This window comes from Lepidothrix coronata, unplaced genomic scaffold (assembly GCF_001604755.1).
Source record: "Lepidothrix coronata isolate B3197 unplaced genomic scaffold, Lepidothrix_coronata-1.0 Scaffold104, whole genome shotgun sequence".
NCBI lineage: Eukaryota > Metazoa > Chordata > Aves > Passeriformes > Pipridae > Lepidothrix > Lepidothrix coronata.
In genome coordinates, this window is record NW_016690284.1 from 1615850 (window position 1) to 1754427 (window position 138578).

General features: G+C 38.7%; 3 protein-coding genes and 1 long non-coding RNA gene across 13 annotated transcripts in view; 1 reads left to right on the forward strand and 3 right to left on the reverse strand.

Moving 5' to 3' along the window:
- Positions 1-7522: 7522 nt before the first annotated feature.
- On the reverse strand, positions 7523-56615 carry FYB (FYN binding protein). Of its 6 annotated transcripts, none has more exons than XM_017823604.1 (19): positions 56397-56615; positions 41737-42865; positions 29771-29915; positions 28073-28122; positions 26920-26939; positions 25995-26041; positions 24801-24918; positions 22449-22605; positions 21284-21428; positions 18404-18432; positions 17191-17263; positions 16504-16644; positions 15799-15830; positions 14676-14742; positions 13264-13369; positions 12838-13000; positions 9199-9232; positions 7994-8025; positions 7523-7880 (listed from the first exon to the last, which is right to left on the reverse strand). In XM_017823604.1, exons 1-19 carry the CDS (start codon positions 56469-56471, stop codon positions 7852-7854), a joined length of 2592 nt encoding a protein of 863 aa, XP_017679093.1. In that variant the 5' UTR covers positions 56472-56615; the 3' UTR covers positions 7523-7851. The 6 variants fall into 6 exon arrangements, with proteins under 6 accessions (XP_017679093.1, XP_017679091.1, XP_017679094.1 ...); XM_017823602.1 differs by having other exon boundaries at positions 29771-29918; XM_017823605.1 differs by having other exon boundaries at positions 29771-29918; positions 53930-56486.
- Positions 56616-60935: 4320 nt separating this feature from the next.
- On the reverse strand, positions 60936-83486 carry C9 (complement component 9). 4 transcript variants are annotated; one of them, XM_017823611.1, is made up of 11 exons: positions 83352-83486; positions 76826-76943; positions 76078-76225; positions 74549-74696; positions 72771-72909; positions 70987-71202; positions 67770-68010; positions 66251-66379; positions 62300-62478; positions 61864-62092; positions 60936-61121 (listed from the first exon to the last, which is right to left on the reverse strand). In XM_017823611.1, the coding sequence occupies exons 1-11, from the start codon at positions 83435-83437 to the stop codon at positions 60955-60957; spliced, it is 1800 nt and encodes a 599-aa protein (XP_017679100.1). In that variant the 5' UTR covers positions 83438-83486; the 3' UTR covers positions 60936-60954. The 4 variants fall into 4 exon arrangements, with proteins under 4 accessions (XP_017679100.1, XP_017679101.1, XP_017679102.1 ...); XM_017823612.1 differs by having other exon boundaries at positions 76826-76919; positions 83352-83470; XM_017823613.1 differs by lacking the exon at positions 66251-66379.
- A 1867-nt stretch (positions 83487-85353) lies between these two features.
- On the reverse strand, positions 85354-110095 carry DAB2 (DAB2, clathrin adaptor protein). 2 transcript variants are annotated; one of them, XM_017823609.1, is made up of 15 exons: positions 109891-110095; positions 97967-98092; positions 96688-96827; positions 95868-95966; positions 95434-95565; positions 93383-93466; positions 93115-93138; positions 92809-92847; positions 92566-92628; positions 91156-91782; positions 90171-90309; positions 89013-89581; positions 88446-88537; positions 87572-87636; positions 85354-86794 (listed from the first exon to the last, which is right to left on the reverse strand). In XM_017823609.1, exons 2-15 carry the CDS (start codon positions 98064-98066, stop codon positions 86766-86768), a joined length of 2202 nt encoding a protein of 733 aa, XP_017679098.1. In that variant the 5' UTR covers positions 98067-98092; positions 109891-110095; the 3' UTR covers positions 85354-86765. The 2 variants fall into 2 exon arrangements, with proteins under 2 accessions (XP_017679098.1, XP_017679099.1); XM_017823610.1 differs by having other exon boundaries at positions 89051-89581; positions 109891-110094.
- An 11971-nt stretch (positions 110096-122066) lies between these two features.
- The window catches only part of LOC108501572, a 21139-nt gene continuing 4627 nt past the window's right edge, over positions 122067-138578 (forward strand). The window contains exon 1 of the long non-coding RNA XR_001876222.1: positions 122067-122313. This is a non-coding gene — a long non-coding RNA (uncharacterized LOC108501572). The remainder of the gene's footprint in view (positions 122314-138578) is intronic.

Sequence of the window (138578 nt, forward strand, 5' to 3'; positions counted from 1 at the left end):
CAAAATAAAGATCAAAGAGAAGAGCTTTTCACTTGTTTGGGGTCAAATGAAGAAACATGGGTATGAAGGACAAGCTAGGGGCAGAGCCTTAACTGTCCTAAATAGTTTAAACTCCATGGAAATGAATAAGGATGTACAATGTACACCAGCTGCAGCCCGCCTGTTATGTAGATGTAGAAGAAAGAAAAATATAAACTTGAATTAAGATATGCAGACAAGAACTTAACTTATTGAATTCAACTGAGCTACTGTGATTTGTAGCCATTCTTCATTTGTAGCCATTTCTTCACTAAAAAGTTGTTCAAGCATTGAAACAGGCTGCCCAGGGAAGTGGTGGAATCACCATCTTGTGAGGGTATTTAAGAGGCATATAGACATGGTGTTTACGAGCATGGTTTATTGGTGGATTTGGCAGTGGTTAATAGTTGGACTCAATTATCTTAAAGGCCTTTTCCAACCTAAATGATTCTCTGATTCTAAGAATGGGTCCTGGCAGGCATTTGATTTAGAGGTTCCACAGTTTGAGACAAATAAAATCCAGCTCATCGGCACATTTTTAGCAGCTGGACAAATGCATAATACCAAATTAAGTTATTGGTAGCTCTGAAATACCAGTGATCACTCTGAAGGAACACACAGGTGTGAGAGCAGACTTACAGACCTGCACCATACCTGACCTGTGGGCAGCCACACAGTGATACTCTCAGACCTCCCTGAGCTTCAGAGTTTGTATAAAGTAGTACAAGCCTGAACACCATGTCTCCATTCAGTGACATGGAGCAGTGTGCTGGAGGATGGAGCTGCAGCTCAGGGCTTGTGTGCAGCAGAAGGTTGTAGGATCTGCTAGGGAGAGGGTTGTGCTGCAAGATGAAAACAGCTGAGTCTCCAGAGTATATGGGAAAGGAAACAAGGGGAGAAGGGTGACTCTACTAGCTGCAGTTTATTCTGCATAAATCAAAGTCCTTTAATGTCCTCCATTCCTGGGATTTTTGTTCTGTGTCTTGATAATACAGCAACAACCAGAACTAGCAAAGGTCCTTCGTCCCACATATAAAATTGTAGGCCTCCTGGGAACAGAGTTTCTTTGCTGTGGATGCTGCCAGAGGATCTGAGAAAATGTCAATGTGGCTAGAGCTTGATTGAAAAGCTAGCAGAATTTGGGATATTGGGAAAGAAAGAGGTCTCGAAACCGAATTGCAATGTGAAATCAAGGATATTGCATTTTACACATATCTGCTCCCTTGGGAATCCAGCTGGTCATGATGTCGCTTGGAGAGGGCAGTGGTGCCATGGAGATCCTGTAAATACGTGCTGGAAATTCTTTGGACAGCCTTGCACTGGTCATGAACCAAAACTGTCTAATGAAGCCAATGTGACAGTAAAGGCCATAAAGGTCCTGTGCCCAGCGATGTTCACTGGTACTGTTTTAATTGACTAATGTGGATGCAGCTTTGGGCTGCATTTGGTTTATAGACAAGGTGTGGGTTGCTCAACTGCTTAAACTGGGACAGTGCTGAGAGCAAGTCAAGCAAGGAGGACCTTAGTATTTAACCACTGGTTATACATGGATGCTGAATGTTTTTTTTCTTAACTTTTGATCCATGTGTTCAATGTTTTGTTTGTCTGGTTTGGTCTCATGTTCACCGGCTTGGAGAAAAAGAAAGGGCAATTTGCAGTTTTCTCCCCAGGAAGGTTGTTACCACTGAGTTTGCTTTTTGGGGTGCAAATACTCTCCTGGCTTATGTGGTATATTCCTAACATATTCCTTTGCTAGCCTTTTCAAATACAATCCACTAGGTGTGTTTCTACATATATTGTAATGCAAAAAAGGTTCTACATATAGTATTTTAAGTATCAGTAATATAGTTTGCAGAAGAAACATGATTTGCTAAAAACAAATCTCCAATTCCTAACAAAATTTTTAGATCATTTTTTTTTCTAGAATTTCTCTGATTTTGAAAAATATCATAATTAAGCTAATTCATGAAGATAGTACCCTTAAATACAGATATAAATAAAAACTATTAATAACATTCAGAATTAGTTGCAGTTGTGTGTAGTGTTAATATTTCCTCAGTATCCCACGGTGGAAGAAACTAAAAAATGAACTTAGAGTGCATAGCATGAAATTATGCAAGAGTTCCAATAAATATCATACTAAAGTGTTAACAATTAGCAGGAAAATAACAGAATGACAAGTGATGCAACAAGTCTTCCTAATCAAGTGGGCAGGTTGCTAACCAGATTGTTAATTAGTGCAACCTTATACCTAAGCTCCCATTCATGTAAGATTCTTCACAGGATTCGGCACTGCATAATCCTATTGAAGCTGTGAAAAGCAACAGGTGTTGAGTTTGGGTATGGTTGGCATATTAATTAGATCTGAGCAAAAAAACTTTAAAAAAACGCAGCTGTTAACTATTTCAGTCCAAATAAACTCTGGTAATAGTGCTGAAACTGTATGTAAAGATAATTTATCATTAACCAATTCAAAATCCATATGGTAGCAGAAACTACTTTTTGTAACTCAGTGTTTTTTCTTAAAAACTGAAGAAGCCTATTAGCATCTTCTTTGGGCACTGGCTGACAGAGGCTGGCTAACATTTTAGCAGCAATGCTGTTATGTATCACAGTATCCATACTGAAATATTTGGATATTGGAGATTCTCAGCCATCAGTGGCTGTCTTTAGAACATGCTTCAGTTTCTTACATGGCCAGTAGAAAGTAGCTTGCTATGAATACAGGACCAGTAAAAGGGATGTGATAGAAAAGATTTTTTTCTTAATTTTTAAATTTAAACTGGCAATAGTAAGGTTTATTTATACATACAGCATCCCATCTTAAGTACTAAAAAAACCTTCCCCAGATACTGAGTGCAGAGGGAAGGTGCATTTGACCTGATTTTAAATGCTATGGGATAAACAGCCTAGAACTCAAAATACAAGGATTGTAAGTCTCCTCAGTGCCTGGTGAGTCATGAAACCTCTGCTGGTGTTACCCACAGAGTTAGGAATCTTGAACAAAAAATGAGCATTTAAACAGAGGGGTTTTAAAATTGAGATAAAATGAAAGTGCCAGGGACAAATGCAGAAGTAGGGGAACAGTTTAAATGTATAAAAAGAGAAAGCAACAAGGAAGCAGAAAAGCAAAGAACAGAATACCATGGTCAGAGGCTCAAGGAAAAGAGGAATAATTATAGGGAACAGGAAGTAATCAAGAAAAAAAGTAGGACAAAGAACGTCCTAGGCAGTGAAAGGAGGTAATCACAGTAAAAATATAAGGATTTCTTTGGATCAATAGAGAAGAAGAAATTGGCCTTACCTGTGTGAGCTGGAAGGTGTGTGACAACATTGTCCAGAGAATATGAAATAAGCTGAGATGCAGAAGAAGGGAAGGTAGGTTGGCAGTGTGTCCCTTCTGTCAGTAGGAAACACGGATGGGAGCCCCGGTTTCTGTGTCTATGTTTTGTGTACATTTTCCATCTGAAGCACACTCACACGTAAATGAAGGCAGCTTTTCCTGTTAAGAACTTGAAAATCAGGAATCAGGCTAAAAAAAAAAAAAAAAAAAAGGCAGGGAAAAAAGCCAATGCTGATTTTTCTTTTCTTTGTCTGTCTCATGATGCCTGAGCAGTAGGATTTGGTGATATTACTAAAGTATTGCAAATCATATAATATTTCTTAAAACCCTTGGTATCCATCTAATTCCCATTTCATTCATGTTTGTGTTGACATTTTGCATACTTCCTTTATGCCTAATAGTGAACCATTTTAACCTTAAGCAATACTTATGAGTCTGTGTGTTATGAAAAAAGATGCACAGTTTCCCATATTCTTTTCAATAAGGCCCACAATATGAAAAGCCTCAATCAAGAAACTCTGTACATTTAGTAATAGCTTAATCTTCTCTCTCCATGTACTTTAGAAGAAGGCGAATAGAGATGACTTACCAAATTCTATGTAGGAGTCAGTTAGCTAGAATGAAACACAAAAAGGAAAACTCTGAGATCATTGTATTTTGCTGCACACAGCCAAAAGAAGGGGACCTGGGACTACTGCACTGCTGTTTGGCATGAGGCTACAACATGCAGTAGTGGTGTTCTGTAGTACCACAGCTAACTGGAGTGGCACTGAAATATCCTTATGTTTTCCAACTGCCTGGGATGCTGGAAACTGCTTAGGATGACCCTCCAGCTGTACTACCACCTTATTCCATAGCCAGTCTAAGCGGTCGAGGTGGAGGGCTTGTAGGGCTATGCTGGTGTCCTGGGTGAATTGCTTCTGATAAATAAGTTGACTCTTTCAGAACTGGTTTAGGAATCTCAGCCTAGGATATGTCCAGACCATACACACAGAAGGGTTTCATTCTGGCAAAAGCCATAGACATCACTGAAAACCACACCAAAAAGCTAGCTGTCAACATGGAAGATGGGAGACAGCAAATCATATAAGTGGAGGTAATAACATGAACCATTTAATTCTAGAATTAGTCCCCACTTTTTATTAAGTTTCAGAACATAATCTAACCTATTATTTACATTAAATTTTAATTGGTATCTCCTGTCTACCCCTCTTTTTATTACTGTAAACATGGTTCAAATCTGATTTCCTTTTATGACAAGGTAACCCACCTTGTTGATCAAGTAAAGGCTGTTAATTTAATCTTTTTGGATTTCAGAAAAGGTTTTGATGGTGACTCTCATAGTATCCTTCAGGACAAAATGACCAGCATACAGCTGGCACATGACAGGTGAGCAGCTGGCTCACAGGTCGGGCACAAAGCATTGTAGTGCCTGGAGTAAAATCCTGCTCGTGACTGGTCGCTAGTGGGCTTCTGCAGGGCCCCATCTTAGGCCATGTGCTCTTTAACATTGTTGTAAACAACTTCTATGCAGGGCTCAAAGGGACACTAAATAAGTTTGCAGATAATACAAAACTGAGAACTGTTGATTATCTCAAAGGCAGGGAGGCCCTGCAGAGACACGTCAACAAATTAGAGAGATGGATAATCATCAGCCTCATGAATTTTAACAAGGGCAAGTTCTGGATTCTGCACCTGGGATGGGACAACCCTGGCTGTGTGTATAGACCAAGGAACGATGGAGAGCAGCCCTGTGGAAAGGGACCTGGGGGTCCTGGTCGATGGCAAGTTGAATACGAGTCATTGGTGCCCTGGCAGCCAGGAGGGCCAACCATGTCCTGGGGGGCATCAGGCAAAGCATTGCCAGCCAGTCAAGAGAGGGGATTGTCCCACTCTGCTCTGCGCTGTGGTGGCCTCACCTGAAATATTGTGTGCAGTCTGGAGCACCACAATATGTAAAAAGACATTAAGCTCTTAGAGAGTGTCCAAAGGAGGACAATGAAGATGGTGAAGGGCCTCGAGGGGAAACTGTATGAGGAGCATCTGAGGGCACTTGGTCTGTTCAGCCACCAGAAGAGGAGTCTGAGGGGAGACCAGTCACAGTCTACAACTTCCTCAGAAGGGGTAGGCACTGTTTTGACTAGTGACAGGACCCAAGGAAATGGCCTGAAGTTGTGTCAGGGGAGGTTTAGATTAGATACTTCACCCAAAAGGTGGCTGGGCACTGGAACAGGCTCCCCAGGGAGGTGGTCACAGTACCAAGCCTGATGTCCAAAAAGCTTTTGGACAATGCTCTCAGGCATATGGTGAGATTGTTAGGCCTGTCCTGTGCAGGGCTAGGAGTTGGACTTTGATGATCCTTGTGGGTCCATTACAGCTCAGGAAATTCTGTGATTTTGTGGTATATTTATAATACAAATTTTGCAAGCTTTTAAAATACAAGGTGTTTTCTCTCTTCTGTGTTTAACCACAATAGAGGCAAAGAAAAGGAAGATAAAATAGTTGAGAGTCCTAATCTAGGAAAGTACAAAAAATTAATTAATTTAGCTTTAGCAGTTTGGTTTTATATCCAGGATTAATGGACATCTGCCACAAATTGTTCTCTGTTCATGCCTTCCTTTCAAATATTAGAATGGGATAAAATGTTTTCCTCTCACAAGATAGATCCATTCCTATTCATGGGAATCTGAGATACCATTGTGATGAATGCCATGAGAAACTAATAATTCTGGGTGCAGCCTAAGCTTGGGAAGATTTGCACTAAATAAAGGAGTGGCCAGAAACTGAATGAGCAGGGCTGAACGACTGCCCTTTCTGTTAGCTCTCATCCAGCCCATGCACTAAATGAGGCAGGGATCCTGTGGAAAAAAGTACTGAGCCATCATGTAATTATAGACTGGGCACGCAGTTAACGATGTATCCACAGAAGGAGTCAGAACTGAGGCTGTGCAAATACAAGCATGTTTATTGCCTCTCCTGCCATTTGAGTTCTTCATACTACGTGCAAAAGCTTTTCCATACAGGATGGTCTGGGGCTGCTGAACAGAAGTCTTAAGGGTACCCTTTCATGGGTCCGTTAGTCTCCTCAGAAGTTGTCTTATTTGACATAATATATACTCAAACACACTGAGGCACACATACATATGCACACGTGCTTACACCTGTGTCTGTTATAAAATAATGTAGTGGTAAGGGGTAATCTAAATCATACGGAGAATCTATGTTCCTCCACTGAATTTCCTCCCCTTTACTAAAGTACTGATCTTTACAGCTGAGACAGATTATGCAAAAGGATCACACATACAGGAAGGTTTTGTTACTGCTGTAGGAGGAGTAGCCAGGGGATCTGCAATTATGCGGGCTGAGAATATAAACCTCTTACACAGGAACGTGCAGGAGATCAGCTGCATTCCTGCAATCCAGAGCCTGCGGTAACAGCAGAGAAATGCTATAAAGCTACTGAATTAGAGAAGTCTTTTTTGCTTTCCCAGTTTTGGTTTTGCTTAACCTGTTTACTGGGACAGCATAGAGATACAACACCAGCTCTGTTTACCTTAACTGGGGTGTTCATGCTGAAGCCTAATTTTTATGTCAATATTTTGATGTTTTCACTGCTGAATGTTTTAGCAGGCACAGCCAAATACTCCAGAATGATAGACTGAATTTGGAGAAGGAAAAATATCACATGAACAGCTTTCCTTTTCTTTCTTTATGACTTTTAAAAGAAAATAGAATTAATTACACGTGAGAAACCCTTAGAATATAGACTACTTAAGTATAGATTTTCCTATCTGACAGATTTTCTGCTTACATTTCACTTTCTGGGTAGCAATTATTGACAAATACCATGTTGTATTCGTGCTGCCTTTACAACAATAAGAATGTTGATTTTCATTCTGTTAGCTGCTCAGTGGTAATTTTCAGAAGTTATTGTGCAGCTACTGTTGTTCTACTTGACAGAAGATTGTGTACACACATTTCTTGTCAGAAAGTATGCTTTTATTCAAAAGAATTTCAGAAGAGAGAAAAAAATGCATCCAGTGAATGGCATTGGTAAAATAAAAGAAAAAACTTACAATACCACTAGTTTTTTATGCCTAGATGCTGGTTAAATAGCAAATATAAAGGGAGAAAGTCAAGTTTGTGTACAACTTTTCAGTATTTTATCAGTAATTTTAAATACAGTAAAAAAGTAGTTTTTAGGCTATTATCTCCACAGTTATTTTTTTTTTTAATATCCCCATATCCCTCCTCTGAGATGTATTCGAATTGTATTTGATTGTATTTAAAACATCAATAAAGGGAATTTTAATGGCTCAGATAAATAGCAATGTAATGTAGTTTAAAGCAATGGAGGACAAAAGGCTGAACTCCTAAGAAAAGTTAATTCTACATTTACAGGGGTGTAACCAATTAATTTGTAATTGAGCTTCCACAAGTAGGAGTCCAAACTAGAGGTGATCTTCATTTAAGTCATTAGTTGAACAGAATCATGCATCTGAGTCGTTATCATAGATGTCTGAAATGGAAAAAAAATGCAAAAAATATTAGTATTGTGTACTTTGACTCAAGGAGAAAGTTATTAATTGTAATTGAATGTAGCTACTGTATTGTTTGAAATGTTCAACATACCCTCAGCAACATTGTCATAAATCTCTCCTTCGCTGTAAGTTAAAAAAAAGAAAAACCATACATTTAAAAATCGAGACATCAGATATAAATTACTGTTTGCATGCAGATATGAAATAGAGTAGTAGTATGGTACAGACAAGCTGTCAAGTAATTAATTTGCTAATTATGAAAGTGCAACCTTTGTGGTGATAGAACAGTGTTTAGCAGGATGGTCAGGTTGGAGGATTTTCAGCAAAGGGTTGACCTGGATACATTTCTCTTTAATATGAAAGGTTGGCTTTTTTAAAAGGGTGGGATTTTTCAATTAAATTTTTAAGCAGCTATTCTCATAGAGGTATTTCCTTAAAAAAATGAAGTACTTCCTTGGTTTTTCTAAATGAACACCAGAAATAAAGAATAAAAAAAAATGGTATGCCCTTGAAATTCTTTTTGTTTCTGTACTTGGCAATTCCATAATATTGGAGGTGCTTCTTTTTAGGTAATGAATTTAGGTAATGTCTATAAAAGATACATGCTTCATGAACAGGAATTTTCAAAATATTTCACTTAGATAGGTAAAGAAGCCCATGGAAGACAATAAGGCTTTGTATATATATATATATTTATATATATGTTAAAAATTCAAATGTGTGTGTAAGTGTTTGGATGCCTCTACATTCTAAATGTGACAATTATAAATGGGACATCTGATTTGATATTTAAGGGTCTCATATAGATCTTGTTGAAGGAAATGGAAAGGCTTTGTGTGACAAGAGTTTTGGATTAGAACCGAAATACTGAACTCCATGCAATTATTCAGAGCAACACTGGGCCAAATCTGCTCAATCCTCATAAGACTGAAATAAAATTAAACCTAAAGAAAATTTGATCGATTTTAGTTAAACATTTGAAAAGGACATCAATACACCTAATCACATTAACTTGCAGTTCATTAATAGATTCTAGTACTAATAATGCTTAATTTATGTAATTTTTCATGGTTTAATCAGAGTTTATGGTTATACAATGAGGAAAGAGGCCCTGGCAAATTTCCAGCGTGGATGCATGTGATTAATTCTTGAGAAATTATAACTTCATAAAAATAACTCAATTTTCCAGACTAGAATGACAGACTAAAATAATTACATTTCATTTTTTTTAACAGAGAGTTTACAAAAAAATTGACTGTTATAACAATTTTTTCCAAAAAATCACTTTGTACTTACTTTTGAACTAAATTGCTTCTCAAGACATAGCCATCTGTAAAAGTAAAATATATATGCATTTAAGTTAAATTTAAATACTTATTACTTCTGTTGCTAGCACTAGTGTAATGCCTTATTTCTCTTTTATATACTTCAGGCAGAAAAACATAATAGATGGATAACAATGTAAAATGGACACGTACTTGATGAAGCTTTTACTATATCCAGTGTTTTAGTTATTCTTATTTGCCTGTTTAGTATAACACACTGTCTTAGACAGGAAATCAGAATACTGTAGTAGTTGTGAGACCAGTTAGGTATCTACTGTTCTGGATACTTTACATATTCATAAAATGTTGTTTATCTTGTTTCCTCCTTCACAATAATTTTTCTTTTCTGATACACAAGACATGAAAGTATTTTTTCTTTTTTTTTTTAATACACAGTGATGTCCAGCTAAAGAATCTCCTATTTTTTTTAAGGCTTTTTTACGTCTAAGCCCTAATTCTATTCTATCTGAAATTGTCCTTTCTAAGATCTGTAAATATACTAGTGGGGGGAACCATGCCTTGTAAATGCATGTCAGATACAATAAGGTAGAACTGTTCCCAAAAGCTGATAAATTATTTGAGTTTTTAACTGGCAAGTGTTTTAATACATTAAAATATCCTATGCTTCCTATATGGAAAATTGGAAAAGCTATCCAAAAAGACTAATACCCCAAATAATCCTGCAAGTAGTAATGAAGAACTTTTATTTAACAACAGTTTTTTGTTTGTGGGTTTTTTTAAGGCAAGCTCCTCTTAGAACACAATAATAAGCAGCTTTTCTTCATAAACAAACATTTGTATAATTCACTTTAACTTGGCATATTTCCATCTTAAAATAGATCTATATCAGATGTTATATAAATCTCAAAGTACATAAGGGGTTTTTTTCTAGAATATGCTATATATAGTGGATTAGTGATTTGATCTGTAAAGGCCATAATACATTTACAAACATGGGATTTTAAAAGAAAACTTCTGTCTCGTGCTAGAGCTGAAGTTGCCTAAAAAGGCATTAATTTTGCATGATAATATTTTATTTTACACTTACCTACATTAGCTACTGTTTAAGACTTAACAATTACATGAATTAAAAAACAGTTCTGTGCTTTTAATATTTGATTGCTGCCATATAAGATAAAATTTGCTTGATTTGCCTGTATTTCTATCTTTGGTGTCATGAAGATTTGATACATACATAAATTCTTTTATAACATTTGCCTACGAAAGCTGTTGAGCTGCAAGTAATCTTCAAAAGTCAAAGAATCCAGTGCTCCAGATTTTCAGTCACCTGCATATTGTCTCAGGCTGAATGCCAGCTGGAACCCACTGAGGAAGCTCTGTCTAATCAGGATTTTTTTAGCCTGGTTGTCCTTCCCCAGATTTTATTATCTGGGATAAAGTAATGGAAATGAATTTTTTTTTTTTTTTAAAGATGTCGTCTTTTTAAAGTTCTCTTTAGGACAGTCCAATAGTTTCCATTACTTCTGAAGTCTCCAGGGAATAATTTAAAATGATTTGGCTAAATCATTCTAATCTTCTGAAATACACCAAAGCAAAGCTTTTTCACTCACCATCATGGCATACAAACCCAGTGTGCTTGCAAGTCATGTGCATGTGACTGTGCTTAGATCATGGCAAAGCACAATCTAAGTTTTGATGGTCCCTGGCCCTCAAATAGGTGAGAAATACAGCTCCTGCTGATCTCACAGCCTTTCAGAGTTACTAATCCCAAGTTATATGTCCAAAGTTTCAGTTTCTAACTAATTCATTAATTTTTATAGGGCTTCCAAATAGGGAACAAGCCAGCAGGTCAGCACACTCTGTGTTAATTACTTCGCACCACTGAAAGCTCTGACACATCGTGCCAGCTGCTCATTTGCATCATAAAGGAAGCTCAGAGAGGACAAAAACTTTCAGGCAATGAAATCCATTTATATCCTAATGTTTAAGCAAAATCTATGAACCTGAATTAAAAGTTTTTGTGTATTTAAAGATGTATGTGTTCAGACTAAGAAGGAATTTAAAAGGGTAAATGAAAATCGGTTCTTTGTTTCACTTTTGGCATTTCAAATAATTTAATAACAAAATAAGTGATAGCAGAATGTGTTCCTAAGATCACCAGCCCTTGCTTTAAAAGGTGTAAACACATTACAGTATAATTTGTAATTTTTTTTAACTGTTGGAAGAGGCTTGAACCTATGGAAGTGCTTCAGAAGTTAATGATTAAATCAAAGAATTCATGTGCAAGAAGGTAACAAAGTCATCTCTAATTGCTGATTTTCAGTCTATCTGGCCTTCTGAAGGTAAAATTATAGCTTTAAGATCTGAGGAACTTGATCAATCACAGCAAATAACCAAAACTGTCATGCATTTACTGAAGTAGAATTCAAACTTCACTAACTAATGTGGAAAATGACAGAGATCTCTTCAGAGGTTTCCAGGGAGGATATTTTTATTTGTTTTGCTCTTTTATGCATAGCAAAGCAGTAGCTCCTGTCATTATTTGAAAGACTTTGAAGACTATGAGAGGAAAACAGCCAACATGAACTACTTTCTACTTTGTTATTAGCTTGATTCAAAAAATGGAGCTTTGAAAGCTGTTTTTTTGGGAAGTGGCTTTACTAGTGAAATCCATATTTTGAAAAACATATGTGTGTTATGCAAGAAATTCTTCCTCACCCTGCAGGCCTGCCAGGAAGAGGGCTGTACTCCAGACTGTAAGAGTTGAGTATAGAGGGGAAAAAAATATCAGGAAAGTGCTTGAATCCCCTTCAGAGGTTTATAGCATTGGACTCTCTTCTACACAGGTCAGAAGTAAAAAGTAAAAATGAGTGAGAAAATGCTACTTGTTCAATGGATACTTTGAACCTAGGCTGTTCCAGCACAAAATGAATTTTTGTTAGGAGATTTGAAAAGTATTGTAACAGAAACTCATTAAGAAATCGAAACCATCAGGAGATGGTCCGGAATTCTTCAAAAATGCAAAAACTTCTGCCAATGCAAACCATAGCCAAAGGTTTCAAAGAAACACTGGAAGGCCTCATGCAGCTCCCAGAACAAGCAGACATGCCAACAAGGACATATGCCTTGGATCAGCTAGAGGCTAGGTGGAAGACTCCTAAGCAATATTCCCCCCAGCCTGTTGAAAAGATTAAACTGCATCTCTTGCAACCAAAAGTAAGAATATTGTTACTGATTTTCTCTTGGCTGCAATCAATGAGGAAGTGCTATCCAAAGGTGCAGCGAGAACTTTACTAGACTCTGTGGGGTATCATAGCTATACTCCTTTTGGCAAAGAGGGAGAGACAGAAGCAACAGAAACATCTGCTGATCCTAGTTGATGCAAAGCAAAATTTCTGTAATCAAGTTGTCTGTTTTTCTCATATTCATATATCTTGCTCCTTGGAGTGTTTTAGTTCTTTTTAAGGCAAGCTGCTCTTAAAACATGGTAATGAAATAAAAACAATCTGCCTCTTGTCAACTACCAGACAAGGTAAAAGACAAGTACTAGATTCTACTTGGATATGTTGTGGAAGAGAGTTTTCACATATTCCAACTCAATCATTCTTTGATAATTTGATATGTGCTGCAGTTTTTTCATAAAACTTACATTCTCCTTTTTCATTGCGGCACAGGACCTTGGTGTCATCCGTACTTTCTATAATATCAAGAGACTCTCCCGGTTTAATATGTAATTCTTTAGATCCCCATCTTTTTTTAGGTAAATTCTGAGCCACAGTAGTAGAAAAAAGAACTTTTATTTTACCTACAAACTGGAAAAAAAGAAAAATGCTGGTTAAAAATCATTAATGTACAGCTTGTGCTCATGCATTTTTTACTAAATTTTCTAAAATTAGCCAAATAATTGTATATGCTATGTAGTATGGGCCCATGCTTGCAGATGCTCAGACTACTATTATTACAAGTAGTAATACCTCATCTTTCAAAGGATTAAGGGACACAAATGAGAGCATGCCATATAGATATTTTAGGTTTTGTATTTTGTGAAAAAAAACTTACTTTGAACAAAACTTACTTTGAATTTTTTCCGGAATTCTTTCTCTTTTCTTTCCATCTGTTCATGCTTTTGTACATCTTTTTCATCCGATTTCCTTTTTCCAAAGCTTGCTACTTTTGATGAACTAAAGCAGGAGGTTACAGACAAAACCAAATCAGCAACACATCTGAGGTATTGGAAAGGTTTCTGATAATTTTGGTGAAAATGCATTTTCCTTCATATGTCTTTATCATGTTTTTGTTGCTCTGTAAAACTAGTGCAGGTAATACAATACAGATTTTATTTCAAAATTAATAAAAAGCTGGAGTTGTCTTTCGTGTTTTTCTCTGATGTTAATGTATCTATCACATAAGCAAATATTGAGGTATTGAGTATTTAAGTATTGAGTATTTAAGTATCTGTCTGCTACAGCACTTTAGAATTTCTCAGCAAGGAGTAATTTTTACGAAGTCTGTGTATCTTTCGGCAATAAGCTGAATAACAGTGTATCTCACTGTGGAGGCAGCTGGAACATCTTAGCCTTACATATGTTAGTCCTATATGGCCATAAAAAACCTTGCTGCACCAGAGAATCTGCATTACATAACCCATTTCAGGTTCTGTTGGTTTTTTTTCCACATCCCTGATAGTGTTGACTTATGCCAAGAAGCATGGAAGTGTTTCATGCCCTAACTGTCCTTTCTGATGCTGTATCTGGTACTGTAAAGTCTGATTCTCCTTTTTGATCCTTGCTGATCTCTGTAGGAGTTCTGGATGACAGTTTCATTAGTGATGAATGTTTGTGTGTGTGTGTGTGTGTGAACTAATCTAGACTTAGTTTAGAAGGGCCACATATTTTCCTTTGGATACACAGTCCTAAGAGCTCTCTCTGTTTTAACGTCTCCAGACTAGATTATCATAGTCCACTCTGTTGCTCCACCTGAGTGGAGTAAGTGACACCAGAATGCATCATTTTGCAGTCATCATCACAGATGCATCTGTGCTCATAACACGTCTGTGCTCCAGAGATGACCATAATTTTCTGATTCAGGATAAAAGTCTTCCTAGCTGAACTTTACACCTCCAGATGTGTTTCATACTTATAACACAGAGCCCTGTCTCCTTTTCTCTTAAAATACTGGAGCAGCTGAGATCAAGTATGTATCCTAACAGTTCCCAAATTTTGATAGAAGAAGAACTATGTGCAGAGAATCTACATTGAAAAGTACCTTTAGGCCATGCATCCATTTCTACCTCTTACTTTTTCTATGGTCTAATTATTGTTCCAATCTGAAAGGGAGGAAAGAGCATTCAACTGCCATTTGGTTTTTGAGAACTACAAAACCTGACAACCCTAAGTGAAGCAGACATTAACAGTAGTCTGCCTCTAGTAAATACTTTAAAAATATCTCTCAGTGTATTAGATTTCTAATCATAATATTTCCACTTACATATCATCAAGTGGCGGTGGAGGGAAGTCCGAAGAATCCACGTCATCATACACATCCTCTCCACAATCTGAAATAATAGTGTTTAGGAGAATGAAATGTTATTATGTGAAACTTAAGAAGTGAATACACTGTATTACAGTCTATGGTATTTTACTGAAGTTGACAAGAAAACAGGCAAGTACTGTAGCCATTTACTGTCTATAGTAATTGTGGATTCTCTGTTTAGCACAATCTACTGTGCAACACCACCCAATCTTTTCAGATTAAGACTCTTTAATAGCAATAACCAGTAGTCACTGAAATTTTAATCTTCTGAAGTTTAAGCAAGTTTTAGCACATGATGGCTAATGCAATAGCCTTTAATCTTCACTTTAATTAATCCATGTCCCACTATAGTGCATCAAAATGTATTTTTGGAATTTGATTTTAACATATATTGAAGGACTTGTATAGCACTCTTGTCAATACAACATTGCTTAAAAGTGGATATGAATCACGTGTATGTTATTTTTTAGGCCATATTGCAACATCAAAGAAGCAAAAAAAATTTTAGCCCAGGAATATTCTTTGAACCACATTCAGTGTATTTGTAGAAAGGAAGCAATTCTTTAACTCATCAAATCAATGCCTAGAGAAATCAGTAGGTTATAAAAGGTTTAGACCTCAGTTCTAGAAACAGCCTCAAAAATTGGAAGAAGTTGCTTTTTGTTCCATGGCTGAGCCAATGGTTATGAATTATATATTATTTTACAGGGATACTGCAAGTGATAAAAGTAACAGCAAGAACCTCTTTTTACTTTTGAAGTCTTTTACTGAGTGCTTCTTTCCAAGTGTATCTGTTCAAATTAAGTTCCAATAAAATGAACTAGTGTAAATCTCAGATAGAAAAATCACATTAAATGTATTAAATTGTTTTCTAGAGAGCTTGCAATGTATATGCATCTCCTTGTCTGTAGCCAATCAGTCACAATGTTTGAAATTTGTTTACTAGAACTGGATAAGCAATAGGAAATCCTGTTTCCTTCCTTGGATGTATTTTTGTGACTAGAATGATACAGAGCAATGTATACAGAAAAAAGGATCAGGAATCAATAGAGAGACTGAACAATAGACTATTAATTACCTTTTCCAGACAGCTTTGTTGAAGAAGATGTGCTGGGGAGGGGAGGTGAAAGAAAGCTTATTAAGTATTTATAGCATATTCATAGGCTTTTTTGTAACCTAAATAATCTAAAAAATTGCGACACCGGGGCTCCAAATAATCTCCGGAAATTTTGAGGTGCCACTGACACCACCAATGCTTCGGACTAAATGTATTTTTACCACTGAATCAAAGTAAACTTTTTCAGAACTGAATGACTGAGGCAGGTGGTAAAAACAGCAGTTGCTGACCTAACCTCTAAGTAAGATGAGTAGAAGACAATCTTTGCATTTTTCTGCTTGGAATATTAATCCTAAAATTTGGATTAATGGGTCTAGATTTACCAGTTTATCTCAGGTACGCTGTACTGGTAAGCAAAGTACATTTTAACTGAGGATACAGCAAATTTGCATCACCAGAGTGGCACAAAGATGATGGATTAATTTGGTGCTCTTCACCGAAAAGTTGGCGTATTATATTTACCAGACTTTTGCAAAAAATACGGCTTGTTAAGAGAATAATTATGCAGGTGAAAAGAAAGCTCAGTGTTTTTGCAGAAAAGTATCATCCTGAGCTACAATTTTATGCATGATTCATTAGGCTGCTGTGAGGACATGTTAGTAGCATATGATCAATGCTTTATTAGAATTAGTTAATGTGCACTGTGATTTCCTGGCAGACTCTTACAATAAATTTCCATTATCTTCTGCCTCATTGACTTTGGTTGTTTTTTCTCGTATACTTTTCTTTTTGTCATCTTTGACCTTTAGCCTCTTCAAGATTCCCCAGGACCAGATACCATTCTTATCTTCATCCTGTGATACAGACCTTTGGAGTACGCATGCGATTATCACAATGTCAAATGTAATGTTCTTTTTAAAAGGCCCAGTTTAAATTCTCCATTGATGCACATAATTATCATTAATGCCAACAATGTATATATACCATGAAGTGAGGTCACTTACCCAAATGGTAAAATGCTAAACTAGAAATATGTACGTTATGTTACTTGTAGATACTGAGATATATTCGTAGTATATATATTAATCTAGTGGCTTACTGTTTTCATGCTGTTACTCAGCTAGCTAGCGATTTAGTTTGTTATTTTCAATTCAGACCTATTCTGTCTGCTTGGGGATTAGGAGATTTTTATGATTGCAACTGCTTTTTCTGACTTACTAAAATTAATTACAGAACAAAATTTCTCCAAAAGACAGAAGAACCTTTTTAGTTTAGCTTCACAAATTCATACTGATATATACCCACTTGCTGATCATCCTAATACTTGCTAATTATTACATCTAATTAAAAAATACTAAAACCTGAAAACATTCTGTTAAAGTAGAAAATTATTTAAATTATATAAAACCTTACCTTGCTATGGGATCTCCATCATCAATTTCATCATAAATATCTTGATTAGAAGGAGGAGGAGGTGGGAACACATCTTTAACAGATGAAACAATGAATTAATGCAAATATATTTAATGCTGCAGAATAGGGTATTCATTACAGGCCTCTTAACTATATTAGACATGCGTGAGTTTAGGCAATATCCTTGTAAACGGAATATTTCTGTAAACCAGCACAGTCTGTTTATTAAAACAGTGATTTAGACTTATCTCAGTTGGGAATGCCATCCACAGAATTTTAATGTGGCACTGCCAATCACAAGAGCATGGATACTGAATATGGATGCTTCTACACTGTAGTCAATGAAATTCTAAATGGCTGATTCGGCCCAGACACTAGGATGACTTTTAAATTTTTATGTGTGTCTCAAGTGATAACTGAAGATGCCAGACCAATACTCTTAGCAAGGGACATCTTGTCTTCATCCATGGAAGTCAGAGATAAGTGTAATGTAAGCTCCCCATTTTGGCCTCAGTTTTGACCTTTGGGCCCCACCTCCTTCAGTGCAGAGTTAGCTCAGTTTGCATGTGCAATTCCAGCCACTGGTCAGAGTAATCACTGAAATCTGTACTTGGCTGGCAGCAACTCCGTTCAGTACTGCCAGGGGATGCTTCTGCCATGACCAGTATCTAAACTCTAAGCTGAGAAGATGAGCTGTGCTCTTGTGATCAACAGAGAATGCTATATAAATATATAGGTTACCAAAGGGGAAACTGGGTTCTAATGTGTGTTCTTGACTGCGTGGACCTGCTGCATCTGGGACTCCAGTGTATTACTGTAACTGAAGTTGCCCTTAACTCTGCTAGCAAAATGCAGCTTTATTTGGTAGTATTACTGGTTTTTTCAGAACCAGAATTCTCCAGCACAGAAACCCTTGCTCATCTTAGTATTTTGACAGCTATATCTGTGCTGTTTTGTGGGATGATTTACCTCCACACACACACAAAAACCAAGTTCAGTCATCTGTCTTGCTAGTGATTCACAGTATCTGAAGACAAAACTCCTATCTCACTCAAGTTCCTGTAAGTGGTGGGGAAGGTAATTTGGCTACTATACTTCCTTGTTTGTTGCCCGTTAGCAAACATTTAATATGCTTATGGTAATTAGTGCATTATCTGGAAGCTGTAAAAAATACACACTAACAACTCCCCCAAAATGTTTATGTAGAACTTACTTCCAGTTCCACTATTGTCAGAACCTAGGCTGGAAAAGCAAAAAAAAGACATTTTAGAGAAGAGCAGTCATCCTTGAGTAAAAGAAAACATCATGATCACCCATCCCTTTTTCAGTTATTAATTCTAAAGCTTTTGGCCTTAGCACTCATGTTCATATCAGCTGAACATTACAAGTTCTGCACTGGAAGCTCAGACACATGCTTGTGTTTTCTATGTGGGGAATAACTAAATGTGCCAGCTCTTCCTTTCTGTCTGCTTTCACCACACTCACATCAATTTCTTACAGTCAAATAAGTAGTTTGTATTCTTACTAATGCCAAAGAAAATCCGTAATCTAGTTCAGACATGAACTAGGGCCTAGATGAAGAAAAATTAACTCTTAGTAGATTCCGGTAAAGCAGGAAAAATGCTTCATTTTTTTTGCTTTTTTCCTGGGAAATAATTAGTTACAAATCATAAAAGAGTGCTTTAATACATCGCTCAAAGGAATTGAAAGGGGAATAAGAGGGTTATCAGTACGATCCTTAGTATTTTATAAGTAAAGCTGTGAAGCAAATTCTTTATTTTCACAAATCAATGCAGATATTTCAAGCCAGTGAAGCTGCACTTTTTCATATAAGCAGAATATTGGGTCCTAATTGTTAGCAATTGTTAGCAATTTCCAATGAAGTGTCATTTTCAATGAAATGCAAATTGATGTCTACAGCTATAATGATTTACTATATTTAGAATATATTTTATATTCTTGTTCATATCTTTAAACTAAAGTACAAAATATGCCTTTGGGTCATATGATAATTTATGTTGGAAGTGACCTCCGGGGGTCATGTAGTCTAACTTGATGGGAATAAAAATATAATCCAACTGAACACTAGAGAGTGCATCCAGACCCTTTAGATTCATTCCCTATGAGGGATCTTCTTGAAATGAAATGTTAAACAAATTAATTTATTGCTCAACTAGCTTTTGTTGGGTACAATTTAAACCTCTAACTGCATGTTTCTAACATTTCAAAGTTTCTGTGTTAGCCCAATGTTCTAATAGTAGTTGAAAAAACCCTGAGAGGTTCACAGTAGCTGAGATTACTTCCAAGTTAGAGTCTTACTTAAAACCATACATCGAACCAAGTTATTTGTCAAACTTTTGGGCCAAGAACTCCTGAAATATGACAGCCATGATCACTTATTAATTTTTGAATATTAGCAATACTGCTGATAATGAGTTAATACTATTTGGTCAAGAGATTTTTTTTAGAATGGCATTCTTACAGTGGTTTCAAAACATGTTGATGTATGTCAGACCTTCCAATAATTCATGCTCAAGAACTTAACAGAATGCTATTAATCACTAGAGAAGATAAAAATGTCAAAATACAGTTTAAAAGATTTAATGAAGCTGAGCAAATCATTCATCCTTCCAAGTTCCTTGGAATACACTATTATTTTAGTACACAACAGTGTCAGTATTATTGTTTGCTTTTACATTCAACAGATTTTCTAAATACCTTGCATTGAGATGGTTAATTGTGATTCTTGCCATAGTGAGAAGGATTGGCCAAAGATACTTTTGCAATGAAGTAACTATTGCTGGGATTACCTAAAATGTAGAACAACTAACTCAAGTCTCCTGGCTAGGTCATGATGCCATGAAGCCAATGTGCAGGGAGGAAAACTGATATGGAGCAAGCTGTCAAAGTATCAGATTTGTTGCTTAAGAATGCCAGCCTGAAGACAGACTTTTCCAAGTGCTGTTTCTGGAGCTCAATGGGAATGTTCTATCAACTGAGGATCAGCTGCACTCAGCAGCCGGCCGGCTTCAGTCCTTTTATTCCATGCAGGCCTACAAAGTTAAGAAGCCTCATGGGAAGCAGTGAAAGCAGGGGTAATGGCTGTTTCAAGATGGTTGTCCTACATATGGAAATTCTTTGCAGCTGTATGCAGATCCCTTGTCCCAGGCTATGTATTTCTGCACATCTGGACATGTAGTGGAGATTGAGCACTAGTTTGTTGCATCACATTTCAGAAGCAGGCTTTTATGTGAGATCTGGTAACGGAGGGTACCACTGTCATGCTAGGTTATGTGATAGCCTTGACTCCTGTCACAAGGTCACTAGGATATTTCCCAGCCTGCAAATCTGATCTGCTGCTGGAGGTGGCACTTAGAGAAGTGTACTAAGAAGATCTTAACTGCAGATCTGTTTGACATGTAAAAGATGACATATTGAAGTAGAGAGTATGCAGTGGAGCACTGCATTGCAAATGTGTGTGAGACCGTTCCATAGAGAAGAAGCTTCTGGTGAAGTCAAAAAAGTCAAAAAAAGCTCATACCCATCTCATGGAACTTGAGAGGCCTTGTTTTCAGGATTAAACTCATTAGCCACACTCTTTCCTGAAGGGCCATCCTAAACTTGATTCCAGAAGTCCCTTCTCTTCAACAAAAGACTTATGGACTCACACTGAGTCTCATGAAAGCAATGGGGGTTATCAGGAGTTCCCTCCTGCAGTGAATTGCTTTTAGAGTCTTTTATTTTTTCATGTTAGAAAAGGGACTACATGACTTCAAAAGACAGGATGAGAGAAGAGAGGGAGTGAAGAGAATTGCACTTCCTGCATATGATTTGTAATCCTGTATGGTTTGCATTTTGTTCTCTTTTGGACTGCAATAGTGTAGGTCCTCTTCCAATAGTATGAATTCCTCCTGAACATATCCATCCAGATGATGGATTCCAGAATTCATTTATGCTCCTCTAACCAACTTATATGTTTCTTATACAAATGACTGTTCCGTGACAAGAGTTGGCTTTGTTGTTGTAAAACTTCCCCTGGCTAGGCTGACTGGGATGAATTATTTTTTTCTTTCCATGTATTCCTTATACATACCTTATCAAGCTCTCCTGCTCTCCAACATCATCATACACTTCCATGTCACTCTCTGAAAATTCCACATTGGCTCCAGTAGGTGCTCGTTGCTTTCTTTTCAAAGAGTCATAATCAATCTCTACCATGGTTGTTTTAATGTATCCATCTAAATGAATGAAATCATTAGGCAGAGACAGTTTTAAAAGGTCATGGTAAAGGGATGAGTTTAACAGAAGGTTCAGAACTGAAATTTTTTTAATGAGTTTTGAAAACTTTCAAAGTGTCTCATTCCAAGCAGCCTAAGCTTCACTCTCCATCTGTCAACACAAATACAAATCTCAGATCTGTCTCCCCACTAAGCCTTCCTCAGGTGGTGTCAAGTTAACTTCACCCTTATTTGCTTCTCAGCTGTCAGCTCAGAATTTTCTGTGCAGACTCCTGGAATCATGAGGCAGACTCCATTTCTCAGCTAACCTTGGAACCACTGCAGTCTTGTGCATATTTTAGGTCATCAGAACAGTTGGCCTAAGATGAGGAACTCTGTATCTCCTGAGGGGAATTTTAGACAGTCCTCTTAAAAATCATGCAAGTGTTTTTAATAATTTTGATTGATTCAATGGATCAGTCTTTTATAACCCAGGAGCCAGATCATCAATCTCTTTATCACACTCACAGATCCACTGATGATATTTATACAATTAGAAAAACATCTTGGATTTCAGACAAAATAAAAACTAAAAATCAGTTAGAAACTTTCCGTAGGAGTAGAAACAAGATAAAGACTTAGAACTGGTCCTTATAGTCTCTATTTCTATTTTAGGAACACCAATGTTATGATTAAGAGAAAGACAGGAAAAAATGTGATCCTTGTTACTTGCAGAGTGCCCAGTTCTGATGCTATTTGAAAGCTGACAGGGAATTGCTTCTCAGTGTGTCAATGAAGGTCCCAACATATTGTACCTGACTTATTTTAGTGCCTATAAATGTTACATCATGTTTTGCAATAACTTCATAGTATGAACTAAACCTTTCATGCTAGCTTGGCACAGGAGGGCGAGCTGTGGTAATTACTTTCTTTGGCGGCCAGCGAGTCAGCCTTGGTAAGGCTACTCTTTGGTGTAATGCTCACCTGTTTGCTGTCATACAGTGAAAACATTCAGGAGCACAAGGAAGAAACAGAACTCACAGCATTCTCCTATCCTGCCCAGCCACTTTCCTTCTGGGTTGTCTGTGAGGCGAATGATTTCAATCTTATCCCCCTCTTTGACAGTCAGTTCATTCTTCCCCCCTTTGTAGTCAACACAAGCTCGTGCCTGATGAATAACTTCAATGGGTCTCATTAACTGAAGAAAAGAAGGAACAAAATAAATCACAGATGTGGAAAATGGAGTTTTTTTCTCCCAGGCATTTAGAATGAAAGAAAAAATAACAGTTATGATGATTACTTGTTTCATTGACATTTAAAGTGGCCTAGGCAAATAAACAGAAAGGCTTTCTGCCACCACAACTACCTAGTTTAAATTAATAATCAGAGATTAAAAGAGAGGGGAACAGCATGGAAGTAGACCAGTTGAACTGATTGGCAAAATCACAAAAATACAAAAACTAAAACCAACAAACTAACTATGGACCCTTTCATGAATTTACAAAACAGACATATTTAATTCCAGTGCACATCTCCATGTATTTCCAGCAGAACTACTCACCAAAACAGAATCTTTTATGTTGGAAAAGACCTCTGAGATCACTGAGCTCAATGGAAGAAATATTCAAACTAAATATCCCCCAGCACAACTTGAGGCTACTTCCTCTTGTCCTAATCCTTGTTATGTGGGAGAAGAGACCAATCTCCACCTCACAACCTCCTTTCAGGTATTTGTTTGGAGTAATAAGATCTCCCCTGAGCCTCCTTTTCTCTAAGCTGAGCACCTCAAGCTTCTGCAGCTGTTCCTCATAGGACTTGTGTTCCAGACTCTGCACCAGCTCCATTGCCTTTCTCTGGACTCTCTCCAGCACATCAATGTCCTTCTTGTAGCAAGGGGCCCAAAACCAGACACAGGATTCAAGGTGCAGCCTCACCAGTACCAGGTACAAATGGACAATCACTGCTGTGGTCCTGCTGGCCACACTATTGCTGATACAAGTCACATGAGTAAAATTCATTAACATTAAAGAGTCTATCACATAATCCTCTGTGTTTACAATTCTTTTCTATAAATGATATTGCAAATACTCACAAGAGATGATCACACTGTTTACCGGAGTTTAGGATTTGCTTTGCGGGATCTTTACATTATGGAGAAACCATTTTGGATTGTAGTATTTGTGACTTTGAGATATATATGACCTTTCAGAGGCATAGTGCTCTTGCCAATTAGAGAATAGGTCAGGAATATAGGTGTATTGGTGGCGAATAAATGTGAAAAAAAAACCAACTAAAATATATTTGTTTGCATTTAAATATAATAACATTCCTTAATGGCTGTAGGACAACAGTCTGCAAGCTAAAAGCATTCTGGGCACTAATACCTACACTTCACAGGAGTGGTTAACCCACTATTATTAACTAAGTGGTTCTTTAATATTTGCTTATCAAGTCATGCCAGTCTCTCCACAGCTGACCAAGGCCTCAGTGTGAGACAATCACCATGGCTTTACTGTGTACCGAACATAATAGGAAATAAAACAAAGCTGCCCACTATGTACAATGACACTGAAAGCAGCACAGTGGAGCATTGTGAACAGATATTAGTTTAGAGAAACTGACTGGCTGATTTGCAAACTGTGGGAGCATGCTGACCACCAGATATATAAATATTATTTAATAACAGAAAGAACTGCCTCATGATTTAGCCTGACACACAGACTTTAGCTCCCCTACACATGCCCTATTCACTTCCTCCCCACTTAAGCTGTAAATCCGTTTAGATACCTTTATGCCAAGTGCAAGGGCAATATGTTGCAATTTTGAAATCTCTCAAGGGCTAGATACTTTTGTATCTGACTACAGCAAAGCAAGTAACACTAAGTATATGGGATACAATTCCCACTTTTATTAAAGACTTTTGATGCTATTCTAATGATGCAAATCATTAGAAACAGAAAAGTGAAAACTAGTGTTTTTGGGGTTTTTTTGGTTTTNCCACTTTTATTAAAGACTTTTGATGCTATTCTAATGATGCAAATCATTAGAAACAGAAAAGTGAAAACTAGTGGTTTTGGGTTTTTTTTGGTTTTTTTTTTTTTTTTTTTTTTTTTTTTTTTTTTTTTACCATGGAAAGAAGAAGTTGTGAAGGTAAATTAAAGAAAACTGTAAAGGCACTGAACAAAGTCCTTGCCATCAGTGCGAGGCTTGAAGTCAAGCATATGCCCAACATAAAAGGGTAGTTTAAAACTTTATTCAGAATTTATTCAGGTATTTGAACTACCTACTATAACAAATAATTTTGTAACTAGATGAGAAGTGTATTTTGAACTTGACACTGCAAAATAATCCTTCTTAGGTGTTTTTGACCAGATTACAAAACAAAAAGCTTACTTTGAACTTCTTCCTTAATTCCAGTTCTTTCTTTTCTTTTTCCTTTTGTTCTCTTTTCTCTTGTTCCATTCTTCTCTTATCTTCTTTGTTCTGCTTCTTCTCTTTTTCCCTTGATGATCTGGAAGTGCATTGCCAGGAATGAACGTGTGAAGCAAATCTTCCCTAGAGCTTCCTTACTCAAGGTTGATAAAAAATTACATGCGATAAAAAAAGACTTCTCCAAGTGAAATCAAAGCTATGGATTCTAAACTCTAGTGAAGCTGCAACAAATAGAGTAAGGAATCCTTTACTACATATATAATTTAGAGTGGCTGTCCTTAAGGGGACAGCACACCAGGAAAGGTTACCTGGAGGCAAAATACCAGCTCTACATGTGTGTATCCAAATGTCCCTGACCTAATTGTGTTGAACAAGCTTGGAAACTGGTAGCAGTTTCATTCCTTTTTTAGGATAGTTTTGATAAGCTGATATGCTTAAATTATACTAAAAAAAAAAAAAAAAAGAAGACTGAATGAAGATCATTTGCTTGGGTTATAAAACATGTATTAATATCACTTATTTGCAAAGGGAATTCACCAATAAATTTTTGCTGAAAGTCCTTCTAAATCTGACATATTCTACATCTATTACTTATTTGAAGGGAATTGGCTATCGTAATACAGTAAATGCCATACATTTAGATATTACCAGGGCAAAAGAATCCTCAAAGTAAAGGTCTAAATGGAAGAAGAATAAGAGAGCTTGTATTCTGGCTAGTGTACTCAGGCAATGAAAATTGTCAATCTAGCCTCCCACAGGAGTTCTGAGAAAATTTATCTGAAAAGCAAGAAAAACGACCACAACAAAAATCTATCTGGTACCATAGTATCTTGGGCTGAACTTATTTTCTAGAGAACTAGACTGTAATTCCAACAAGTGGTTCAGACATGTTCCTCAGATCAGAAATCAGACTTCTGTTTACCTCAATCACAGTAACAACATCGGTTCGTTACAGGAGTTTTTCCAGCATGAGGCATGGCAGATCTAACTAGAAAAGAACCTTAGAACAACTGGACTTTCTTTAGGTGAAATGAATGAACACAATAATCCCTGGCAAGGACTGCAGTGGAATGACACTTTTGTGCCAGATGAAATATCTTTGTTAACAAAGATAGTAATAAAGATACAATAGGTTATAGAGTTTAAAATTGCTACCTGATGTCATTTATATCTTCATACATCTCTACATCACTTTTTTGGCCCTACAAAACCAAAATCAAACAAACAAACAAACAAACAAACAAACAAAAACCAAACCAAACAAACAAACAAACAAACAAACAAATCAGTTTTAAATGGTCTAAGTACAATTGGAAAGACATGAAGAAACTGAGCCTGCTAGGTAAGCTTCACATAAACTATATAAAATACATTTATAGCAAAATGCAAACACAAATTCCTTTAATCTTCCCAAAACAAGTTACTACGTTATACAATCCCACTATTCTTTTTTCCCCTACCTTTGTTTTTACAATACCACAACCATGAAGTCCTGGATTGTTAGAATCACACCAGCACACTACTTAATCCAAAGGGGACATTTTAATCGCAACGTTAGTCCTGAAAAATCTGCATCCATGCTGATGATTGCACTGCTATGATGAAGGTGTCAGAGTTTGCATTATTTAAACTGGAATGTTAATGATCTAAATGGGGCTAAGATTAGGGTCCAAGAGATAGTTTTAGTCTTCCTATAACCAGGTACTTAAGCATACCAATATAAAACTGTGCTTAACTGAAAGAGTAACTAAAATATTCTCTTACTAGAATGCAGCAGGATCCTTGTTTCTGGAAAATTGTAGTGAAATGAAATGTCAGTGGTATTAGAAGGTGTACTTTTGCCTCTTTTTTTTTTTTTTAATCAATTTTTGGTGTCTAGTCAGCTTTGAAAATTAGTTCTGGTTTATTCTGCTTACCTGAATTTATTTCCGTCCTTCACAATAAGTTAGTCCTTCTACAACTTACTGTCAATATACTGGATCATTTCTGCAATTAATTTTCTAATTTATTTAAGGGGTTTTAATAAATTTGGTAGTTTTTTGCTAAAAATGATATGTTTATCTTGGAGGATAGCACTTACCCCCTGTGTACTTCCATGACCTATAGGAGAAAAAATAAAAACTGGGTATTTATTTTTTCTTGTACACAAAACAATTAATTGTAGCATTAACTGTTTTAAACTACTAATAATACAAGTGATATTGATCAGAAGTATGTGCAGACTCCAGGTTTTTAATGAGGTTATGAATGCAAAAATCAGAATTCTTCCAAATTGGTTTTATAGTACACTCTAAAATAAAAATATCTACAAACAGCATATTTAACTCTGTATTTTAAAAGTGGAAAATTTGTTTTAAAGATTCTTTAGTGACATTGAAAAATTTACCTATACTATTTGTTTACAAAAATGCATATTTATATGAGAAAGTCATGGTTAAAAACCTAAGAAATCCAAACAGATCTCAAAGAACTTTTTTGCACCAGCCCCACAGCTGAATAAGGAGGCCAAAGGCCCTTTGGCTAAGGCAGTGTCTGCCCTGGGCTGCAGGAGAAGAAGCTCTGTGACTTTCCTGCTTCCTCCTTAGTCTGCAGGGAGTTAGGTTAGACAAGCTCAGTTTCAGCTCCACAGTCTGCATTGCTGTCCGTCAGGGATGGCCAGCACACTAAATGATGCACACTGTGCCTGGCACAGACTGAGTCCCCCCAAAGAGAGATCAGAAGGCAGACTGAAATTTTTTATGTCACAATCTGCTTCTCTGCTGCTCCTGGTACAACATAGTGGCTCACTGCCTCTAATTGAGGCAGACCACAAAGCAACATTAAAAGCACAGTCAACAATTTTTATTTTTTTTTAGCAAGTATAAACCAGTGCCTCCTTCACCAGACCACACAACTTCAGCTCTGAAAGAACAGCATTCATTTTGGTTCAGATTTAAAAAATCTGATAATTTACAGTCCTGGCATTTTTCTAATGAAAAAAAAAAAGAAAGGAGGGAGGGAGGGAGGTAAGAGGGAAGTTATTTAAAGCAGTTCCTGAAAGTCTGTCATATTAATCATAGAACAGTAGAACAGTTACTGTTATGAGACAACCATCTTCACTCATGAAACTACAGAACTAGTATAATTAGTTACACAAATCACACATAGAAAACAATATTCTTTTGCTTATCTTATAAATACAACTTTCTTGCAGCTTCTCATAGTTGCCACTGATTAAAATGTATGCATCTTACCCTGTAAAACAAATTCCACGTCATCATAATTTTCTTCATTTTCTGGATTTCTGTAAGTATGAAAAAGTGGAGACGTGAAACCTATGAAGGCGGTCTTATATTTTATATTTATATTTTCATCCACCATTGTCCTGCTGCTTTTTCCATCTATTTTATACAATGGCTGGACAGTCTATCGAGCTCTATATCCTACTTAGTAGAAACAAGATTCTTTAAATTATTCTTCCTGATTGTGGCTTGGTGTTTCAGATGGGGACACCTTGATCTTGAGAATAAAAGATCAAAATAAGCCAAAGGCACTCAGATACCATGAAGATGAGTATGGTATGAAAAATATAGTCAGCAGATGGGCTGACTGAATGAAAAAAATATGTTGGGCTTTTAAACTATCCTTGCAGGTGCAGGCTTCTTACACAATACACAAGCACAACGCCAGACTTTTGCTCAATGTTAAATATAGTTCTGAGACTACTCCTTGACTTGTAGGGCTTAAAGTCTAAACAAGGGACAAGAGAAGCAGTAGTGTAAGGTTAGGCCAAGTAAAAGGTCTCTGATGTTAGATTTAAAAGTGCTGTCCAACTGAGAGAAGCAAGAAATTGAGAATATAACTAGTAATATCAGGGACTTTTTACTTTAATATGTCTTGTAACAGCTGAAAGAGAATTAGGGCTGATAGTGATCATCCAAGAAGGGTAACCAAAGAATGGACTTTGAAGCAGAATGGGATGTTCTAAAATTGGCCTCATAGCAAAAGCACAGAAACAGGTGAAAGCACAGGTGTCAGCACCCAGGCACAAGTTTTCAGTGGAGGGGAGACCCCAGAGGGCACACAGGAATGGAAGACCAGAAGGGCCATCTGGAGGTAAATTTCGCAGGTCACTGAAGGTGAAGATGAGGATACCCAGGATGGCTGTTGCAGGTACCGTGGCCTTGAGGCTGGAGTGATGCTGTCACTCTGGCCACACTGACACAGAGCCCTGTGTTGGCACACGCCTCTCCAACTCTCCCTGCCTGTTGTTTGCTGCTTTTTGCAGTAACTGCTGGCCAGAGAGCATCTCCTTATTCAGGCTCAGCTTTATTCCAGTCAGTTTTGACACAGGATCAAAGTACTTATAACTCTTTTTCATCAGAGGTTCCACTTTTGTATGCAAGTCTTCAAAGAAGGATTAAGAAGGGAGCCCTGTATTGACAGAGGCTTCTCAGAGTTATCACATAAGGCCATGATGTGTCCGAGGCGCAGTTTCACAGCCAGGACTGAGCTCAGTTCCTCTGGTTTGCAAAGCTACTTCCTGGGCTATTGACTCATAGACATGACTCTCCTTGCTCTCTTACCCCAGAAAAATGCAGGGTAAACCTTCAGTTATTTATTACAACTGGTTTTCTACCCATGTATGAAGTCTTTCAACAGGTTTGAAATAAAAACTCAGTCTATTCCCTTCTCCCTACCCCAGCCCCCCCAACAGGGCAAAAAAAGTGTTGTTATAGCTAAGGCAATTCAGGGAAACAACTGAATAGATGAAGGGTTCAAACTAATAAAAACTAATTCCAGACAGGATAAGGCCAGGGCGAGACAAGGACAGTAGTAAGACTTCACTCCCCCAGAAACCTGGGACTCCTGTAGTATTCATCTGCAGCTGCATGAGCAAAGTAACAGAAAAAGGTGAAACAATAAAGACCTTGAGGTTTACGTTCACTTACCTTGTTTCAGAGCTGGGCTTGATGTTTCTGGGAGGCAGACTGGGAGCTGCCTTAACCTGCAGGGCTGGGTAAGAGATTGGTGGAGGAGGTGGAAACTGTGGGGCAGATGCTGCTGAGGAAGGTGCTGTCAGTTTCAAACCTTTAGCTGCTGAAATAAAGAACAGACTGATGTATCAAGCTGAAGACAGAACCTTGCTGTTTTACATAAAGTATTGGGTAAAATATCAGTACTGAACACATGCCAGAGCAAACATATTTTGTTGAACCTGCTTCTTAAAAATCTTTGTTGCATTATCTTACCAGAGTAGAGAGGAAGAGGTTCTACATAGAAGAATGTACTGCCTGCACAAGGCCTTGAAAACGTCTTTGCCAAGACATGAACAAGATGCAAAAACTTCACAGGCCATCCAGTATATATAAGTACCTGTGCTTTGAAACTAAATTATAATATAATTCCACAATCTGCTTGGAAAAACCAGCTGCAGAATTTCATGTGAGTACTTATGCAGTCTTGATGACTTTTTCTTGCTCAGAGACAGAGTTTTAAGGGAAAGGATGAGAGATAAAAAGATATTTTGGCATTTATTAAAAGATATACAGGTCCCTGAACATCTTCAAATATGTATTTAATGAAAGTTTTACAAGGCTGGACATAATTTTCTAGCAAGCCTCCACTAGAAAAGTGGCAGTGTAAGAATCTGCACAGAAGCTACCCCCTCAACAGACAGGTGTAGTCTTAAAAAAATGATGATGCTGTGCACCAGGCAGAGAAGCCATAATTTCATGAGCGAGCTGGTGTTCATGTGTGCTGCACTGAGTTCATGCTCCACGTACAAGTCACAAACAAACCATAGTAACCATTGCTTTGAGAGTTCATGTTGAGAGAATTTATTCAACACAATCAAATTCAATCACTGGATGTCATGATATTAAACCTAGAATTTTTTCTGAATTATCACTAGTGGATTAAAAGCTACCCAAAAAGAATTGTCCCCAGTCACATGGGGGGAAGCCCAACAAAATCCAAGGAAGAAGAGAACAGCAGGAAAAAGGAAATTCAGAGTTAAGTTAACACCAACTACAAGCGAAAAGAAACCCCCTTCTCTTCTGGAGATTTTCTTTAAGTTCACGTCTGTATAGTGGAAATTAAAATCTTGTCAAGAAAGAAAATGTTCACACCACTGGAAAAAATTGCCTTAAACACAGAACAACAACAAATACTTGGTAATGTTTAATATCAAGACATAAAGTTACAAAAACTACTGGAAGACCTTTTTTTAGCTGCTGAGATGTCCGAAATTCTGTCTTTGGGATAGACAGGAAAAGGGGAATTGGTAACTTTCAGAAGGACCTCTCATGTCTCATGTGGAAATCAAAGTGAAATTATCAAGCCTTGACAGTTTGTCTACTTATTACCGAAGAACTCAAAAATATATGGAGAAATTTTGCTTCATGGCTGGATGGACCAACCTGCCAACATACATATCAACAAGAGTGAATTTGAAACCTGTGAATTCCTTCATTACTTAAATAGCAAAGTACTAATAGCCCCAACACTGCTGATTAAACAGGTGGATTCTTTTGTGTTTTTGTTGAGGAACATATTTCTTCATTCAACATGTATGCTTGCTTTTGAATAAAAGCAAACTTTGCTTAAATGAGCCAAGGTTACACATGATTGTGCTCTTGTATCTGGGTCTCATAGGATGATGTGGTAGCATTTAACTCTTCACAGGCCTTATTCATCCACAGGTTTCATCAGCTATGATCTCTTATTATTCTGAAACCCCTTATAAAGATGAATAGCACTGACTATTTAAACATGTATCTGCAGCTGAGTTCTAGATTCTAGCCAAAGAAAGCAACCAGAAAGGAGGGTTTTTTTACTTTGTTTTTTCTTTTTTTTTTTTTCATAAAAGCCATGTAAATTGGTATTAATGATACTCTCAAATTTATTTTTGTGTTTTAACAGGGTATCCTATATAGTTTTTTTGTGGTTAGATTTCTGTTGCCCTTATGGAGTGTTGTGTTTATGCACAACATGCATAAAAGCATTATGTCATCATATTGTGTTACTTCATTGTGATTAGTTTGTAGGACTAAGGTAAAAATTCTGCCCAAGTCTCAGTGCATAACACTTCTCTGATCTGATATGCCTTGGAAGCCAAATCCAGGCAATAGGAAACTGAGCCAGGAAAGGACACCACATGCATTCTAAATTTAGTGCTTATTTTTAAGTATAAGGGTTGAGTGATCTGTCCTTTTTATGTACATTGTAATCTAACAGTAACCAAATGATCATCATAATAATGGAAATAATGCTCTTTATTGTCTAACTATCAGAATGGACTCTTCTCTGCCTTAAAGTTTTAATTAGCCACACTTATGACTGAGACTGATGTAGGTGTAAAATGCTTTACTTCAAATACTGGAAATAGTGGGATGAGTTAGGTAGGAAAGTGGCAAGCAGTATAAAAAAGCTGTTATAATCAGGCCTGATGAGCCAAAGCTATCATAAAATTTCAATAGTGAGCTTTTTCCTATTTTAGTGGAGCATTTAATTTTGATTCCAGTTTGGGTTTTTTTGTTTGGTTGGTTTGGTTTGGTTTTTTTGTGTCTGGGACACTTGGAACTCTGAAAACCTGGAAAGGCTCTGTGCAGGTAGTGGAACTGCAGTCAGCTGCAGATACTTAGATCAAGAATTCAAACTGAAACTACATTCTGGCTTCACATGCACCTAAAACATTCTCATCACAGGAAACAGTGCTAGGGATGATCACTGTATGGTAGCTTTGACCGCTAGCACCTCAGTTTCCAAATAGCCTCTCCCCTCGTCTTAGGACTGAACTTTTCACATGCTGTGCTGCACTGAATAAAGAGATGCAGATGAAGATGAATAACCAATTATCAACCTGACCAGAACAGAAAGAGTAGAAGAAAAAAAAGCCACATTTTTTAGCACTCACGCCTGCAGCTCAACATCCATTCACTGATGATACAATCTCTGCTGATCAATCAAATTTGTATTGCAATAGAATGTGGTTATTTGGCAGAAAGGTTTTACCTGACAACAGTGGTAAATATTAATTTTGATATCTCCCTTGAATCAGGAAAATATCCCATCCTAGCAGAGAGTGATCTGGATTCAGCTGTTTGTATTTTTCTCATACTTGGCTGAATTGCAGCAACAATGTGTACCTGCTCTCAAAGCCAACAGTGCCTTAGAAATCCCAGTAAGCTCAGAATAACTGTACTGATATTATCAGCAACACATTCTCTTCCTAATGCATTAGCCTGGCCTCTAGCCTCTAAGCAGTCCAGACTTAACAGCAAAGAATGAACTCTTAATGATGTTTAAAGTATCAGGCTGTAGCATCTAAGCTATTAATTTCCTCAACCCAGAAATTTCTGGTTCAAAACTGAATTAGAAATTTCTAAACAAAACTAAAACCAAATAGCAATGCATATTGCTCTACCTTCCATTTCGAGTTCACTCTGATCGCATCTGCTTCACTTTGAATGCATAGACATATGTAAGAAACAAGACAGTCTCTTGGACATGCAAGTGGAAAACTGTTTCTTGACTTCACATCCTAAAAAGAAGACTATCCCACTTTTCCTTTGGCCTAGAGTATGGCCTTGGTGAAAGCTTATTCCCTTTGACCCCTGACGCAGTGAGCTCGTGATGTGGTGCTGACTCCTTCTTTTGGTAACTTAAAGAAAACCTGACAATGATCAGATACAACAGGGAGACTCCAAAAATTCTGCAGGAAAAAAATGCCCGGAATTTTAAAATTCTTAATGAATTTTTATATTTTTCATAAAAAATAACTTAAGGATTTTTGAAGCAGCTACACAGTAAAAAATCTTGCATTTTGAAAGAAGCACAGTTCCGTAATGCAAACCACTTTTGAGCTACACTGCAAACACAACATGTTTTTCAGTCTTACTGCAAAACATTTCACCACTTCTACATTCAAGATCTGGGAAGTTTTCTGGGTTTTACAGAGGGCTTGCTAAGAACCTACAACAACATCTGCAGCAGCTGATCACCCTCTTCCTACCTAATTCGTAATGTGCAGAGAGCTGTGCTCTGCTCTGCTTCCCTAACTGCATTTTCGTTTAGATACAAGCCATGGTTTCAGGTTTCACAGTTATGTTGCTTGGGAGCTGCTCAAAGTGAGTAGGTAAACGTAAAACACTGCTGAAGCTCAGTGCTTTTGATTATGCTGTTGACAGACATACTGTGACAACAGAGAGACAAAGTTCATTTGCAACACTGCTCATGCAAAACGAAGACCATAGAAAGTTTGTGATTATTGCTCTCCTTGAGTCTAGATTCCACTTTTAGAAATGACAGGGTAAAATCTTTTATTAATTTTCTCTTCTTTTCTTCTCCTCATTTCTCCTGATTCTCCTTCCAGTTAGATGATAAATCTCTCTTTTTCATCTTTGCACAAAAGAAATCACCTCCAAAAAAAAAAAGGTGCATGAAGGGAAAAGGGGAAAATGGAGACCTAATTCGCCATCCTTTTTAAGATCACTTTCCTGATGGTTGCTCATACATCATGAGAAACATGATCAAAGTAGATGGAGAATTTGTCCTCTTTTAAGCAGAACTTCTTATTGATCTCAATTGGAAAATCTTGTTTCCAGAACAGATGAAAAGACTACTTATGGGTGTTAACACCTATTCAACGCCTTATATTCTCAAAATGTCATAGAGTTGACATATTAAGTCCGAGACATGATACCTGGTAGGCAATTTTTCCCATTCTATGTATGTAGAAACAAACAGATGAAGGAAAATGAAAGCAAGAGTCTAAATCTACATTTAAAGTTGACAGCTGAAAAATATTAAGCATAAGTAATAGTCTTATTCCCAAAAGAAAGACCACAGGTTTCATCCAAAGTACTTCAGTATGTAAAGTTTGTAGGACTGAGCCTTATTGTGTCTAAATATGAGGTTAGATATTTGTAAAGCTTCATCTGGGCAGTGCTGACTGGCATAAGTGATTTCAAACTACAGATGGGTAATCCTACACAGAAGCCTATCCTTATGTAAAGGGGAACACAAAAAATTAATTCTCAATTGAACTACAGTTGCAACTTTTCATTGTCTGATAAAAAGCTTTAATGATTACTTCTGCTTTTAATAAGAAGTATTAACCTGAGCCAGTTAGTTTTACATTGCATGGTATCATTTCATATGCAAGAAAAAAGCAATTGGAACAGATGACATGTAAGATAGTAATAATTTAAAAGATTTCATAACTCATTTATATTTGAAAGAGTGGGCAAAAAAAAATGTGTAGAATGATGAAAAGGTAGAAGTTTACTTGAAATGTGACTATTTCCCAAACTAACAAAATGATAATTTCATAAACCAATTTTTCAATCTGAAAAATAATTACATCATACATGGTATATAAAACATCAGTTTCATAAAAAATCCAAGGCAACAAAGTCTTGCATTCAGATAGTAGAGGTTTGCAGGTTTTCTCTTCAACATCTGCAAACAAGGCACATCATTGTTCCAAATGGACACATTTTGGGAGGGTTTAGTTTCAAGTGGAAACCAATGACTTCAGGAATGTTCATTATTAAAATGAACCTTTTAGGATACTATTTCAAAGTCTTCCTAGCAGCTTTGCTATGAAATGCTTGGTATTTTGTTTATCTCTATTAATAGTGAATATTTATTTTAACATTTAGTAATTAAAGCTTTCAGGAATGACTGAAAGTTTTCTATGTATAAAGTATCATGAACTATTATTTTTATTTGTTTATATATTTTCTATAATGAACTATTTAGATGACTATCTTAAGTAGTCAACTTATTAACTTTTGCACCCATGTAATGCAACCAAATGATGAAGATTCATTGAAAGTGCTTCTTTCTGTGGACCAAGATAGGTCTAGAAAATAAAAAGATAAAAGTGCTTGCTCCAGTATAATACCTATTTTTTCAAATTCAAACATTATCCTTACTGAATAGGTTTTACATCTGTGAGCTGCTAAGGAAATATTATTTGAACAGTTAGGACTTTCAGCTCAAAGAGAAATTTCAGTACATTAAAGGAAATAATCAAGGAAAATGAATTTAAATATCAATTTGCAATGGTTTTTATGTACTTTTCCTTCCTAATGCACAAAACCAGCAAGCGGCCCTCAGAAAATCACCTGCAAAGAAACACTCAGTGTTGGCTTCCTTCAAGATCCATGTCATCTATAATGTGTATTAAGTTTACCTGTTTCCTTGGGCAGATGAATAACTGTCTCATGTATATTTCTATCAGGATGGCTGAATTAATTTTTAAATTGCAGTGATTTATTTTTTTCAGTTCTGTAAGCCATACTAGCAGTTTAATTTAAAATTTTGTCCACATATTTTAGCACAGTTAGATGATAAACCCTTGACCAATTAAATGTAATGCTTCAAAAACTTCAGTGTCAGGGTTTCCTCCATAGCTTTAATGTTCTTGTGGAATGTCTTAAAAATTCTGAAAAATTTTCTGTCTTGCTCACTGAAAAATTTGGTCTTACATGCATATTCTGTAGTTACGGTGCATGTAATTATAGCTGGAGAATGAAGATGTGAGCTAAAAGACTGAGAGAAATTTAATTCAAAAGGTCTTGTGGAACTCACAGGTTGAATTATTGAAAAATGGCCAAAGAAACAATACTGAAATGAGGAAGGAATGAAACTGACCTTATACTAATCACATGAGCAAGATGACTCCTTTGGAGTGGGGCCCACACAGGTGATGTCATTGCACTTGTACTAAACCATTTACATTGTGTGGGATTTCATATGCTGCAATCTGATTTTCATGATAAACGCACAACTTCTACTATATTCCAGTTGAACATCATTCATCAGTTCTAGGAACTTCAAAGATTGACTCTGCTATTTCTCAGAGGTGTACTGTTTCTCAGTATAATGCTGCTGAAACAGGAACAGTTTGGGTTCTCTCAGAGAAGGAGAAAAACAAATGTCCTTAGAGGAATGCTGAATTGCTAAAAACTACATATGAATGCTTCTCCAGATTTTGTAGTTGTTTTCAAGCAGATCCATGAAAGTTAAGTTCTTGGCAGATCTATGTGATCATCACTTCTATAGTTTTCAGTTAAATATATGGGGGACCAATAAAAGTAGACAACATCATGAAATGTAATAATACATAATACAGTTCATCTGTGCAATCACTGGCATCACATCATGACACACAGTGACTGCCACCCCACCCTGAACAGTGTCATCAGATATCATCACCTATTTTTAGTTTCATCTATCTTAGAAGCAGAGGGTTTGCTCGAGTTACAATTCTCTTTTATCCCCTTACACCTTAATACTGAGTTGTTGCATAACTTTATTCAGTGTGGCACTGAGGTATGAAAAGAAAAATCTTCTAAGATTTAAATCCAAATTCTGCAGTAAATAGCCATGACACCATGTGATTTAAAAAAAATACAAATCCTCAGTTATTTATAACTTTGGAAGCTGCTGTATCATCTTGCCATCAAGTAAGAACAGCAACAGACTTGTTCTAACAGCTTTGCAAAGACAGTTAAGACATTTACTGTCCTTGGGAGTGGGGCTTTATTGTTAATTACTTTGCCAAAAGAGTGTTATGATAACTTTGACAATGCACCTCAAATTCCTCCTTTCTCTCTGATTGTCTTACCCAACTGAAAGAGTCATGTCACTTTGTGGGTACACAATCCATCATAGAACAGAACCTCAACAAGGACTGCACATACATAACCCAAAATATAAATAGTGAGAATTTTCTTACATATCTCTTTTTTTTCCCTCCTAAATTCTGTACAGAGCATCCTTTCATTGGTCACCATACAGCTCAAAATATTCTCCCTAGCTGAAGCCCCAGTGACTTCACTTCCTGGCTGAAGGCCCCCCAACTGACTTCACCTCTACATGTATGATCCCACTGAGGTCAGCACAGATGGGGTTCTCCTCTGGAAGCAACAGCATGGTTGTGACCTCACATGGAAAGCTGCCAGAAAAATGACTTCTCTTCTTTTTCCTAAGATCTCAGATATTTATTATAAAAGAGTACAGTTGGTATTATTTTCTGAACTAGAGAGCACATGTGTGGTTCAGAATTATTGATTCTTAGCTGACGTAAATATGATCTCCTCTCAGGGAAAATTGCTGTAATGGGACATAACAGAGGAATTTACCAGCCTGTCATGCATTCACAGGCCCAGACAGGAATTTCTCAAAGACTGACTTGACTGAAAAATGGTAACACATCAATAGTCCAACTTTCCTTAACAAGATATTTGTTATCTACATAAGTTTTATTCAGGACTAGGTGAAAATTTCTAATCCACAACAATGCCAACACCAAACTAGCATCCCTGAGTTTTCAAGCAGACGTGGTGGATGGTTTAAATTCTTCTCCCACACGTGACTAAGACTGCTGTGTCAAAGGTACATCCTTCAGCATCTAACATTTAACGTTACTTCATGCCCTGTGAATACTTATGTACAAAACCCATTAAAACAGCTTTCCTGGGAAAGAACAAACAAAGAGAAAGGGGTGAGCTGATACTTCTGAGAAAGCAGAATTCAAACTCCTATTTTAAATCAGGCAGTACAAGGTTTTCTGCAGTGCAGGCACATACCCCTAACACAAATGTAACAACCACCATGTGCAAAGCTTTTCTCTTCTCAAATGACAACGCAAAGCCTAACCTTTGCCCTAATACAGACCAAAAGCTCTGAAGGTTAGATCTCAGAAAGCTTTGTTGCATGGGAAAACTATTTGCATTTGCTTATTCTTCTTTTATTCAGCACCTGAATCATGGTGCCAAATTAAGCAAATATGGCAAGCTGCTGTTTATCAGGACACAGTAATGAGCGGGAAGACTTTGTTCTGTGGGGGCGGTGTCTTCCTGACATTACTTTGATTCTTGAAATGACAGTTAAAAAGAAAAAAAGAATACATTTCAGTTTAACTGCTCTCGCAAAGCAGGTAGATTTTGTTACTTATGTTCTAAGAAATACAGCAACAGTGAATAACTGTTGATCTGAAAAGGAATTTGTTCAGGATTCACTCTAGGTCCCCTGGGCTGTCCGCCAGAACTGTTCTATGGAGACTTCTGGCCACAAAGAAATGAGCTGCATTAATTAAAGATAATTAAAGAACATCAGGGTCTTCATGCCAGCTCTGTGGGGGAAGGCTGAAGTTCAGGGTCTCTATGAACAGCTTCTCACTAATGTGGCTTCTAAATCTTTCAGTCTTGTCCTGAGCCTGTGAGATAGAGTCTGATTCTTCTGTTCTACTTAGTTGGGTGTGCATTTTGTAATGTTTGGAAAACAACCTGTGCCACCATGCTGGGCAGCTCCATCCTTAGTTCCCAGTGTGACTCATCCAATCTAATGGCTGCACTAACTCTTGGTTAGTGACAACTGGAGACCCTACTTCTAGCAAAAGTTCTGGTATTACTCTTACAGCCCTGCTCACAGTGTTAATTTAAAATGCATAGGATAAATATTTGTAACCCTCAGTTTTAAAAAGAAGTTGAAAAAAATGCTTTGTGTCTATAACTGAATGGAAATCAGAAAAAAATTGAATAAACAGCAAACAGGCAAACAAATAAAAATAATTCCTCCATTAATTACTTAAACCATAAAATGTATTTTTTAAAACATAAATTGTCATTTTTTGTTTCCAGCCTTTGTCAGGGCTTCTTAAAATTTTAGCTAGCAAAGCTCTTCCTGTTTTTATTTAATCAAAATATTTGCTGGTGTAATTGGCTGAAAATTCTGCCTTTCTATATTGACATTGTATATTGGCATATTTCTTTTAAAGAGATACACAAATTTGCACCATTTGAGGATCTTGGCCTGATCTTGGATTTCCTTAACTATAGGCTAACAGGTAAAAACCAGAATATGGCAGCTGACAAGAAAGTACATTTTTTGCTACTGATATGTTCCTAATTTCTGAGTGGAATTAATGGTAACACAATGCATAGTTGCATGCAGACTCTGTGTTTTTAGGAAGGCTTTTTGTCTGTAGAGAAAGTCAACTCTGAGCTTTTTCATATCTTCTGTCTCAGGAAAACCAGCCTTATATGTATTCAGAACTGCTGAAGCACAAGCCATACTGTGTTCTAGACACAGAAAGTACAAGGGCAAACTATGTATCTACAAAATTACATGAATGTACCTGATGTACTGCACATGCACAGCGTGGAATTACTCAGAGCATCCACTGTCAGCTACTTTAGAGCTCTAAATCACACCATTGGGCATCTCTCTTTCCCACTAACTACAACAAAAATTTAAGAATCAAAGTTTGATCTGTTGAATTAAATCTAAGAGAAATGGTTAAGGCAAACTAACAGAGGTGAAATGTGTATAACTGCACACAGTTAGACACAGGACGCAACAGGCTAAAATTACATGACCGAAAAAAGTATATATAGGGACAGAATATATTCTTTGCTTCCTGTGCTCAACACAGACAGCAGTGCATTAAGGGGAAAAAAAAAATTAAAAAAAGAAAAAAAGAAGAAAATCCCATAAAAATGTAACACAGTAATAATTTTTTATTTCAGTCCTTATTTCTCTCATACACTGAGAGGAATGTCCTCTGTCCACCATATAATTTAAAATGTTGATTTTAAAATGCAATCAGTATTTCTTACACATTCATAGTTGTGAACACCTGTTGCTAGAAGAGAAAAACAGATAGCCTCCTTCAGCTACTATAAAACTTAAACATTTGTCAGTTGGCATTGTCAAAGAGTGACTAAAAGCTGTTGAGGAAAAACCCTAACCCAAAAGTTTGAAATACAGGTGATCTAGAGGAGAATCAAAGACATTTGGAATATCTGCAAATAGGTCTTTCCTTCAAGGAGGTCACAGTGGGTATGTGGGTCTGACTTCAGAAATCTACATTTTTATGTGAGCTTTTCAAAGGCATATTTTGAGTGCCTCAGAAACAGCTTCTACTGTTGTTGAGCTTCTCTTATGCAGTGAAAGGAGTTTGTTGAAGCAGTAGTCTTTGCAGAAATGGAGTCACAGCAATTTCTTTTTTTTTTTTTCACAGGGATTTGTGTCCTGTCAGATATTTCAAATGTATTTACAGATATTCTTGTCAGATGCAAGACCATCTCAAATGTTACAGAAAGCTAGTGACAAGCCTTAATATTAGGGCCATCATACAGTTCAGAGACTTGGTTCTTCAAAAAAATCATGAGACGGAGCCTCAGGTACTACTAGCTGCCACACTACTGAAGTCATCCAAACCTAACAGAAAACGCTAAGTCTGGGAGAAGCTTTTGGAGTCCAAATTCAGATCTAGGTATAAAATCATTGCAGCTCCATGTAAGAACATTTAATTCTGTCATTTTGCATAGTGTTCAACTTTATAAACAAACTTTAAAATGCATCAAATTCCAGGGTCACAAACTTTAAAATACCTCAAATTCTAGACTCCTGCTGTGATTAGTCATTGTGAAAGGCAAAAAGGAAAAAAAAAGTGTGGTTACTATAGATTATGATTTAATATATGCAATATCATATATATAATATTTTGGTGGCCCTCAAGCTGTGGCCATGAAGTTACTGTCAAGAACAGGACATCAACACCTCATTTATAGGAAATCAGGACTTAAATGTCTGTTAAGAATATGTTCCCTGACACAAGTTAAAGCTGTATCTAAGCAGTTTTGAAAAACAAATAAACTCAATACAGAAAGCATTCATCCTGCTCTTTATCGCTGGAGAATAGAGAATATAATTTTAATTTCTGTCCTGTACGGAAACATAAATTGTACACAAGCATAAGTTAAAGTTTTAAGGGGTTGTCTGATGCAGAAGTGCCATGTTATTTCTGAACAGAAGAGAAGATTCCGTCTGAAATTAACCTGATACTAAATGCTTCAAAAAGCCAACACTTAAGAAAGAAAGAAAGGAGTGGACTTACTCTTTTTCGGGGCACTCTTCTGGTATCCTCGTAGTTCCACATGTGGGGGTCTGTTGGGCTTTGGTGGGTTCGGAGCCATCTTGACCACTGGGCCCCAAACCCTTCGCTTGGGGCATCTTGAACTCCTGTCCCCATCCTCTTTCTCTTGTGATTCATCTGATGACCTTTCTGCACCAAGTGCTGTATTGATTTTATGAAACTTAGGAGAAGAATCTGATCCTTCCTGGTTGACTTTCTTGGCAATGGTGGTCTTGGTAACACTCATTCCCTTTTCTTCAGTCTCTTCCTCCACGTTTTTCGAGGTGCCTTGAAATAAGCTCTGTGAGCGGCCAGCAGGCTTCAGAGATATTTTAGGAAGATGACTGCCTGCAGCTTCTGCAGCTGAGTTATTTTCACTCATTTCCTTTACTTTCTTAAGTGAGTGTGTATTTGTTCTAGGGCCTGACAGACTACTTTGAAGAGAACCACATTTATTAGAAGTGTCTGTATTGTTAGAGACCTCAATGTTAAAAGACGGTTTTTTAAAGAGAGAAGGCTTGGGTACATTTTCCTGTGCTGCAGACATTAGCTTTTTCTTAATTCCAGTTACTTTTGGAAATGCTGGTTTTGCCTCACTCTTCTGTGATGCCAAATCTGAATTTGGTTTTGCTCCCAGAGTATTTTCTTCATTATCAGGAGGAGCAGAGCTGGGGAACTTGTTCCTTGCAGGTTTTGGACATAGAGGCTTTGGGTCTCTTGCCGAGTCACAGGTTTTGATGGGGAATTTAGTGCCTTCAGTTTTTCCATAATTTTCTCTGTTAGTTGGCTGAAGATGAACACCAAACCTTTGTGCCACTGGGTTCAAATGTAATGGCTTTGGATCATGCTCTCTTTTGTCATCAGTTGAAGGCTTGACTGCCAGAGGAGGCTTAGGATGAACAGTTTCATGAGAGGTACTGGGTCCTGGAGTACACATTGTATTTCCTTGACTTGCTAGTTTCTCAAATGCTGCTTTCCTTTCCTGTTGTAATCCTTCAGGAATTTCTTCTCTTGGGATTTTGAAGGGTTGACTTTGAGCAGGATCATCCTCTCTGTCTTCGCTACCCTTCTCAAATTTTTCCATGAGTAACCTCAAATGTGACTTCCTACGCTACAAGCACAAAGAAGAGAAAAACAAAGAGGAGCAATGAGAAAGTCCTGTTACAATGTTCACACATACTGTACTTTAAAGAGTTTCCTGGTCTGAGGCTTGTGGTACTGCTGATTGGCTAGCACATCTTCCTGTAGGGTTAAGAGAAGCTGAGCATTTTGTTATATCCTTGCCTTGATGATACCATCTTTTAAAATTTTCATTCAGGCACTGCCTTTAGAGAGTGCCCATGTAGCTCCTTTTGGGCTTATTATAATTTCTGTTTATATCTGGAATTGGGAACTGGACATATAATAAATGTAAAAAAATACTACTTTAAAATTAATATATACCTAAAAATTTGAGTGTCTATGGTGAGAAGTACAGACTGTACTAGGACCTGGGTAATGTACCATATTAGGGTTATTCCTGCCAAGTCTTTGGAGAACTGCAAGTTCCTTCGTGAAAACAAAAATTATTCTGATTTGAGGGGGGTGTATGTGAGTTTTTCTTTCCATTCTCAGCAGTGTTCTTCCCTGCTGCTCCCCCCACCCTTGCTTTGTCCGTCTTTCTCTTCTCCATTTTGTATCTGAAAAACATATATGTGGATGGAAAATGAAAATATGTGAAGCAAAATGGGAAGAAATAACAAACAATGCACCCAGATATTTTCAAAGATACTGAACTTCTTGGGGGAAAAAAAAAGTTGAACAATTCCAAGTGGATAAAATGCAGCTTCATTCAGAAATAAATATTTGAATTGATCAGCCCTATTGAGCAACTTTCTGGACCAGTCCTTAATATGAACCGAAAACAAAAGCTCAATACATTTGAATTCAGCACAAGTAAAACCTAACACGGTGAAGGATGGGAGCAAAGGGAGTGAGCTGGTCCTGTTGTGCTGGGCTGGGGCTACCTTTGGGCTCCAGGGGCCTCCTGAAAGAGGGAGTCCTTTCCCAGCTGACAGTGGCAGCAGGTATGCAGCTATGGCAAATACACTGACATATCCAATTCACAACTTGTTTGAGTAGGATCTGGATTTTGTGTGTGAGTTAAAATGTAAAACTAATAGCATAAAGCGGGAATGTTATTAATAGGAAGGCTTCTGAATAATTTGTTTGTAAACAAGGAAGTATCACTACAAAGCATAATAAACAGGTGTTTGAAAAAAATTTAAATATTGAGGAATGAACTGTGTCTTCAGTCAGTACAGTTCAGCGTGTGTTCAGCGATTTTTTTAAATTTCATTAACAAGAGCTTTTCAATTGGGCTTTTGCTCCTTTTGCCTTCCATTTGATTGTATCACATTACATAAATGGCCTGTCATGTTGGAGTAGTTGTACCTAAAGTTGTAACCTGAAGTTAACTTTCTCAGTCTTTCAACATTACCAAGAAATTCAGTCTCTCCAAACTGCTTGTGTTGTTGTACAAATTACTCACATTTAATGCAGCCCAAACAAGATTGACATAATAAAATTTATACCCAGAGCACCACGTTGTTTCTTTTGCACATATAGAGAAGGGAGGAAGTGCACATTTACTATGGAAATTATCAGGTTTAAGCCATCCACTGCTGTTTGATGCATATGCACTCACACACACACACACACACACACACACAGAGAATTCCACTGCAGACATACACATATGCACCACTAATCATTTAAGATTTCTCCCAAAATACCTTGCAAAACACTGATTTTACCCCCTTAAACAGAAAGTTAAGCCAATAGAAAGGTAAGAGAGAATAATAAAGCCTTTTGTCTTTGATCTCTTTTGATTTTGAACTAATGCATGTTTTGGGGTTTTTTAAGTTCTATAACAAAACTAAACCAGTAGAGATAATGTAATTTTACTTCATATCTGAAGTCTTCAGAGCTTGAACACCTGTTTGGTCTCCCACAACGTTCAGCATGTAAAACTTTGAAAGCTGGGAATGAGGCCTTGAAGAAGTTTATTATTATATATATGGTTTCTGAGAAGTTTTCTACATCTTTTTAATAACAAAATTACATGAATTACATTCATACATGCTTTAAAATGCACTGAAACATTCACTACTGCCATGTTATGATTGCCACTGGATTTTTTTAAATAAGTTTCTTCCCAACTCTGTGAACAAACCTTGTCCTTGTCATACATATTTGCAAGCTCTTCAAGACTAAAAAGCTGCTGGACATGTGGAAGGGTTTACAATCAGCAATAGACCCTCTTTTGTTTAGTTAAAATGAGTAGTAAATGGTAAAGGGAACACTAGGAGTCAGAAGAGAGTAAGAAACTTGGTGAAATCTTTCTGCTTCTCTTTAACGTACCTCACCGGTTTCTGCCTTCATAAGCTACACTATATTAGAGGCCATGTTGTGGATTCTAATGCACAACCTGACAGGCTAGATAGACAGATTGGGAACTGGCAAAAAGAGAAAATCTTTTTTTTGTGGCTCTGCTCATAGAGTAATCCCCGCAGTTCCTGTGTTTCCCTTCTCAGAAGTGACAGCAGTTACCTATTTCGTTATCACATACAGTAGGCTGTAAATCAAGAAATGGGAACTTGAACAGATTCTGAAGTGAGATTAAGTTCCCGCTACCCTTGCTCTCTAAAGTGCAAACTGCCTGTGCAGCAGAGGAGCCTCATGCAAGAAATATTTGGATTATTTTCTAACCTCTCTCTTTGTTCTCTAGTGGGAAATTCAGTGCAAAATATTTTTGGCTTTTCAGCTTCTGATATGAACTGGAAGCAGCATGTAAGGAGCACAGTAAGATTTGCTTTGATAAGATGTTTGCATTATTCAAATATGTTTGTTCAAATCTAGAGCAATCCCCAGGTTTTAGTTCCCATGCCACACATTCCTTTGTATACACAATGCTTTTCCAGCCTGCCACTGCCTTCAGTAGAGACTCGCACAGGTACCAAGATACACTTGTACAGAATTCTTTCACAATGAGATCTTAATTACACCTCAGTGTTAACAAGTGTAATTCTCCATAATTTACAAAACAACTGCTCATTTCTGTACAGAAGTGCAGTGTAACGAGAACACAGAAAGTATGAAGGTTCCAACTACATTATTCCTGAATTTACTATGAATATTTCTGTCTCAACTAGAAGCTTGATTGAAAAATATTTGTTTTGCCTGGGAATACATATACTCTTATTATCTACTTTCCTGTCTTGGTGAAAGCAAAAGATCATTTCACTTCAACTTCCCCTAGAGGCTACTCTTTCTTCAAACAGCAACACTGGATCAGTGAATGGAATAGCAGATGTGTGTGCATAGGATTATCAATCAGGCAAATGAAATATATGTAACAGTTGACTGTACAAGGAATTGTGCAATTCTTCAAAATGCATGCAGATCTGATTTATAAAGGAAAAAAACCCCATCTGTTCACTTCTCAACTGTAACTTTTTCCTTTCTATTCCCCAATGATAAGATCTAAACAGGCCTTTCAAAAACCCATAGTCTTTCAGTAGAAGTAGACCTTGATGAGTTTGCTAGAGAGTAATGAAATAAAGATTAGAAACCTATCCCTTTAAGAAGAAAAGTGTTTTTCCTCATGAATGCTGTGACAGTGAAATAACCAGAGAAACTGTTAACCAGTAAGGGAATTGAGCTCTAATCCACAGACACGATATATGGAATAAGGAACTGGACAGAAAAGACAAGGAAAATTACGTATGAAAGTTATAGAAAAATACAGATCTGAAAATTATTTTGCAACCTTATGGAGGCCTGATATAACTTCTACTGGACTTAATGAATTTGAGGCAATGTAGCTGCTTGTTTGGATGTTAGTGCTATTCTGAATTAGTGATAAATTATTGCTTGACTGTTTCCTTTTCCAGACAGAGAGGCTTCAGAATTACCATTATGCAACTTTGTTGTTTCCAGAAGAGTTAAATAATTTCCACACTGCTTTTCTTCGTCTTGAGTCTAACTGTAATTTCTAGTTAAAGACTCACTCTAAGAGTAAGCGCAGCATTTGGAAAGTGGAGTTGAGGTTTTGCAATGCTCTGTACCTATGAATGTAGGTAGCAAAAATATGAAAAGAAGGCAGAAAACCAGAGTTTGCCCAAGCAAGACTTTCTCATACAATGGTTGGTATAAAGAGAAACCAGCCCTCATCCGACAGAGGCAGGCTATTTTGCTGCCTGGAGTTTTTATGAAAGGCAGATCTCTAGGGTGGAAAGGATAGACAGAAATCGAAGGGATTCTCCATTGAGAGGCTTACAGCCTCTATGTTACCCTGAAAGTATTTCAAACATCCCTGTAGCACCAACAAGACAAAACCAGCTCATATGTGAGAGTGTGCAGTTGTCAAAATTACACAAGACAGTGTTCCAGCCTGATCACAGTGTATTCTGTATCTTGTCCATTGTGCATTGCTCTGCACCTTGGTACCACTCTCTTGTCACTTTTACTCACCTTCTATTTAATCATGAGACCAACTACTCATATGGCAGTGACATAAACGGACAGTTCCAGATGAGTTTGAGACCAGGACTAGTGAGGGCACAGGGCTGGATCAGAACAGCCAGATGACATCCCAGCTTAGTCCCAAACTACTGCTGTCACAGGCTGTGCATGAGGTCTAAGCATCAATCTATGCATGATCATCTCTATGTCCTCATCTATGTCCTCATCTCATCCTATGTCCTGATAAGCTCACCACAAAGTTTCTCACTTATTGATTATTTTTGGTACCTATCTAAGTCAAAATCAGAAAAACTATCAATCATTGGCAACTCAGTCTTCAACAACAGAAACCTGGTGTTTTTAATTTTCCATAAAGAGCTTCCATCCAATAAAACCAGACTGTTTAATAGCCCTTCTGAAAAACAATTACATTTCTCTAACATGGCTTTGTATAAACACAGAACTACATTAAACTTAATAATTTTCTTTTTTTTTAAAATATTTTTTTCTCATATAGTTTTTTTATAAATTATTTATTTCAAAATAATTCAACTCTCTAGTGATCTGCCCAGAAATGTAACAAACAGATCTCTCTTCGCTCAGAACCCTATTCATATACAGTGCATACAGTGACTTATGAATGTCTTATTTGACTGGTTATCCCACTAAGGTGGATGTAACAGCTCTAAGTTTCAAGGAAGAAAAACTCGGGTTCCTGTCACTGCAAAGTTCCTACCCTTATTTCTAGAATTTCAGAATCCCAGAAGATTTTAAAGGAAATTTAATGCAGTTTTAAGGCATTGAGTACCATTTAGACTCATAGCTGGAAACAAAAATATTTTCCATGGCCAACTACTAACAAAGTACACAAAGTGATATCTCAGTCCAGAATATGGTATATTACAAAAATACCCCACCCACAAAGCAAGAAGGCATAAATAATGCAAAAGGAATAACAAAAAAAAACTGCCTTTGAGTGATACCATTTATGCTATTATTCAAAATGCAAAGTTGACTTAAATTAGGACCACTCAGTAAAATTTCAGCAAACAAGACTTTGAGAGATGAAAGTATGTTTTGTCAGCTTAACATCTTTTCAGCTTCTAAATGAATTCCAAGTAGAATCTACAAATAAATTTCCAGTTAATTAAATTATATGTAATATCTTGTACTGATTCTATTTCTTCTGGAACTTTGCACATTTATTTCAAAGAAAAACATATACAACAGTTTACCTGGATATCCCAAAGGTCTCCAGTATTTTGATACAGGCAGAAAAACTGGCTCCCTCAATGTGACAATCCACGGGTGTTTCAGCTTAACAGCCTGGTCTGTTCACTAAGAGGAGTTCTGCTTCTCTCAGAGGGTTTGCATAAGAATGTCGCTTGTGGTTTTCATTATCATGAACAGTAGAGAGAACTGCTCTCTTCAGGATATTAGGCAAGAAGTGGTGTAGGAAAAGGGAACTAAAGTGTGTTCAGACTGGTTGGCTGCTGCCATCAGCAGTATGCACCATGTGATATTCAAAAGTATTGCATTTTCCCCATATTGTGTAGTCCCGTGAAGCTCTATGGGTGCACACAAGCTTAAGTCTTTACAGAATAGCATCTAAGGAAACGTGTGTGGCAATTACAGGCATAAAGATTGGGCTGACCTCAAGTCTAGTGCCCTGCTACTACTAAGAATCCTGCATACATTCCCACTCATCAGGTGTTGGCTGACGTGTTTATTTGCTATGATCTATGCCAGTAGGATCTCGAGAGATTCCACTCGCCAGTTTTTTAAAATTTCTGCAGTGTGGAGACACATCTTTTTTAAAAACTATGATCATACATTTCTTCTGTCCTTCTTCAGAAGGGTGCTTGTTACACAAGTCAAAGAGTTGGAAGGATGATATAGAATGGGAAAGCTGACATTGAGAAAATAAGCTTCACAAGAAATTCTAAACTTGTATTTGTGCTGAAGGTAAACCCAAACCACAAAGGCGGAACCCCCTACAAAATACAGCTCAGTGAAGTTGCTGGAGCTCTACACAGGGGTAAGATTGCAGAAGAAAACTGTGTGTCTTTGAATTAATTAAAGGCTGTTCTGCACAACCTTCTTAGTATTTTTGAAAGGATTTGGGTTGTCAAAGTAAAACATTGGAAGTGCATTATGTTTCCAGCTTTATTTTACTAAAACTTCTATCTTAGTATGTTCAGAAATTTATTAGAGTGCGGGATGGTACTTATTTGAGTTAAAGACACTGCTACGTGCCAAAGATAACTGATTTTTTGGTTACATAACATGATGGTTTTTTTTTCGTAGTGGTAGAAATGCAGTTCTTTATGCTATTCATTCTGCTAAACACTATATTTTATTTATAAAATAATATTTTTTTTGTGAAAATAAACAATCATCACAGATGATAAAGCATTTATTATTAATACTAGGGCAGATTAGACTTTGTGGCTTGCTATTATATCTGGCAGTCTTAAGACAGTTTGACTCTTTTAAGATGCTAACTGTAGCAATACAGTCATTTTGCATGGGTAAAAACCACTGCAAGTGTTTGCTCACAATATCAGCTCTAGACAAATCATGCAACGATCAAAGAACTAGCTCATCTCTGCAGCTCTGAATGCTAGACAGTTCCTGCTGCCTTCTCTTTTATCCAGTACACACAAATAAGTATAACCCTGACTGACAGAATGCTGCTGAGAATAAAAATTGCAAAAAACACAATGAAAATAACAGTTTATACTGCGAAATTACTGTGAAAGTTGCCCATCTGCAATGCTCATATGCTTCATTTTACACTTGCAGGTGCAGCAGCTTCCTGAAACTTCTCTGGTTTTTTTCCACGTATTTCTTTGAAGGATGTTTGTGAGTGATATAGAGAAATTAGTTATTTTTAGGTGAAGAAAGAATATGAAGGAATTAATACTTTCAGGAACAGGACCCTCAAACCTGAAAGCAATGTGAAGTTATTCTGCCTTTTTTATTTTTCACAAAAACAACAGCAGCAGCAACAAAATCACAAGATAATGTTCAAGCAAGACCAGAATATCAATAATAATAATGTTTTCTCATCTATAAACATGCCATCTATAAACATGCCATACACTCTCTGTGTAGAACACAGCCACCATCTAAATCCCAGCACAGCAATGGAGTGTTATTGTTACAAGGTGCAAATTTTATGACTGCAACTTCAAATATGTTTTTTTATCAGACCATTTATTCAACTGTTTCCATGTACCTTTGGGAAAAGTGCCTGCTTTGGAATTAAATTTATCAAAAACCAAAGAAAGAAAAAAGGAAAGAAAAAGAGTCAGAACACTGGCCACTAGGGAAAAGTGTGGCCAGCAGACTGAGGAAGGTGATCTTCCCCTTCTTCTCAGCCTTAGTGAGGCCACATCTAGATTACTGTGTTCAGTTCTGGTCTCCAAGACAAGGAGGTACTGGAGTGGGTCCTGTGGAGGCCACAAAGATGATGAGGGTCCGGAACATCTCTCTTAAGGGGAGAGACTGTGGGAGCTGGGCCTGTTTAGCCAAGACAAGACTAAGAGGATATCTCATTAATATGTATATCTCAAAGGCGGGTGCCAAGAGGATGGTGACAGACTTTTCAGTGATGCCCAGCAATGGAACAAGGAGCAGTGATCATAAACTAAAACACAAGAAGTTCCACCTCAACATGGGAAGAAACATAGCATTGAGCAGAGCACTGGAACAGCTGCCCAGGGAGGTTGTGGAGTCTCCCTCCCTGAAGACATTCAAAAGGCACCTGGAGGAGTTCCTGTGTCATCTGCTCTAAGTGACACTGCCCTGGTGGGGAGCTCCACTAGATGATCTCCAGAGGTTCCTTCCAACCCTAAGGATCCTGTGACTCTATGATTCTGTGAGTATCACTGAGTTTCTCTGCTATAAGTGCTAGTCCACCTTTTTGAGGTGCCTTGTTTTCATCTACTGATGTTGTCCCATGCACTGAAAGGGTTTGAAAAGTCAGGCATTTCCATCTGAACACCTCTGGCTTTCCAATTCAATGGTCACAAAGACTATCATAGTTGGAATCTTGTTACCTTCACAGCTGTGTTAATACTGCTGCTGGAGTTGGTGTAAACTGAAGTGACATGATACACACATATACAAAAAATCTTTTTCTTTTCATATTGCTCTTAACCTTCTTCATTTCACTGACCTTAAGTATATTACATGATCCTAGATCAGGTGAGGCGGCATAACAGAATTAGTGGTGAGTGAGCATGAGAGAAGAAAAAGGCAGAAATGATTGGCTGGAGCAGATAATCTTTAAACCAGGTATATATGGGGAAGGAGGTAGAGGGAAGTATGTGGGAGACCACCTTTAGATGGGTACATTAATATCATTAAAGCAAACTTGAAAATCTTCTTTGTAAGGTGGAATAATGTTGTTCTATAATATAACAGTGCACGCAAATACGCGGAATATTGACAAGAGAAAGTCAATGCTAGGAACATTTTTCAGTGCAATTTTGCTTCCTGCCTCCTCCTCTCTCTCACAAGGCTTTTGCCTCCTGGTGAAAGACTGGACACAACAGCAAAAATGACATATTTCTCCATTGATAATCTCTATACATACTTGTACTGAAAAAGCTACAGAGTACCTGCTTTCATGCTGCTTCTGGGAGTAATATTTTGAGTACATAAACCTCGTCAGAAGGCAAGTCAAAGAGTCTGAAGTCCTACCTTACAACGCTGTGCCACTCCCCAGGGTCAGGAAATCTGGGGAGAAGTACCTCCTCACCATGGCAGTGATCCTTTTACAGCATCACTTTGAAAAGTAACTGATTTTCAGTAAAAACTTGATGTTCCTGAACACTGTCAGGATCTTCTGCCTGCAATTGCTACAGCACGCGATGAGAACCAAAGTTTCTGGCAGTGTCAGGCTGCATTATCTTTGTGTCTGCAGGCAGGCCTAGACTTCCTGAAAAATGTGCTGCGGCATTTCCATTGTATTGTAAAAAAATTGAAGGTAGTTTTAGCACTTCTGACTGAAATTTGATGTGGTCATGTGTGAATTAACTGCATTCCCTTGTGTCTATCATGCTTATGGGAACAACTGGTCTTTCCAGATGCTCTTTGGGGACAACTGACATGCAGGATTCCCTGGCTCCTCAAGTTAATGCTATGGATCTATCAAATAGTTGAAAATCAGTACAGACTGGGGTAGAGATGAAGGATGGAGGAGCAGGGAAGGGCTACTGGGAGCTGAGCACCAGCAGTTTGTGTGGGGAAAGGATCTCTGGCAGCTGGGGACAGTCCGCCCTTGTGAGGTTGTGGTCCCTCAGCCCCCCTCCCCTGTGCCCCTCAGGAATGACCATGCCTGTGCCCTGCCTTCCCCCACCATCGGCTCACTGGGCCCTGACTGTGCCCCCTCGCTGAGACTCACCCTGTCGTGGAGGGACCCAGGGCTGGCTGGAGCCAGCGCAAGCCTGAGAGCATGGGCATGGCTCAGCAGCGCCCTGGCACCAGGGCGAAGAGAGAGAGTCTAAACTAGGGAAGGAGATATTAGGCAGTAAGAGTGGAAGGAAACTTTCTCAAGGAAGTTGCTTCAGTTTCCTCCCCATATACCCTCATGTAAGTGGTTGGGCAGGGGATTATCTGCTGGTTCCCCCTCGGCATCCCCCCCAGCTGCTGATATCAGGAGGAAGAGGAAGTGCAAAAGCAAGAGGAACAGACATGTTTAGAGTATTGTACCTTTTGACCAGTCACAGAACTGGCCAAACCTCAGAAGGTTCTCTCATGTAGACAGTCTCACATTCTCTATTATTGATTTTCTTGTATGAGCAACACATTTTCAAGGATTGTCAGACATAGAGTTAGGTATCTAGAAAAACATTCAATCTAGAATGTTAAAGTTTAATTAAAAATAAATGCAGCCCTTTATAAGATTTCTTAGTTTTGTATAATTCCAGACACCAGTAATAAAGACAGTGATGTGGCCTAAATAACAACAAAGAGGATGCTCCACCAGCATAAGCATTTCAAAACATAAAGTAACTTCAGAAGCAGTTTTAATCAAAGACAATAAAGTTTAAAAATGAAAACACAGTTTAATCCAAACAGCTTTAAGAAGAATGGTTCAAAAAAAAAAAAAATTCCTAAGGCTTTCTGCCTGGTATTTGCATAATGCCTGACATCCTTTTCTACGTCCCTACCCTTTAGCCTTTTAAAAAACTTTATTTTGACTATCAGTGAATTCTGATCCCTGATCCTTAGCAGGTGGTAGCAAGTTGGTAATAAAAACCTTCTTTAAAGTGACTGATTAGCCTGTGATATAAACCCATAAACAAAAGAAAGTGCAAGTCAGGTTAAATAAGAATGCATTCGTCTGTGCCTCTGTCAATCACAGCAGAGACCTATGATCAGTTTTCCATCTGCTGGAAGTCATTTCGGTAAAGCCAGCTTAGGCAGAGAGTGTACACAAAGTCTTACTAGTATACAGAGTTTCTTTCAAAAAGAACATTTCTTTCTTCTGCCCTACTCTCATGTCTTTTTCCAAGGCTCTTCTGCTAACCTCACCTTTCCTCTTTTTATCCGGTATTTGGAATGTGCTACCTGGGAAACGAGAGATAAGTGGGCCGTGTGTCCCCCATTCCGTCACACACTGTGAGATGAATCGCACCTGCAGTTTGGTGGATCTCACCTCATAACTATGAGGGAAGCGAACCTCTTCACGCAGCTCTGGGTAGAAACACCATGTGTGTTTTTCCTGTGGTGCCCTTCCCGGTTTTCTGCACAACAGTGACCTCCAGTGGAGAAGTCACTGCCGACACAAATCACAGCCTTCCAACATAATTTAGGCAAGCAGAGACTTCTGGAAGTAATTTTGTCCAACTAATCAAAATCAAATAAAAATAGTGGGACTGTTTAAATTGTTGTTTATTTTCAAGCTGCATTTGGCAACAGCAAAAGTTCTGTGTTCAACATATTTACATACGCACTGGCTCTAAACAAACCTTTTGTGAAAGCAGCAAGATACATGAATCATGCCAGGAGAGTGTGCTTGCTGTACAAATTCTAAAGTAGGGTTTTGCAAACAAAAGGTTCCACATATATTTGGGCTCCTTAAATACAAGTTAAAAAATATTACCTCCAAATGTAGCTAAACACACCACAGTCCTCCTTGAACTATACTAATGATTCAGACAGACAAAAATCCCTTTATCTTTTTAGTGACAAAGTCCTGCTGAATCAAAATAAAACAACACAACTGCTTTCTGAAAAGTCTAGTTAGGAGGTGCTGCCCATTCCCATTTCTTGCTCAATGTAACATTAATACTTGACTGTGGAATTCCTTTAGATACACAAAATAATTTGTCATGTTGGCCTTAAAAGAAGCCATCTTCTCTTCCTTAATTTTGAATTTTGAGGCACATACAAACCAGTTTACATGATGGAGCTAAAAAAAAAAGGATTCTGCATCCCCCCAAAAGCAGGAAGTCAGATGCAAATAATTGATTTGAAAACTATTAGAAATAAATTTAAAATTTTGCTGTCACATCCATAGCAGCTATAGTGCTAAATCTTATGCATCCATGTAATAAAAAGAAAATGAATAGAGCTCTGTACTTACCATAGTCATGATATTTCTGTCTCCACAAGTCTGCTGAAGAGGATGTCCTGGACTAAAGTCAAAGACGTTCTTTGCCCTTCGATGTTAATGTCCCTTTTTGCAAAAGTATATGCAATCTAACCAGATTTTATAGGAAAACTTAGCAAATTCTATAGCAAATTCTTGTTTTGCAGGACGACTGCAGAAGAATACAACTGGTCTAAACAAGTATGCTTACCTCAAGGTTATGAGACCTAAGTGACCTTCAAATGGCTTTTTTTGAGGTTACACTGCACTCCTGTGAAGCACAGATGATAACGAGTGGGTTTTATTTGTTCCTTTTATGACTTCAAAGATTGTTATGAAAATCAGGTCTGTGCTGCTGACAAAATTATATAGCTATGTTTTCAGTAATCTTCAACTCAACTAAAAAGGTAAATATATGTTTGTTTTGTCTTTCCTACTCAGGGTTCCTGAATTTTCATGTATTTAGATCCCTTATCAACCTCGTGCATATCTCCTTCTGGCTCAAACTTTCATAGATGTTTAAAATCTGAAGTAATTTTATACCTCTAATAAACTGAACTATATTTCTATTAATTATTTTTTAATTATTCATGTCTCCATAACTGACACTACCAGAAACATAGGGTTGTCCTGGTCTGCCAGGATATTGAAATTCTGCAGTGCTGCAGACTTCCTATGCACAAAAATTGAAGGAATAAAGGGCATATGGCCATAACTACATTGAGCTGGATCTAGAAAAAACCCAAAAACTAAACCAGGGGGCTTAAGAAAAGAGGTAAAGGAAGGAAGAAGAGGAGTGAAGTTTAGCTGACATTTTAGACAAAAGTAATACAACTAACTTGATCCATCTAGACTTAAACAGAATATTTCGTACAATGTCCTTTGTTGAAATTTAAGTGATGGGAACAGGGAGAGGATGTGACCTGTCAGAAGGACTGCAAGGTAAATAAGGAGATTGCTAAAGAAACATCATTTTAGCACTGGGAAGGGAATTACTGAGTTTTACTGGGGTTACTTGCAGTGTTCTGCAAGTAGATAGGCATTGGTCATGGGACTAATCCTGTCTGATCCATTACCTGGATCATGAGTGTGGTTCAAGAGCTGGGCCTATAGCAATGTTATCTGAATGGTTCTACTCCTCCTGGGGACAATCAAGTCATTATACAGGAAGGATAAGAAGAGTTTTTGTATAGAAGTGATAGAAGTTAACCAAAGTTTAATAATAAAGTCATATACTTAGGGCTAAAAAAAGGATTTTTTGCTTTGTGCCAGGGAGATAATGAGTCACTAACAGGACATGCCCATGTGAAAAGAGTGTATAATTTGAGTGCACATTAGGCCAATGATGTTTGAGAGAAGCAGGGAAAGAATTTGTGCAGAGCACTGATGAGAGCTCAGTTAGAGTCTCATGTGCTGTTCTGGTCAACTGTGTTGAGTGATCATGAATTTAAACTGACACAAGTAAAAGTGAAGTCTTTTATTATGACTAGAAGGAGTTCCTGGCTTCTGAAAGGACATTGAAAGAGCTTACCTTGGGTATGTCAGAGACTGAAATGGTTAATGATTTATGCATTCTAGGAGACTTTTGCAGGCTTTTGACTTGCATGATACCTCTGATGAGCAGTCAAGCCCCTCCCTCCCTCCAGAGCTGAAGGTGTGAAGCCCTGAAAAGGCAAGAGCTGAGCTTGCAGGCTTTTGACTGTTGATACATCTGATGAGCAACCAGGCCCCTCCCTCCCTCTGCTAATCTTGAAAGGCAGGAACCAGGCGAGACACAAAAAACTCAGCACAGACCCAAGAGATGTTGGAGGCTCGAGGCATGTCCCGTGACACTAACCATGGATATAACTCATAACTTCTTGGAGTATGGGGGCTTCCCTCCTTCACCCCCAGCAGATCAAGGCCACCACTTCTACTGACAGACATGGAAGCATCGCTGGACCCCGTGGGCGGTGACTATATACATCTGTCCACTCTCAGCTTTTCTTTCTCTTACTCTCTGTTGCTCTTATCCCGCCTTTCTCTCCCCTATGCATTTTCTTCCCCCCCCAAAGGTTATCTCTGTGTCACATTGTTGTATGACAGCACCCAAACTGCTAGCATGCCTGTTGATACAGAATTGTTAAAATAAACCTTGCCAGTATATGTTTTCAGACACCGATTATTTAGTGTCGTTTCACTTTAATCCACCCCAAGGGAATTATTGATAAAAACCTGGGTTACCCCCTCTCCCCTTTTCCTGGGGCAGGTCATAACAGGGTACCTTAAGAAAGTGGAGATGAATGGTTGTGAAAAGATTTGCAAGTATCAGAGAAAAATGATTATTTATACAAAAAATATAGGATTGAAATCAAATGGGTATAAATAGGTTAGGAGTAAATTTAAAGCTGAATTTATATTCATTTTTAGTCATTTGTATTCAGGAATGATCTTTCAAAAAGAGTAGAGGAGGAAGTAGATCAGTAAGGCTTCCACATGCTACATGAGCAATTTATGAAAGAGACTTAATCACAGTAGAGGGAGAATTCTGCTATTAGAAAAAAAATCTGTTTATCAGATAGAGAACAGTAACTGTGCTAATTGTGTGGAAAGATGCTTGGTACCATGTCTATTCACACTGAGTGTTAAATCTTAGACTGTGGTGGGTTTCCCTGCACCTATCCTCTGCATTTTTTTAAGCAGGAATGTTTTTGTGTCCGGCTCCTTAGGAATCACTCTATCTGGCAGGAATTTCGTCATACCTGATAGCTCTGCTCTTGATGAAGATTTCTGCTGTTCTCACTGTGAGATATTAACATTGGATCTTCCACCAAAAGCAGCTTTATTGCAAGTTCACAATGTCTTAAAGAGCCCAAGTATTAGGTCTGAGGCTTTCTGAAATGTCCCAGGAGGACTGAAGCGTTGCTAGGTGCATGTATGCTGCATCCATTGAAAAAATCCTGTGTTTGCACTTGGGAACATGAACCACTGGAAGCCTATTAGGTAGGTGGAAAACTGTTGCCACTCTCATGGTCTGAAAGGAACTGTTAATGGTGGTGGGGAAGCCTTTTCTGTTCTGCCTTTCTAGCATAGGGTGTCAGCACACTTTGACTTTTTGAATTTTCTCCTACCATAGGAACCTGGGAAACAGTTCTATCTCCTTCGTTCTTTCATAATGTTTCATCTTGGTACTCAGAGTCTTTAGAGCCACTTGTGGTGGGTGGGAGGTAGATAAACAAAGTTCTACTGGATTTTTCTAGGCCTGGACTGCCAAAATGGAGGGGATCAATCTCACTGATCTGATGGCTTTTACTATTGCTGTATTTCCAAACCACTCAGCCCTCATATACCTCTGTTATTGACTGTTTCCTTAAACCTTGCTTCCATGTAGCTTTTCTGAGGTCTAGTAGTATAGCTATGTTAATATGTATATCTTTTGCTCAACAGGGACATTAATTTCCTTTTTTCCCTCAAATTAGCTGCCTTTTCAAATGAAACCTGTTTGAGAACTATCCTTCCTCCCCACCTCAAACAAATTTTCCAGTAATTGTCTGCTAGGTTCAGAAATAATTGAGGGAGTTTCACAGGTAGATGCAATGACAATACAATTGGATCAGCCTTGTTTCCTTTGGAAGTTCTGCTAAAAATATAGGTGGTAGTATAACAATTCTTCTATCTCTTTGTAATGTGCCTCTGATTTCATATAATAATCTTTAACTCGTTGACATAGTCGAGATAAAAGTTGGACTATTCAGCAAATGTTGGGAGAAGCAAGAGTAATAACTCTAGCAAAACTGCATGTCTTCATAAACAGGCTGGTGATTCATGGTGTGAATTAGATGTAAAATGTAAAATCCACAAGGGCATTTTGCTAAAGATAAAGACTCTCCCAGATTCTTTGCTAATATACCATCCATCAGTGGATGTCATATACATTTTTCTGATACTCATGCTGGATTTGAATTCTTGAAAATCAGTTTGAAAACATACCACAAAGAATTATGAAAAAACATTGATAAAGGGACACCATTATGCCAGCGATGGAGGACAGATGCTCTAATGAGAGCCACAGGCAAATAAAAGGTTGACCACAGCCAGTGTATCAGCTTATGACTGTTAATACATTTATTGGTGTATTACTTTGTTTTGATTACCAATCATTGAAGCTGCAGGTACTTTTATCATGCCATTCCACTGCTCTTGGGTATCTAGCTGGACAGCAGAAACTGTGATTGGTGGAATTTGTTTGAAATCCATTATTTTTTTCTAAAAAAGAAGAAAGAATAGTGAAGCAGTGATAGAAGGTAGTAGCCACAACATATATACTTGTTAAAATTAAAGAGAAGTTGCAGTCTTATGGCTCACCAAGAGCATGACTTCACTGTGTTTCAAATATGACTGTAATGTGAAATGGTTCTAATGAAGAACCATCTGGACAATCCTGTGCCATGTACTCTGGGATGGACCTGCTTGAGCAGTGAGGTTGAACCAGAAGACCCACTGTGATCCCTTCCAACCTAACCCACTCTGTTGTTCTGTAATTCTGTGAAGCATGATTAGTGATTGTGTGATTTTCAGAAAACTGAACTATCAGACTTCTGCTTGAAGAGTGAGTGCTCCACATGGCTGAAGCCATGTAAATATCAGAAGCCAAAGTTAGGTTTGCTTTTTCAGAGTTTTTACTATGCCATACCACAGGAAACATATGTGAATATGCATGTGTCATGAATAATTATCGTGGTGTTTGCTCTCATGGCTGAACATGAATATGTTAGTGATACAGTACAGGAATAAAATTAAGGTGTTTATGAGGGTTTTTTTTAATTATTATTTTTAATTTTTTTTAATAACTGGATCAAACAAAGACTGACTTCATACCCTATCTTTAAGAAAATAGCACTGACCTAGGGAAGGTCCAGGAGTAGGGAAACACAGAGAAATATGATATTTTCCAGAATACTTTCCGATCCTGCAAAAATTGATGCCTCAGAGACTTCCTAAGTGAGCATGATTGCCTACGTGTTGAAAAACCTTCCATTATTTTCTCTTGAAGTTTTAAAATGCATATTTACTTTTGGTATGCCCATTGTGCGAAGGAGTAGTCTTCTTTGCCACTTGCTATTTTGTTTAATTTATTCCACTTTTTATACCTGTCTTCATTATATTGCTCCTGATTTTCCAGCTCTTTTCTCAGTCTTCTCTTTTCCACTTTATGGAATAAGTAGCTCTGATAGCCTGGAAATGTGATTAATTCCTTTTTTTTAATTCCCTTATGTATGGCTAGATGAGTGCTGTTAAGCCTTGCTGGCCATGCTTCAGGCTGCAGTAAAATATTAGATGTAGCCGAACTGTACTGAAGCTGAGAAATGGGAGGCATACAAGAAATCTTCTGTTATATATTTTTTATGCAAGTAGAGGTCATATGGCAAGAATTCTCATCAAGGACTTTTGGCGGGAAAACATTCAACATCTTTTCCCTATCTTGCCATCTGTTTTCTTCTTGTGACTTCCAGAACTTACGGCAACACGTTAAGCAGAAAACCCAAACACTTCCTCCCAGGCATGAAAACTGTTACTGTCACATCCAACAGCACAAAAGCTTCTTGTTTTCAGCAGGTGAAGAAATTTATCTAAGCTAAAAGTTCTGAAACTGCTAGAACACTAGCTTTGTTAGATTTAAGTATTTTATTTATCAAGGAAGAGAATTCAGTTTCCCAAACTGTCTTAATATTTTTTTTCTGTAAAATACCTCTTTTCCCCTCTCTCTGAAATATAAACTTTTTGACGGGAAGTCTGACTGGACATGAAATCTCTTTTTTTAGGAATTGCATTTTTAGTCTGTTCTTATCCAGAAATCCATTCTAATCTTGAGTTCTATAGTATAAAATTACTGATCAAGACATTTAAATACAAATCTAACTGTTCTTGAATTTGATACAAGGTGGCTGATCAGCTGTATCAAAGAACAGATTTAAATGAAAGATGTAAGTGGACTTACCCAGCACTTCATCAACTGTGTCTCTGAAATGCTACAAGTATTTTCTGATCATTTACTATAAACTTGAATAACACATTTAAAGAAGCTGCTTACCTGTTTTTGAGGAGCATAGCTATTTTTTTCCTTCACAGGGCCGTTTTTCAATGCTTTCTCCCTGGCATGGTCTGCCACCAGGTCCTGGTGCGGGATTATTACACTGGCGAGTTCGAGTGCTTTCTCCACTGATGCAGGTGGACCAGGCACTCCAACAGCTCCAGCCTCCGTCAATGACAACTGGTACTAAGACACCATAATACTAAGATCAGTCCACCTACCTCTCTCAAGGAGACCGTGATTCAACTCTTACATTCTGAGTTATGGTGACTCTGCAGACCATTGCAGCCTCCAGCACACAACCCAAAGCACAGATTTAGCTTTTGAGAATGTTCTCGTCAGTGGCACTGTTTAAGAGCCCCAGGCTTTCAACAATTTTTCATCCTAGGAATCAAGTTCTAAGGTCCATTTTGGGCACCTGTGCTTTAAAAACCTGGCCACAGAGAATTAATTTACTGCACAGTCAATTTTTTGTATTGTCAGTTGTGGAACTGCATTCTTCTCCCTCTTCCATTTTGTAGATCAACCTAATATTAAGCTAGCACAGTAATTGTGAAATGTGATCATGTGTTTGCAAACACAGCACTTTTGCAGAAGGCTGAAGACAAAATAGTTTAAGACATGGTGAGATTGCTTTTTCCTGAAATCAGTTTACCACAACTGCACCATGCTTCACTAATGCTCCTGTGTACTCAAATGAACTTCATGTCATTCCAGACACAATAATGTATGTGGGACAATGAACTCTAAATTAGAGTACCCTCTTTATGGAAAGAACACAGTAACTTACACTTATTTCCACACCATTTGACAGCAGTAGGTGTAATGGAGTGCTATGAAATTCTTCTGTCCTTATGAAAGCTCATTTTGTCAGGATATTGTCAAGAACAAATATACTCATTTTAGTTTATTTAGAGTACTTACTAACCTTCAATTAATGTTGATTTGGGAATCTGACAAGCAATTCCCTTAAAATAGCTTGAGCACAGGCATGTACAGGCTCCATCTACCAGCACAAGAGTGCCTCCATTTTTGCAGGGTTCACATTTGCACACACTGTATTCAGTAATGTAGTCTTCAATTGCTCTTTCCAAATTTTGTTTCTTTAAATGTGCATCTCTCATCTTAACTGGAACAAGTGTATGTATTGGGGAAGGCTGTAGAAAAAAAAAAAGCCCAGGCAAAACACACTTTTCCACAATTCCGAATCCTTTTTATATGGCCATCACTAGCGTAAGCATCTGAAGAAACTCTCAAGATGAAGAAAATACCTGAAAGTTCATGATAAACTTGGTGTCTTACCTCCATCTTAGAACAAAACTTTCAAACTGTAAAAGCCACAGCTTTGAAGAAGCTGTACTTACCCGTTGCTGTATCACTACTGGAGCGTCAACCAAAGACTTTGCCCACTGTATGTAATCCTCCACATCAACCATTTTAGATCCTCGTAGTAACATTTCTTTTATTTTAACTGAAAAGTCAATCTTTCCCCCCTCAACTAAGGAGAGGACATCATCAATGACAGCATCATCATTTAATTGTGCTACAGAAAGAAAAAAAGAGAGGATGAAGAAGAAGAGTGTTTAATGCTCATGCATCTGGAAGCATAGTTGTCCTTCTAGTTCAGCCAGTTCCTCTTTTTAAAATGATTGTAGAGAGACCCCTTCACTCACTGTTGTAATACAATTCAATCTTTCTTTGCTCCTACCTTTTATGTGGGAGGAAATCTATTTTGCAATTTAAGTAGAAAACCCTATATCTAAAATGAAAAGAAGGGATAGGACAAACTGAAAGGTATTACGGAGATCATAGTCATTTGATAACAAGCCAAAGATAACATGAGTAATGCTACTGTATCACCTGAGTAGAACCAGTAAAGGGCAGGGACTAGACGAGTAGCATCTTTTACTTCGTAACTCAAACACAGCAGAGGACGGAAATTAATTGCCTCTTCTGCACCCAGTAGTAAATCTCCTTCCCTTCTGCAACTTTTATGTCATGTGAAACAAAGCCCGTCTCCAGACACACAAGGGAGCAGAGATGAACAGTGACAGGCAAGGGAACACAACTAGGCTAATCAGGGAAAGGAAGCCCCTGCCTTGAGTCCTCTCAGGCCTTGTCCCAGCAGAACCATTAGCCCTGCAGGATGAGGCTGAGGATGAGTCAAGACCAAGATGAGTCAATGGAAGGGTTCTTTGGATGCAAAGAATGGCATTTTGGGATTGCACAAATTTAAGTAATTGGCATATATTTAGAGAAGTGCCAATGAAGAGGTAAGGGGTGATCATGGTGGCTTTGGGAGGAATAAACATAGGGAGATAGAGGGACAAAAGCAAAAAAAGGGGGCTGATTGCATATAGAAAGGTGACTGATCAGTGAGCTTGTCTACCATGTACTGTCTTTCGTCTCTGCAGTCTGTCCTGGCTTACCATTAAAGTCCATTTCTGACTATTTTCTAGGGCAAGGGGACCTTATTCTGTGTACTAACATGTGTATGGAGATCTGTGTGCCAGCATCTAGAATTGGACAATGATTGATGGGGACCTGGTGTTTGTGGTGCCAGTAAGTGGAGCAAGTTAGGATATATACACCAGGTGTGATCACTAACGGGCATTAAGCAAGTAAGTAGCTTGGGAGCCAGGTATCAAAGCAGATGTTACTCTGGCCTAGATCTGGTGGCTTTCTGTGGTGATGTGACTGCAATGGAAACCAGGGAAGACCAATCGATGTCATCTACCTAGACTTCTGTAAAGCCTTTGATACAGTCACACGCAACATCCTTATCTCCTAAATGGAGAGACATGGATTTGGAGGATGGACCATTTGGTGGATAAGGAATTGGCTGGATGGACACAGCCAGAAGGTTGTGGTCAATGGCTATATGTACAAGTGGAGGCCAGTGACGGGTGGTGTCCCTCAGGGTTGTCTTGGGACCAGTGGTCTATAAGATTTTATCAGTCTCATAGACAGTGGGATTAAGTGCACCCTCAGTAAATTTGCAAATGATACAAAGCTGAGTGCAGTTGACACAACAGAAGGATGGGATTTCATCCTGAGGGACCCAGACAAACTTGAGAAGTGGGCCCACCAAACCGTCATGAAATTCAAAAAGCCCAAATGCAAGGTGCTGCACCTGGGTTGAGAAATGCTAGGCATGAGTACAGACCACAAGAAAAACTCATTGAGAGCAGCCTGGTGAGAAGGACTTGGGGGTGCTGCTGGATGAGAGGCTGGACATGACCCAGCCATGTGCACTCACAGCCCAGAAAGCCAAGCGTGTCGTGGGCTGCATCAAGAGCAGTAAGAAGAGCAGGTTGCAGAAGGGGATTCTACCCCTCTACTCTGCTTACATGAGACATCACCTGTGTTTGGCTCAGGGGTCCTCAGCACAAGGAAGATATGGACCTGTTGGAGCAAGCCCAGAGCAGGGCCACAAAAATGGACAGAATGCTGCAGCACCTCTCCTCTGAGGACAAGCTGAGAGAGTTAGGGTTGTTCAGCCTGGAGAAGAGAAGGCTCTGGGGAGACCTCATTGCCGTCTTCCAGTACTTAAAAGGGGCTTATAAAAAGAGAGGAGAGTGATTTTTTTACATGTTTAGATAGTGATAGAACAAGGGGAATGGTTTTAAACTAAAAGAGGAGAGATTTAGATTAGTTCTGTGGTAGTTTGGTCTAGGCCTTCCTTGGTGACCAGTTTGTAACCAAGGAAGTGCCCAGATTTACCCAGTATTCCCTACGATTTTTACGTAAGCCAGGCTATTAGAAGAAAGGAGGAGAGGCCTTTGCTCTCTTTCCTTCCGGCGGCTTGGAGGTGCAGGTTCCCTGCTGTTGAGTCTGCCGTGTTGGGGAGCGAGGCCTGGTAAGGTCTTGTCGACCTTGGGAGATGGAGGTTGCCGGCGGTTGTTCCAGCGCGACTCTCCATTGTCCCAAGGAGAGTAGTAAGATAGTTTTTTGCCTATTCTTTTAGTTGCTAGATATTGGGCTACCAATCGGGATATATATATATTTTATTTTGGTTTTGTTCCTTTTCCCTTTTCCCTTCCCTTTCCCTTGTGAAATTATATATATATTTCAATTGTATATAACATAAGTGTAAATATATTTATAGATATTGCTTTAGCTGTCTCTCTCTCATTTCGGTTTTCTTGGTTGTTTTTTTCTCCCTCTTCTCCCTGAGGTTTTGGGGGGGGGACTTTTTGTGGTAAGGTTTAGATACTTGGCAGGGAGCCAGCTTCAAACCATATCAAGTTCTTTACTCAAAGAGCAGTGAGACACTGGAAAAGGTTGCCCAGAGAAACTCTGGATGCCTCATCTGTCAAAGTGTTCAAGGCCAGGTTGGATGGGACCCTGAGCAACATGATCTTGTGCGTGGAATCCCTTCCAATAGTGGGGTGTTAGAACTAGATGATCTCATTCAAAAATCATTCTGTTATTCTGATTCCATATCTCCAGAGTGAGATAAGTGGAGGAGATGGCTGCTGGAGTGACCAGGGTTTGTAGGCCAAATACTGGAGAGATGTCAAGGTCCCTGGTTTGACTGAGGCCTGTTGGCATGTGAGGGTATATCTGCCTAAGGCAAATGGAGGTAAGAGGATTCAAGGGCCAATTGCTGGATAGACTGGGCACCTAAGGCCACTTACTGAAGGCATCCACAGTGTGTGTGTGTGTGTGTGTTGGTGAGCATCAGGTGGTGTGTACCAGCAGTGAGAGTAGAGCTGTGAGCCTGGTGCTGTATATCTAAGAGTCACTAACAATAAGTGCTGTATATCTAAGAGTCACTATAACAATCCGGTTGCTCATTCAATTGAATGTCTAACATCAGCTGCTAGAGGGATCTGTCTTGGCTATACATGTATGTTGTGGAGGGCCTGAAGGCCTGTGCTAACTGGGAAGAACATCTGCTCTAGTTGAACCTGTGTGAGTTGGAGAGTTGGATGGCCTCCAGAGGACCTTCCAACCTCCACCATCCTGTGTTTCTGTGATATTACCCACTAAAAGATTTTCACCCTGGTCAGATGGAGGGGAGAACAGAATGAAACCATTGGTGCCTGAGTGCTGTGCTTTTGTCTGTATTTATTTGTGTGGCCAGTGATGTGTGCATATATGTATGTATCATGTAAGTGTGTTTGTGTGTGCGTGTGTGTGCTGGAAACACATTCTCAGGCTGTCTCGAGAGCATGGAATTATGTCAGCCTCACCTGTATTGGTCTACTAAAAGCAATAACTATATTGATTATATTGATTATAAAAGGTGGAGCAACTGTTATCATCTTTTCTTAAGCAAAAGACATAATGTAAATGAAGGACATACTTACATTTGTCCTTCACATGAATCTTTTTACATTTGCCACTATCAACATTAAAATCGGCGTGCAAGTTTCTAAATGCAATACTGGCATCTAAGTGATAACCAAGGCATTTTTGCACGTCTTCTACAGTGATACCTGGGAGTAGAAAAAAGTGATTAGAGAAGTTGCATGACCATAAATAATGTGATATTATTCATAGAAAATAATTTTTTTGGGGCTACTGAAAATGCTTGTGGTTTTCTTCCTCCCATTTATCTTCTGCTTTGTCCTCTTCTATGAAATGAATGTGAGGATGATTGTAATTGAAGTGCCTGCACAGATGCAGGTAAGATCTATAGTGATTAGGAAAATATTAAAAATGGATTTCTCTTTTCTTTGATCTAGTTGAAAGCAAATGGCCCTCTAGGAACCATTCTTTCCAATTATTATATTGAGATTTTTTTCTTTCACATCTGCTTAACATTTACACTTTCTATGGGCCAAATTATTCAATTCTCCCAGTCTCTGTCTCTCTCTCCTAACCTCAAGCAAGTTTCTCCACTCCTTTTCCCCATAAAGTTAATCAAGGCTACTAATCTCTTACAAGTACACTACTCTCATTAATTCTAATCCTCATCTATCCACTACTGCCTCCAACACCTCCTTTCTGTTTATTAAACTCAAACATATCATCTGCAACTTCACTTTTGTATTCAGAAAGAATTGTGCTTAAACTTGTACTTTAAAAAAAACCTAGCACCACAGTCTCCAGTTCTGAACAGACTAACAGTAGGATATGTGACATCTTTCTCCTATGCCCCTTTGCATAGCCTGAATATCTGACAGTAATATTGTTGCTGACACTGCATGCAGCAGGTAATTATTTTCTGATTTCCAAAATCAGCATGAGAATTGCCTTTTTTAAATTTTTTCCAGAGTGATCACTTTAATCCAGCACAAACTCACATATTTCTGAACTGCACATGAGGGAGGATTAAATTTCTGCTTTGCTATCTTAACTAGGACATGGAAAATTCCAGTGTGAATGCTAAAGGCTATGAAATCAGTTTCAACACACTCAAGTGCACCATGTGATTTCTAGGAAGTACTTCAATTTTATCCTTGTTTTTTGTCACAACTGTACTCTTAGAGTGATTGCAACACAAAAAGTACCAACTAGCAAATTGGATTTAAGGTTTAGGCAGATTTTCTAGGCTTTGGGGATCTCTTGTAAATCATGTCCCAGTAATTACAATTCCAAATATTTTCAAGAGATCTTTTAAATTTTTTTAAATCCCTCTCAGTTATAGACTTAAAATAGAGACTTCAAATATTTCTGTCAGTTAGAAAGGCTGACTCTAATATCTGTTGAATTCATGTAATTCTGTAATGCCACTGGTGTACCATAAGCAGCACACACTGAACTGTGCTGTTCTCAGTATTGCTCCACATATCATATAGACAGATCGATCATCATGCATCTCTTTGAATGTCTGGAGACTTGGCTAGAACATTTTTACCACAGGAAGACCAAGAAAGTGCATACCTATTCGAGACATAGCGTAATCATCCAGCACGTACACAAGTTCATATTTTCCTCCTACAGTTCCAGAGACTGCATAGTGAGTTCCATAATCTTCTAGGAATTTGAAATACTCCCCCTTATCATATTCAGCAGGCAAAACGTTTAAATCATCTAGGAAACTATCTGTGAGACGGACATCACGACTCCGAATTTGGAATCTTCCCAGTTGAATCTTTCCTTTTACATGCAGAAAGGTTTGGTTCTGAATGCAGGAAGAAGAAAAGAGGTGAGAGTGCCATTCTGGTACACAGCACAGCAGGAAAATCTGTTCTACGTTATTTGTGAAGAAGCTGCAGCACTTTTAAACATGGCATTCAGTCTAGTGTTTTGGAAGAGGGTCAAACTTGTTTGATTAAAATTAAACATTCTCTGATTTAAACTGAGGAAACATCAAGAGACTGACATAATTTCAGTTCTTCCAGTTTTGCAGAGCTCTTCCCTTACTAATTTCAGCAAGCCCTTTGTGATCTATTTGACAACAGGGTCTTCTCTGTAAGTACGATGTCTACCGAAAGTGGATTTCTGACTTTCATAACATTGAAAAGTAATTCTATATAGACAACAGAAGCTGCCCACTGGGTAAGATGGAGTTTTGTCTTCGCTTATAGTCAGAGCAGAACTAAGTTCTCTCTTTTTTTGGATCACTTCCCTGTTATTCTCAGACCGTCAGAAGGAAGGGCACAGCTCCAATTAAGAACAAACGCCCCCCAAATAACATCATAAAATGAGAATTAATGACAGAAAAAATCCATGAGTCATTTGACCCATACATACATTGTAAGTCTAGCTACAGCGACTGATATGTCTGTAAATTACACTCCAGGTGGTTTTGTATCATATTCTAAACTAGGACCTAGCTACTGCCCTTAACTTGTGAAATAAAATTTTGTGAAAGAGTTACTTAAGAATCTAAGCAAACGCATGCCTTCCAAACCCCATTATTATCTGCAGTACTTATATGACTCCCTCAACAGTAGTGCCCAGTAGGAGGTTTGTAAAAGGGATTTAGCACCTGACCATCATACTAGCTGGCACCATTTAAAGGATCTTAAACTGGTGACTCAGATGCTGCTTGAGACCAGCAGAAGTCTGCAGGCATCTAAATGACTGTGAGGAAATTTTTGCAGGTGCAATATTCCTGCAAACCAGGATGCACAAAATCCTTAGATCTCCAGGTGCCTCCAGGCTCCTCATGGCTTTAACTTTCAGGTGAGCCCTGGAGGGTTCCCAACCAGAGGCTACCACTCCACTACCCTTCAGCCACATGAGTTTACAGTGATAGAACTCAGCTGGTGACAGATTGTGACTCATTCTCTGAATTGATCTCTGAGAAAGAATTTGAGGCCAAAATTCCTATCACAGGTCACTTGACTGTAAGCAGTCCATAAAACACCTTAAGCTACAGAACTTGATCTTTTGCATCTGTGGAGATTTATGGTTTGAATTCTTTTCCATCCCAAGAAAACTCATACCAACACAAAGTCAGTGTTGTGTGTCAAATTATCTATATAGTACAGACCTTTCTCTTCAGCATTATTTTAATTAACAGGTTGTGGAAGTTATATCAGTTTTCCCTTATATCCACTTGACCTCCAGAGCTCTGAACAGGTCCTAGGTAATGAGGCTGATAAACTTGAGAATTTGAATTAGTTGAGGCAGATCTATTCTTGCTTTCACGTGGTGCACTTCAGCGCTATGGAATTGATGTGCCTTGTACGTGATGGCATGTCGTGATCACAGACCTTAGCATACAGGGTGAGGAATGGTATATGACCCAGCACATAGCTGCTGGAATAGGCCATAATGTCACGTTGTGCTGCTTTTTGGCAGGGATAGAGTTATTTTTCTTCACAGTGGCTACTGTGGAACTGTGTTTTGGATTTGTGCTGAACACAGGGTTGACAATATAGAGATGTTTTTGCTATTGCTGAGCACTGTTTATACAGAGCCAAGGCCTTTTCTGCTTTTTGTACTGCCACACTGGGGAGGGTGCTGGGGCTGCATGGGAGGCTGGGAGGAGATACAGCCAGGACAGATGATCCAAACTGATCAAAGCAATTTTCCATATTATATGACATTATATTAAGTATGTAAAGCAGGAGGCAAGAAGGAGGAAGCAGTAGATGTTTGATATGATGGTGTTTGTCTTCCCAAGTAAGCATTACATGTGATGGGGTCCTGCTCTCCTGGAGATGACTGAACACCTGCCTGCACACTGGAAGCAGGGAATTAATTCCTTGTTTTGCTTTGCCTGTGTGCACAGCTTTTGCTTTCCCTATTAAACTGTATTTATCTCAACCCATGAGATTTTTAGCTTTTACCCTTCTGATTCTCTCCCTGATCCTGATGGGGGGAGAATGAGCAAGTGGCTGCATGGGCTTGGTTTCTGACTGAGGTTAAACCACAACACATCTAGTGTCACTTTTTACGGTCTTTCTCATTTGGGCTTCACTAAATGCTAAGGCTAATTCTTTACTGGTAAATAAAATGGGTCTTTCCCCTGTCTCAAAGTGATGGTAGTGATATGGCTTTTGTGCAACCCCAAAATAGGCTTGCTTTCTCCAGACTGCCTATGAGAACATCCGCTTCAAACATGCTGTAGGGAACTGCAGGATAGACATTGCTTATGAGACCATGAGAGCTAGCACTGCCAAAACCATGCTAGTAAAAACAATGGACTGCCGTGTACCAGTGTTAATGCCCATGCCTCTTAGCCCTGGCCAGTTTTTTAGTACAGAATTACCCAAATGACTGGGATCTGGCCTTTCAGTCATTATTCTATGTGCTTATTTTGTTTACATAGTGTAGGTCTGTTCAGTGGCAGGTTTTTGTCACAAAACTTGACCTAATTTGCCCACATTGCACTAGATTAGAGCTGCTCTTTAATCAAGATGAGACCAAAGGTGTTGACCCTTTCTAACTTCAACCCCTGAGGGAGATGAGGGTGTTTGCTAGCCAAGGGGAAACAGTGGGAAAAAGGAAGCTACATTTGGTTACTGTTTGTCCACATCTGAAATCTTAACCCTATTATTACCATTGTTTTTTTAAATGACAGAAAAGCAGCAGCTGATTAGAATAATTAGAAAGAATTATTAGAAAGAATTGTTATTCCAACACTGTACAAATTGTGCTATTTGTAGAATATTTTCATTAAAACCTTTAGTTGAATTAAACTTACCCTTTCAGTGGAGCTTTGCAGAATGGAATTTAAGGTTGCAGTCTTTCTATAATTATACGTGAAATTTCCTTCTACATCAATATTGCTTCCCTCAGTAGGTGTATATTTCAGAGACAGGCCAGCACTAAAGTGTTTCTGGTTTTCCATGTAGACCTCTCGTAACATTTTTGAACGATCATGGTAGAATATTGATGTGAAGGTTTTGTCTGCTTTTGTCTGAGAAAAGATAATGAAAAGGTTGTGTAAGAAAAAACCCAAGGTTTTGTCTGCCTTTGTCTGAGAAAAGATAATGAAAGATTGTATGAGAAAACAAAACAGGCAGTAATATAAAAATCGATGTAGCACTTTAAAGCTATATAATTTACATCGCTTAGCAATACATTTTCTTACACCTCTTTTTTCTTTTAAAACAAACCAAATGGAAACAGAAATACCATTCCCTCCACAAACCACCTTATCTTAATCAGTTCAGTGATTCAATGGTGAAGAGAAAGCTGTAATGACAATATTTCAGTGAGTATTAAATCTCAGCATGTAACACTGTCCAAGTACCTTATGTGAATTAAGAGTTCCTTTACGTGGTTTACAGCAGAAGGGGAAGCAGAAGGGCAGGCACTGATCTCTTCTCTCTGGTGACCAGTGACAAGACCTGAGGGAATGACCTGAAGTTTTGTCAGGGCAAGTTTAGGTCAGATAGTAGGAACAGGTGCTTCACCCCGCATCTTGGATGGTTGGGTACTGGAATAGGCTCCCCAGGGAAGTGGGCAGAGCACCAAGCCTGACAGAGTTCAAGAAACGTTTGGACAATGCTCTCAGGTGCACAGTGTGACTCTTGGGGATGGTCCTCTGCAGGGCCATGAGTTGACTTTGCTGATCCTTCTGGGTCCCTTCCAAACTCAGGAGATTCTGTGATTCTGTGTAAGGAATAATAGTCTCCACCTCTTTCCTAGAATGGAGATAAGGTTTGCTAATAGGTCCTGACAACTGAAATGAGTCAGAATTATGATTTTGTCTTCTTTTCTTACGGCAGAAAATAGCTAATTCAGAAATACCTATTTCAGTGCTGTTTAGTATACTTTACCAGAACACAGAATTTTAATAACTGAAAATGGTTCTACCTCAAAATAAAATATAAACAGTCATCTTGGGTCAGATTTACATTTTGGGAAGGAGGTGGTTTAAGTTGTATTTGTTTTATGAAGTTCCTTCTTGAAGAAATAGGCAAAATCTTCGGTAAGCAAAATACTGCTTTGATTTCTGAAATGCATCTCATGTTTATGTTTCAACAATCATCAACATTGTTGGTTTTCAAGCCTCACTGGAAGTCATAGTCTGAAACTCAAAAGCCTATTAGATTTTTTTTTTCAGCGGGACAGAGGGAAACCAAGTAGGACCAGAGTATCCTAATACCATTCCTGCCTTTTTTTCTTTCAGTGTCTTTGAAAAAGTAGCTTAACTACTTCTCTACTGAGCAAAAGTTAGATATCATAATCCTTTCTGTACAACTTCTGCTCATCTCATCCACTCATACTGTAAACATTCCAGACAGTTTCATTTGTTGTGCAAAGGTGCAGCAATGAACCTGTGGTAGTTTATCTGGCACAACTGAGCTTAACTCCCAAAGTAAATGATAACAAAATTTGTTTTTCTCTAGACTTCAGCGCAAACTTGATGCTAAAAAGCTTCAGCTGCCTGACTCAAGAGATATGCTGAGTCTTCCAAGAGGATGTCAGGATTCAGCATTCGGTTAAACACATCCTAGTTTGCATAGGACTTAAACTTACATCGTAAATGAGAACAGCCACGTTCCATGGCTTGCGGTAGTATATCCGTGTGTTTCCATCACGCACCCTTTCACAAAGACCATTGAAAAATTCATTGTCAAATGGGCTGGCCATTGGCTGCATCCCTAAAATATTGATTCTATAAGAAAAATACAAGACAGGAGGTGTCAGCACCTGCAGACAATGGTATTAAAGCTGGAAATGTCATTTTCTGCAGGAGATGGGGACTGTAGCTGTGAAACTGAATCTTGCTTCATCTAGGCAGCTTGACTCATCTCTTGTGGTCTTCTCATCTGTGTAATGGAGATCAGGTAACATCTTTTGTAAAGTTCTTTACATGTGTGAGAAATAAACAAATAAAAGATGTTAAACATCAAACACAGTGAGAACCTTAGGAATAAAAGGAGGTTAAAATATTTTCTGCTTGACCAATATGTTTGTGAGAAAGCATTCCTTATAGATTTAAAAGTACATCTCAACACCTATATTTAACCTGGATTTGGTTTGGATTTTTCATAACATATGTTAGTTTGTTTGCTGGTAGCACCTCCATTATCAAGCGTGTACAACACCCATCAAATCTGTAGAAGGAATATATAGCTACTCCTAGTATTGTCTCTTCTTTCAAGGTGTGACCTGGTGAAATAGCGGTATTTCCTGCAGCATAAGAGAGGAAATCTGAATCATTACAAAACAAGGGAGGCAAGAACATAGGCTGTAAAGCTCTATGCATCTATATACCGATGCACAAGAAATATTTCCAAAAATAATTGCCCCTTGGAGGATTCTGCATGAATTTTTTGCTCTTTTGTGCCTGGTTCAAATATTTTCAGTATTTACAGCACATGCATCTGAGAAATGCCTGTACCTATCTGAGTGCAGAAAGTAGTAATTGAATCATCGAAGTCTCCAACATCACTACTGCATCTCTATACAAGGTTTTCTCATGGAAGATTCTAGTAATAGATTGCCGTAGAAATAAGAAAGAAGCTACTTCTAAAATTGCCTAAGTACTTGGTTTACTTCCCCATGCTTAAACAGAAGCATTTTTTCCCTTACACAGTAAGAAATGAAATGAGAAGGATAATCCTTTTCATTAAACACAGGGTGGTGCTGTTGTACACTTTTATTTTCATCTATTAAGTTTAGATAGCTGTCTTCTAACTGTTTGTAGATAAACAATATGTCATTCTTTTTTTTTGCTTGAAACTAAAGAAATGCAGCAGAGTCTGAGAATAGAAAGATTCATTTATATCTTAGATTAATGATGAAAACTCCTATAAACAACAAAGATCTGGGGAGTGGAGAATTCAATGGTGCAAAAAAGCTTCAGGCAGAGTGTTATTGCAGTAAGGCATCTCATTGTATAAATAATCAAGAGATATTTTCTCCTTTTACACATGCTTTTTAGTAAAGTAATTGGGAATTACTAATTTGTTATGAAATATCACTTGAAACATATCTATATCTCTATAAACTTTACGTTTGAATAATATGCATTTTAAGTTAATTCGTGTAATATCTATGTATGATTCTGTTTACTAACTTTGTGATTGATTTACACTGTCTGCATAAATATTTTTTCCTCCACAGGTATACAAAATAAAATGGTAGTTGAGTGTTCTTCCAAAAGCTACTTAGCATTTCTGAATACAAATGCAAACATGACTGAGATTCCACTTTTGGGAATGTCAGTGTGCCCCAGTATTTTCAGCTGGCTTTCAAGACAATCCTAAACTCTTCACCAGGCCCAATACTACCTTTTACTTCATACATACCCGTGCCCTGCAGTCCTACCAACTTCAGACACATCAATGTCGTGGTTACGGCATGGTGATCGTGGGTCAGATTTACAGGCATCTTCGTCAGAAAGGTCTCCACAGTCGTTGTCTACATTGCACACAAGTCGTTGCTTTATACACCGACCTAATCAAAGAACAAACCATTACATGAATGGATTTTTGTCAAGATGGATTATAAATGACACTCTCAGATACTCTTTATTGAGATCTCCCTCTACATACATTTCTATTATTGTCAGGAGGGATTAAAATTCTACACTCTACCTCTTTCAAATGAAACCCCCCCTGCATATTACTGTATTTACATAGGAGTTATTAGGGTGGCTGAGAAAAGTAAGTCACGGGAGAACTGCTATCATATGAAGAAAGTTGTTACAGCCTGAGATTTTTTCTATATTAAACTTTGATTGTTAACTTGGTTGTTTTGTTTTGGGTTTGGGTTTTTTTTGTATTAAGAGACTACAGGAAAATGCCAATTCAATATCAACAAAGAATTATTTCTAAATTATTTAAACTATGGTAATTTGGACAATATTATTTAAATACTATACCACTGTAGTGTCCAAAACTGTAGGGATTTGTGTTCTAAAGCAACAGTGTAGTAGTAATTTTCCTGAGGCTGCATATCACAAGTTTTACAAAGACTCATTTTTTTTCCCCATAAGATCTAAAGATTTAGATGAATTAGCCCTAGCAAAATAAAACATCACTACTTGATATCATCTGCCTCTCCAGTAAAGACACACAATGCCTGTGAACTAGTAGCCAAAGACCTACTTTCCAATTTTTAATTTCTTTTTTTGCACTACTCTGATTTTAAAACAATACTAAAAATGTCTTGGTCCTCAAAATTCAGTTACCATCTTTCCATTTCTTTTTTGACTAGATTTATTACTATTAACTTTTCCTATTTTGTTTTGATTTTTGATGAGTCTTGAGCACTACATTAATTTGTATGCCATGCTTGCATCGCTTTACAAATTTATATCTTACTTTCAATTTAGATGCATTCTGGTCCCCAGCTAGCATCCATCATAACCCTCAGATCAGTAAACTTCCATATCCATTCTGTTAAAATTCTTTTAGCCTTAGGTCCCCCCCCCAGTGATTTTTCATAAAACATAGTGATTCATTAGCAGGTGGAGCAGTTAAGGTAAAAGAAAGGATGCTCACAGCATGGTCAGCCTCTAACCATGAAGAAGAAATTACAGAAGAATTTAAACTACATGCAAATTATAATGGAAGATAAGAGGAATGTACTCTGTCTTAAGCATTGTTCATGCTGTGGTTTTGTCACTGTGGTTGTGAACCCAGCTGCCTACAGACTGTAAGTGCTGGCATAAGGCCTTTATTCAGGGAATCACCTCCAGCTGGAAAAGCAGTGAAGCATATATCTCTTTTTTGTGTATGTATTTTGTCTTCAATGGAGAATGATTTAACTTACAGCACTAACTAAAGTGTAGTTTCTGAGTAAAGGCATTATACGGCACAAAAACAAGACCTACCAGAAGTGCACTGGAAGTCAGCACCACAGTCTGCTTCTGGTTTTTCAGGACAGACTTCACTGGTTTCACAGGTCTGTGTGTCTCCCAAGGCCTCCAGGCACGGTTTTCCACCAAATTGTCCAAATCTTTCAATATGTCTAGAGCGAAACTTGAAAGACAAATAACACTATTAACATGGCCCAGAGAGAAAAGAGAACTCTACCAGAATTGAAGGGTTTCTACGTGAACATGAGAACTTTTCAAAATGAAGCATCTTCAGTGAAATATTTGGTTGAAATTCCACAGGCACATTGGTTAAAACAATATTGAATTAAAAATTATCAATATTCAGCTAATACGTACAGATGCTATTTTTTCACTAATTACTTTATTTCACTAATTTTTTTTATTTCATTCCATGGAGGCAGTGCATCACTTATATTTTGTATGCTTTCAAGTCTTTTATTTTCTAAAGTCTCATAAGAACCACTCCCCTAAGAAAATAAAAATCTGCTTTTTAATAGAAACATACATATGGCCAAAATAGATAATTTCTATGAAGAAAAAATCTTGAATGAGAGCACTTGACAGTATTCTACATTATTGTCTTATTCTTATGGCTTCACATCTGAAATGATTGTGGGTGTCATTGAGTCATGAACATACAGTATTAAGAGTTGCAGTCTGATGTTTTCTCATAACCAACAACCAGACAGACAGCATCCCTTCAGTTGTGGCTTTGGAACAAAGACTTCCAACAACAGCTTACCCTTTGATAGGTGCATGGGTCGCAGGGCCCCCACGCGCTCCAGCTGCTCAGTTTACAATCTATTGGAGATGGAGCATTCAGTTCTCTTGTTCCCCTGTGGAAAGCTTTTTCTGAAGAGCTGTCAAACAAAACATTCCAGTACAGTCCTAGGCAGTACACTAAAATCACATGTGAGTTTGTATTTAAACCATGGGCCAATATTTTGGAAGAATCTTCAAGCTGATTTCTGTTTCACTTTCATAGCAGTACTTAGTTGTATAAACAGCTGCCTAATATTAAATTCTTTGGTGGCTTAAAATTACATTAAAAACAGTTTGAAGACTTAATAAGCCAGGTCTTTTTTAGATCTTCGTGCATACAAATGCTCTTCTGATGGGTCACGTTATTGAAGAGAATGAAACAATAATACACAGAGAACATCTGCAGTCCCCCACTCAGACAGTGGCTGTGCTTCCCAATATGTAAGTCTAAAGACAGAGGCACAGCAGCACATCTTGAATAGATGCAGTACTTCAATACATGTTTTTATGATTTTTTTTTAGCTTATTAACTTTAATGGTGTTGTTCTTAAGCCTGGAAAAAAGCGTAAATATTTTCCTGAGTTGAAAGAAAACTCATAAATACAGGTATTAGTTAGTAACAGACTAACTTACATTGTTGGAAAAAAACCAGACAAGTGTTTATCTTACTGTTGTTCAGCTTGTCAAGTTGAATACTTCTGCAGTGAGGCCTATTTCTTTTAGAGTGACTCTTCATTTTGGTTCTCAGTTTTAAACACCATCAAACTTCCAGTTGTCATTAAGTGAAAGGCCATAATATAAACAAAGTTTCTTTAAGGCACTCACTGGTAGATATTAAAAACTAATGCACTGTAGAATGACTTTTTAATTTTAAAAACCAAGCCCAGTAGTTTACTGCTGACCTTATCTTCACAGGTAACAATGTTAGATAGCAGAGGAATGAAGGATCTTTAAAGTCTGACTTGCTTGGTTTTCTCTGAGTAATTTATTCCAATTTGGCCTTACATGCTTCCATATTCATTCACCCTCTCTGCATCTCTCCATGTTAATGTTGCTGCCTCTGCTCTACACTGGGCCCTTCTCTGCTGAGCCCAGAAGGTCACAGTGTGATGTACATATGGGTTTTCATTGCAGGCAGGGCCTTACCCTCTGCTCTTGGAGCCCCTCACATTGTACAAATACGTCAGGATTCTAAACAAATATAACCTGATTCCACAAGATTAAGAAATCTGCAGTTTGGACAAGAAAGATATAGCAGTTGTTCTAACTTCCTTGTGCCATTTATTCTATGTTCAGTTTACATAAGTAGTAAGTTGTCATTGAGATGATAAATCAACCTCTTTCTAGCTATTGAATTTTAAATCAGGAATCACAGGGTTGCTGTGCAACCTTTTATATAATCTGCTGACCTGACTGGCTCTGATGCCTCAGACTTTCTGCCGTCACACACACAAGCAGTAAAAATGCAACACAGCTGCTTTTGGAAGTATCTGTATCATAGACTCCCAACTGCCTTGCCTGCTGCTCCTAAACAGCTCCTTCCCAGAAGTCCCCTGACCTCAACCCAGGACCTGCAGTAAATATATCCTTGGCTGAGGATGTTGCTTTTAACAGGTGGGATTATGAAGAAAAAAAAAAAAAGGAAGAGCACAAGTATGCCCAATCTCTATACACACGATAAATGAGATAAAGAATAAAGAATTCTCTCCATACAACAGGGACCTTACAAACTCTTACCTGGTAGGGAAGCATGAAGCTTTGCTTGTCCCTGACACCAGGAATTGGGGCGCTTGATAGAGGATGTAGAAACAACCTTGTGAGAAGTCCATTTTACACAGAACTCCCTTACATTAATACTCTGGTGGACTCTGTGCACCTAAATCTATAACCCACTATTTGGCAGCTGAAAGTGCTGGGAATGAGGGAGATGGCTTTCAACATCTGTCTTGTTCTTACATTTCTACCTGTGCACCCATTAATGATCACTATCAGGTATGGGGTAATCTACTGGAAGGCAGGAGAGCTCTTCTGGGGGACCTGGACAGACTGGAGAGTTGGGCTGATTTGAATGGGATGAGGTTCAACAAGGCCCAGTGCAGGGTCCTGCACTTTGGCCACAACAACCCCCTGCAGTGCTACAGGCTGGGCACAGAGTGGCTGGAGAACAGCCAGGCAGAAAGGGATGTGAGAGTTTGGATTGATAGGAAGCTGAACATGAGCCAGCAGTGTGCCCAGGTGGCCAAGAAGGCCAATGGCATCCTGGCCTGGATCAGGAAGAGTGTGGCCCACAGAATCAGGGAAGTGAATCTTCCCCTGTACTCAGTGCTGGTTTGGCCACACCTGGAGTACTGTGTCCAGCTCTGGGCCCCTCAGTTCAGGAAGGACATTGAGGTGCTGGATCAGGTCCAGAGAAGAGCAGTGAGGCTGGTGAAGGGACTTGAGCACAAGTCCTATGAGGAGAGGCTGAGGGAGCTGGAGTTGTTTAGCCTGGAGAAGAGGAGGTTCAGGGGAGACCTCATCACTCTCTACAACTCCCTGAAAGGAGGTTGTAGCCAGGTGGGGGTTGGTCTCTTCTCCCAGGCAACCAACAGCAGGACAAGAGGGCATGGTCTTAAGCTCTGCCAGGGGAGGTTTAGGTTGGATATTAGAAAGAAATTTTTTACAGAGAGGGTAATCAGGCATTGGAGTAGGCTGCCCAGGGAAGTGGTAGATCCACCATCCCTGGAGGATTTTAAGATATGACTGAATGTGGCACTTAGTGCCATGGTCTAGTAACCACAGTGGTATTGCTTGGAGGTCTTTTCTAATCCAGTTGATTCCATGATTCTGTGATTCTGTCTCTTTACCCTGACACAGAAAGACTGTGATTAGATTCAACATGGTACTTTTAACATGAGTCCTTTCTTCTTCCTTCACATGCCCAGTTAGGGGCCAGCTTTTTTTCTCCAGTGCTGTTGAGGTTTACTACAAGGTGTGTGTATGTCAAACATTGACTAAGCATGTGTGCTTGCATAGATCAGAATGATAATTCAGCCTGAGAAAGGATAAAGATTTTTGACATTATAATTCCACTTCAGTCACACTTACCCTATGTTATATTAAGGTTTATAACTCAAAAGTAATGAAGAAAAAGAGAAGTGTGTACAGCAACTCTTAGAAACTTCTATAGGAAAGGCTAAGTTCTAAAAGATAGTTATATAGAAGATAAAGGTCCCATATAGAATTTACTTCAGGAGAAATGTCATCTGAATATTAAAATAAACCCAACAGTTATGATTATAACCATTAAACATTGAAATAGGTTACCCAGGGAAATGCAGGGAAACAGGTTACCGTGAAAGTATTCAAGACTGTTTGACAGGACCCCTGGATAACCTAATCTAAAGCCTTGTTTTGAACAGAACATTGTAGAAGACCTCCAAAGTCCCTTTCAACGTATTTTGCAGCTCTGTGAAATTTTGGAAAGTTGTAGCGTATTCAAAATTTGACATAGCTCTCCAGTATCTTCCAAAACAACTTTCATCTGTAATTAGCTCATCTTACAGATACTTAATAATCAACAAATAATGCTTGAAAAGTTGCTGTGCAGCATTCTACAAAATATTTCCCCCCCCACTTAGCATACAGTAGCATCAACAGTGGGAAGAAACTAAAATCTACTGCTCTAGCAAATGGTTGAGAATCAACCCTTCCTATATCTGCGAGATGCCTTCATATATGACCTTTTCATCTCCTTACTGATGTAGGACTGTAAACCTCTGAGTAACAACATGTATTCCGGCACCTCAGGTTGAAGACTGACAGGTTCCTTAAAGATATGTTGAGATGTCTAAGAGGATTTCTAAAGGTAGATGTACATCTTGTTCCTAGTGATCGTCACGTATTCAGGCGCTAGAGAAGTTTATAGTGAAACATATTTCTGAACTTCACTGAAGGTGACAGCTGAAAGCAAGAACTTTGCAGACAAGCAAGGAAATCAAAATACATTCCCTGCAATCCTTTATTGAGAGGTTTGAGGGACAGGAGGGTACTCTTTGGAAAGCAAAAGCCATTTCACAATCAGAACACAGAATTGTTTGCACCTTGTCTTGGATTGCACAATACACTCTGTACAGCATCAGGCCACAGAGCTCTGGTGATTTATTATTGAGCCATACTTCAAAATAGAGGACTGTTGAGTTCATCAGTGACAAAAGTGAAGACTGAAGAAAAAGCCTTGGTTGCTTAATTACCACTGACCAAGAGAGAAAGCATGGCTGTCTTGAATTTGGAGACATTATAGCATCACATGAGGGCATAACCTTTGCCAACTGTAGTTGCTAGCACCATCATCAAGCTGCACAGTCTTTGGTACACTGGGAAGCCAAGCTGCTGGCCAAAGTTGCCTGCTATGGATTCCCTGTAATAATTGTATATTCTGGCAGGACTGTTTCTAAATGAACATGTCTACCCTGTGCTTTAATTGGATCTGAATGCCAAAATAATAATAAACATCAAAACATAAGAAGCAAATGCCTGACCAACCTAGTGGCCTTCTATGATGGGGTGATCACATCTGTGGACAAGGCTACATATATCATATATCTGGATCTCTGTAAAGCCTTTGACACAGTCCCCCACAACTTCCTTCTCTCTAAATTGGAGAGAGATGGTTTGAGTGGGTGGGCTTTTAGATGGGTAAGGAAGTAGTTGGGATGGTTGCATCCAGAGGGATGTGGTCAATGGCTCAGGGTCCCAATGGACATCGGTGACAAGTGGTGTACCTCAGGGGTCCGTACAGTGCTGTTTAACATGGTCATTATATATATTTATTATATATATTTATATATATTTAATATTTTAATGAATAGACAGTGAAGTAAAGTGCACCCTCAGCAAGTTTGCAGATGACACCAAGTGGAGTGATGCTGTTGACACACCTGAAGGATGGGACGCCATCCAGAGGGACCTGGACAAGCTCGAAAAGTGGCTCCATGGAAATGTCATAAAGTTCAACATGACCAAGTACAAGGTACTGCACCTGGATTAAGGTAATCCCAAGCACCAACACAGGATGGGGGATGAACAAACTGAGAGCAGCCTGGGAGAGCAAGACTTGGGAGTGCTGGTGGATGAGAGGTTGGACATGAACTGGCCACATGCACTCACAACCCAGAAAGTCAAACATCCTGGGCTGCATCCAAAGCAGTGTGGGCAGCAGGTGAAGGAGGGGATTCTTCCCCTCAGCTCTGCTCTGGTGAGACCCCACCTGGAGCACTGTATCCAGCTCTGGGGTCCCCAGCACAGGAAGGGTATGGACCTGTTGGAGCAAGTGCAGAGGTCACCAAGATGATTAGAGGGATGGAGCACTTCTCCTATGAGGAAAGGTTGAGAGAACTGGGATAGTTCAGCCTAGAAAGAGACAGCTTAGGGGTGACCTACTTGTGGCCTTCTGGTACCTGAAAGGAGCCTACAAGAAAGATGGAGAGGAACATTTTACCAGAGCATGTAGGGACAGGACAAGGGAAAGCGGATTAAGAGAGTAGGTTCATATTATATATTCAGAAAAAATTCTTACTGTAGGGATGGTGAGACACTGCAACAGGTTGCCCAGGGAGGCTGAGGATGCCCCATCCCTTGAGGTGTTCAAGGCCAGGGTGTATGGAACTCTGAACAACCTGGTCTAGTGGGAGGTGTCTCTGCACATGACAGGGGTGGTTAGGACTAGATGATCTTTAAGGTCCCCAGCCTAAATTTCCCCTCTTTCAGTGTGTACCCATTACTCCTTGTCTTACCACTACAGTTTCTGCTGAAAAGTCCCTCTCCAGCTTCCCTGCAGGCTCCCTTCAGACACTGGAATGTTGCTATGAGGTCTCTCCACAACCTTCTCTTCTCCAGGCTGACCAACCCCAACTTTCTTAGTCTGTCTTTGTAGGGGAGGTACTCCAGTCCTCTTATCAACTTTGTGGCCCTCTGGACTTGTTCCAACATAAGACTTACATTTTTTTCATCATTCATATTGGCCATTCTAGTAAATGACATATAGACGTTTCTGACAGAGTAGTGCTTTAGTTGTTTTCATGTGATCATTTTGTAGGGACTAAGCCTTTGTTCACTTCCTAGTGATACTTGCAGTGAAAACACAAAGGCTATATTTCCAAAGATTAGAAATAGGCAAACTTTAAATAGTAAGAGAAGTACTGTCAGCATAAAATTGTGCATCTTCAGAAAGAAATATATTAAGTATTTTAACACTCAGTGTGCAACAGAAAACAGATGCCTGAGCTTCACCACCCTGGAATAAAATGGCTTCAGTTGCTACCAGTTACCTTTATTGTGTCACACACATCCAGAATAAATGGATACAGCATTGCTATTTAACTCCTTGAAATACAGCAAGAAGTAGTTTGCTTTTTCATAGGGTATCTAAGCAAGCTGCCACAAGAAATGTCTGCATTGGATGTTTATACTCTGTGTTAAGAGAAATAAAACAGTAGAGACAGCTGCAGAAGATAAAGAACACTTACCTTCTGCTTTCCCCCAAAAGTGAGACAACCATCTCTAAGTTGCATAGTATGGTTATAAACTGCAGGATAACAAGCATGATTCTCATTTTGTAGCTGAATAGACTAGAATAGCCATGACCGAATTTGTAATTTATTTATCTGTTCCTTTTGTTATTTATTACCAAGAGAACAAACAAAAAGCAGTGTTTACTGAAGAATGCCAGTAATGGGCCAAAACTGCCTTACGGTAAATGCTCTAAAGTCCACTTTTCAGAAAAATCCACTTTTTCCTCTGAATGGGGACTGGGAAATACTGTGGAGTAGTTTAAAGATTAAAAACAAACAAGTTTTGTTTAATAGTATCTTTCTAATATAGAGAAGACATTATGTATTGAATTAGAGAACCATTAACTGCTTAGTAAAAATGCTGTCATAGCCGTGACTCATGTAAGGAACAAAGAGTTCCTAAAGCAGAGCTGTTTACAAGAGCAAGTTTACTGTCTAACATCTTTGGAATCTTCATTTGGAGTAATGGAGGACTAAAGTCCCAAGATTTTTTTTTATTCCTCCCCCAGCCAATATAAAAAAAACAACACACCATTTTTTGTGGTTTTGAAGGAGACTAAAACTCTTCTAGCTTTTACTCTGTCACTAACATCCAAACCACAAGCTAGCTCTTTAGAAGGGCACTCCTTTTGAGTACTTTGTTGTAATCCAGATTTAAGGCATCATGTGTTGGACACAGTCACAAGACACAAGTCACTCATAAATAACCTGCTGTTTAGCTGTTAAGAATTGAGTATCTGGATGCAAGTTTAAAACAATCATCCAGTATAAGGATTTTCCAAATTATCATGGGTAATTAAAAAAAAAAAAGTGTACTTTTAATATTTTCTGTTCTCTGCTTTTTGTGGCAGGGAGGAGGGAGTGTGTGAGATAGGGCAGGGCAATTTTTTCCCTATTCAAGCCTTGATTTGGGACAATTTCATTTAAAGGAACTTTAATCTGCTGCAGCTCCAGTCCAGCCTGATGAGTCCAGTTGCACTTAACTCATTTGTTAGGCAAGAATGCAGGACACAGATATTTGTAATACTCATCATACCTGCTATCACAGTTCGTGGTTCTTTAAGACAGAGATTCAGAGTAAAAAGTTATTCAAAGTAAGCTAGCAAACCAGTAAGCATCTTTGGTCAGCTTGTAAGAGGTCCTGCTAACAAGCTCTGAGTGATCATCCTGGCAACCATTTCAAAATTCCAGCATAGTAGGACTGTAAACTTTTCCTTGACCAGCAAACATTGATTTAGAATTTTAACTCAACTGCTTGTAAACATACTCCTTCACACAGACACTAAGACAGCCAATTGTCTTTTTATTTCTAATGGAACTAAATTACATGTTGCCATGCGGTCAAGGACAAAAATGATAATAATTAAAAATCTGATTCTGTGTAAAACCCCTTAAGACCTATATTTCAAGCTGGACACCAACTCCCTTGCAATGAGTTATTTTCAACCCTTAACCATCAAATAGTATTAAAAATAAGAAAGCTAGTCTAAAACAATGCCTTCCTAGTGGATTTATCTTTTTATCACCATCTCTATTAAAGGAGTTATATAATTTGAACATAAGTTACATGTTCTAATTAAATTTTCCCAGCATCAGTTTAGATCTTCTGCAAAGTTGGATAATACAGGCTGAATTAATAAAACTTCTGAATGCAATTTAAATTACCCAGATTCCATGGTCCTAAAGAAAGGATCAAGAAAGCATCTTTAGTAGCAGGCTGCTCAGGCTGAGCAGCTAATGGGACAAGGTTCTAGTGACAGTTTACTAAATCAGTTGGAGATTTCATTTTTTAATGTGGCATGGCATTTGTTGAACAGGTCCAATGCAGGAAGTTGGAGAAAGACACTGCCATTAGACAGCTATTGAACCTGTGAGGAACAGTTCTTAGCAGGCTCTGAACTCCCAGCGTCAAATACACCATAAGCTATAGAGGACAAAATAAACAGCTACACGTTCATTTGGTATGAAGAGTTGCTTCTGTTTAATGTCATTAGGTAACATCACTTGCGATACTACAGTTTTATATAATGATGTAACATCCATAAGTTTCTACATTTCCAGTTTGAGACAAACACTTAATTTGTGCCTTTTTTTTTTTTTTCCTTTTGCTGAAAGTGCAAGAGAGGTTTATATAAAAGACTAATTGAGTGAATGGCTGAATTGGGTACTAAGGCTGTATTCAAGTTGACTTAGCTCTGCAGTTCAGCAACTGCTTAGGCATTTGATTTAACAATAACATTTCAAGTTTATACTTTGTATTAACAGAAAAACCTCTGACACATCACCACTGGCCAAGAATGTAACTGTTACAGTCAGTTGTAACTAACTGATTTAAAAATCTGTAAGTAAAGAGGTTCTTGAGGAAAGACATGTTTTTCAAGAGTATTACCTCACATTAATGGCAAGAGGTGGTGCACCTGTTCTCAAGGAGTCTAGGCATGGAGTGAAGCCATTATTGTCTTTTTGCTTTCTAACATAATGGAAACATGCTACACTACACCATGCGACAACTCAAACTGAGCAACAACAACATTCACTGAGACATAAGCAAGAAGCCTACCTGCTTGTTCCATTTGTCTGCCAAGCCACCTTAATAGTAAAGTAATCTTAGTAGATTTCCCTCCCTGAAAAATGCCATATTAGCACCAAGACAACTGTTAGTGTCCACAACTACCTCAAAGTTCTGCAAGAAGTTTTTCTGCTTATCTGACTCTACAGTGTAGGCCTCTAGTACTCAGGGCTTCAGCAGTGCTGTCACAGACCCCGCAGTCCCTTTATTAAACATTTATGGCAGAATGATAATTTTACTTTTAGTGAAATAGACTAGTATTAGACTCTTTTCCTCTACATACAGTTAAATTTTTGTGGCTCAGAGACCAAGCAATGTGCCCAGTCACCAATTAGAACTGAGTAGCATCCACTCAACTTTACAGCTGGATGCTGCTGTGATAACAGGCAACAGACCTAGCTGTTCAAGGTGTGGAGTTTTAGCTACTAATTCAACTCAGCTGAAGGTAACACCTCTTCCCCAGGTACATTAAGTTCCTATATTTTGGGACAGTAAGTGCTACATAAAAGAAAAATGATGCTCATATTTACAAGACACGACTTAGTGCTGTTAAACTCTTCTATAGAAGATTGCAAAGAATTAAAGTAAAGTTAACATCCACCAATATGAATTTGGGTTTCCAGCGTGAGTCAATATCCCCATTTGCTTTGCCCTGAATTATCATCTTCACAGCATGTTCTTTGAGTGTTCATGCTTTAATCCCCCTGGATATGCTTTAGATTGCAGACATCATGGAACAGCAGCAAGAGTGACAGACAGCAAAGTGAAACGTAGAAAAATCATGTTGAGAAGAGGTCCAGTTATTCCTTTTGTCCTTTTCTGGTTACACCTAGCATGATGGAAAGGAATTAGTGTTAGGATGGCTGTAAGCTATAGCCTTAGGCTGTAAGCTGTAGCCTTATGCTTTAAACTGGCTTAGAGCCACTGAGAACAAAATTAAAGCAATAAATACCAACATTTGTCTTTTGTCAAAAGCTAGACAGTATTTCAGGGGAAGACAGAGTATGGAAGAGTAATAGATTTGCTGGATCAACAGTTCATGTTCTCTAGCCAATGGTGTAAAAGCTAGAATTATGTTAGTTTCTAGTAACAAAAGCTCTTCTAACAGCTTTTGATTAAAATCAGAGTAAGCCTATAACAGCCTTATTCTAATTTTACTCTGATTCACCCAGAGTCCAAACCTGCAATTATTTAGGTGACTGAACTTCAGAAAGATGTATAGGGCAATGCTAACATGTATGCTAACATGCTCCTACAGATATCTGAAAATAGTAAGTCAGCCCCTTTGAGATCTACAGCACATATTTACTCATTAACTTTCCTCAAGGAAAGGAAGTCTAGATCTACTGTGGCGTTGAGATTTAAGTCTGTGGAAGAAAAAAGTCTTTATTTCTAAGAAAGCAAAGCTGTCTAGCCTTAGACAAAATTCAGCTATGTACAAGTCTGAGCAGAGGCACTCTAGCAGACTTATTCTTTTAGGGACCATTTGTCATACTTTGGAGACCATTAATGTTAAAATACTGTAGTTTTAGCCAGCTCTTTACCAAAGATTTCCTCAATCAATTTCAGAGAATGATGTAAGTTGTTTTATTAGTGGAAGACGTACCTGATCTATGCAAACGGGTTGCCAAAATTATCACCAAAATGATCAGAATGTAGTTTCTGAGATTCCTTTTAAGGAAAGAGAAATAAGCTGTTAGCGGATTTCCAGGTTTTACCAGATTACTATGCATGGCTTTATCAGGTAGTTCATGTTACAAACACCTGGAAAGAATACCTTAGAGTCTCTGTTAAATGCACATTAACTGTACTGCTTTAACAAGAGAAGAGGGCTCTAAGCTGTCTTAGCAGTTAACCCAGTAAAAGGCAAAATATCTTTCAGAAAAGCCATGTGTGGTTACTGAACAGTCCTTTAGAGCTGAGACAGGGGAGTCACATTGAGATCTCTTTCTAGAGCTAGAAGTCTAAAGTCAGTATTCTGGAGTTGGTTCAGAATTTCCACCAGGGGCTTCAAGTGCTGTGTCCCAAATGGAATAATGTGGTGAAGCCACTTCCTCGCCCAAGGAGTACTGAACATGGAATCTCCCATACGTTCAGCTAGGGAGTTGCACAATCCACATTGCTCAGTCTACTCTAAAGAGAGGTAAGTACAATTGAAGTGGAATATGTCTGCAGCTACGTTATTTTATATATTTTTGTAGAAGCTCCCGGTACTGAAGAACTTTCTGCTAGCGCTTGCAGCTTGGGGAACTGGTTATTGAGCCAAGCCAAATGGAATAATACTTTGTTAGCCTTCTTGCAACAAATGCTTCCTATTAGATTACATATTAGCCTCAAACATGCAAAATGTTTTTGTTGTAAGGCCGCTAAAGCCAGAACTAAGCCAGTGTTCAAATATAGGTACCCCTGTAATTAAGGAGGAAGAAAGGTTCTGGGTGAGTTTTTGTGGTGGTGGTGCTGGTTTTTTTTTTACTACTTACAGATAAGGAACTGAAAAGATCTCTTTTAGCTTGACTTTCAAACAGACCATCAGCCGGCAGCGCACTTCGCCGAGGAACAGGCTTTGGTGGTTCTAAGAAAGAGAGAGATACTCCTAAAATCACTTAACAGCTTTAGCCAGTACTCAGCTCTGTTTGTATAGCAATAACAAAATTCATATAATTAGAAACACAAAAAAACTTATATTGAATTTGCTTTGAGTGACCTCACAGTTTTAACTCCTGCTTGTCACTCACTAAACTTAGGCTAGATGGAAATTCTAACAGTGTACACACTTAAGTGCACCTCGTTCTAGTCAAGTAGTTTAGGCACTAGGAGACAGTGTTTAGCCAGTGCAGTTGATCAATTCTTCAATTTGTTAGTAGAGACAGTCCTTCAACTCTCTGCTTCACTAACCATTAACTCAAATGTTTGGTTCTATGAGCAGCCACCCAATGAGAAGAGAGGAGAAAAGGAAAAAAAAAAGTAAAAATGTTACCAGGCACTTTAGCAGACAACTCACTAGCTTCCATATCATTATGATCTGCACTATCTTGAGGAATACCTACTTTACAACTAAAGTAATTGCTGAAAGCTCCAGAAGCACCTGAAAGGCTTTGCTGCTCTCCTCTCCTTGCTGGTACTGCAGGTGGCTTTGTCAGCTGGAAGTCTTTGAACATTTCCTTGATATCCTTCATCTCTTTTTCTCCAAGTGGATCCAGAGCAATGAAAGCATCACTCTCTTTCTTGGATGGCTCCTTCAGTGGTGGAGTTCTGGGTGGTGGCTGAGGTGGGCTGGTTGTTGTTGACAGGGAGGGCAGTACAGATGGTGATGGAGTAGGTAGCGTTGAAGATGCGAACATACCGCTCTGGAAGGGATTTGCAGCACTGGATGGCTGTGACCAAGAACTAGATGGGATTTGTGCTGGCTGTGGCCAGAGACCAGAAGATTGAGTGGCTGCTGGACCAAAAGATGCAGATTGGTTCCAGCCTGAGGCTGCTTGAGTACCGAAGGCAAGTGGTTGAGTAAATCCTGTAGACTGAGCACTTATCATAGACCCAGGAAAGACTGATGATGTAGTCTGAGTGAAGGAAGGTGTCTGTGTAGTCCATGCTGATGAATTTACTGGCAAGCCACCTGGGGGGAGATTGTTGTTACAAAAAAATTCAATCATCTGAAGACCACAAGCAGGAGTGTGAATTCCACAGAGGGTACCAGCAAAACATTTTCATGTACTGTTTGCAAAAATCTCTTGGTTTACACTTACAAATCAAACCATTTGGGGATAAGTAGGGGTGGGAGAAGAGGGTTAATTTTTTACTTTGCTGCATTTCAATGCTGGAAGAACAAAACTGAGGTTGACATAACAGAAGGAGGAACATAGTAATAGCACAGAAGTGACAGGTGCATTTGCCGTATAGTTACTTCTGTGTAAATGATTATTAAGGCTCTACAGCAATATTACCCTGGCCTTACAAGTTTTGCTTGGCTCAGTTGAGCCTTGGGTACCTGAAGCAGCAAATTACTGTCAGAGTTAAAGCACAAGCCCCCAATCCAGTTAAGAATTCAGAGTTTAGACCTCTATTCACAGAATTAAATAGTTTAGGACAGATTAAAGGATTAGAGGATACAGCTCTATACAAGAAATAAAGTAAAAACTAGAACCCCTGTTTTGATGTTAACAGATAGCTCAGACTGAAGCAAGACTTTCACTGTGTAAACTAACCTAGACAAGCCAATGAATGTGCTGTGAAGAAGTCCGGTGGACCAGTTAGTGCAGGTCCTGTTTGCGGCATTGAGCTCAAGCTAAGCCTCTCTGTAGTTGGCAGAAAGAAGTCTGGGCTGAATAAGTCATTCAGTGCAGTCTAGGAAGAAAAAAAGTTTTTGTGAGATGCCACAGCAGAACATATGTAGCACGATCAAGGCTTCCTAGCCCAGAGCTACAAGCTTTTATTTCATCTAAAGCAGAGCAGGGAGCTTTGATGTATCATTTAGACACCAAGTATAAGAGTTTCAAACATCACTATTTTGTTCATGCCTATGGAGATACATGGCATTAATTAGGTATAATATATAGTAGTCACAAGTCACAGCAGAAGAGTAGGACTTGAAATGACTGAATTATTTGCTATCATAATAAGCTCCCCTCTGCACCCCACCCCTTTAAACACTATTGCTCAGTCTGCAGTGACCCCTACAATTGTGGCAAGGCCAGCAACTGAGTTTTGCATCATTTTAGTACAAGACAAACAAAGCTGACCCAGAGCTACCCTGTGTCTAATTGGACAGGTCATTGAGATTGCCCTCAAGAGGCAAATACTCAGAAAGTATATTAATCTGTAAGTTAATACTAGTAGCTCACTGTTATGAAACCATAGGTTAATGGGCATACTGCTGTCATAAAGGGTTCAGGCATTATATTAAGTGTCAATATGCTTAACAGCATACTTACCAGACCTTTATGGAAGTATGGCAGCATTAAGGAAGAAAGTATAGAATTTAGTGACCATAGGTACTATGAAGCATTCATGAATATTAAAAGGTACTACGGCTGCAGAGAGGTTTGAGTAAGCGTGGCAGGCAGAAGAGAAACAGATGTGCTGTGAAGCTATTTAGCCAGTTACACAGTATGAAGAAAGAAAAGCTTCCTTCACCCAGCTTCTCCAAGTAAAAGCATGCATATCACCATAAATTACTTGAACATTGTTCACCTTGACAGATCTCCTTCCTCTTCCTGGTTTGGTACTCTGTGGTGGTGGGCTAATTGTTATAGACTCATGTGTCATGAAATGGATATTGTTTTCAGAATCCAGCTTTACTCCATTCTGCAGAGATAATCTTTCAGAAGGACAGTTCACAAACTGGTTTGATGAGACTTTCTTAAAATCTGGTTCTCTGTCTGGTACCTCATCTGGAGTTCTTGCTGCAGACTTATTCTCAAGTGGCCACTGGCTTGTTAGTGCTTCTCGTTTGCCAGTTCTATTAGAAATCTGGTCAAACTGTTTACCAAAGTAGTCAGCATTACCATTCGAAGCACCATTACCCACTGATGTCAAGGGACTCAGACTTTCCTTCTTCTGATCAGGTATTAGAGAATCAAACGAAGGCAGTGCAGATTGGTCTGGCTGTGTGAAAGGATCATCACTGAAAGGGTCTGGATTAGGTGTGGGAAAGAAGCTGAGATTGGCAGAGAAAGAACTCTCAGGCAAGAAGGGTGGCTGTGCCTTTGGTTGTGGAAGAGAGGCTGTGATGCCATTCGAGAAGAGATCCTCTTTTGCAAAAGTTTGTTTGGTCTCAATTTCAGAATTAAGATCCACTAACAGAATCTCTTTAGCTTCCTATTTGTTCAGAGAGAAAAATAAGGTTAGTTTTATGTAGGACTTGCTGCACGGTGCAAAAGCTCAAGGAAAATAGCTGCAAAAGAAGACATTCTAGCATCCAATACATTATACTAGTAAATATTCAAAGTCACACAGGCAGGCACTGCTGTCTGTAGTCAAATCACAGCTACTTGCTTTCTGAAACTCAGTACTGAAAGCACCTTTTTACAGATCCCATAGTTAAATATCGGATGCTTGTTCTTCAGTCTAGTGAATGTAGTGTCATTAAGCACTAATTATGCCTAGGCTTTCACTTGAGTCAAGAACCCCTGTTTGAATTCTAGTTCTTAGTTTTGATAAGTTGTCAAATCACACAGTCTTAGTGGGACTTCGAGTTGCAGTCTCAATTTCAGAATAAGATTGTAGAGCTACTTGCCAGTGAAATATGTTAATTCTCCACCAAGCACGCAATAGAAGGGTAAGGCTTGGTCTCTATAGCTGGTTTGACAGCACCAATTGTGTCATGGCTGATGGTGGCTTACAGTGCAGGATTGAAAGTGATAGGATTTCTGGGCCATACTGTGGTATGACAAGGTTTATGCACACTTTTGTGCAATTAGGCCAAATTCTGAGCTAGACCTACAAGAATGTTAGTTACTCTAGTTAGTGAGAACTTCTATAGCCCTACCCCCTAATACACTAATGATCATTAGAGAGATGTCTCAGTAAACATTACCTATTACTAGGACTAAGTTTGCTTTCAAAGCAAAAGCCAAGACAGTAAATCTAGACTCTACTTACTGTGGGACTGCTCATATCAGGAGGTGTTGACATATCCCCGAACAAGTCCATCTGGTCAACTACCTGAGGCCAGAAATATTGAAATAATTGGTATCTGTTAGAGCTCTTACAAGAGCAAGAATCAAACATTATGCATATTTACTGTAAATGCATCTAAAAATACTGCCTTTCCCATGCAATATGGAGACAGCCAGTAAAGAACTCCTTAACAGCATCAGCATAAAGTTCTATAATTTAACCTACCAGTTTCATTTTTTCAGCTTGATCAGCTTCGCCACCGTTCTGTAATAGAGGGATATACGTGTCAGCAATAACTAGAATATCAAAACTAGCCCCAAGCAAAGGACTTACAGGTTTTAAAGAGCAAGTGATGGAAAGAGGAAGCATGAAGGAGATGACTACTCAGTTCCATACAACCCTTTTAGTCCCATTTCAATGTAATTAGGCATCTGATATTGCCTCCGTAATGCTGATAGTGTAAAGAAAGTCAAAGCTAGTTGTGGTGCAGCAGCACACCTAATCAAGAGAGGCTGAGTTGGGGTGACTTACCTCAGTCTTACTTGCTTCTTCACTCTAAAGAAAAAAAGAAGGCTTTTAGTACCAAGATATCATGTAGAATATCAAAAGTCTCTCACTTTGGAGGAGGTTACCAAACCCAGGTAATCAGACTGCTGGCACAGCTAGCAACAAATAAATTCAAGTATTCCTGGGTTTAGACAGACCTCAGTGTCAAATCTTAGAAGAGCCCAAAACTCAGAAAAATTGAAGAAAGTTTTATTTCTATTCAGAGTAATGCCAATGCTATATTTTTGCTCACCTTTTTATTTTCTTCTTCTTCTTTCTTCTTCATATTATATATTAGTTGGAAGAGATCCTTAAGATCAACAACTAGAGGCTCAGCCTGAAAAAAATGTAGATTTTAGGCCATGTACTACTTTCCCCTGTACTTCTACTGAAGAAATCTGTGCTGCAAGCCAAACTTTCCTAAATGATGCAAGACTTATGTTGAGATAACAGGAAAAACAAGAGTTTAAAGGCCTCTTTAGTCTTTATACAAGAGAGCTTATGCAGAATCTAAGGGAAATGGAGTACAATCAGTTTAGAACAGTTGTTAACTCCACAAGAAAAGTGGCTGTATTTGTGCTAAGCCTGCTATGTTTTTGCTAAAAAGCCTGGAGTGCAATACTTCAAAAGTTCATGGCAAGTCCTAGAAATGCAAAAATTTATCCAAGTCTTCTGGCAGTCTCCTGAGAGGAAAAACATTTTGCATTTGTCTCTTTTTTACAAACTCTAGCACTGAACCTAGAGAAAGCTTCTACAGATAACACTACATTTATTTTAAAAAGCATACAAATAGCAAATGAGCAAGGCCAGCATAAGGCAAGATTATTGTCACCTCAAATGCGTAAAGCCGAGACCAGCTTTAAATGGGATCTGTGTCATGCTGACAGTTTAATGTGAGTTAGAAAGCATGGATTTTCCTGCACATCCATTAATAAGAATGTTGTTGCTGAGAGGGTGGCAGGTTCAGCTGTACTGCTTTGGAACTTTTGCTTTAGGCATGCAGCAGCTGTGTCAACATCTACAATAGGACAGGTCCCCCTCTTCAGCCACTACCACTGGCTCAAGCAGAGAATCCACTGAACAGATCTCACTGTTTACATCTGCACATCATCCTCTCCTAAATCAAGGGTTTTAGACATGCAACTGCAGGAAGAGCCATCTAAAAAGTTATCAGCTTTAACAAAGAGTACAGCTACAGCAGACTAGAGCTCCAGAAGTCCTTACTTCTCAGCTAGAAAAGTTTGTGTCAAAACCAACTAGAAGCAAGTTGAGAGCTGTCTACAGGTTGGCTGAGCTTAGAGGCTGGCAAGCAGCATGCCATGGTGAAATGAGGGAACAGACTACAGAGTACATACAAAAGGCTTTTGTACTTAATCTACAATTCCAGTGAAACCAGTACAACACAGAACATTTATAAACTAACGAAACAGGCTTAGGAGAGGGTCTTCTATATTTGCTAATGAAATAATAACATGCTACAACAAGGAGCCACTCAGTCCCACCTGTAGTGGGTCTGAAGCTGCCAACAGGTTCTCCAGGAGGGCAGGCAGGGATGCGTAAAAGAAATTTCTAGCTTTGAAGTCTTGATTCATCATTATAGTGACTGTTATAAAAACAATATAATGACAAGCTAATAAACAATAGATGCCTAACTTCAGGTTGTTTATGATATTACTTGATTCTCAGGAGTATTTAAGTAGCTTGTCTGCACTACTCTTTATGTACAGAATCTCCTACTCTTCTTTCAAGAGAAACCTTGCACACAGGAATTTTGCATGGGAGGAACCTATCACAGAAGGATCTGAATCCCTCACGGATGCAACTCTAGGAGGACCAGGCCTGCCATTCACTGGCTGCGGAATCACTCTTGGAATTGAGTAAGTGATTTCTCTGCACAAGACAAAGTACTACAAGAGCTAGACTAGTGCAGTTCTATATTCCTGTTAATTCTGATTGAAGCTCTGGCTCTTTTACTCAAGAATTAGCATTCTCACTGAGAGATGCCCATGATAATGGCTCTGTTCATCTCACTAATGACTTGCATGGTACATGGACATATTAAGCATTGTTAGTCAGGGTAAGCAAGACTACCTGAGCGTTTTTATTTTGGACTAAAAAGAAGCTGTACAAGACAGAAGCCGGTGATGATACAATCAATTCCTATGGTCCTCCTCCCCATCTGTGCTGGTATTCCCCATAGGAATTTTGTAGGATTACCAGCAAAACACTACGCCCTTATCACATATTAAATGTTTACACAATACCATTTTTCATAGCAAATGGAAGAGGGTGTCTGATCCCTACCTGTTGTGCTGTTTTTATGGCAAAAAATTGGTGCTGGCCTTCTCCTCCACATATATAACCAAAGGCACGATTGTCTGTTACATCCCGAGCAATAAAGGAGATTTTGTTTACTGGATGCTCGTGCTCTATAACCTAGAATTGGGAAAAAAATAACTATTGGTTTAAATTGCAGGAGATACAACAGCTGCTATTCTCTGTAGTTAAAATGATCGAGACTCTCAAAAGGCTTCAGTTCAAGTCTCAGATTTCCCACCCTTTAACTAACCAGCTTTCTTTCTGGCAGGAGGTTTTAGCATTACAACCCACTTCGCAAGACAATTTTTATATGTGGAAATGGGGCACAGTGTCACTAAGGAATCTAGTTCAGATTGGTCTAACTTCCAAGTATCTCACTTGTTTTAAGAATCCCATTAAGAAAATGTGTTATATCTTACCCCAGTTTTCTCATCTATTATCTTGATACCAGAGAGGGAGATGTTTACCCAGATCTTCTGTTTGTGTTGACCCTGGGAACGGGCTGCCACTGCCATTCCCTAAAGAGGATGAGTATCAAAATATCGATGAGACTTCTGTAGATGGAGTTTTAACTTGTTCCCTTGTATTCCTCATGGGCCTATGGCTGTGACCTTATTAGTGCTAATCCAGTTATTCCCATGCAACTGTAGAGTTAGAGCAGCATTCCTCATGCAACATATGCCTGCATAGGTTTGAAGTGATACTCAGAACTAGTCTCCTTTATAAGCATTTTAGAGCTTTAAAACTTATTTTAGTTCACAAAACTGCTGCAGTGGCAGCATCTTTACCTGCTTTTCTGACCTGCTTTGAAGGTATGTGAGTGTTCCATACTCTAGAAGTAATAGTCTTTGTTGCTGTAGGGTTTCATTTATTTTTTGGTTTATCTGTATCTCTTGGTGTCACCATTGACACAGAATGTCAATTTGTGCTTTGAGGTCAGTGTTAAATTGCACAGCATTCCCCTTCTCCCCATCCAAAACCCAAGCTCACCATTTGTGATCAAATCCATGCTACTAGCATTCACATTGGATGCCTACAGACCCAAAGGAGTGTTCCCAAGCTATTGGAGAAACATTGTCCTTTGAGACAGGGATTACAGCTTTAGAAGTAACATCCATCTAGGATGGTGCTGTTATTACTATGTTACCATTAAACTGTGTTTGAAACTGTGCCAAAGTGACCTTAGCCTTTTGAAAGCTAACCGGAGCAGGTTCCTTATGTGACAGCTTAAGCCCTTACCTTCAGTTTCATCATTGAATCCTGACTCATTTTGTCTCCTCTTGCCTCTGGGACATCATCAATGCCAATCAGTTTAGCTTTGTATCTTACACCATCACCTTTGAATCTAGCCAAGAGAGATTCATCTGTCTTTTCTGGCCCTGGAGACAGAGAAGAGGTCTAGTGGGTCTGTTTGTTTGTTTTAAAGTTGTTTTTTATCTTTGTTAAGAGATATGTCTATGTTGTGGATTTGAGATCTTTAAAAAATATATACCATATAAGTACATGGTAAAACATTCTCTTCAGTAGAGCTGAGTAACAATCCTTACCTCTTTCAGTCCTGTGTGCACTGCAAGATGGTTATTCCTTTAAGGTCACAGTGCTCTTGCAGAATATGGCTCAGTTCAAAGACCCCAGTGCTTAATATCTGGGAGGTTCAGAACAACTGTTCATCGTTTAAAAGACTAAAATATTTGTAGTCAAAAGCCAAGTAGATACAGGTGTTAAGGAAGAACAACAAGCAGAAGTGTTTTTTCCCATGACCATACAGGATGTTCAAAAAGGCCTTCAGGTGTTATCTCCTTGTTCTGGTGTAGGCAGATTTCTCCTTGGTGTGCAAGAACAATCTCATAGTTCCCACACTAGAACTTTCTATCAGCACCATCATTTGTCTACAACAAGTCCTGATACTCCTGTCAATCTAATCACTTGGGATTTTAGCTAATTTGTTATTTCTGCTGTTCCTGCTAGTAGGAACTGCTTGCTTTTCTTCTCTGTATGCCCAATATACTTTAAGTATGTATTTTTATGGGAGGTAATTATCTTTACACGATCTAATCTATCAAAAATATATTATCTGATCTACAATAATTTTCATGGAATGAGTTTTCTAGCTTCTCTGGACTAGAATCTGTGTCCAGCACAAACTCCTCTCTCTGGAGGGAGTGGAAGAGTCAAGTTCAGTTTCAGACTGATAACTACCTTGATGGTCCAGGGTCTGGTCACCTCCCCAGGAGGCTTTCATGACTCTGGGCTTTTGCTAACTTCCCAGGCTCAGCAAATGACTCATTTAACAAATGGAACTGAGAGCTTTAGAACTTAAGGTTAGAAAAAAACTTTTAAAACTAAAAGCCTACCTTCTGGTTAGGTTCATTATACTAGCTTATTTACTCACTCTTCTAGTCAGCTTGAAACCTCAGAGTGAATTTAGCTATAGTGATAGAGTGATCTTGGTTTAGGCAAGTGTAAAAGATTAAGGACACTAAATAGAGGAGATTTTCAAGAGGTAAGCATTACTTACCTTTCTTTTTTTCCTTCTTTGAAGATTGTGCTTTTGGTGGAGCCTGTTGTTCAGGCTGGCTGGTGGTGGTGGTGGTAGTTGTTTCAGCTTCGGTAGACATGATGAAACGGTGGCCAGTTATGTTTTCTGTAGTTTTAAAAAATGCAAATAACTATTAATAGGCAGACATTATATTTTACCTCGAAGAATAAATATTCTTATTAGACCTATTAGTCTAGCTTAATTTGCTTGCTAGGGCCTGAAAGCATTATGGTGATCATATAGGAAGCCTTGACATGGCAGGCTACAGAGATCACGAAGTTATGGCCATTAGGTGATGAACCCTCACCTCAGTAATACCTAGACAGTGGATCACACAGACCTACATCAACAGGCTGTATTCAGGCTGTATTTGCATCTACCTGTTAAATCTGTCAACGTTTAGCTTTTTTACCCTTTAAAGCTATTTATAGAGTCTCACATATTTTGCTCTATTCTTCTTCAGCACTGCTCTATTCTTCTTCAGCTACAGCTCTGAAGCAGGATATTTGAGAATGCAAGAAACATTTGCTAGGATCTGTTCCAAACACCCATGAAGATGACACCAAAACACCCAAAAGAAGCAAGCAGATATTATTCATTTTTCTATAACTAGCAGAAGTCTGAGGTTATACCACCCAACAGGTAAAACCAAATAATTTCATTAGGTTGTAGGCAGACTGTTCCAGGAAAAACACAACAAAACCACAAACCACCCCCCCACACACTTGTCTTAACAGTAATCAAGTAACCTTCAGGTTTTCAAAAAATCATGCAAGTCGACAAGAAACTATGGATGTTTAGAACTCCACTCTATGCCATGCAACCCTTTTGCCTCTGAGACAGAAATTTAGAAAATAATCTGCCGTCACCATGTTTTGTTCCTACACAGCTGAAGCGCTGATTCACACTTACCAAACAGATTAGCTTTGACTTACTATCCAGAGTGGCTTTGTAGAGTTATAAAGATCATCTATACCAACCGGAAAGAACTAGACATTCAGATCTGCTACAGAAACCATGCTATCAATCTTCTGTCTGGGATATTGCAATGGCTTCAGTTAGTCTCTTGACTAATGAATGAAGTCAAGAAATTTTTTATTTGATTAAGTAGTTGGGCTACCCTCTAATTCCCCTTATATCCAGGCAAGGAGCCACAGATCAAGCCACTGCTTTTCTCCAGCATTTGAGACACACTGTGTTTGCAGACACAAGTGCTGGAGCATTGTATATCATCTTGCATTAGAAGTTTGTTATTCTCAACAGCCTAGTTCTCATTTGCATTAGTTACAGTTGGTGCTTTATGCATTACTTGAAATTCACTTTCAGGGTTTTGTTCTCACTCCTGCCTTCCACTCTTCCTCAATTCACTACTAAGTCAATAGCTACAGACTGACTCACCCAGCTTGCCACTCACTGAGTAATGGATATCAATGCTTAACTGATTCTTAAACTAGGAAGTACACAGATTCCAATATGTTAAAGAGAGAATTTCACTCTGAAAGCCTCCATTTTCATTTAACCAGGAGAGAGGCCTTTAGGCTGTTAATATAAGCAAAATTAGATCTAGCTGCTTAACAGATAGTTTGTGAATTGCATTTAGCATTGCTCAAGTAAATCAACAGAGATAAAAGCACTCATATGGCCAAGATCTGTCAGCTATACCTGTTCTTCTCTGTAAGCAACTTGTCTGGCCACAGCTAGGGTACATTTGATGCAAGGGAACAAAGGTGTTGTTGTGAAAGTTTCAAGTGGTTCTGAGTAGTAATAAGTGTCAGAGGAAGAGTTTATATAGCAAGCCATGGTTATTTAAGAAATGTTATCACTGAAAGAGTGGCTTGTGTGCCCATTCTGACAAAGGATCAAGGGGCTTAATAAAGCCAACAGGGATTTTGCAGGATACTTGCAACAGTGCTAAAATGGATTGTACCTACTGAAAACCTGCATTTTAATTAGGTAAAATGAAGCCTACTCTAAAACTAGACTAGCTTGCCTGATAGTATAGTTTTGGGTGGAGATGGCCTTTAGACATAAGCATAGGGAGCCTCTCCCTAGATTTATCAAGTCCTTCAGAAATAGAGATAAAGGGAAGAGTGTTAAGGTTGGATCAGTAGTTAACTAACCACCACCATTTGGAAAGTTACTGTTTAGAGAATAGAAGGAAAGGGCCCAGAAGAGACAGAGCCAGGACTTGCTGTCAAGAAGTTGAGTTATAGCTTTAGGATATTTTGCCCACCTCTATGCTGGAAAAGAAGAAACAACAATCTTGAGGCAATGAGTCCTGACTGTCAGTGATCCTGCTTCCTCAATTTAATTAAGTAGAGCTACACCAGCTCTGGTGTTACACAACTACAATATCTCATGTTGAAGCAAAGTTAAGAGGTATTAACAAGTAAATAACCTAGGAAGGAGCAAATATGCACAAGCAAGACCTTACTTTGGCACCTGTAAGGTGGGCAGCTGCCATCTTTAAGCTCTAGGCATCTCTAGTCATCATTGTCATCTACCTCCTTCCTAGGGAAGCCAGACCACTTAGAACCACACAGCAAAATAACCTAAGATGGAAGAAGACAGGCAGGATTACACATAAGTCTGGCTGAACCCTTGCAAATACCCCGTCTTACTACGAAGGCCATTTTCAGTGTTAGAAATTAAATTTTAGATTAGTGAGAGCCTTCTGACCAGTTTACAGGACAAACTTTCATATTTGAGATCTGGCACAGCTCATCTCCCCTGGTGAGAGTTCACAGTACATGACAGTTATTTGTTGTACCTCTAGAGAGCTCAATGTCTCTGAGAATCATCTCAGGAGCAAAAGAATTAGTGAAAATAAAGAATGCAAGGATAGACAAAACTGATCTTAATATCTGGTCATATTTTAAATACCTACTTCGTGACATGGGAGTTAAGCCACAAGACTAGCACAAAACTGCCTCAGGCTTTAACTTAAAATTTCACTGGAATAGGGAGGGCAACATTACATAGCTTAAGCTAGCAGTATTCTAGTCTGCTGACCGTAAAGGAGTCTCAATCACAACTAAATATGGATTCTGTGCTTCAGACCTAAGCCAAAGCTTAGCAAGATCTGAAGAACACTTCAGTTTGTCTTAATGGAAAGTTCTGGTGTGCTCTACATGCAAGTAACTAAAATGAAGTTAAAATCTTCTGTTTGTAGATCTTGCTATTGCTTAGAGACTTCCTTTCAAAGTACTCAGTTTCTTAGTATTTCCTTATTCCGGCTGCACGTGTAAAGCATTATTCTATCACACTTCAATTTTGAGTTCATCTCAAAAGAGTCAGCCAGCAAATATAACAAGATTAGAGATGCATGTGCTTTTATGGAAGGATCCAAGGGCAGTCATGATTTCAGACATATTACCGCAGTAAAGAACAAGATCATTTCCACAGCAACTATATCAGCACTGTTGAATTAAAGAAGTTTGAATCTGCTCCACGTAGATGAGTCCATCTTAATAAGTAGATAAGTCACATCTTAATTACTCACTATGCAACTGTATGATCCATCTTAACTACTATGCTAAATGCACTGTTTCAAAAGCCTAAGACTACAGATTTACACCTTGGGAGAAGTGCCCCAAACTCACAGCTGTATCAGTACATACACACCATACGCATTTTTCTCATCCACTTTCCAGTTTACTCCAGAAAAGTATTATTAAGAGACCACTAGTAGAATCTTCCTCCTTTCCTACAGGGATGCTCCTTTGAAGTATGAGAGGATCCCTCCTTAGGGAAAGACCATGTCAGGCCCTTAACACACAGTGCTTGAAGCATGACTGTTACATACTGCCTCAAGTCAGGCTACTCTCAATTCAAGCACTGTACTTCATTTCCACACGTCTACCTTAGGAAAGCCCAGTCTTATGACTTTTGGCATACTGTGCTTTTGGTGTTTTCTCTGAACTCTCTACAGGAGAGCTGTAAGAAATGACAAGTCATCCTTGAAATACCTGTTTGTTAGCAAGACTTGGAAGAACATGCCAAACAATTTTGTTGAGCAACATTTAGTTTCCCTTAGTGATGCTTTCACCGATATCCTCTATTTGAGCAAGGGGTGGCAACACAGTGGATACCCTTAATGATTATGTTTTTGTCCTGTGCACAAGGGAATTGAGAATCTTAATTATGGCTGTAGTCTGTCATGGGAGTAAGGACTGAACAGTAACCTCAACAGACAGGATTTTTTCCCCTCAGCAGACAAAGACAAATGTCTCAATGTTGATGAGAGATTATCTGAGAAGAGGTTAGGGACACCTAAAAAGTCAGAGCCAGATAAGCTAAACATCTGCTCAGAAGTGTAATACTTTGTCCTTTTCACAGCTTGTGCTCCTTCTTTGTCCCTGCAAGTACATGATTCAGCTTAAAGAGTTATTGCATGTAAATATTAACCTCAAATGAGAATCTGCAAGGCCAGGAGAGGACAAGAAAAGCTTTTACTGCCAAGTGCGATACAGCCTGTTAGAACGAAGTATTAAGAGGAAGCACAGCAATAGTTCAAGTGTTGAACATGATTCTGAGGCAGGTTGTTCCCTCCCCCACGCACTCTTGGAGGGTTAGTTAAGTTCTTCTTGTTAGAAGGTTGTATCAGGACCTGCCCAAGGTATTCTTAGAAATATCTCTAGCCATCAAGTAAACCTGTTTTCAATAAACAGAAAACTCATTTCAGTAAACCCATTTTCAGAAGGCTTATAGACAAGCTTTCCACTTGAGCAAATTCAAAACTTTAGTTTTTAGGCTAAGAAAACAGACTAAAGGCTACACAGCAGTACATAAAATGACTAGCAAGAGTCAAAGATGTAAAGCCAGATAATTTACTAATAATGGACCATTTTGACTGGCAGAGTTCTACCCATGTTAGAAGTATAATAGTGTATTTATGTAGAGCACCAGTATGAGTGACTGACATTTGCGTCTAACAACTTCCCAACTGCTATATTTTCTGCCTAGTTCCTGCTGCAATGATAGTACCCCAGCTAGCCTTGAGAAGCACTAGGCATGCATTATTAAATCAAAAACATTAATGTGCTAATCCGACTTTTGCTTTCTAAACAAGGTCATTCATCCTGAGGAGTCAAAATATAATCTTAAATGTTTTATTTCATTACTAGAACACCCACTGCTCTAGTATCTGACAGTGTGTAAAGAGTTCAAGTTAAATAAATGTTCTGTAATGTGACAAGAGATTATAGTGATTTTGATGGAAAATTCCAGATGTTTGTTCTGATGCAAGCACTACCATTACTCTGTTTTCTCTACTACAACAATGAAATTTTTCTCTTAGGAACCAGCACATTCAACAATTAATATACAGGAGAAGTAACAGGCTTATCTACAGGTAGGTTATATCTGACATGTTCACGCTTACACATAACAAGTACCTTCTTGAAGGCTAGTGGTAGAAGTAAGTTCACAGACAGCTTGGGAACTGTTTCCCTCCAGTTTTTTTCATGTCTAGAATGCAAGAGCAGCATTACTTGCCAGAAAGGTGACTGAATACAGGTTCTTACACTGCAGAGGCTAACCCAAGGTCCTGTGGTTAGTCTTATAAGAGAGATAACGAAAAGGATATTAAACTACACTGCCTGGCAAGCGAAGCTATCTGTCATTCCCACAATTCAGTAAGGTCTAGATTAGCAATGCACCCATCACTCGGTTCAAAGAGCCTGTTTAACTGTCCTATTTAGGCTGTAGGTAGGTAGAAACATGATTTATGGCTGAGATCATTTGCTTGATATCAGTTAAGTCAGGTACTCACCTGCTGGACAAGTATAGTAGAATAACAGGATTTTATTTTAGGGAACATCTTTTGTGGAACTTGCTTTATGCCCTGTCTTCTTACCTAAAAGAGTGCACTGACACTTTGCTGAGGTGTAAAGGCAGACTTTTGCTAAGGACTTCCTCTGTCACCAGGAATACCTGTTTGAAATAAGCTACAACAGTACTTACATATTGCAGGATACAGAACATAGTCCATCCGTCTTCCTCACATACAACCAGTAATGAGAAACAGGGAAGGGTGGCTTGGTAAGACAGAAGTTGCCTTGGACACATTAGGGAACACCTCTTTCATTCTGCTCCCTTTCCTATTACCAAGTACAAAGCTGATAAAGACTTTAGTACGCTAATTAGTCATGTCAGCTACAGATGTACCATTGCTGGTGCAGGATCATGTCTGTGAAGATACACAGACATTTTACCATTCAGCCAACTTGCCAACTGCTGTTTCATCAGTTGAACAGAACAGTCTGTTCTCATCACATCACTGCATAAGTCTATTCTGAGCTCTTTGGTTTTTAGCAAGAATGCAGAGATTTAAACTTAGTTCCCGGAAGTGTTTTCTGCACACTTGAATCACAGCCAAGAGAATATCACTAAGTTAGCAGCTGGAACTGAACAGGTTGCTCAGTTCAAGTGGTGCAACTGGACTGGTACTTTCTGTCATTCTACTGTGCTTTTAAGCACATGATTTTTGATAAGATAATCAATTCTCAACCCAGCTAACACAGTAGCTCTATTTTGGATTTTATTTCTACTTCTCATGGGAGTAAAAACAACTGTTGCAGGAATGTTAAAACAGGGGGCTCAGGGGAAGTATTGACCAGTTTAAATAAGCTGTAGCTGATGAAAAATTTAGAGCAATATAAACTAGCAAGTGAAAAGCATTTAATGAGCTAGTGCTACCTGGTTCCCTGAAGACTTGATGTCAAGAGAAACTAGCACTGTCATAATCTGAGTTATTTTTCAGCCAGAAAGTTCAGCGTCCAAAGGTAGTGTCTAGTCATCTAGCTAGACCATCTCAAATTATGAGTTGTTCCAGGAATAAGACAGCATCTTGCGATGAGTCTTGATACCAACCTTTCCAATCTCTGTTCACTGTCTAGCATTCCAACCTATTAATTTTTTGGATTAAGGACCCCCTTCACTTTTAGTATGAGCAATAACAGCATCTCAGCTCCAGATCCTTCCTTTAGAAAGAAATTGACAGGTATCCCAGTATGCCTTTTCTTGATAGTGATTAATTTGGTAACACAGATTTATTATTAAATTATATACTGGTATTATCCACAAAAGTTTTCTTCCTGTAAGTCTTACAGAAAGGCAGAATGTTTTGCAATATGCTAAGGGGCCACTTTTCTATACCACTCTCTCCAATTCCCTGTTTTGAAGCCTCATAAATCAGTGCACCTGAGCCAGAGCTCATCAGTCTGTTCTAGCCATGGCTAAAGAAAGCATCACCTGACTACTCACAGAATGAGGAATCTCAAACCATGTAGCTGCAGTGCCTACAGCTCAATCTTCTATCAATACTCCTTGTTGAGACTCACTGAAGATACCAAACAACCTGGAAGCAAAGAAGTTGTTATTCAAGGCAGCAAAGAAGTTGTTATTCAAGGCAGCAAAGAAGTTGTTATTCAAGGCAGCAAAGAAGTTGTTATTCAAGGCAGCTAGTGTTTACTCAGATGCAACTGAGTTTGAACTGGACAACAAATCAAACACTTCATTTCCAACTGCACTTCTAAGGCCCTCCTGCCTGGAAGGCCTGTTTCTGATCTTCTTGTTAGTTAGTATAGTAAAGGACTCTTGCCAACAACCATGCTTTTCACCCCTCCTTCTCAGAGCAGGAACTTGACACATATTGAAGCTGTTATCATAGGTTATTTCAGCTGCATGCTGTTAACTGTCCACTGCTGGCACAGTTATCCCCCTTTGCAGTTTGGGTGTGTGCAAGCTGTACTGAGACAAATTACATATGTTCTGCACAGTTTATGCTGAACTGTGTTTTCTTACCTTTTCATAAATGTATCTGTGTAAGAAATAGGATTTTCCTGTGTTATTCTTGATTCACGCAACCTAAAACTAGGTAGTCATGGCCACACCATTGAGTGCTGCAGTTTACTACCCAGCCTGATTATCCTATAAGAAGCCCATCATTAAATATTCATTTCAGCAGTATTTGAAAAACACTCCACCTAGCCCTCAGAGAGTGTACCTCTCATTCCATAAATTGTAGTAACAGTAACTGTCACAAGAGTCACTCCATGCTGCCTCTTGTAAGAGATGCAAATTATGTTCATTATGTGTTATGAGAAGACTGATGAAAATTCCGCTTGCACCTAATGAGGATAGGCTCTTCTACAGCAGTTTCAGTCCTGTTAGGTATTATGAAGCATACTGCTTAGTATTAGGGTTACTCTTGCCTTCAAGGTTAGTCATTACAAAGGCCATCAGCTCTCCTTTGTATATGCAGAAAGAAAGGCAATGAATAACTAATCAAGACTCCAATCTAAAAGGGTGGTACAGAAAGATCTATATCAGACATTAGAAAGGATTACTCAGGATTTTCAGAGCTCCACTGCAGCTTCTTCAGTAGATGTCCTACTAAACAGCTAGTAAAGTTTCACAGATGACTGTTCTGCGGTAAGTTTCCCTATTGGTAATTGTAGTTACACATACTTACAATAGATATTAGAAGAAGTACTTTATTAGAAGTGACATTACTGCTCCTAAAACCAGACTATAAAGTAATCCTGACCAGGATTTCTCTAATTTCACATCTCTATGATGATCTTGAAAGCATGTTATAGGAATGCCCCATTCATGAGAAACACGGAAGAACAAGTGTCAGATCAAGAGTTTGTCTTCCATCAACCAGGCTAGATGTTGTTTGCAGACAGATCTATGATTCAAGCTACTAGAAAACTAGTCCCTACTCATAGAGTGACCTTCGTGCCTTCCCCTAAAGCACAAATGACCATGTTCTGAGAAAACACAGAAGAGATCTATAAGGTAGAAACACAAGTTACAATACTAGCACTACATCCTTAGAGCTCCCAAGTACTCTTGTCCCTTCCCAGGAAGAAAGTTTCACCCATAGGCTTACTTGCTCTGTTGAAGAGATAATCCTCATCAAGTATTTCCCCTCTCATTTTATTGCTTCAGGATACAACATGAACTGACAGAGCAGCAGGAAATTCAGCTTTAAGGCCAGTAATCTGTCCTTAACTGGCCCTGTAATGTCTGAACTTTGAGATTTAAGTGTACAGCTATGAAGCTGTATTAAAAACTTTCAAAACTAATTAAAAATTCCTGCAGGTATTTGGGATTAAAGATCTGCAAGGCATTTCAGCTGAGACACTTCATCCTCAAGGACTCCAGAGCATATGCAAGACAAAATCTTTCAGGTGAGGGAGACTAGAATGGTCTATGTCCCCATCAATCAGGGCTGAGAAGTGCTAGTTGGGAGAAGATGCTTTGTTCAGCACTCAGCTGCCCAGCTTGTGTAAACAAGGTAATCCTGTTGAAACTGGTACCTCTTGTTTATTGACTAGACCTTCCACTGTGCTTCATCCAGCTTCTTTATAGCCCTGAGACCCTTGAACCCAAATGCTCAAAATAAGGTTTCTAAAGTCAGTTTGTCTTGTCACTTAGGATACTTGGATACCTTATTCTATTTGATCTTCCTAACACAACCTCAAGTTCTGCTTCTGTGGAGTCCATGCTGAGGCTGTGGAGTAGCAGCTTATGTCTGGTTGCGTTTCAGAGCAGAAGCTCACTAAGACCTCTTAGCATCTCCCCCATCCACCTCCTGTGGCAGCATCATGATTCTACTAACAATCCATTAGTCTACATGCAAGATCTAAGATTTTTCTTCAAAATCCTTGCAGATTACAACTTACATCCATGCTATCTCTCAATTTATTTTGTCAGAGTCTATCCAGTAAGGAGGATCTGCACCATCAGCATTGTTTCCAGAAGAAGCTTTCTCTGGATGTGGAATTTATTGCCTCATTGTACAAGCAAATTCATGCTTCTGTAGTACTCAGAATATTGCTGGCCTTGCTGAATAAAGTCCACAGGCATTCCCAAGGACTGGGTTAATCTAGCAGGTCACACAAATGTCCTAGCAGTATAAAGTTTACCAGGAAAGGAAAGCATCAACGGGAGAGAAAAATCTATGTGTTTGGCAACAACACTCAATGACCACAGTATATTGTGCACTTTCATTACTTCATATCTCAAGCTATAGTTTTTATTCTAAACATCCTTTAATTCTTTAAGCATTAGCCCTTGAGTCATCCTTCCTTGACACTAATTGCATTTATTTGCTTTCCCGCAGAGACAAAAATCTACCCTTTGCATATATTATGCTTAGACTGTTTTTTTTCATATCTGCTTGTGAAATAAAGGCCTTAAGTAAGAATTATAAAAGTATATCCATAGCAGCTACTAGTCTGCAGTGTTATGCAGGTTATGCAGGTACCTTGATGAGCAATACTCTACTCAGAACAAGTGGATTGTGTACTGCAGTTTGATAGAAATTCTTAGCAATGTAGCAGAAAGCTTATGTTAGATTGGACAGTCATCTCTACCTTCACAAAAAGAAACTGATGCCAGATTTTTGGTATTTGGCCCATCCTTCCAACCAATAGTTCTGAGCACAACCCCTGGTGCTCATCCAACAGTTTTGTTTAATGTAAGAGCACAAGAGATGAGAAGTACCATAAGTCACAGGACTATCACTAGCATTATAACTGCAGAGCAAGTCACTACCAGACACAATGACATATTTTCAATTTAACATCGCCTGGCAAGACTTCACAGCCAACTGGAATACACAGCTTCATAATTAATTTTCTGTAATTGAATCTGCATCTCTATTTTTTCAACTTACACAGGTGTTGCCATCCCCAAGCATACTTATGCCCATTCTTTAGCATACAGTGGGTAAATCTAAACCTGCATGCTCTCAGATTTGGTTCATTTTGGGCAGCCTTTTAGAAGACTTCTGAAGCAAAAATATAGCCTTTTAAGGCAAACTATCTTCATTAAGAGAAGATTTAAACAATTTCCCATTCACAAAAGAAGAAAAAAAATCAAGTTAATCTTACCTTACCAGTGGATTTGCATGCTTTCCTACTAAGTGTTCAGGTAATCAGACTCAACTTTTCTGAGGGGTAAAAGCTCTGCTACAGGGACACCCAGCTGAAGATGAGCTATATTGGCAACACCTGCATTAATCCCATCACCCAGTGCACGGACACTACACCAATTTAAGTGCAACCATATGATTAACTTAATGACACACCACCTGAGAAGTCAGTTTCTCAGTCCAGGTAGAAGATTCATTCTAGATAATCCATGACATCTATAGCTATACCCATTTACCATAGGCAGAAGTAGCATCCTGAAATTCATCAGCAGACAGAGGGTGCACAGCAAAGATACTCCATCCAAAACCAAAACAAAACCTAACTCTATCTTCACAGCATCCTGTGCTAATCTCTGCTGCTAGAGAGATTCTTTCATAAAAGGTGTTTATGTGAAATTTAGTGTTTATACATTTAATTTTTACTATATTTAATGATTTGAATCCTCCTCCTCTACGCACAAAACCGAAACTGCACGTTTATTTTGCTTTGCGCTCCTGCCTCCCCCCAGCCGCCAGTCCTGCCCGAGCCGGGAGCACGATACGTGCGGTTTCCACCCCGCCTCGGCCGGGACACGTTCCCGCGCAGCCCGGGACCCTCCGTGGGGCCGCGACTGGGGCAGCCCCATCGCCGCCGCCTCTCCGGCAGCGGAATCCTCCGGCGCCTCTTCCTGCGGGAGATGCGGGATACGGGCAGCGAGCGGAGATGAGCCGAGCCCCGGCCCGGCCGCACGCAGCCCCTCCGGCGCCTCATCCATGTTAGCGCCCACCCCTCAGGGTATCATCCCCGCCCTACCACAGCCACCAGCTGTCACGTCCTCCTGGGAAAAGCTGTGCCCCCTCTTTCCCCGGTGACAGTTCCTTCTCCCTCTCATCACCCACCCCCCCCCCCCCCCTTCCCCTCCCTCTGCCTCCCCGGGCTGTGCTAGAGCCGAGCCCAGCTCACAAAGCTCCTTACGGGTTAGATCCGTGCCGCTCCGAGCATGATCCAGTGACCGTAGCCGGTAGCCTGACTGGGACCGCGGGCCTGGTTAAATATTCTGTTGCACTATCGCCTTCAGATTAGTTAGCCACTCACAGCGAGCGATATGGTTTTAATCAGATGCTGGCAGCTGAGGACTACCCAGGAATGCGCTATGATGTTTTTGCTGCTTGGTCTTGGCTACTCCCCCTCAACGTGTCGGTTCTCACAACATTAACTCCTTACGAGCCGCCGGCTCCGGCCCCTGCTGCGGGAGTGGGAGGCAGCTGGGCCCGCACAACCCCGGCACGGAGGGGCGGGAGCCCCAGGAAGGACACGCGGGGAGGGAAGCAGGGTGCGGTGGGAAAACGGTGGACTCCGCGGTGTCAGGGAATCCCGTGACACCCACAATTTGCAGGGCACAGGTACTTGTCCTTCTCAGGCAGCAATGGGCCCAGCACGCTTTTCTAGAAAACGGGTCCCCTTCACGAACGCGGATGCGGTGATGGTGCTAAAAATTCCAAGCCCGAACCAACAGCGCTTTTCTTTTTTTTTTTTTTCCCTTTTTTTTCCCCCATTTTTTTTCTCTGACACTCACAAAACCAAAATACCACCCTCTCCCTCCTCCATCATCCCCAAATCTGTGGCTAACCGAACTGAAATATTGGGTCAGTGCAATTCAGTTTGCGGGTCACATCCAGACCTGACCTTTGTACTTCTCACTCATCTTTATTTCAACATCTATCATATTATGTTTCCCAGAGCAGTACAGTTGCTTTCCAACTTGTATGAAAGAGGCTCTGGTAAAAAAAAATCACAGTTTTGTCCTTGTAGCAGAACTTTCTTTTTTTTTCATTCTCAAGACTGTAAATTTAACTTAACATTTATTTTCTCAGAACAGTGTAAAATATTTCTGTTTAAAATGATGACATTTCCCTATATTGCAATATTCATTTTTCTGCAGGTTGAATGCATTTGATAGGTATTTTGAAGTTTTTCAAAAGAGGAAATATTTAACACAGAATTATTTTACCACCGAGTAATTTGGGGTTCAAAACTGGTGAATGCATTTGGCAATCATCCTCGTCCAAAGCTCCTAAATGATACTCCACTTTCCTAGATAAGGCATGGTATTTATCATTTTTTTATGAATAACAGAAGTGTGCTATTCCTCCCTGTACCTGAGGCGATGAAAAGATAGTAGTTGTGTCTCACTTGCCTGTATCTGTCTTTCATTTGAGAAGTGCTTATTTTAACCAAAAAGGACACGAGGGACGTGTTTTTATGTACTAGCCTAGTGTTCACGGTAGGAAGTGCACGCCGCGTAAGTAAGGAGGCATTTGCTAAAATTAACAGGTTGCTGGCTACACACACATCGGTATTTGCAGGATTAGACCTGAATTCCTTGGGACACAGTCATGTTCATGTTTAACAATGTTGGTTTTGTACAGCTTGCACTCCACTGTACATTGTTTTGAACAACTTGTGCTAAACACCCATAGCAGGACTGGAGTTTTGTGGTCCTGGGGCAGTGTGTATTTTAAAGAATAATACTTTGCTCAGCGTGCTTTACGGGAGTCACACAGACTGCCTCACATGAAAGATGACGTTGTGCCTAGTTTAAACATGGTGCAGTAACAAAGCAACTTCTATAAAACAGTCCACCCTGATACTGGCATAAGCAGGATTATCGTTTGTGCTTTGCCCAACGCAATCCCCAGGCACATTTCACTGAAATAACCTTCACTAGTTTAACTAATGATTACAAATATGATTCATACTATTTGTTGTTGAATTTGGAAGAGTTGAAAATGCTTTTCAAGAACCCTTTTGAGGAGCAATGAAATTACATCTACTACAGAAATAGCAAGAAGTCCTTCACTGTGTACCCACAGTTAGGACATCATTAAGAACCTCACAGAAAAACTGTTTTTACTGAAAAGTATTTCATAACTAACTTGAAAATTAAAGTTTTCTTAGAAAATAAAAAATCTCAAGGCTTGAAGGAATGCACTATCTATTTAGTAAATCAACTTAGAACAGTTCCCTGATTTCATTCATTGTTAAGCTACATGCTAAAATTCAGAATTGTTACATTAAACATATGTAATAGGATTGCTTACCAAATGCAGGAGGAATCCAGACAGAAAACCCCACAGAAATTCAATTATTTCATCTATACTGCAGAGCAGTAATTAGAGGACCTGCTTTGCAGTTTATGAAAAGTAAAAGCATTTCTATTTCTTTACAGTAAACCCAGAATCAAGTGGACAATGGCTGTTATGATTCTAAAACTGACTATTAAAACATTATAGTAGAGAGGTAGTGCTATGATTCCCAGAGTGATGACTTTTTTCTTATATTTTTTGTGTCTGATTTTACTATTGCTGGCACAGGCTCAGTCTCTACCCAAGGATTTTTTTGTTGAAGTTAACTGCTTTTTGTACAGAACAGTATCAGTATCAGCACTCCCAAACACAAGCCTTTTTTCAGCAGGTCTAAAATTATCTTGAAGTTGCAGCTGGAAACCTTCACCTCAGTGAGTTTTTCTATAGCTTTTCTGGACATTAACACTGCCCAAACCACAGGCTGTCATTAAGATCACTGGGATTCCAGTCTGGGTAGAAACAGGGGTAGCAGCATGAAAAAAAACCACCAAAGTGCAGAGACCTTTGGAAGACATCAACTTTCATGAATGCCTCGAAAGCGGTATCAATAACAGTTTGTGCAAAATCTGCTTGCAGCAAAGCAATCTGGTAGCTAATCTTGCGATGGCTTGCTCAGGAATGCATGGTTTATTATTAAAGTAGTCTTTTAAGATTTTATTGGAATGTGCTTCCACAGTGGTGTTTCTGCCTTTGTGGGCTTTACTTACATGTATGTCATCTTGTCCGAAATTAAACTTTTCACTGACAGACCTGGGACTTTTTTTTTCCTTAAACCTCCCACTTTGAAAGCTGGAATTTCATTTGAACTTTAAATACTGCCTTGGAATTTGCCATAAGGTAAACTGTCTGCTCCTATAGACTTTCCTGCACTGCTACAGATGTTGCAGACACAATAAGTGAATGGATGTAAGAGGACCTACAAACTTGTGTCTTACAGTTAAAAAAAGGCTGACAGGAATGAAGTAGTTGTTCAGACTGTCATGTTGTCCCTAGAGTATTCTCACTTTGGAATACATGGGAATAAAAATTAATGGAAAACTGCCCTAGAAAGTACATTTTCAGTGAAGCTTCACTGCTGACAGCTGGAAAAGGCGAAGTATGACAAAGGAAACACAAAGGAAGAATTTGTACTTCAGCCTTTGGACTTCTCAGCCAAGTTTCTCATGTGACTTGGACTTGCTGACCACTTCTTTTTATAAATTCAGTTGAAGTCCACAGAATATCTGAAGCAAAAAGCATCCTTGCTGTTTTAAAATCTTAAATTACAATCTATAGTTTATTTCAGTATGACTCTAGGAAATGCACAATGATAGCCTCAGTATCCAAACGCTGGTTCATCAACAGACCTCAAACTTGTCTTGAAAATCTTTTATCCTGGAATAAGAAATAGACTTGAATAATTATTTAATCAAAACTTTGTTTGTTGAGGCCCAAGTTTGGGTATCTCAGACTTAGACTTCCATAGGGATTTAAATTGGTAATACATTCAGCCACTCAGAAGTGATTGAGTAGGAGAACTGTGAGAGCTGTTGAGCCTCAGATGAAATACAACAGCACTCTCAGTCTGTGCCTTAACCAGTGAGGTAAGCCCAATTATTTTAAACTGCCTTCAGTGGTATTTGCTAACAGGTAAAGCGAACCTCTCTCTCAGCTGATGGCTACTCATATATGGCTGAGAATGGATGATTTCCAATAGTGCTTTACTGTCTGCCATGCTCCATGCAGGGATACTTCAGGAGGAGATGGTGAAATTTGGGCCTAGAAGTACATGCCTTACCATTACAGCGTTGCAGCTCTCCAGCTTTTCCAAAACAAGAGAAATATTGAGTTATTCAGCAGTTTTTCATATATTCTCTCATCTGCAGCCATGGTTTTCATCAGACCTGTCTGTGGATGTGTGCCAACATGGAGGGTAGGTATCCTTTTACAAGCACAACACGGACATGGTGTACAACCACATAGTGCCTCTGTTTCTAGCATGGCTGTGCCTGGCTCAATGGCCAGCTTATTTTAGTTGAGGCAGAAATGACATTTCCATTACTAAAACCCAGTGCTTGATCACTGGTATGGTCAACCAGGACCATGAATCAGTCCGGACAAAAAATATGCTGGTAGGCAATATCATCTCATTTGAAAGAGTGCACTACCTCCACCCATATTAGATAAATAAACACAGTATTTTGTTTGGCAGCCATCAAGATCAAGAAAGGCCATACCTAAGCCATGTTCTCTGCTGTGACGCTCTGTGAATAGTGGGAGGTGACTGCTTTCTGTCTTGGAAAAAAAATTGACCAGACTCCGTGACCTGGACAACAGTACGTGTGCACATACATTCCTGGATTGAGGAAGGGATTTTGGCCACAGTGTGCTTCTTCCCTGGAGAGGTGTTATGTCCAGAAAAGAGGGAGAATTTCAGACTCATCCCTCTTGGCAGTGATTCATGTTGGCTGGCTGTAGCTCCTTCTGTTTGTGTGTGTTATATATTCTGGCTCTGTTTTTTGAGTCCACAGCTGGTGCTGACTTTTGGGCTTCATAATATTTAGCGTCCAAACATTTAAGCCTCTTCTGGGGTCTGGCTCATCATTCTGAACCTGTTAAATAGAGTTTGACAGTTGACTTGCTTAGCTGTGTTTGCGAATTCTGGTTAAAATGCCTTGATTTTTAATAATCTAAATAATTTTACAAACTTAGTCTTACTCCTGACAATCTGAAACCTGTCTGGTGCTCTTCACAATTCCCTGTCTGTATATGTCATTGCGAAAGCTTGTCCTTAACCCTTGTGATATGCAAAGCAAAGTTGCATAAATTAGACATTGTACACAATTTAGATCTAAGGAAATCTAGAAAAATGTATTAAAGCCCACAGAATCTTGTTTGGTGTAACATAATCAGGTGTAGACACCCTTGCCAATATGGTTTCTGTTGCATTTCTCAAAGACTGTCTCTGTAGTTATAAAGTAGATAGATTGAGCAAAAGGGAACCTGAGATAAAATAAATTTATCTGAAATTCCAGGAACTAAAGCTCATCTTTCACTTTGTCCAAGTAAATGAGTATGTAACTAAGGAGCACAAACAGGTACAAACTAGTGCCTGAAAGGTGTCAGATACATCTATGTGAGACTGTGATTATTTTTGTGTTTATCTCATAAATAGTCAAAGCCAGGAAACAACACTGTTGGGATCAGTCATCCGAAAGAAGAAACACATATGGTTCTTTCTTCTGTTGTCTGTAAAGAAGCTACTTTGGTCACAGCCTTTCTGAGATCATGTGCTGTCCAAAATCTTCCTCAAATGGCGTTTACTATACAGGTTAAGTCATCCTGATTCAGTCAGTGCATCCTAGAGTAACATACTGCTCTGGAAGGCCAGCCCTGGAATATTTCTCAAAAGGTGGCATAAATAGTTTAAAAAAACTTTTTTGGGTGAAAATATGCAATACAGACATGTGGAAAGTTTTCATTTAAACAGTTTTGTTTGTCTGTACATCTTTCTCTTAGTCCAGCTGACTTTTTCCTCTAAGTTAGAAGCATACAATGTGAAATATATTTTGGGTGATTTTTGTGAACCTCCAATTCCATCTGAACATAGAACATAACTTTTGTATTTTGTATTCACAGAGCCCTCTGTAAGTAGTTGTTTTTATTGCCTGGGATTAGATAGAGTGGTGTAGTTTATGCTGCAGAGTAACTTCACAAAAAAATGGACTTAGAGCTCAGGTCTCCTGTGCAAGTACTAAAAATAATCTGCTTGAGTAAAGGCTTTCACTTGTTTGCTAACAGTGCCTGGCACAAACTTTTTTCTTCCATACTTTTAGTCCCATTTAACATCCTTGAGGTAACAGAGGTGATAACTTCTAGAAAATTAACCATACATTTATGGTATTTAGGTGTTGGTTATGTGATATGTTCTCTATGCAGAAGAATCAATCCTCTTTCTGTCCTTTACTTTTCATTAAGCTTTTCTTCTCACTTTGTCTCTCAGCATTTCTTAGAACTACTTCTACACTTTTCACATAAGACAGTGTATACTACCTTAGCTTGTTCCCTGGTCCTTGTTTCCCTAATTCTCTGGAACTACATCTTTAGCTAGAATTGTCTGATTGTCTTACATCCAGATTTTCTAGAATAGCTTATTCTTGGTAGCCTTGCTGTCTTATTGTCAACCCCTGTTTTTGCATCTTCCTTTTCTACCTTGTAAATAATGCATCGTGAGGAAAGTAAAACTGCTGCCCCTTCCTTTTTGTTCTTTTTTGGTTTGTCAGTCTCTGGCCTCAGCTCATCAAATGTGAGTTTTATATCAGCCTTTGTGAATTGACAAATCTCCAGTTCAATGACATTTGGAGACCATCTACACTGGCCTATCCTTACCATCTCTGTGTCTTCTCATTTATTCTAAAGTTTATGAAGTTTGGCTAATAATATTTTGTTCAGTTTGACCCATCCTTACTTCCATCTAAAAATTTTTGTATTTCACCAAGAGTTAATATTTGTGGGTTTAGTTTACAGGAAAGGACACAGAGGATGATTATGCAAACTGCTATTACATATTTCTAACCTATACCAGAATATGGAGGCTCAACTTTGTTATGTTTTGCCTATGAAGAAACAATGGTGATCTGAGCTGTTCATAGTCTGAATAGATCTTTTATTACTTTTCTTTGGGCTACTGAGCTTTAACAGACTAAGATGATTCCTGTTTAATCTGAAATGTTTCCATCTTAGGCAACCAAGGTCTTGGAGCTTTGACACTTACTTTGTGGCTCTGACCACATCAGTTTTAGCTTGCTTTACTCAGATTAGTAGGAAAGTTAGGACAAAGTAATTTTTGAGTTTAAACTAAATAAAGTTTGTAGGGTACTTGTAAGATCAGCGTTAGGATATGACTCTTACTTCTCAGAATTTGCTCATTCCTCTAAACTTCCTGTTTGCAAAAGTTTTTTCTTGAAAAGCTTTCTCTTGCTGCTTTTCAGAGTTTGATATTTTTAGAGGTCAAATTAAACTTTGTGCTTCCCTTTTTCACAACTGATGTAAAACACTGTTGAAAAACATTTGCAATGTTATAGAATGCTTATGGTTTGACAAATTTGAGAACATTCAAGTCTGACTGCCTCTCCCCAGCTATAGCATTCCAAGCAGTCTGGAAGATAAGAACACATTGTCACTATTAGAAGACAAATGCTTTCCAAAATGGTTCAAGGCTTTTGTAATAAATGCAAATTATGAGGTTATTGCTTTATGAAAGAAATTTGAATTTTTGATTGTGTGAAATATTAGAGAAACATGGCACAGATTCATCTACATAAATCCGACTATACAAATGTTTGGAGTTGAACACAATTTGCTTCTGCTTGGGAAAATTATTACTGCATATACTGTAGCTCCCTCTCAGGAAGTGACGTTATAGGCTATATCAATGATCCCTCTACAGTGCATGACACTAATTACTCAGAAAACAGCTTGATTTTCTGTAAGTTAGCCTAGAGGTAAATAGAAAAATCATGGTAGGATTCTTACTTTTCTTTTTGTATTAATAAGCACAGAATTCCTCACAAAAAAAATTGCTGGCAAGAAGCCTAAATTTTCTCAACCCCTTTTCCATACTTGCTTCAGTCAGAGCTGGCAGAATTTATATTTTTTAAGAGAGGGCATCTATCCAAGTTCTGTCTCATCCCATCATTTGGCAGTATATAAAAATAATTTGTTAATATGCGAGGCCCTCTTTTTCTTTAGGTCACATTTGTTTAAAATACAAGTTACTGAAATATCCCAGGAACAGTCCCTGTGTTCTGAGCATTTAGTAAAAATGTAACTTCCTTTTCTTTTAATTTTCTGTAAGGAATGCTCCTTTAAGGATTGCTATAACAATACAAGCCGCTATTGAGACTGTAAACATTAATGATGACTTGGAAGTTGACACCCTGCAAAAACATTACAGTCATTCTAAGTAAGACTTCCAACAGCACTGCCATAATATGCAACTCCTACTGAGAACAGCAGGATTCTGAGTTTTTGAAGAAAATAGTCTATATACTAGACAGCAAAACTGCAATGAAGGGAAAATAATACACTCTAATTTTGCAACAAACCAAAATTCCCACTTCAGCATATTCTGATGCCATATTCGTTATGTTTTGGGAGGTCTGTCAAGCCACGTTTAAAGCAACATTTGCCTGCCAAATCCAAATTGGCTCTACATCTCTCTGAAATCAAACTTTTGCTGCTATTGTTGTTGCCTTTCTTTTGCAGATGCAATAAAAATATGTGTTAGGTTACATGCGACCTTGAATATAACTTACCATGTAGGAAGCATAGAAACAAACCAACCACCAACGCAGCCAGATGCTCATAGGATATTTTGAGGGCGTAAAATCCAAATTTGGGCTTCATTCCAAATCTGAGAGCTTTAAAATAGAATAAGGAAAATGACAGGTTTGTGTCTTGAATACATTTTCTGATTGGTTTTCACAAATATAGTTGGTAAAGAAGGCTGAGGAATGCTGGGAGGGACAGGGAAGGACAAGGAAGGACACTTCAGTATAACCTGTCCTGTATTTAGTGTTCGCTAATGCACAGTTCCTGTGGAAAGCAACAGAGCAGCAGTTAATAAAACTGAGTTGAAAGAAAAATAGTTTTAGGGACTCATGGCTATTTAGTTTTGTCTTCCTAACTGAATATTATTTGGGCTTGTTTTACAGCACAATTAGAAATGTATTTGACTGACAATTTTCAGATTGAGAAAACATTACTAAAGATAAGTTCACAAAATATTCCTCTCCAAGGAGCATTATTTGTTTTTGTCCAGGCCAAAGATGGTGGTGGTGAGCTAGAGCTTTCCTTCCCTCTTCCTGTGCCACACTGGAGTCTTTGTGGCTTTTGGTCTTTTGCACCATAGGTCGTAGGCTTGTTACAGGGTGTTGGGAAGTATTTTGTGGTTTGTGGGGACCCTTCTGGACTAAAGAGCTTTTTGACATAGTTATCAAAAAGTTGTCATAGTTGTGACTGTAGGAGCCTGGCCTCATGGTCCTCTCCAGCACTGTGATTTTCATTTTCAACAGAGTTGATCTCAAGGGTGAATTGTGTTGCCCTGCAGGGGTTGCTATGTGGGGACTCTTGTAAATACAGGTGGCCATTAGTTTTTCTGGTGTTGCACTGGCATTTCACAAGACTCCATGTAGGGGTTGTGCCACTTTAGCCTTCAAGACTCCCCAAATGTGGAAGGTAAAACCTGGCCACGTGGTGTGACTGTTACGGAGGATCCTGTGCGGGGTCAACGATCCTTTTGGGTGCCTTCCAATTCAGTATATTCTGTGATTGTGTTCAGCCTTGGTTCTGGGCTAAAATATGCATTTTCTGATTTTAAATAACTCTATTTTTAAATTCCTTTTTAAAGGGACAGACCCATAATATTTAAAAATTCAAATTCCACAAAATTCAAGTACACATAAAAATTTTGTAAACAAGGACTTGTCTTCCACTGATTTACATTGAGCCATCATCTTACATTATACCATCTGAGCCAGGTACAAATACCTGAAGTCCCTGTTCTCAAGATCTTGCAGAGTCAATGTCTTGTGAATCAGAACACAGGAAGTGATGAAAGGCACAAAGAGTTTGCTGCAGCAGTGTCCTGCACAGAACACACCTTTTTTAGTGACAGGACAAACACTTTTAAGCATGTCCACTTTCTACAAGCATGGAATTTCTTGCAGGAGTGATAATGGCTGATGCAAACAATGTCTTCAGTTGAACTTATTAGCCCCCCTTTTGAACCTGTATATCCTGTGCTGGAGGGAGGTATTTGGCCAGGGCCCATACACACTTCATTGTGCACTGCTACAAAAGAGGCAGCAGTTATGTACCATAATGCCCTGTCTTCACCTATCCCATGTTTTTCCCTCCTCTTTCTAACCTTCTCTAAGTATGTCCTTAAGTTTCACAGTATGTTCAAGAATCTGGATTCAGGATAGCACTAGCTCTTAGAAGTTATTTAGCTACTTGTCACTTAAATCTTTAGAGACTGTACTGTCCACAAGGTCTGTTTGGAGTTCAGAAAACACCTTCCATTTCAGTTTCCATGCAGCTCATGTAAGTGTCACAGGATTTCTGTATTATTTTTAACAAAAAACGCCAGCAGAAAAAGATGTTATGAAACACAATTTTTTTTACACTGACATGTTTTTTAATTTTTTTAATTTTTTTTTTTTTAATGTTTTGGTTAAGAGCTCTTCTCCTGTTGTCTGGAAAATAAATAGCTTTTATAAGAAAATAGTGATTTTTTTTCTCCCATCCTAGGAAGATGCATTCAAGGTCAGCTTTGATAGAGCACAGCTGTGTAACCTTGGACTGAGCTGCTGTGAAAACAGCTGATAGACGTCTGGTCTAGGGCAGGCCTCAGCTTGGGAATCATGGATCAGGCACTTGCTCTCTGGAGATACACTGCAGATGTGCTGGGCTGGCGGTCATGCACTTCTGATCCTCACCTTGCTTGGCCCTGACCCTGCTGCTGCCACTGGACTGCTCTCTTTGTTGTGTTTAGGGTAGTGTGGGAATGGGCCCCTGTCATAAGGCCATGATTCCTCCTGCCTTGCCATTCCCTCAGCAACCTGCCCACCCTCACTCACAGAGCAGCCATATTGTTTCATGTCCCTGGTTAAAGTGTAGCGATGCCCAAAGGTGTTATGATGTTTGGATTTGTGTAGGTGGATTGTGATTTTTTTGTGATTACTTTCACTAACAATTCAAAATACAGGTAGGCAATGGCCTAGCTACCTACTCACTGCGTTGTTTTGGTACAGATTAGAGAGTTGAGCAAAATTTCAGCAAATTTGGGACCCCTTGTTGTAGGCAGGATAAAATGTTGCAAAAAGCTTTGTCATTTGCTCCCATTCATCACTGGCAAAGTGCCCCAGCTTCCTGCATTGTCTTTAACAATACAGCTAATTGTGACCAAAACCTAGAGCAGGACCCCCAAAATTTGATTATGCAAAACTGAATAAGACATGGCCAGGCAGAAAAGGTTGTACAAATTCTGGACAGCAGAAATAGTATATGAATGGTCTTCAGATATGAAAGAAAAATTTCAGCCAATATAAGGTCAGTAACAGAGGGAAAACTGGAACAATTAGGAGGCACAGAGAAGGCTAAAATCCACAATATGTATGATGACATTTGAAAAGCCATGGAAATGTGATGAGAGAAGACAAGACATGGACTGTCAGAGCTGCTGTTAAGTGGTACAGTAACTTAATTGTACCCTTGCAAAATAGGTAGTTATAAACTCCATCATATACTACATGATATAGCTACATGAGCTCAAAACGGACCTGCACTGAATTCACCTGACATTCAAATTCAGCAAAAGTTGCAGCTTGCATACATGTTCCCATCTGGAAAGTTTGTGGTGGCCAAGGGTGTTGGGACAAGCTGAAAACAGAACCAGAGCTACACTGCAGCACGAACTCAGCTGGCAAGAGGTCCTTCATGAAAGCTGTCACTGCTGCCGTCAGCTGTGTAGTCTAGAAGTGAAATACTGTGACTGATCTCAGTCTAATTCCTAGTGGTACACCCCAAATTTCTATCAGAATTAGTGCTAGTGAGCTGTAGTTCCTGAAGAGATGGCACTGCAGGAGGACCATGATGACAGCATTGCTCTCCCTGGTGAGGGGTGATGTACATTTGCAGGTTGTGCCAAAAGACCTCAGTGTATCTGCTCTGTAAATAATGCACTCCCTGCTGTTTGCTTTTATCATTTTGACACTTACAGAAGCATGAAGTCCAGGCAAAAAAATGTTTTTCAAAGAGTATTAGAAAATTTCAGTTTATTTGCTACCTTCTTGCATGAGGTGACAAAAACAAACAAGTTCCCTTCCAGCTTTCTGGAAAGATCATCCAAGTTCAGTTCAGTAAAAATATCCTGGAAGCCAATCACCAACCTCTGAAACTTAAATGGAGAACTCAAAAATCCTGATGAGTCCCTTCCAACTCAGCATATTCTATGAAGTTCTATGAAGCTGACATGATTCCTGTTTCATATATAAGTCCAGAAATATAATAAAGGGTAAGGAGGGAAGTCTGTTATCTATCTAGATTGCAAATTCACACAGTGGAACTGACTCAGGACCAGCCTAACTCTTGCACCCCTGCTGACTTCTACTTGGGTGTCAGGTTGGAAAAGCAAGGTCCTTTATTACACAGGCCAGGTGATTCTGCAGCTACTGTAGCCCATGTCAGAAGTAAAGGGAAAAGAGAAATGGTGAGTAAAGTGTGATTCCATTTACTACTTCTACTTATTTCTTTCCAGTCTACTGTTTAGAGACAAATATTTGCACTCCTCCACTGCTGTTCAGTTATTTAATAATTAATTGCATCAGGGGTACAAGACAAACTGAGGGATCCCATAGTTTGTCTGTGTGACAAAGTTGAAGTTAAGTAAGACTGTTGATTTTCTGCTAGATCAGTACATAGTCATGATGAGTGATATACTTGAATTCTTTTCAAAACCAACACCAAAAAATATTGTAATACCACAAAGTATTGTGAAACCATTAACTGGCTATACTTGGGGTGAGGGAAGGCAGTGGGTAGGGACAAGGAGGATTTTTTCCAATATTTAACTTATTATACATCACTTCCATGTTTTCAAATCATCTGATTTTGTTGAGAGAGCAAAATTTGCTGTGTGGAACTCCACTGTCTGTTTCTCTGGTTTCTGGGACTGCGTGCCCCCGCCTTACCCCTAAAACCTTCTCAACACCTCTCCCTCCTTGTCCTATCCCTTCTTCTGGTCTTCATGGATAGTATGTGCATGTCAGAATGTCTCTACTGATGAGAATTTCTACCAGATAAGGTAATAGAGGTGGGTTACCTCCTGTTAGACCTTTGCCACCCTATTCCTAGAGTGGAGGAGCTACATTCAAGGACCCGCTTGAATGTTTCCCTGGACCAGTGAGGACAGACTGCAGAATTTGGTCCAAGCTACTTAGATCCCACTCTTAAATTGCAGCTTTATGAATGTGACTAGCCCTGGAAAATGCAGTTACTCACACACCATTTCCAGGACTGAGACTAAAGTTAGTTCATGGAGAAGTGCAAGTTGAGTAAGACAACGATTACAGGAGGATATTTGTTCATTAAAAACTCAGCATTCCAACTGAATTTTATGGGAAAATGAGTGTTTTGAAATTGTGAATCATCTAATTTGTTAATATTTTTCTTTTCTTCAAGGAGAACTGACTTAGACTATATTGATTGTAGATTGGCTATTTTCAGTCTGTTGCAAACCCCATTTCAGCTGCTTTTCTGTTTGTGTAAAAGTGCATTCCTACCAGGAAAAAGGACCCAAAGAAAGTAGCCATATGCTTGGAAACTCATATTACTGATTAAGTGCAAGTACACATGTGTTTATATGAATGTAGAGAACTATAGTACACCTACACAGACAACAAAGACAAATTAGTATAGATATACAAGGAAGATGTACTTGATAGTCAGTAGAATTGGACAGATATGGTTATTCATTTGTGCCTTGTCCACTTCTCTGTCAATATGCTGCTGATCCTCAATGTTTAAGCACAAGTTATATTTATGAAAGTCTCATGTCTACATCTTCCCTTTTCCAGAGACGTGGTTTAACTGTTTCAGTGTCTGCCTGCAAAATCTTTGCAATTAAAGATCAAAGAAAAATTGCATATTATTGGTAAAGGAAGGATTAAAGCCATCTGTAGCCTGGGGAGAGCAGGGGGTCCTATTGCAGTCTACAGAAGGTAGACTCTCAGCTGGAGAGTGTGCCTAACTGAGCTGTACTCCCTAGAGGAAAGGCAGACCTGTTTATCTGTCGTGTGCACAGTCAAGCAACATTAGCATGATACCTGCTTACGTGTGGCTAGTTCTGCACTTTGCACACCTGTGGAAGCTGTTGGAGCCTTCTTCACAGCTAGTCAAGATTTGCAAGAGGTTGATATGACAGGAAAGCTGCAAATATTTAGGTTTTCTTGACAAGTTGGGGATCTTTTGGAACTTTTTTCTTTCAGAAAATCCACCTGCTTTTGCATCAGGGAGCCCCTGTAGATACAATATAAAGGCCTTCTGCCTTGAATAGCAGAACTGTAGGGTCATTGCTGCTTCAAGATTCTTCAAGGCAGAATTTCTCAGCTTTCTGGGTTGTTTGCAGTTATAAGTGTCACAGCCCATGCATCAACCCTCTATGAGCAATGGCAGGCAGGAAAGTGTCTCGTAATAGCAGCACCATGAGTTAATAGCTGCATCCCATCCTACACATCTCTCTTCATGTCAGGGTTATGTTGAAAAAGACAGTAATGAGTATTTTTAAGACTGCCAGTATTTCTACAGTGTAAGGAGACAGGTATCACATGCTATAGGTGACATTTTCTTTGCAGGCATCTCTGAAATACTATCAGATTTGTCTGCAAGTGCCATGTAGCCAGGATGGTACCAAGCATCATCTAAGTGCCGTTCAAAAGTAGGTGAGAGAAAGTCTTTGTGAGATAAGTGTAGAAATAAATCCTGATGAATGCAACTGGGTGGATCAGATAATACTTGGAACGATTCCAAAGCTTTCAGTTACGTCTCTATAGCTAGATAAAAATGTGTCATCTAGGGTGTAGTGCACAAATGGAACAGATAATTCTGGGCTTCCCATGAATCTGGGTTAGACTACTACATGCAATTACCTAGCTAAATAAAGAAAATATGATAAGAAAAAATTTTGCAACTCAGTACTTCCTGATGCTAAAAAGCTGTTTGCTTGCGAAGGTGTTGGCAAGCGTAGCTGCAGGACTAGTGTGGGGTCCAGTTTGCTGCCTGCAGACAAGTAATGTCAAATTCAGCCCTTCTACATTTGAGTGTAGCTTTCTTCAACCAGAATACCCACCACCTGAATAGAGTAGAAATTTTTTCCTCAGCTAGAATGCAATTTGTGAGGTTGTAGTGATGTGATTTTGGGGGTATTGGTTTTCTAGATAGTGTCAAATTAATCTGCCTGTGCATATGAGAGCATTGTGAGCTAATGTGAATCAGGAGATACTGTGCGCTATCATTCTGGAAATCGTTGGTGAGATTGCTTCCTTTCAACCATTAAATTCTTAATTGTAAATAAAGGTAATGTACAATGAGACCACAGAACAGAGCTTGTATTTGCCTGCTAGAAAACTGTAGATGTATTTATTATTCAGTAAGGCTTTAGAAGCAAACACTGATGCTTATAGAACAACTCTAAGTTGTTCGCATTGCATTGAGAAAATTGAATATAAACACGGTGATGTCAGAGGGCAAAAGGGATGAACTTCGCCAGGTAGTTGGGAAGCACTTACATGGACAAACACCATTCCCAGTCATGTAGCTACTCTATGCTTAAAAGTGTGCATCTCTTGTCATACGACTATGAGGATTTCTTAGTAATCTAATATCCTTTATTGTAGAAAAGAAATGCTTGTGTAGAATATGGCAGTGGTCTATAAAATCATGAAAGTCTTTCTATCAGTAAAAGAATTAGAGAATTTTAAGTGAGAATGTCAGAAGTAGGCTCAGATGAGAGATGGTGCCTCTTTACATCACAGAGCACCCCACCAAAGGATAGTATGGTAGGTAGGAGCTCACCTGGGCTCAAGGTATGACTAAAAATTTGGGGAAACGATACAGTAAGCATAACTATGTGGAAACTACATCCGGTTTAGGAAGATCCTGATATGAAAAGTATGGGAAGCTAGGAGAGTTGTCTAGGGTAATACTGTACACTTGCTTTTCTTTTCTACTCTTCCTCAGCCATAGCCTTAATGATACTGTTGAAGATAGGATAGTGAGACCTCTGAGCTCATTATTCAGAACTGTGATTCTGATGATGATGATAATGGGATAATTGGTTTGTGGAGTGGCTAATATAGTGGTAAAAAGAATCCTGGGAGTCTGATAAGTAATTTATTGCAATAAAATAGAAATAAAAATGTAACAAATAAAAATTTTCCCTCTACCTGTAGACTTGTACTGATACCACTGTGGTGTCTCCTAAGTCAAACAACTGAAAGAGGAAGGAATTTTATCCAGAGTGTTCAAAAGCTCTTTTCAAAAAGAGAAAAATTGCAGAAAATTTAGGAGAATCAACTGAAGACTCTATTTCTGATTACAAGTACTAAAAAAAAAAAAGAGGGAAAAATAAGGGATAGCAGACTAAGAAATACAGATACTCTTCAGCCGTCACTGTGAACAGTGAAATAGTAAAAATTCGCAAGCCAGCCTTCTTAAACTGATCTCACATTATCCCAATTTGACATTTCATATCCTGTCAACTGAATTGACAGGATATGAAATGTCTGGACTAGACTAAAGACAGTCATCTGTTGATTTTGGGTGTACTTCTGCATTTATGCATCAAGTATTACTTCACTGTAGTTTGAAGAGAAAGACTACAAGACAGCCAAGTATTAATCAATAAAAATATTCAAAGCTATGTCATGATGCAAAAGCAACAGTCCAATTTGAAGGTGAACAGAACAAAGTCCCAGCAAACCAGTTCTGGTAGGAAGTCCTTTCTCTGCTGCAGATGATGCAGATAAAAGGAGGATACACAAACAGAGCAAATAAAAAAAAATACAGATTGCAATGGAAAAATCAGCTGTTGTAGGATTATGACAGGGAAATGGAGGTGCAGCTCCAGCCATTTGTGCACACAACAAGGATACTTTCAGCACATGGGCAGACATTTACCACAAGGAAATGGCATAGGCTGCAGCAGAGCTCTTTGTCTTGCGAAAGAGAGAGTAGCAAAGAAAAACCTACTGAGAAAAGAAATAGTTAAAGAGAGAAGCAAATACATTTTGCAAAGCAGAAATACACTGGAAGCCATGTAATCCTCGGCTTACATTTTGCTTCTCCTTTTGTCAGTTTCCCATAATTATTCTTCTATTCCTCTACTTTTATTGTTTATATGGCTTTTCTGTCTCATGGGCTGTGTTTCTTCAGATTGTGCAAGCACTTACATTGTGCAGTACTCATTTCCTTGCTTATATTTTAGAAGAGAGTACTTTTTATTTTTATAGTAGTATTTGTAGTAAAGGAAGTAAAAATATTTCAGGGGGGAAAACACTAAGCTGTGTAGCAAAAGTGACCTCTTTGTCTGTGGGAGGCAGAAGCTGGATTGTAAGTGCTTCTGGTTTAGAAATGCCTGTGCTGATATTTTCATTGGGATATTGCAATAAAATATGGCAGGGAAATGAGAGCACCCCATAAGATAACCTGAAATGAAAGGATTGTTGCTTATTGGGCACGACTGGAGCAGTTATCAAACAAGATTGCACAGATTGTGTGGGACATAATGACAAATTCTTCCTGTGAAAAATTTATTTAACTCAATCTCTACTGTTGATCTTTTGTGTCACCCTAATCACAACATCAGTGGAATGTACTTGAAGTGCCTTGACTAGCCCAACAGACAGCACAGTAGTTTTAAGACTCCAGCTTGTTCCCTTCCTTTGCTGAAGATGTCTTTGTAGCAGATATATCTACTTGCTCTTTTCCTCCTTATTTGTGTCATCTATATTGGTTCTGTCAGATAGAAATATTGGTCAAAGTGGATTTAATTTAGGCAGAATTAAAACAATCTTTAGTTGTAGTCTGAGTTCTCTTTGTATCTCACACTCTTGTCCAAACAGTGATGTTACAGTGCTGAAAAATTGTCTTTTCTATAATAAGTACAAATAAGTACTATCACACTGCAACTTTTTGAGTTCTCTGGAGAGCAGCTCTCCCTAAGAAGGGAAAGGAATGGGTCTGAAGTGAGAAATGTGTCATTGCCTCAACACAGATGTTTTTTGCATCTGTGCAGAAACAGAGGGGGTGGGAATGGAAAAGAAAGAAATTGCTGAACTAATCCAAGAATAGTTAGTCCAATATCAGAGGAAGATGATAACAGATTTCTCATAAGGAAATAGCATTTCCTTATTTGCTGTTGTGCAAAAATAACCATGTGTTGATAATCGACTTTGTACTGACCTCGCAGAGAAATTCCTTAAAAAAAATTTCCATTCACTCTTCATTCCATACAGTACTTGGAAAATAGATGTTGTTTGGGTCCATCATCTCTGAGCTGTGTTCAAAATGTCTTAGATTTTTACATAATTAATAATGTTGTTTTCCAATGAAGTGAGGTCCATACGGGTAATTATACCATGGAGTAGTTACATGAAATTTAAAAGCATTGTGTTGAAAGACAAACCTACGTCTACAGTGTAAATATTGCAAGGTAAGTGAGTTTAGCTGAGGGCAAGATTTCTTTAATATACCCATGGGACAAATTCATTGCTGAGTCATAGTACAACATAATGTGCATTTAAAACCAAAGCAAATTAAAAGCTGGAATGAACAACTCTGTGAACACTAAACCTCAGATTTGACTCTGACTGTGGTATTTTGTGTCAAGGAGTCTTTCCAAGCTTAATTCTACCTTTGTAAAGTAGGCATGACTGATGCAGATACAGATTGAATATTTAATGGACTGTCCAATACACAGCACTTCCAAGAGTATTTCTCTCTTGTTTTGTAAAAATTTGAATATATTTTCTGTACATTCCTTTAAATCTTCATGATTTTATTTTTGGTTTGGAAGATGAAGTGGATGTGTGCATTGTTTGTATTTGGAATAAAACAGAAACAAACCAAAAATGGTTTGGGGACCACAGTAGATGGGTTTATATCCAACACTAGGATGTATAAAAATTGGCATAAAGGCTCTTTCTTTTTGCCTTCAGTGCCATGGGATTTAAAGGAAATAGCTTTAACGGGCAGCTGCAAACAATTACTAAACTTTTTAATGGAACTCTACAATGTTATGAATCTGTTCTGCTTCTTCAAAAACACTGATTTTTGTTATTTGGAAAATGCCTTCCTTCTTCTTCTAAGTAAATCCTGTGTACCTGACTTGCTCAGAGACCAAAGACCAGTTTGTCAGAAGCCACCATTACATTCAGATTTTGTCTTAGAGGCAAAGAAAGAAGGGAAGCAAGAAACTGTTCCCTCATATGTTTTCATTTCCTCTCTCCATACACATTTCTTGTTTTTCTAGGTTTGTTTCAGCGTTCAGAATTTGAAAGTAGTGGAAACTGGCTACTGGTGTGGGAAAGAGGGAGAGTTGTGTGCTTTTAGCAGGAAAATTCTACCCGTATAAACAACATGGTCTTTTCCACCTGAAAGGAACTGATTGAGAAACATTATCTCTAAGAGGTCTTCTGATCACTGGGCTGGGGAATCCATGGTTAGGACTGAGTTAACAGAATGATTTCCTGAAAATGTTTAACCCCTTACAAAAGTTTGTAAACCCCAGGACTTGGGAAATGGATCCATGAACAACAAACAAAAACAAAATAGAAAGGTCAGCATAAACTGTCAAGAGATAAAGAGTGTTTTTGGGGGAACATGAACGGCAGCAGCCTGATTCCTCGCAAAGCCATTAATGACTTCGTGAAAGAGAAGAGAGGAACTTGCTGCATTCCAGACATGTCTGTAAATATTACACTAGTCTGTTTATTACTCAGTGGCCTAAAGTCACATTATATAGACTATTGAAGGTCAGCAATTATAAAGACTTCTAGTCACTTGTTAACTATTTGCTTTTCTTTCATTGCTACAGTAAAAGAGTAACTCAGACTACTGATTAAACCATGTTATGCACAAGGGTCTGATAGACCAGAAACGACCACCCCACTAGGGACAGCTGATTGCAAAAGGCAGACAGAGGAGGGAATGGGAAATAGAAAACATAAGCCAGCCTCTTGCTCCTCCCAAATGTCCCCCCACAGCTGAGCTAGAAAACTTACCAACTTCTTCTAGGTATAGATCCCTTGTAGAACTTTTCTTTCCTAGCTCTCCCACAGACCATTTTCAAAACTCCTAGATTTTTTTTGCTGCAGAAACAAAAACCTTCAAACTATCAAAAGCTCATATTTTTCATGAAGCTGAGATCTTTACATTATGTCTAGTTAGGCAACACAAAACAATTGGCCATGAATATCACATGAATAAAATCCATCAAACACAGAATCACAGAAAGAACCAGCAATCCTTAGATAGTAAGGATTTAATGCTTCAGCTAATGTGGGTACACCATTAAATGGTGATAAAAAATAAAGACCTTTTTATCCTCTTGCGAAAATTAATGTAATGATGAACAAAAATACATTATGACGATAAGACAAGAAGAGATGTGTTTCAGGGTCTTTTTTGTTATGATAGAGGTCACAGACACGATGTATACGATTATTTTCATAGAACATCAACTCCCCATATCTGCCTCGTGTCATATCTCTTCGTTTTCAGATGGTGGAAAATAATGGACATCCACCAGAGTTGAGATAACAAAAAGCTCCTCTTTAGTTAAGATTAAGAAAGATACAAGTATCTCTCCTGTAGTTTGTACCATCCTGTAGTTAGTTAATTGTCTGTTTGCATTGTAAATGACTAGCCTATGTTAACTACAGACTCAGGTTCCTATTGCTCTGTAAACCAAAACCCTGCTTTGAGTTCCAGTATCCAAGTAGAATTAGAGTGCTCATAGATGAGAATATAAATTACAAAAGCTTAAAAGCTCAATTAAGATAATTGTTTATTTATGGACACCATTGTCCCTGATTTGTTTTGACACAGCAGTTTCATTTCAGTCAGAATATATGCCATAAATCTATCTGATTGGGTGCATCTGTGCACTTTCAGATACGTCTGGGATGGATCAGGCATGTCCATAATGCAACAAGGTAAAACCGTGTCTTAATGGCAGAATCTACCCCGAGAACTTGGTATTACACCGTTACTCGCTGGGCTAGTCTGTATTAGAGAAATCTTGTTATTATTTCTAATAGAAATGCTTATGCATACAGGACTGACTTATAAAAGGCTTTAGAGGTTTGGAAATAGTAAGTTCATCTTCTACAGAGTTGATCTTGACAAGATAAAATTATAAATAGGTATATCAGATATATAATATGACAAACAACCATTTATAGAAAATGAAACTATCTCTAGTTTTAGAAATGAAATTGTCATATTTGTCTCCATATTTATTTTTCATAAATGCCTCAACTCTCATTTGACTAAACTGAGACTATTTAAAATATTAAAGTTCTGTGTTTAGCTTATTCCTCTGTTTGGAGGTTATTCAGACTGAGAAAGTAAAAGACAAATTGAAATTAGTGTCATATTTCCATTGACAGGTATTTTAGGTAAACAAAAGTCAAATTTGGGGTTGCAATTCATTTTTTGCAAAAAATTCATTGTCTGAATCAGAGACAGTGCAGAAGTTCCTGAGACAACTGTCCTCAACCAGGGATAGAATAGTGTTCCCAGGGTGACATTTAGACAAAGTGAATTGCTCTGAAAGCCCTGGTGCTTCTGGGCTCCTTCAGGGTTCCTCATGAGTTTGTCTCTTCAGCGCTCTTTTGTGTAAACTCGCTTTTCCCCCTGAAAGTGGCCTTAATTCCTCTAACAAGGTTAAAATATATGAAGTGATTTTTCAGGAAGTGACTTGGGGCTAAAATCTTCAAGGAGAACTGAATGCCACTTTTTTCAGGGTATAGTTAACTTGTGCTGGTGCAACAAAGCATCTCCCTTCACTTGAAATTGCCTTGGGATTCCCATCCCAAAAATTATTTGCCTACAGTTTTGTTCAGAGAAGATGCATAACTGTTCTTTTGTTTGTTTATTTGTTTGTTTGTTTGCTTCTTTTGTTGGTTGTTTTCCTTTCTTTCTTATAAAAATGCCTCCAGGAGAGGAGCTAACACCAGGCATTCCCTGTAATCAGGCAGGGCTTTCACCCAGGTGCTAAACATCCAGGTACTAGCTCCATCGGTTGAGAGGGATGAGAGTCACCTCTCTGGCTGCAGGAATAAGTTTTGAGTAGAGGACAGGGAACTGTTCAATGGGGAGAAAGGGAGAGATCAGGTTTAATGTTTTCTAACAGGGGTCTTCCACTTTCTATGGAAACGTGAAATTCCAGAGAGAACTGGGGGCGCTTGAATCTCTGGATTAGCAGAAAGGGGTTCCATCTGTTGTGGAAAATGTGGGCTTGATGTTTTGATTTCCCAAGTTCAGAGGAGGAATCTGGGAACAGGCTCCTGCCCATGTGCTCTATCATTGGAGCCTCTGGCTGAAAGTGAAGCTTGTCCCATCTCTTTCTGACCATGTTTTATGCAGACTCTGATTTTCTGCTGTGTTCAGATCATGGCTAGGTTAGGGTCTGCACATGAAAGAAATCTATGCTCAAGGGAAATGTAGAGTGCTGAGTGACTCAAACTGGTTGAAATAAATGTTTTCAGCCATGCTGAAAAACAGAAGTTTAATTGCCTGGAGTGTATCAGTGTGAGAAACTAGATTAACTGCAGATTTTACATGATTCTTCATTTGGGAGCAACCAAGTATGGGTTTTGAGGAAATTGGATTTGGCACTGGAGCTTCTCTCTGCAGAGAAGATAGTGCAAAGCAGATTTCTTGCACACTAGCTGGTGGCTCCACTCTGACTTCTCAGATAGATCCAGCTGACAGATTGTAAGCTGACTCAAACTTATAAGGGCAGCCACAGTCTCTCTGGGAGTTCCCAAATCAGTTGTTGTTTATGGGCACAGCAAAATGTGCACATTTTGTGAGAACCCTTGTAAAACCACAGAAAAGGGAAGGGGAAGTGGCACTTTTTAGCACTGTTGGCAAGTGTGACTGATTCCCGACAAACTTATCTTGTTGCTGCCCTTGTCTTAGGAGATAGAGTCATGCCAGTTGTGTGGCAGGTACAGAGATGGTCTGGTACGTCCTGGAAGACAGGCACATATGCAGGGCTATTGCTCAAGTGTGAGAGGCAACTCAGATGTCAGATATGTTGCTTGCTTACAGCCTAGCTGGTCTCCATGAGCTGTGTACGTGCATCCAGGTCTGACACGCCAGGCAGCGGAGGCAAATATGAAAATTCTGCAGATTCTGTCAGTCAATCTGCCAGCTGCAGAGGTAATTAAGACTTTCTAAGTTCACTTAGAACAAAGGTGCTACAAAGCAACAAACGTTTGCAGTTGTCGTGAACTAACAATCTTGTCTTTGGCGAAGCTTAAGTTCACTTCGGTACACGATTTCATGCCATTTCCCATTCAAGTTATTCCATGGAGAAATACACTACCGAGCTATTTTAAGACTTGTTGTTAGACCCTAACTACTAAAAAACCCTCAAGAATTAGAACATCGCATGAGGTACTCATTCCTTGTAATTAGTAGTGTCATTAACAAAATATAATTCATGACTTCTGGATCAATTCTGTGGGTTTGTACTGAGCAAATTCCTCCTGAAAGCAAAACCATGAATTCTGAATTAAGCTTAGAATATTTCATGTCTATTAGGGTAAATAAAAATTAATTTAAGGTGACATGGATACATGTACCAAAATGCCTGAATCTCTATGTACAATACAAACTACTTCAACTCTTGTAATTTTAAAAAATCCAGTCTCTGTCACTATTGGTTGCAGCTGCAAATGTGCCCTTGTCAGACACAATTATTCCTGATTCAGCAAAAATAAATTATTTGTAACAAGTGATCAAGTTAGTAAAGGACTGATTTACATCAGGCAGTTTATGTTTGCAGAAAATGCCTTAAAAACCCTTCCAAAAGCAAATGTATTCTGCAAAACGGAAACAGCAGAAGCATCCTGTGTTTCTCTGCAGTTCAGCAGTACTCATTGCCAACGCCAACATCATATACTTTCCAAACTATGTTTTTCTCATTCTTTTGCTGTGCCTTTTGAGGTCACATCGGGCAAGCCAGTTTGGTGTCAAAGTCCCCCATACACGTTGATAATATGAATTTGGATGTTTTTTCTCCCTTGTTTGTCCTTGGAAAAGCGATTGCAAAAGCTTTATCAAGTTATCAGTCTCACAGGTAAAGAAAGGGACATAATAAACCCTCTTTTTCATCTTTTCAGGAACTGAGAAGAACACCATAACATTCAGGTAATAGAATAACAGTGTAAGAAATCATTTACACACAGAAATGTCTAATGGCTTAGAAGTGACAATAAAATGTTTCTACCATGTGTGAGCTGCTTGTTTTGATGAGAACATGTTTTGAAATGCTTTAAAAATCCCTCAAGGATGGATTTGTTTTTGATGTTGCAAGAATCCTTCGTGGCTGCCCTTTGCACAAGAACCTGATGTATTATTGATGATGGGAAATCCTTGCTTCTGAGAAAGTCTTGGAAGGACATTTCAAGTGTTTGGGTTGGATTTTCTTTTTTTGTTTTGTGAAATTAGTTTAGGTCATATGACCTGCAGAAAAGGCAAGCTTCAGAAAAGAGATGAACCTGCTTCGTTTGCAATGGCATTTTTCCATTGTTTTGCTGGTTTAATTCTGTTGAAATCATTCATATGGCATTGAAGTAACAAAATAACTAATCAGATTGGGTAAGAGATCTAGATTAATACTGTAATGCAAGTAAAATTATCACTAGTGAAGCAATGGAAAAGGACAGATGGAATACTCTTTAAAATTAGAATTCTACATGAGTTTGGTGGAATTATTCTCAAGGCAGAATCAGAGGCTCAAAATTCAATGCAAGTGGTTTTGGTTTTAACCTTTTCAGAAGCTACCTATTGATTTCTAACACAGTGACCATTGCAACTAATGCCTATTCAAACAATTCAAACTTTTTATTTCATTTGGGTTATGGATTAACTTATTTTACTTTTTTTTCCTCTTCCACCTCAGCATTTAAAAAGAAATTTCATTGTACTGATTTTTCAGTCATGTCATACTGTAGTATACCTACTTCCACATTTTTTCTTTCTATTTAGTGATAACTACTATAAGACTAATGCTTGAAAGAGTCTTTAAAAATTATACCTATGATATCAGGCTATTATTTTGAGGAAAAAGAGAAAATATATTAAGACTAACACAATTTTCTTTTTGAACTGCCACAACTGCATTTAACTCACAGACTGGTTCCTGAATAATACCACTAGCCCGAGAGGTATTAGATGCCTTGTCTAACTCAAAATTTTGTCAGTCACCAAAATTTATTGTCCCTTGAGGCAATTATTAATCTAGCCTTCATCCTGCAACAATATTTACTTTTTATATCTATAAACCTTAATGTTTAATCATTCCTGTTAAGTCAGTGTCTGTTCAGTACCTCATACAACATACCATTACCAACAAGAGTAAATTTTAAATCTCCTTTTTATTGAAATGCTGTGGTGAGGTGTCTTTCTGTGATGTTAACAAATATTTGGGGAACTTACTTACAATTGCTCTCCAAGTGCATGCAAATTTATAAGTAGGCTTCATTAGGAATGTGATTTTGGTCTGTCAGCTTTACTTTTCTACAAGTGATGGAACATGATGTAAAGACACAAAGAGGACTCTTGCTGTGCTGTAGGAGTGGCCAGGTTTGACAGCTCCAGCTGGCTCCCAGAGGGCCACTTTCTTTCGCAGCTTAGTGTCAGTAGCCTCCTTAAGCTTCCTCTGGCCTGTGGAGGCAGATGCTCCTTTAAATAGAGAGATGAACTCTGACCAAGAAACTTAGATGTAACCACTGCAGCTTTGTTCTGACTTGTTGATATGGAGTGCACCGTGGGAGCTCAGCATTTCAGTCAAACATTCACTCCTTTCAGGCACCCTAGTTCATGATGGATACCAATTCTGATACCACTGCCAGTCAAACGAGGGCCCAAGACTGCAAAACATACGCTTTCTTGCATCACTTGTGTGCAGCTCTGCATTCAAGCATCAGCCATGTTGCCCTTAACTATATGCAGCAAAAAAAAAAAAAAAATTAGTTAACGAAAGAAAAGCATTAAGAAGGGAGTCACAATTTAGGTTAATAGCAGGACATAACAGATAAATGCAAAAGGAACTATAGGAATGTATTTGTAGGAATGTAAATATGAAAGAGAACTGGTTGGAGAGTTGCACAGAAATGTAGCCTTTAGAATCCATTCTGCTTTAACTCTTTATCTCCTTTGGGATATGTGTATCGTTCTCTTAAGAACAGAATGAAAAGCTAACTCAAGGTTGTATCGTTTCACATTTTGTATAGGTGACCACCATTTGGCATTGTATGGATGGGAACAAATACAAAATGTGTTTTAACGAAATGTATTGTACCCATAGATATCACAAATATTTGTTCAACCACAGATAAGGCTGGAAAGGGTTTACTTGCTGACAGTACTAATGGAAACATCTGAGGCCACACTTGCAGTGTCAATCAGCTCCATTTCATTGAGCCACTGATTTCCATAAAATCTGCTGTAATTTCTGCCCTTGTGAAAATTGTATTTTTATTAAGGCTGCAGAGAAGTAACCATGGTCCCCTTCAAATCAGGCACAAAGTTTTCATCTTTAAAATCCAAAATGACACTTGAAAGGAGACAAGTGTAATTATTTCCATTTTACAAATGGGAAAATAGAGGGAAATCAATTAGATTACCCAAATTGTCACATGAGCACATCACTGATAGCATTTCCTGCCTTCCATGTACAGACCCAAATCCCAGCATAGTTGCATAACATTACTGTAATGATGTTGTTGTTTGAGGCACCAGCCTTGTTTTTCTCAGGTGTTGAGCAATTTCTCTTCTATTTTTAAATTATTTCTACTGAGATGTGAATGATTTGTGTCCTAAAGGTATTCCAAGGTGTCTGTTTCACCAATAAGTCAGTGAGAAGCACTGTGAAATGGGAAACAAATACCATGCATTTGGGTAATCTGAAGTAACCTCAATCTTCTTTTCACGTTTCTGTCTTTTTTATTGTTTCTTAGTTTAATTTTTAAGATTTTATCTTTTTTTCTATCCATCTCTTTGTCTCTTCCCCTTTTCCTTCTCTCCTTCTCTCTTGAGGCTAGCATAAGTACAGCTGTTAATAATACAAGTTTTGTTCATCTAAATATTTAAACAGGGATTCTTTCCAGTAGACAGGAGGAAGAACACTGTCTACAGGGCATATTGTGCCAGCTCTTCTAAGACATTCCTTGTTATTTTTCAGCAGCCAGCATAATGATGTGGTTGAATAACTTCAAATGAAGTGAGATAAATATCCTTGTCCTGCACGCCTTTGGCTGAGTCACAGGATCCTTTTCATGACAGCAAAAGCATTTTATGAAAATCCTTTTACTCTGTCAAAATAGCATCTGTAGCAGGTGACTATTCGATCGTCCAGTAGTTCATTCTAAGCTTAGCAGTTTATTAATTCTTAAGGATTAAGGATTCTGTACAAAAAGTTAAAAGTTATTTGCAGAACTTGCAAACATAAAAAACCAGCAAAATAACAACTTGCAAACTGCCATTTTTGAGAGGAAATGACTAGAAATATCAATCCAAATTTATTTAAATGTTAGAACAAACTACTAATGATATTGTCCTTAATAAAATACCTGTTTAAGTCTCTCAGTAGCTGTTCTCTACTGTTAATTTACACTGCTACAGGTGAACAAAAGAATGTGCAGGGAACTTTTGAAACCTGAGTTTTCTAAAACCAATGTATGATTAAATTATGATGTTCCCTGCAAACATCTACAGATTTAGATTTATTCCTGGTTATAGACCATCCAGCCTGCGTTCCAGCTTTAACTTCTGTTGCCTCAGTGCCATGCTAAACTGGAATCTCACCCTGCTGTGAGAGGTAATGTCTGTATCCTGCTCTTGCCAGGAAGGAAGAGAGGACCAGAGCACTTGCTCTCCTTTTGTGCCTTGCAGGGTGCTGGGACAGTGCAGAGTGCTCAAGGATGATTATATGCTGCCAAACTGAACAACACTCCCTCATGCTGTCTGCATCAGGGCAGATCTTCTAGCTCCTGGGCTGCTCTCATGCTTCACTTTGCAGGCACAAAATGGAAAGTCTTTATAATTCCTGCTCTCTGTCTTTCATGATTCACAATTTATTCTGGATCATCATAATGGTGAACCTCCTTTTTTGTTTTATGAAATCTAAGGATGTTTTAGACATTTCATACCTGTTGTAATAGCATTCCTCTTGCCGAAACCAGTGTAAACCTTTCTGTCAATTTAAGGGAGAGGAGGCTTTGGCTGATAACTTTCTTCCTGCACTTCTCTTTTGTTACTTGGCCAGTTGTTTTTCCTCCTACTAACAAATAGTAGATGGGGTAACATCAAACTGGAGCCCTGTCACTAGTGGGGTTCCACAGGGCTCCGTCTTAGGCCCTGTGCTCTTCAACATCTTCATAAAGTACTTGGATGCAGGGACTGGAAGGGATAATAAGCAAGTTTGCAGATGACAGAAAGCTTGGAGAAGCTGTTGATTCCCTCGAAGGCAGGGAAGCCCTGGAAAGAGACCTCCACAAATTAGAGGACTGGGCAATCACCAACCACATGAAGTTCAACAAGGGAAAGTGCCGGATTCTGCACCTGGGATGGGGCAACCCTGGATGTTGGTAAAGACTGGGGAATGAGATGTTGGAAAGCAGTGCCATGGAAAGGGACCTGGGGGTCCTGGTTGACTGCAAGTTGAATATGAGTCATCAG

Coding starts and splice junctions, on each gene's coding strand:
- FYB (XM_017823602.1), bottom strand. CDS start 56,471: ATGCAAGTCAAAAGCCTGCAAAAGTCTCCTAGAATGCATAAATCATTA. Junction 17,264..18,403: donor TGACAATAGTGGAACTGGAA/GTAAGTTCTACA, acceptor CATCTGTTAAAG/ATGTGTTCCCACCTCCTCCT. Junction 14,743..15,798: donor AACAAAGCTGTCTGGAAAAG/GTAATTAATAGT, acceptor CTATTATTTCAG/ATTGTGGAGAGGATGTGTAT.
- C9 (XM_017823611.1), bottom strand. CDS start 83,437: ATGAGAATCATGCTTGTTATCCTGCAGTTTATAACCATACTATGCAAC. Junction 68,011..70,986: donor TGCAAAGCTCCACTGAAAGG/GTAAGTTTAATT, acceptor TCCTGCATTCAG/AACCAAACCTTTCTGCATGT. Junction 62,479..66,250: donor GATTCATGTGAAGGACAAAT/GTAAGTATGTCC, acceptor TTCTTTCTGTAG/CACAATTAAATGATGATGCT.
- DAB2 (XM_017823609.1), bottom strand. CDS start 98,066: ATGTCTACCGAAGCTGAAACAACTACCACCACCACCACCAGCCAGCCT. Junction 91,783..92,565: donor CTGATATGAGCAGTCCCACA/GTAAGTAGAGTC, acceptor CTGAACAAATAG/GAAGCTAAAGAGATTCTGTT. Junction 88,538..89,012: donor GCAATTACTTTAGTTGTAAA/GTAGGTATTCCT, acceptor TCTCTTTCTTAG/AACCACCAAAGCCTGTTCCT.